The 140,141-nt window shown below is 53.2% G+C and overlaps 1 protein-coding gene and 1 long non-coding RNA gene across 5 annotated transcripts; both read left to right on the top strand.

The window, feature by feature from the left end:
- Positions 1-67,940: 67,940 nt before the first annotated feature.
- LOC115345219 lies at positions 67,941-75,250 on the top strand. Of its 3 annotated transcripts, none has more exons than XM_030023676.1 (4): positions 67,941-68,288; positions 71,060-71,162; positions 71,984-72,399; positions 72,501-75,250. In XM_030023676.1, exons 1-4 carry the CDS (start codon positions 68,158-68,160, stop codon positions 72,658-72,660), a joined length of 810 nt encoding a protein of 269 aa, XP_029879536.1. In that variant the 5' UTR covers positions 67,941-68,157; the 3' UTR covers positions 72,661-75,250. The 3 variants fall into 3 exon arrangements, with proteins under 3 accessions (XP_029879536.1, XP_029879537.1, XP_029879535.1); XM_030023677.1 differs by having other exon boundaries at positions 71,981-72,188; XM_030023675.1 differs by having other exon boundaries at positions 71,981-72,399.
- A 10,609-nt stretch (positions 75,251-85,859) lies between these two features.
- Positions 85,860-115,880, top strand: LOC115345115. 2 transcript variants are annotated; one of them, XR_003924723.1, is made up of 7 exons: positions 85,860-86,040; positions 86,211-86,217; positions 100,292-100,477; positions 110,069-110,330; positions 110,437-110,848; positions 111,500-112,053; positions 113,018-115,880. It is a non-coding gene; the product is annotated as an uncharacterized LOC115345115 (long non-coding RNA). The 2 variants fall into 2 exon arrangements; XR_003924722.1 differs by lacking the exons at positions 85,860-86,040; positions 86,211-86,217 and adding an exon at positions 87,737-87,928 and having other exon boundaries at positions 111,500-115,880.
- Positions 115,881-140,141: the final 24,261 nt, after the last annotated feature.

Below are 140,141 nucleotides of genomic sequence, written 5' to 3'. Positions count from 1 at the left end.
CATTCTCGTGATTCACAGAGCCGGAGGGTGAGGGATGCCATCTTCTGTGGGGTATGGCGCACGCCTGGGGTGCTGGGGCTCTGCTTTCCAGCAGGAAAGTTTAAAAACACCATCTCAGCAGGATGTGTCCACTGCAAGGAATTGCAGCTGTGCAAAGATGGGAGATCATTGCCTCTGTCGTGGTGGGCTGGGCTGGGCTGGGATTTCGAGGGTGCGTCTGCTGGGAGATGCTGGGGAGCGTGGGGGGCCCAATTCCCCCTCATATCCCCAAAAGGGTGCTGACTTGGGGCTGGCCAGACAGAGCCTGAGCCTGGGGGCTGCCCCTGCTCAGGCCGGAGCAGCCCTGGGCTGGGGTCCCCCTCCGCAGAGAGCACCGCAGGGAGGAGAGACCCTCTGCAGGAGCCGTTCCTCTTGCCTCACGTAGGGGCTTACGGAGAGACCAGAATCACGAGGCGCTTTTCACGCACAAAAGCTGAAAAAGCAGCTTCTGCCTTTGAAGGGGCAGACAAGGCTTTATCTGCTGGGAGAGGAGCTGCGGACTGCCAGCTCCTCTGCTTCCTGATCCAGTGCCAGGTTGCAGGGGCTGAAGCAGCCTGTGGAGTTAGCAAAACCCTTTATTTTACATTTGATATCTTGTTCAGATCAATATGGATTCCTTGAGCAATTCGGGGGCTTGTAGTCTCCTGATTAGCTGTCCCTTTATCCAGGTAGATAGGTAGATTTTTCTTATCTAGAGTAATTGTTGTTCCAGAGTACACCTACAGCTGCAACATGACCTTACTGGCAAGGGTATGCTAAGACTGCGCTGGAAGCTGCTCCCCGAGAAACACAGCTCCCCATGCCTGACCCCTCCCTGCCAGCCCCACTGCATTATCTCCCCATAAATTGTTTCTGAAAGCTTTTGTTGCCTTCCCAAGGTGAGACGGGGCAAGCCGGAAGGTAAATATATACATCTAAACCACTCAAAGGCCCCAGCGGTGGCCATGGGGAGGAGGAGGAAGGATGTTTACCATGGCCTGCAGTCTCCCTCTAGGAGCTCTCTTGCCCAATGTACTTTGATGGGAGTTTCTATTAACCGGTGTGGCTCCTCAGTCTGTTCACAGCCCTGGCATCTTTGGCCAGTTTGTGTGAGATGCTCCAGCCTGAGATTAGTCAGAATGGAAATAAATTGGTGGTTTAAAATAAAAATCCCTCTCCAGATATGATGGTGATGAATGAGGGAGGTGAAGGGGACGCGGGGAAGTTACTCCTTTCTTGAGATGCCAGCGAACATCTTGGCTTTCCCCTCGGTGCCGCTGCCTGGGATGCTCGCTGCCCGCCCGGCACTGCCGTTTGCCGGAGCAGGAATGCGGCGTCTCGGGTCGTCGGCGGCTGTGCTCCCATGGGATTTCATTCCCTCCCCGCTCCCGCCCTTCTGACAGGATTGCTCATTTCCCTTAATTAGTTCATGGAAACAAATACGGGGCTGACAATAAAGGAGAGATTTGCTGGGTCAGGCTCAACACCAGTCCCTCAAATGCCGCCTGACACTGGCACAGGCTGTACCGGCAAAACAAACAGCTCTATTAAATTCAATGCATGCGTGAGCGGCTCCGGAGAGGCTGTCTCCATGGAGCACCTGCCTGCTCCTCCTCTTTGTCTTTACCAGAAAAATCAGAGCCACAGGTTTTTTTTCTGTGGGATGCCCAACTCCCGCTTACTGTCCTTCTGCAAAAATCCCATAGAGGTGAAGCTGGGCAGCTTTTCCCAGAATAAATTAAAAGAAACCAGGGACAGGGACGAGGTGTACTCTTGAAAACAGCTGGTGACTAAAGGTGGGAGACTGGGTGTTTTTCCCGACACCTGGCAAATTAGCTTCCCGCTGACATGGGGAAAGGACCAGCACCGCTAAGCAGTTGAGACTGAATTTGGCAGCTAGCTTTGGCCGAGATGATGTGGAGGAACAAATTAGCAAAACCACCAAACACTTCAGCATTTCCAAAATAAACCTGGTTGCCTTTCGGTTCTGACGTCGCTCCAGGGCGGTCCTGCGGGAGGGAGGGACAGACAAAGATGCTTGTGGGGTGGGATGGACTGAGATCACCAAGTGGTCGCAGGGAAACCGCCCGTGAGGGAAGGGCAGGCACCACTTCTGCCCTGGCTTGCCGCGGCAGTGCCGTGCTGCCGAGCCCTTGCCAAACAACCCTGTGGGCACATCTCTGCCCTGCTCCCCCTGGGAGGGAGCTGCTGGGCTCCAGCTCCTGCATCCTCGGAAGCGCCCGGAAAAGTCCCTCTTGTTTATAGTTTCTTACTCGCCTCTTGCTCCCCGTTGTGTGCCCATTGCCCGGAGAAACTGGAGAATATCGATTGTATTTCTGCGCTGCTCGAGGCACTGCTGCTGCGGAGCCGTGTGGGGGAGCTCAGCCCATTGCCTTCTCCTCAGCTCTGCGGAGCCAGCGGCCGGGGTTCGGTTTGCCGGCGAGGGAAGGCAGCGTAGCGGTGACTCTGGGAGGGCCCTCCTTGGTCTGCCTTTCGGAGACATTCCCGTCCACGTTGGGGCCACCAGGTTCGTCTTTGACTGCTAAAGCACCTGCAGCATCGCAGTGCGTGCGCTCGGTATGATGGCAGGAGCTCGGGCAAGCCAGGGCTGTTCCTGCAGCTGTGCCGCCTGCCCAGCACGGGGCCGGTGGGCTGGATGCAGCATCCTCATCCTCGCCTCTGCCAAGTTCTCCCACGCGCATTGCGTCGCCTGTTTCCCAGCGCTTGTGGGTGCTCTGTGGCGGGCACCCGTGTCACTGATGTGTGCGCTTGTGAGGTGGGACCTGAGCGGGGGCACGGCTGGGGGCGAAGGAGCCGCTTGGGGCCTCACCCTGGCGGGAAAGGAAGGTCCCTGTCTTGCAGGGAGTCTGAAACTTCTCCCTTGTCGCTCCTGGCTGGCCTCTGGCTTGTGGCAGAAAGAGAGCAGAAAGGGCAGAAAATATGCGTGCTTTTCTGTAGTACAATTTTCTGGACAAAAGACAAATTCCATCCTATGGCTGCAATTATTTTATTATGCAGCACTAATGAAAAATACAGTAGAACATTGTGGTGGGTTGACCCTGGCTGGACGCCAGGTGTCCACCAAAGCTGCTATATTACTCCCCCCCTCAGCTGGACAGGGGAGAGGAAATATAATGAAAGGCTTGTGGGTCAAGATAAGGACAGGGAGAGATCACTCAACTAATTACCGTCATGGGCAAAACCGACTTGACTTGAGGAAATTAGTTTAATCTATTACCAATCAAATCAGAGTAGGGTAATGAGAAATAAAAACTAAATCTTAAAACACCTTCGCCCCACTCCTCCCTTCTTCCCAGGCTTAACTTTACTTCCAGTTTTCTCTCCCTCTTCCCCCCCCCCCCCCAGCAGCACAGGGGGACTGGGAATGGGGGTTGGGGTCAGTTCATCCCACCTTGTCTCTGCTGCTCCTTCCTCCTCAGTGCGAGGACTCCTCAGTCTTCCCCTGCTCCAGCATGGCGTCCCTCCCACAGGAGACAGTTCTCCATGAACTTCTCCAATGTGGGTCCTTCCCATGGGCTGCAGTCCTTCAGGCACAGACTGCGCCAGTGTGGGTGCCCCATGGGGTCACAGCCTTCTTTGGGCATCCCCCTGCTCCGGCGTGGGGTCCTCCCCGGGTTACAGATGGATATCTGCTCCACCATGGACCTCCATGGGCTGCAGGGGGACAGCCTGCCTCACCATGGTCTTCCCCACAGGCTGCAGGGGAATCTCTGCTCCAGCACCTGGATCACCTCCTCCCCCTCCTTCTGCACTGACCTTGGGGCCTGCAGGGCTGTTCCTCACATATTCTCACTCCTCTCTCTCTCTGGCTGCAGTTGCGTGGTTCCCCTCCCCTTCTTAAATACGTTATCCCAGAGGTGCTACCACCATCGCCGATGGGCTTGGCCTTGTCCAGCAGTGGAGTCTGACTTGGAGCCGGCTGGCACTGGCTTTATTGGACATGGGGGAAGCTTCTAGCAGCTTCTCACAGAAGCCCCCCCTGTAGCCCCCCTGCTACCAAAACCTTGCCACGCAAACCCAGTAGAAAAATCTCAAAAGGACCTATGGTAAAGAGTTACTTAATGGAATAAATCACTTTAAATTAAGCATTTATCCCTTTGATTTTTTTCTGTAAAACACCAATTGGCTAAAGGTGCTTCAGTTGTGTGTTTGATAACTGCTGTGTGGGTATAGCGAGCAGTGCAGCTCCCTGTGCCGGCCACGGTGCAGGCAGGGCAGGGGCTCTGCCGACAGTGGAGATGTTGCTCCAAATCAAGGCTGGGTTTGCCGGGAGCCGTGTGTGAGGCTGAGGATGTGTGGAAAACACCTTCTTTTCTCCTCCTTCGGGTAATTCAAGACTTGTCACTGTTACAAGAGCTTGCATGGCAGAGATGGGGTGCAGGATGCAGGACCCAGTGTCCATCCCAGGCCCCCGCTCCACGGCTGTGGTCCTTGCTGACTGCTTGTGCCGAAGCGTAAGCCAGTGGAGCCGCTTCCCACAGCGGTGCAGGCAGCTGATGCAAGCAAGGAAGGGAGGGAAAGAGAGAGGTGATAAATAAATAAGCTAAATAAATAGCTGGGCTCTTAAAGGGGGAAATCAGGGCTGTAAATTAGGCAATGATTATCTTGTGATCCCGGGAACTGAGCTTCATAAATATTAACAGGCTAACATGCCCCGGGGCGAGGGAGCAGCTCTGCAGAGGATGCTGACTGTCAAAAGTGGGATTTGTCCCAGCCAGGGGTGTTTCCACCTAGGCTGGGTGTAACTCACCTGGGAGGTGGCACCCATGTGAGAACCCGTCCCTCTGCAGGGTCTCAGCCAGCCCGAGGAACAGCAAACGGCGAGCACTTGGTCTCACCCGTACCTCCTCCTCCTCCCACGCGGGTCTGGGTCCCGGCAGCCTCGTGGTGCCAGCCCTGCGGGGAGCGGGTGCCGGTTTTGAGCCTCAGGTTTGTGTTTGCACCAGATACGGTGCGAGGAAGCTGTGATAAAGAGTGGCTAATACATACATATCGGCTTTCTGGTCTGCTGAGTATTCCCCAGCCTTTCACACTCTCTGCTCCCAGCTCTCCTCTAACAGATCTGTTTTCATACAGGAAAACCAAACAATTTTCTGCAACTTTCTAAACAGCTCCTGCATGGTCTTACTTCCCTCTCCCCTCGCTCCCGCTCACCATACCTGTGTGCCTCAGCTGGCCGAGCCGCAGGGCAGGTCCAGAGCCAGTATCTGTTCCCATCGTCCCTGCCTACCCCAGGGTGCAGCGCCAAGACGGCTGTGCCACGCTGGTTTGCAGCACAGCTAATAGGAATACCGGGATATATCCACCTTGTCTCTCTCCAGGACTTTATGCTGTGCCTATCGACACGGTCTCCCTCGTGCAGTTATGCCTGGCCCCAGCCCTGCTGCAGGGATGGGTGTCCCCGTGCCACCGGCATCCCCTCCCTCTGCCACCGGCATCCCCTCCCTGTCCCAGCTCTCCCATCAGTAAGGCAGCACCCAGCCCTGTCCCCCCACCGATTCCACCCTTCTCTGTCTTATTTGTTAAATATCCTGTAATTATATAGAAATAAAAGGCTCCTACAGATTAGGGGGTAATTATACTTAATAGGAACAAAATGAATATTCCTGGTTAACCGTTTGGGTTTGGGAGACAGATGGCATGTAACCCCATGTTTACCTCTGAACATCGCAGCAACGACAGCGCAGTAATTAACCAGTTGCTATCTGGCTCCTAGCCAAAGGCATTAATTGGTTAACCGTCCCTGTGCGTACACAAGCAGCTTTGCGGGTAATTTATACGGCCTCATCCTTGTGGCGGGCTGTCTGGATGGTTTCGGGGCGGTGCTTTGAGTGCCTCGGCCGGCGGGTGCCACATGCGGGCACGTCCGCCCTGCGCGGACCTGCCCTGCTGTTCCCCAGGACTGTGGCCACCTTGTGCTGGCCATGGTAAATATTTCTGGCATTACCCATTCTGGAAATGCACGCACCCAGTCAATTGAACAAGGCGGCTGCTGATGGCAGCATGACAAGCAATATCCATAACTGCTTGTAATCTTCCGCAGACATTCAATTGCTCCCATCCAGCTCCATTGAAGATGAAGAGGCTCCTATTATCTTGAGATCCTTCTGCCGCTGGTATCACAAACCGATGCTGACACACGGCCTGGGCACGCTTAGAGCGACGTGCTTTTGACAATACGTATTTTGTCATCTCTGGCAAGACGGTGGAACCGGGGGAGAGCAATGGTTGTTGCGTGGGTGGGAGGCGATGGGACCGAAGGGTCTCCTGTCTGAGGCAGGGTTTGAAGAAGAGCTGCCCCTCAGCTGATGGGCCAGGGGTGGAAGCCCACGGGGCTTCAGCAGCCTCTTCTCGGAGGCACCTGGACAAGATTTATTGCTGCTGTTGGAAGCCCCTTTGAATGCAGGCACTGTGATGTGTTCAAATAATATTAATGAATACAACGGCAACCACAGGGAGAGCTTGGTATTTACTGTAAATTCAGCATCTAAACAGAGACATCATTTTGTCTTCTCCAGTTTAACACCATTCATAATTTTATGTTTTAACAGATTTCCCCTGGGGCTCTGAGATGCCTTTTTTATTTGAGGCTATTCCCAATTACCCACTGTGCCTCTCAAGGGCTGGTTCCTGGTTAAACACACGTGGGACTGACTTGTCTGAAACAACAAAAGATGCTAAGACATGCTGCATTGGCTCCCTGGCCCCGTCCTCCCGTTTCCTTAACAAGACCCTTGCACCCCCACACCGGCGGGAGTTCACTGGTGCTTGCCTCCTGGGCCCCTGCACCGGGCTCTCCTGTGTATATATGTATATATATGTATAATTCATCACAGTGGCTGTAGAGCCTCTCTTCTCCTTTAAGGGGCTCGGCAAAGCGGCACGCTCGCTGTCCCCTCTTCTCTCAACTTGGGGCTGTCCTGGTCCCCAGGGAAAGCAGCTCGCTGCTGGCGGACCCGTGGCGAGGAGGGATGCACGCGGGCAGGGAGCGCTCGGCACACTGGAGGCTCGGATGGCGTTGCTCTCACGTACGCGGGGTTTTGCCTGTGCGCAAGAAGGGGGCAAATAATTGCACCACTTGCAATTACTTGCTACCCGCCCCCCCCCCCCCCCCCCCCAAATCTTTGTGGAAAATGAATTTAGCCAGGAATAATCAAATTATCGTATCGGGCAGTTGCTGCCGTTTAGTCCCCGCAGGGCGCGTGGCCCTGCGTTGCTCCGTACAGGGTGAATCTAAGCCTGGGAATGAGCCTCGCTCTGTCTAAAGGGCTGATCCTGCAGCCACCCTCCGCACTCCATGAATGGTCTGCCCTGTGCCATGTCTCTAATTTGCTGTCCTCGTGGGTGCCGCTGCTGGAAAATGTGCTTTCTGGAGTCTTGAGGAGATAGGATGCAAAAGCAGATGCAGTTGCAGGCAAGAAAACACGTTAAAAATGGGAGCAAGTGGATTGCGTCACTGCTTGGCTGGGAACATGGCTCCCCTCGCACTGGGATGGGGAGTGGGTGCGAGCAGCTGGCTGGGCATTCCCCCGGACACGTGCACTAAGGGAGGAGGCTTCTGCTTTGACGTTCTTCCCTGTAAGAGTTTTGAAATGAGACGTTTTTGATGAAGGTAGTCTTTTTTTTCAGTTCATGAGGTTTTTTTTCATGTAAAAATACAAGTCTTGTCACACCAAAGAGTGGGAAATATCAGAATGATGAAGTGTTTCCAAAGGATTAAAATGAAAAGCTTGAGCTGATGCAGTCCAGTGGAGAATAAAGCTGAAGCTCTCCTGCGTTAGGACCGACGCGTTGGCGCTAACTCCGGACATGCCTTTGCCTATCACGGGTGGGAATGGGGTTTAGCATCCCACCACGGGGTGGGACCTGCAAGCACCCGGGGGCATGTCTCAGCTGGGGCTGCTGCCTCCTCTGATCGTAGCAGCCTGCTCTTGCACCAGCCTTTCCTCCTGGGAGCCGGTGCCTCTCCCTTCCCGCTTGTTTTTGAACTAAATTTATTGCGGTCTTTGCCATTACCTGATTTCCAAGAAAATTAATTAGCGTCCCTGGAATGGAAAGCGGCTACAGGCAGACAAAAGGCACGTCCCAGGGGAGCTATTGCAGCAGCAAACGGAGCCATCGCTCTTGGGCTGAACACGTCGTTACTCAATTTTGGGTTGCCGGTGCATTTACTCCTTCAGAGGCGCGGGGATGCTCCAGGAGACCCTTGCTCCTTGTCTCGGCCGCTGTGGGGCCGCCGGGAGCCCTCTGTCCTTGCTGGGGCGGAAATCTGCCTTCTCTCTGCGATGAACACGTCATCATAAAGCCGGTCGCCCTTCCCTCAGCTCCCAACCTTGGAGTTCGGCACCCGGCTGACGTGTCCCACGCTTGCTTTGGCCTCTTGGTCTCTTTTTCCCCTTCCTTCCACACATCTGGGGGGACTCGCTGGGGTGGGGACCCCCATCCCTGCAGTTCTTGGGCTCCTGTACGGGCAAAGGGAGGTTTAGCCACTTAATGAATTTAGATTTAATTTGCAAGTGAAAAAGATCGGTTTCTTTTGTAGCTGACGCTGCAGCCCAAATGTCTAAGCTTCTAGGGTTTAAGTCTAATTAACTGCATTTCACAGCTTATTTAAAGAAAAGAATGGAGGCATTAAAATTGTAAAATCTAATTTTTAAGTAAATCTTTCAGCACAAAATTAATGTCGCAGTCTCCCAGCCGCCTTGGCAATATATCTCTTGTCTTCAAATTTCAAAATGAGCTTTTGCAAACATGAAATTATTCATTAGACCGTCTGGTAAAGGGATAAATAAGTGTCTCTTTACATCCAAGATCTCCCGGTTTTCCATTTAACAAAAGATTGGCTTATTCAGCCTGATGCCGAGCGGCTGATGCGGTCCCTGAGGTGGGAGGCGACAGGCGGGAGCGGGTAGTCCTGCAGCTGGGCTGTCGGGCCAGGGTCTGCTGTGCCATTAGAAGGTGTGAGGAGTGAATCCTCCCAGCATTTTGTCCCGTGAATTTTCCCCAGTCTGTTAAATCTCAGCGTCGTTGTCCCACAGCCCGGCCTGCACCGCGGGACCCCCCAGGCGGGTGCCCTGCCCACCCCCGGGGCTGCTCCTAAAGCTGTCCCAGGAGGCCCTCATTAAAAAGGAATAGATTTTGTGGAACCAAAAAATATTATTTTAACAACTCCATTTTTATATCACTTTTTAAGACCCCTGGTGATTTCTCTTTCTCTTGATTAAAGTCACATAATTAATTGTAGGAGTGACACGTTTAGTACTAACTACATAATTACTTTTGTGCACGACGTGTCCAAACCTGGCCGTTTGACCTTGACTGCTCCACCAGGCGGACGGAGAGGTGGGTGCTGTGAAACCATGGGGGGATAGGCAGAGGAGACGTCAACTTGCTGTCGTTCGCTGGGGGTTTTCCCCCAGGGTTTGTGCCCAGAGAGCCGGAGCCTCTCCCTCTCCGTGTCTGCATGCCTGGCACACCTGCAGATTGGGGACTTTTGGGGCAAAATTGCCAGAAGCGCCAGCTCAGAGACCCGGTGCTGGAGCTCCCCGAGGGTCATGAGCATCCCCCCTGGCCAGGAGGGCATTTCTGCCTTGTTTCCCAACAAAGAAAACACAACTCCAAATACATAGAGGCAGCTCAAGGGTAAAACAGAAATAACCCAGGCATGTTTCCACTCGTAGGAAACTGGTTGTTGAACACCAACAAAGCCCTTTGTGGGAGAGCTGGAGGCCTCAGCCTGAGAAATCAAAACACGGGGCTGCTGGGGCGGTGAGTGGAGGCACTGCCCGACCCTCTCCTGCCCCAGCAGACACGTCCTGCCTGTGATTTCCCTGCTCGGAAGCACGGCAGCTCCAGCCTCACCCCCGTGGAGGGGGACCAAAGCCTTCTCCAGTGCTCTCCGCAATCTGGGGCGAACCCAGCATCTTCTCAGCTTTGTGCTGGGCCTCTCCCCAACTTCTGTTCACGACTGGGGGGTTTATTTCCCTTGCAAAAGCCCATAATTATTCTGTAAAGATCTCATTTTGCACTTGCGGTGCCTCTTCCCAAGCTGGGTCAGGCATTAATCCTTGCTGGAGCCCTGAATACTGGGGGATGGCCGGATTCAGTATCAGTGCTGGCTGATCTTCCCTCTCTGACCCAAAAAGCAAGGTGGGATGCGGCTCACGAGTTTGCCGGGAGGGTCAGGTCTGCCAGCTGTAGCCGCTGGGATGTGCTGATGCAAAAAACCCACGTTAATTAATGGCGGGGTGCCGAACGCAGGAGAGGAGTAATTAACAGTTAGGGAACTTACAGAAAAATGATGCTCATTAGCACACCCCACAATTCCGCTCTGAAAACGGGATGCGAAGAAGCGAGGTATGGTTTGGCACCACTGGAGTCAGTCGACAGATAGTGCTGTGCCAGGAGGTGGCTTGGCAGGGTACGGGGGTATGGGGAAGCAGCTCCCCGCTTGCCCCGGCCTTACTGGCATCCTGGAAGCAGGCAGCATTGATTGGGGGATTTTGATAGGGAAACTTGCGTCTAAACCTTTTGAAAAGCCCAGTTAGAGTGACGATGATTGCCTGGCAATTGATGAATTATATCTGTAAGAGCAGTCGTGAAGTGAGTGTCCCCCGGCTCCGTCCTGACAGTCTCATCTCACTGTCCTGTGCTGTGGCCACAGCCTGGAGCTGCCTCCTGGATGCTGGGGGTATTCCAGGGAAATAATGACCCACACAGGGGCCGGCCCGAATCAAAATCCCCAGAAAATGACTGACAAGTGGGACATTGTATTTTTATTTTAATTTTGCACAAATATCGCACAAATGAAAAATAAAGAGCAGTTGAAATCCCGTTTCGAGCCGGGGAACTGAAGTTATGCAAGCGTGGCACTCGGCCTGCAAAGCTGCCTGCAAGCAGCAGCGGTACCGAAGCCAGCGCCTTTCTGCTAATGTTGCCCTTCTGGGCGCTGCATCCTTTCTGGAGGGATGGGTGCTGGCTGGTGCGGGGACCCGCAGGGCCCCAGAGGGACCTCTCTCTCTGATGATGTAGGATCTGCGCTGATCCTAGGAAGCAGAAGCTGATTTTTTCTAAGCTGGGGCAGCCCCGTCTGATGTCTGTCGAGCAGCAGTGCTCTCCTCTGGCTGAGCTCGTGCCTTCGAGCGGGGCAAAATCCTGCCAGGATGGAGAAGGGAGCAGGAGCAGTGCTTTGGATAACTCCTTATAGTACTGCTATTTCTTGTTATTTTTTAAAAGTCATTCTGTATTACAGTGCGGTTCTGCGGGCCCTACTGTATTCCTGAGAATCACGCTCCGTGCTAAATCAGTCCCTGGCAATCAATGCTTTTCTAATGAATTCTGAATTCCTAATGTCAGGACATTACATTGCCTGTTTATTTTCTCTCTGCCCTTGTCTTATTCCTCTGCGTTATTCCTGTAAGCTGCATAAAATACATTAGATGTATATATGTTTTTTTCCCTTTCTCCCCTCTGCAGACCTCATTGGAAAAGTTAATGGTGTGTTTCTGGAGTAATTAGAATGATTTAAACGGCCTCGTAACAAAGTTCTTCTGCAGAAGCAGCCGCTTCTCACCCTCTGTATCTGTCATATCTTGGCTAGAAGCAGCAGCGGAGGAAAAACGTGATAGGAAATGGAGGGGAACAGCCCCCCAGCGAGGAGATCTGGGCGCGGGTATGTGGGAATTAATTATTCATGGCCGACAGTTTGGCAGGATTTGCTTGTACATCTGGAAATCCATTAAAACGAGGGGACGGCTCTTGCAGGGGCGTGCTGCGGTGACCCCTCCGTCCCTTCCTCCGGAGCTCTCGGCGTGGCTCGAGGCAGGACCGGGCACAGGCAGGGGAGCACAGGGCGTGCTCCCTCTCTCCAGAGCTGGCCGGGGGGGGTGTCTGCGGGCAGGAGGAGCCTCGCCAGCGCTGGAATATTCAGGAGTATTTGCAGGCTGGGATTTTTGGCCGCAGGCAGATGCTGGCTCTGCAGACAGCTGCGCCTTTTGAAGGCGTTGCTGCCTCTAGCTGTTTGCTGCTCCCCCTCTCCCGCAGCTGCCGAGTCCCCCAGGAGCGATCCCGAACGTGCCGCGGCCAAAGCGAGCCCAGGCCGCCCAAATCGGCGCGAGGAGGAGCCCGTCCTGGCGGATGCTCCGCAGCCCCCACCTGTTGCACATCTGTATTTTGGCCCCAGGCGATGGGCTCACCATGGCAACCGCTCCCGCGGTCCTGCGGTCCAGCATCCCTGATGGTGACCGAAGGAGAGCAGCCGTGGCCGCGTGTTTCGGGGAGCAACGCGAGCCCTGGCCCCGCTGCCGGCGGGCAGGGAAGGTGGCTGGGAGTGGGGAGGGATGTGCTGCTGAGATGGGCTGGAGTCTGAGCTGTGTCCAGCCCCACGTGCTGGCGATGGCCATGGCGGCAAAATGCCGACCAACTGCCCGGCCTTAATATTGTCATCTGGCCCCAGGCGAAATGACTTCCCGCCATAGCTTTGTTTGGGGAGCTGTAAACTTCCACGGGTACGCCATGGTTGTATCAATCTCTCCCAGCTCTGCACTGCCTGGAGTGTGGCAGAGGCAGTCCGGGGGTCCATCAGCGCTTGGTTTTGGGTGCTAGCTCGGTCCCCGCAGTGGGGGGACTGCGGCTGAGAGGTGCTGCTGTCCCGGGCTGTGGTCCTTCCTCATGCTCCACAGACCTGCGTGGAGATGCCGGGATGGAGTCTCCTCTTGTGCTCCCAACAGTGCCTTAGAAATTAAGAATCAATCCGATTATTCAAGCCCATAAACAACATCATAAAAATAACATCAATTTGCACAGAAAGGCGCTGCATTAATGGGCTGAAATAATGATGCACTTTTACAACATAAATTTACAATCAATCTTGCTTTTAACACCGTGAAACAACAGTTGGAGGAGGATCAATCCTTCGCCTGAATTAGATGGCTTGAGTCAGAGATGCTTCAGGGGGTTATTTCTGGAAGCTTTTAACAACAGCTCTGGCAGGGCTTTTGCTAACAGATTCTCCGGGGCTGCATGCGACAGGCGAGGCCTGGAGCACCCAGCACTCATGTTTTGGACCATCCAGGAGGTTGCGGCAAGGGCTGTCCTGGCTCCGCACGCTTTGCTCTCCCTCGGAGCGTCGGTGGGGGAGCGGTGTGTGCTGCTGGGAGGGAAACAGGTGGACGTATGTAGCCGCAGAAAGGAGGCTGGGCTGCCGCCTGGCACCTGGTCGACAGCAGGTTTGCTCCTGGAGACTGTCATCACCAACCAGGGGCATCGGAGCCGGGCGGCCTTTCCCTGGCACCGGGCGGGAGCGTGTCCAGCTCTCCCGGTCTCTCAGACCTGCCCCAGCCTGGGAGCCGTACATCCCGGGAAAGGGCTATTGCCCAGATAAAGCCAGACAACTGCAACTCCCCGCGCCATCCTTGCCAAGAAACATCCCTCTCGTGCTTCCCACTTCCCCCTGCCCTGGAAAACTCGTCGGGGGTCCCGGTGGCAACCACTGCAGCTTGCTTCCCAGAGCTGCATCGCACCCACTTAATTTTTCGGAGTGCCTTTCCAGCAGAGGCTCAGACCTTGTTGACTCCACCATCCCCAGGCCCTGTCACTACCGCTTTTTAGCTTGCCTGCTTTCTATATTTATTATTTTTTCTTGTAAATGGATACCAAAATGAAATCTATGCTTATGGAGAGATTGATTAGTTAACCAACTCAATTATATCTTTAGCCGAGAGCTATATTAAGTAATGCAGCAAAATTATTGCTCTGTGCAGATCCATTTTGTTAAACAGCTGTTCTCCAGCCCAAGGAGGAGAAGATGGAGGTTAAAAATACCTCTACGGTCCCAGAGCCACAGACACACAAAAGCCACAAGGCACCCAATCCTGTGGGCACCCTGAGCGCAGCCAGCACTGAGGCAGGCAAGGGGGACGGCGTGAACTTCCCCTTCCCAAGGGACCCTCAGGCTCCAGAAGGGGAGAAAAACCAGCCCCGAAGCTAGGCTGACTCCCTGCACCACCACCAGCCGTGAGCCTCTCGCAATGCCCCTTTCCTCTCCGTTTCCCCCCCCCCAGCTCTGCTGCACGCTCCCTGGCAGCCGGCACACAGCAAAGGGCCCACAGGCAGCGCTGCTGCGATCACCTCTGCAGGGGACAGAGCAGCTGAAAGGGTGTCTTTTACGTTTTGTTTCCTCACCACCATCATTAGCATTGGTTTTCCGTGGTGTGGGTTCCCTTCCTTCGCCTCGTCCTTCACTGCTTCCTGGTGCCCACTCTCAGGGAGGCATGGGCAGGGAGCATCCAAGAGGCGTGGGGAAAATGACAGTCACGACACCGAGAGCTGGAGTGAGGGATGATCTCTGCGGCATGCTCCCGGCACGCTGACCCCTCCACGACGTGCCTGGTGTGCTGCCCAGGGTCCGCCCGCCGCTGGGGCTGTGGTAGGCAGCCGCGGTGGGCGGCACAGCCGGCTTCCCCGGCCTGGCGCTCTGCTGTGTTTATAGCAGGCTCCAGTCAGCACTTCATAAGTATTGAGTTGCGAGGTATTTACATAGGCTGTGTCCTGGGTTTATAAATAGCAAAGATGGGCAGCGCTCCCCGGCGTCGCGCTCGTGGATGAGTTGCAGTGGGCAGAGCCCCGCAGCAGGGCTCCGGCAGCCCGTCCGAGGACGTTAGGCAGTCAAGGCCGGCTTTCCGGCCTCCGTCTCTCCGCCTGGCTGCTGCTAAAACATTAACGGCTTCCAGGGAGCTCCAGCAGCTCCAGCAGGTTCTCTGCATAATTAAAAGGAAGCTGAACTCATCTTCTACTCTAAGTGTCTTCTAGGAATACAATTAGCTTCCGCACCGCTTTTGTACTTTCTAAACCTTTTAATTTAGTCATATAAGGACAAGGGTGTTACTGCCGGGAACAGGTATGTACAAATGCGAAAGGATCTGGGTCAGACTTGGCCATAATTAAAATTGTATGCTCTGTGTTTAAGTGCTTTTCTGCATATTACGTCTGCCTTCATGTGCGATTGCAAATGCCATCGCAGGGAGAGGGGAAAGGGCCACTTGTTCAGCCGTGAAGACCTTTCTGCGCCAGGCTGGGGACACCTCTGTGCTTCTGTACCGTGGGCGAGGCAAGAGCGTCCGCCTGCCAGACCCCTGCGTCGGCCAACAGGTCACTAAACAGAAATGGGAAAAGGTAGGTGGCATTTCTAACGCCCTCCAAGAGGCTCCTGGAAAAGCATCAGGTTTTTAGAGAAGTGGACCCTGCAAGGGCAAACTGGTGCCCTGGACCAGCAGAAGCCACGCTGCGCCCTCACGAGCCCCCTGTTACCCAGTGCAGGTGGAGGGAAGCCGGCTGGATGGGAAAGGCCTTAAATGCGGGTGCTCCTCATGTCTAGGGATGACTTGGAGTGTTTCCCAGAGCCTGCACCCTCCTCCGCGTCATTAACGGCCCCCTCGTATGTGGCACCATAGATGCACATTTTCCCCTTTGAGCAGCTAATGCGCCACTAAAGAGCTCCCTGGGCAATGATCCTTGTTCTCTGGAGAGAAAGACAGAGAAGACAAGGAACAACCATGCTGCTTTGCCTCGGAGGGAGGGGGGATGCTGGGGAGCCTGCTGCTGGCCTGGTGATAAGCGCAAGAAAAGGGAACCAGATATCCGCTCTCTAGGACGCCTCCCAAGCGACGACTTAACTTCAAAAGTTCCTCCCCAAAGCTCGCACAGCCATGTCTCGCGCCAGCTTTGCTGCGGCGTGTGGGTCACGAGAGCAAGCCTGCCTTAACAATCCCCTGTGCATCTATCTCGGCTCTGCAGGGCGCTGCGGGATGCTGCTGTGAGAGGGGAGCAGCAGGAAAGCTCGCAGCTCCCACCTCCAAGCTGCACGTGTGGATAATCCCCTCAGGGAAGATGCAGAAGGGGTCAGCCCATCCGAAGCGAGGGTGCTGGCAATTTGCTACGGCACGGGTCCCTGTGCGGCGGTTCTGGGTGATGCGTGCGTTCCTTCGGCCGGTAACTCAATAAAAGGGAGCCGCTCACCGCCGAGGCACGGGGCCACTCATTACAGGCCTGCCCGGCCGGCCGAGCGCCCTCGTAAAAGTGCCCGATGGATCATTATGCTCCAGCAGGCTCAGGTGAAATAATGAGTTTTCATTGCCGCGCAATAAACTTTATGGAAGTTATAAAAAAATGAAGCTCCACGCCGATACAGGCAGGCACCTGGAAAAGCGTGGCAGGGGGGCGTGGGGCTCGGGGGCCGCTCCGGGCACCCAGCGAGTGAATAATTGTGAGAACGGTGGTAACTGGCATTGAGCAGCATTTCCAGCCCAGCTGGGGAGGTGCGGCAGCGAGGTGGGAGGGTGCGGTGCGATCCGGCTTCATGTGCGGGTACTGGGAGCAGAGGAGATGGACACGTGTGGAGAGAGACAGTCTGAGAATGAAATACCAAAACCACCACCCCATTACAGCTTCACATGAGGGTCGCTTGTTTTATTGACTGTGGCACAATTCCATCCATTTCCAGCCTGACATTTCTGGTCCTTCTTCCCTCTCAAAGCTTTTCTTTTACGGCAGCTCAGCTTCCCCAAGGGTGGTTTTTTTTCCTTCTGCTGCCATTCAAAACCTCCAGAGGATTTACATTTTCTCTAGATCTAAGCTCTCCGCTGGCCGGTGTGCACTGCCGGGGGGCTGCTGGCCCCCCAAAGCGGCTGGGAGAGGCCAGTGTGGGGTGGCCGCTGTCCCAGGGGGACTTTTGCCCCATCCACGTCCCACAGTCACGCTCTGCATGTGCCTCTCGCAAAGAGCCTCAGATAATTTCACATTTCGTTTGCATTTTGCAGGTAACAAAGCCGAGTTATAAACGTCACCTGTCCTGCTCTTGATGACGACAGTCATTTCTGGTGCGCGGGGGGAGCGCGGATGATGGGGCAGTGGGGTGATGCTGGAGAGACGGGAGGGCACTGCTGGAGGAGCGGCATCCCCAGGGAACGGGACAGCCAGGGACACACGTCATCGCAGTGATGCTGGGTGCAGCCCAGGAGCGGGGCTGGCATCCCCTGCCTGGTACTGGCTCCCTGCTGCCAGCTGCCCTGCGATGCCTGTCTGCCTTTCCCTGCCTGGTTTCATCATGAGCTCTCCAGGACCTTCTCTGTTTCTTTCTCCATCGCTGCGTGATGCCCAGCACAGATGTCAGTAAGAGCCTTTAGGCTCTAATGCTAATGATAACAACAGTAAGTAACTTTGATATATATCTTTGTTGTCTGGAAATGAAGAAAGGCTGGTGCTTGCAGCTCAACGTGGAAAACCAATCCTTCATGTGAAATTTATCCCGGGCCTGGGAAAATCTGACTTCTCGTTCTTGCGGGACCAGGGACAGTGGGAGGCTGTGGCGTGCTGCAGCGCTGCTACCCGCAGCATCCCCTGGGTGGGACGCGAGGCGAGATGCTGCAGGGCTGGCAGTTTGTACCACGGGCAGGCAGGGACAGCTGATGCTCAGCGACACGTCTCCACGAGAGATTGCCCCTGCGTTGCGAAGTTCGCTACGAAATATTTAATTCAGACTTAACAACTCAATAGGCTTGGTGCTATCTGAGGGTCCGGGGCTCGCTTCCAGCCTGCTCTGATTAACAAAGTACCTGGCCGGCAAAGATCTGCTGATCCAGGCACCCAGGGCTGTTACACACTGCTCAATGCCGCCGGAGAGGCAGCATTAACTGGGAAGCATCGATTTCGACATTAGCCAGCTTTTACATTCGAAAGCAGACGATGCAAGGACCTTCAATTATCTTCAAAGCAACTGAAGGGAAGGAAATTGGTCTTAGATGTGGTAAATAGACTCCACAAACTCTACTGAAGCATGCAAAGTTGTACACAAGGGAATTACAGATTCTTGCGTAACTGGTTGGAGTTTACTCAAAAATGTGATTGGAATTCTCCAGATTTCATGGTAGGCTGTTTCGGCACTCATCTGATTTGGGGTTTGTTAATCTGATGGGGATTATTGCTTTAAGAAGCAATCCTCATCTAGCACTTCCCCAGGGGCCTGCCCCTGCTCAGGAGTGCCTGGAAAGAGAGAGATTCCCACTCAAAATCGCTCTACGAGTTATCGGCACTCAACTCTCCTTGGGGCTGACCGTGTACTTTATCCTGTGTGAGTCCGCACCGCCGCTGGTGTACGCGGCCTTGCTGGGGGACGTCAGCCTGTCAGGTACCCGTCTCGCTGGGAGGCTCCCATAGCACGCTTGTTTCAGCGTTAGGACTGAAAACTCAAATTAACAATGGGACTTCCTTCGGCAGCACTTGTGCTTCCCTGAGCCTAGCGCCACTGGCGTCAGCTGGGGCTGTGTTTTGTCTTTGGGCTTGTTTTGGTTTGGTTTTTTGGGAGGTTGTCTGGTTTTTTTCCGATATCATATTCACTGCCTGCATATGTTGGACCAGATTTTCCCAAGAGCATCCGAGCAGCAAGGGAATGTTTCTCAGGCTCCTGAATAATCTGTCTATCCCTGCAGATGCTGTGCACACAAAAAGTTGGGTCCTAAATTCCCCTGGGACTGGCAGCCCCCAGGGCTCCCTGGTGAGGCTCTCTTCCTGGGGTGCCGTGGGGCAGCGCTCCCTGCTCCCGCAGGAATCATCGCGCCCTCGGTGGGAGCGCCCCGTCCCCTCCCGCGGGATGCTGCATCCCCGAGCTCCCCGGCCTCTTGGCAGCTGTTTTCCCACGTGGGGTGTGGCGGGGATCCCCTGGCACAGCTCTCCATCCGCTTGGCAAAGGTGGAGGAGACGAGGGGGCAAGCATCTCTTGTCTGGGTGAGAAAGGTCTGACCCGGTGCTAGAGGTGGGACAGGAGCCCAGGAGTACCTGATCCTTGCTGGACCAAGCCTCCTTCTCATCTCATCTTGCACCACCGAGCACTGCTCCATCGGTAGAGCGGCCCTGGGGGCAATTCCTGGCAATTCGACTGCGTGCAGCCTCCTGCAGGTATCGGGATCCCAGCTGCGCTCACATCCTCTGCTCACGGTTGTAATGTTGCATAATGAAGGTAAGAGCAGCGTTTTTGCACTCGCTGCCCTTTGCTTTTACATGTGGGGTGACAACGTGCCTGGCTCCCTGCATATCCCTTTTTCCTAGGCATCACACCTTAACAGGTTATTAATGCTGACGAAGAGCGGTACTCTCCCTGCGAGTACTCACACCGCTCTCCCTCTGTGTGAGGGAGGAAACACTGGCAGGAAAATGACTTTGTTATTGTGCCAATGCTTAAATAAGGAAATCCTGTTTAAAATGGTTTTTTTCAAGCCCTGGTGGTTTCCCCAGCCCCAAAGGTTATATCGAGCAAATACACCAGATATTTCCGACAAGGATTATTGACTGGGAGTCACACACCATGTAAACAGGGGTGGCAGTTTTGATCTACAGCGCGTCCGTGTCAATACTCGAATTGATCCAAGCGGAGGGAGTTTAAAGCCCAGAAGGAAATCAGGCTCGGCATGCAGGAGCAGCGCTGCCTGAGAGGGAGCCACGTCCGTGCAGGCTGGCTCGGCAGCGGGTCCCTTTCCCGACGGTGAGGGGGGACACCCTCTGTGAGCTCTGAGGGGCACGGGGAGATCCGGAGACCCCGCAAACTGTGGGCTGAGGCACTGCTTTCCAGTGCAGCGGGATTTAGCTGCGTCTGCAAGGCAGGCTAGGCTGGGCTTGCTCTCCCCATTGCTTAGCAACACCACAGGGCCAGCAGCAGCTGGAGGGGGAAGAGGAAAACCACACATGGCTAAATTCAGCTTTGGCTGTGCTCTACCTGAGCAGCCTTTGGAAACCTCTCCATTGCTGCCCTCCCTGCCTGCTGCGGGGTCCCGGTGTGGGGAGGTGATGGAGCAGAACCGGGGGATGCTGCAGCGCTCCGTGGGAGTCTCAGGCCATGTTTATTCCTGCACTTGTTTTGATCTTTATCAAACAGGTGGTTCATGCGGCAGCTCGGGCTCTGCCGTGGCGTGTGGGTACCTCTAGAAGTGGGGTGGGACATCCTGAGTTGTCTGCTTGGTTAGGTGCAGAGTGCTCACACTTAAAGTGTCTCTCCCAGTTTGGGAGAGTCCCCACTGGTATATATACCGAATGAGGCGTCTAGGATCGTTCCCAAGCCAGTGGGAGTAGCGCCCTGTGGAAACCCAGAGGGATTGGACTCTGTTCCTGCACCAGGCGCATGGTGACTTCCGCCAGACCCACGAGAAAACCTCTGCCTGCCTGCGAGCCACGGAGCAATGCGATTTCAGGAGCTGAGCCTGGCCTATCAAGGAAACTTTCCTCGAAACCCTTCGCCTCATTTGTTATTTTATAGGAGCAGAATGAATCTCTGGGTGTGTGAGTCAGCCGGCGACGTTACGATAGGCACCAACGGGATAAATACAGCCGCTTTGATAAGGGAAATTCAGCACTGTCGCTCTCAAAAGGAGATCGGAGAGAAAGAGCTGTCTGGGCGTGCAGCATGGCCAAAAGCCAGGGTGATTGGTGGTGGGGAGAGGGGAGGCAGACGGGTGCAGGTTCACATTTCAGGCGGTCTGAAATCACTCTTACATTTTGATTAAATACGGAGCTCCTCAGTAATGAAAAAGCCAAAACACAACTTGCAGACACTTGGCTGCGACACGGGACATCTGAAAGCCTTGTTGAATATTTTATCTCCTCTTTGTACTGCTGTTGCTGTGCAATGAAACAAGGGAGAGCTCCATGCCCCCGACAGCACCCCCAGCCCAGCCCACCCGTGGCACCACAAGAGCAGCCCTGGGCAGTGGCTGGGATTGCACAGGGCTCCCGGTAACTCCCTGCAGAATATTTTGTATTTTTACCCCCAAATAATCCTACCTCACTCTGTAATTACCCTTCCCTAGCTGCATTTTTCATTGTCTGGTAATTAAATCAAGCAGCACAAGTGCAGAAACACCTAGCGAGATCTGCTCTGGCGTTACATCAACACCTCAGAGCTGCCAATCACTGTTCTCACGCACAGCCTCAAACACCGCTCATTGGGAACAGACTGTTTAATTTCTGGTTTCCAATCTCTCAGGGCCGCCGGGAGCCTCTGCCCAGGACACAGGGCTCGAGGAGGAGGTGGAGGGGATGCCGATCCCGGGAGTGGGGTGCCGGCTCTGCCCAGGGATTCTAGCGGCATCTCTGGTATTAGTGGGAGCACCCGAGCGGGAAGCCAAAGGGCAGGACTGGGGTCTCGGCGCTGTGCCCCTCGCCTCGACCTGCAGCCCCCGTGCCGGGTGGCCGATGGGTCGCGGCACGCAGGCTGGCAGCTCCGAGCAGCCTGTGCTGCGAGCGGCTGGCCTGGGTTATGCTCTGTTTGCCTGGGACGTCCTCCAAACGGCGTCCAGTCAGAGGGAATTTTCAGCCTGAACGGTGATTTGGCTTCATCCTGGAGGTAGCAGAAGGTTTCCCGCGACGCAGGGGGACTCCAGCAGTTCGGGCAGCAATCGCATGGCATGTCCTTTACGATCGATGGTGTCTGCGAGGCAGCCGGCCGTGCTGGTGAGCGGGCAGGCGCCGGAGACGGCGAGGAGGATGGGGAGATGCCGGGAGAGCTGAGTCCCTGGCACAGAGGCCCTGTGCACGGGACGCGTCCGGCACTGTGGTCCCAGGACGGGGATGCTGCGTGCAGGGAGCACCCGCTCGTGAGGCAGCAGTGCCTTGGAAGATGGGGCACTCCTCCCTCCGCGGGAGCTATTTATCTTGGGAGAAACAGAGGAATATTTTGTATCTTTGACAAAGCAGCACTTTACGGGCGCTTGACACTTTATTAACTAATCTCTGGTACTTGAGTAATTTATTATGTTTAAGCTGGTGCCATCAAGTCTCTCAGCAGTGTCCGTGTGCGCCGGGAAATAAATTAAAGACTGTCCAGAGATACTTGGCTCATCGCTGTGATTGCTGGGCTAGCGTGATGGAGGGCTAAGGTTCTCTCCTCCTGCAAATTGGAAATTAGGAATTAATAAGACGACAGGGCAGAGAGCCCCACTAGCTGCGTCTGGCAGAGAGCTGCTGGCGGGGGACGGGCTGCGCGGGCACGGCGCCGGCACGGCAGTTCCCCTGTGGCCTTGGGAGAGGGCGCGCTGCTCGCTGGGTGCCCTGCCGGGAAGGCTCCGGGGGGCTGTACGAGACCTAGTGGCGTGCCAGCATTTCCAACGAGTCCATGGGATAATGTGGGTAATTACAGGCCTGTCAGGCTGACATCAATCCTGGACAATATAATGGAAGAGCTGATACAGGACCTCATTAATAAAAAATTAAAGGAGGTAATATAATAAATGCCAGTCAACACAGGTGCATAGAAAATAGATCTTGTCAAACTAAGCTGATATCTGTTTGATTAGATTACAAGTTTGCTTGGTAAAGGTAACGACGCTGATGTAGCGCTCTTTGGCTTCAGGAGGCGGTTGAGTTGGTGCTCCAAAGCTTTTGGATCGAGAAGCGAAAACGCAGCGAGAGCAGCACGGCAGGCGCTAATGGGATTAGAAGCGGGCTGAGTGATAGGTCTCGCTCTGCAGCCCGAAATGTGGCATCTTCGCAGGTGGAGTGCCCCTGCCAGCATCCCCCTTTCCAGGTTAGAAAGCGGGTGCCATGAGGGTAGTTAAACAGCGGAGCCGCTCTCCACGGACAGCGGCTGGGTCCTCCTCCTCACAGGGAGTTGTCGGCTCAAGGCTGGACCTTTCCCTGCGAGATCTGCTGCTGTTCACCCCGACTCGGCCCGGGGAGTCCCCAGAGCCCACCCGGTAGCAGGGGGTCGCAGCACAGGGTCCCTGCGATCCCTCGGCCGCCGGCACAGGCGCAAGCCTGCGACGGGAGCGCGCATCTTCCCTGCGGTGGCGGGCTGGTCCCTGGTGTCACCGGGGACGGTGGTTCGGGAGTGCCTGGGCACCCCTGGGGCCCCTCGGAGCTGGGGGGCCGCCCGGCTGGGGCAGTTTACGGCTCTTCCGACACCAGCGGCAGCAACAAGACGATGGGCTGCCCCATCCGCCGGTTTCCACGGCAACGCAGAATTCCTGGCCTTGGGGAGGAGGGAGCAGCCCTGGTGCAGGAGCCTTTCTGCTTCTGTGGGTCGGCGTGGGCTGGGGCTGGGCCTGGGGCTCTCCGCCAGCCGCGGGTGACACGAATGCTTGGCCAGACTCGCAGGGTAATTAAAATCTGTACCGTTTAACGAATGACAACAATCGAAACCTTACTTGCTCAGCCTGCGCCTGGTTTTTTTACCCCTCCCCAAATTGCCCAACTCGCAAAAGGAAGTAGGAGGAGTAGGGAAGAAGACTGAGGGCAAAACCTGATTATGTTTATTAAGCCAATGCAAAAACTCAGCACCGTAATAAGAATTAATTATAAAAGCAATGTGCTTCCGAAAATGTGATTTGACAGCCTGCGAACTATTGCACTGATCCGACAGCCTCGGCTTAAACCAGGCAGGATGCAAACCCCCAGCCCGACCCCCGCGACGGTGCGAGCAACCGCTGTGGGTCTCACAGCTCGGCACGCCGCGCGTTGCCCAGACTCGCTCGGACTCGGCTTCACAGCACCTCGAGCTACCGGTGCAATCTCATTGCCCTGGATTTTCATGCCTCCGCTCCTGCGTGGGGGAACCCTCCCCATCTCCCCACTTGCAGCGCAGGCACGCCATCCAGAAGGAGATAAAAAGAAGAGAAATGTTTGGAAGAGACAACTGGGGAGCCTGCTGGGGACAGACACCCTGAAGGATGTCCCCAGGGATCCCTGCTGCCCTGCCTGACCTCCCCGGGGAGCCAGCACCCCCATGCAGGGCTCACGCCGGGGCACAGCCGGCTGTGGCAGGGACACGGTGTCAGCTGGGTTCATGCGTGAGCCGCTTTCCCACGGCAGCCCGGCCGCAACACGTGCACATCCTCTCCCTTCCCAGACCCGCTCCCTCTTGCTCCTGCGACTCGCTGGGAGTGGGCACAAGGGACACGGTGCTGATGAGCCCAAGCAAAGCTCTCCACACACAAACTCCCACCCCTGGGCCTTTGCTACAGGGCGTTTGCCTAATTTGTCACGCGTGGCATGATGTGTTTTGGGCACAGAAACGGAGCTCCGTCCTGCCTTTCCCATCTTTGCTTTCCCCTTAAAGGCAGCTGAGCTTTTGTTGCATTGGAGGGTTTGGGTTTTTTTGGGTAAGACACGTGGAGGAAAGGAAGTGAAAAGCTGACTTTTCTGCTTTCCATTTAATAGAGGAGAGGCTGCGAGAGGAGCTAAAATGATCTTTCTAATATCCAGCTCGGTTCACGTCTCGGGGAGCATGCTTAGCGATTTGTGGTGGGCCATGGTTCCCCAGCTGGGCACAGGCACCCGCGCTGCTCTGTGCTGGCAGCAGGTCAGTGCCGAGTCCTGCGCTCCCTCGCACCACGACCCTCACCGCTGGACGTGGTTTTAGCTGACCCGAGCTGGGTCGATCCTCTCGTTCTCCCAGTCCAGCCCCGCTGCTCAGCTGGTTGCTGGCCAGGGCACTTTCCCCAGCTCCGAGCCCACGGCAGGGAGCCGGTCTCCTGTGCATGGTGTTGCAGAGCAGAATGCTCTGCGTGAAGACGCAGCCTTGGAAGGAGACATCGTGGGGCTGCGAAGCAAACGCAAAAGGGGTACCTCAAATACCTTATTCACATAAAATAATGTCTGGGATGGCTACGCACTTATATCCTCTCTAATGCCAGGCAGGGGATAGTTTATGACTTTGTCAAAAGTAAAAAATAATCTGCTGAAAGAGGAGAAAAGAGCTGGCTTAAAAGCAACAAGTTTTTGGCCCAAACTGCTGGAAAGCTGTTCAAAGGAAGCAGATTGCTTTCAACCAGAAACAGTTTGATTGAAAACCTTGTTTTCTGTAGGAGAAAAAAAGTTTTGACAAAACATTTTTATAGTAACCTTGCTTCTGTCTTACTACCAGCACCGGCAGTCGCCTCTCCTCCTGTCGTCAGAGTGCTTCCCTTAGCACACCTCAGTGGCCCTCGTGCTGCGTGGCCCTGACAATTTCATTTCGAGGATGCTTTTGCAGCCAGGCAGAGTGGTGGGGATGGGGCAGCACTGCCTGGGTGCTGGAGGCTGAGGAAGAAGCTGCCCCAGTGCAGGTTTCTGCTCTCCCCGTGCCCCCCGCCTGGCTTCCCCTTGCATTGTGGAGGGCCTGTGATCATCACCCGTGGTGCTGTTCCCAAATTGCCTCCGACTGCTGCGCGGAGCGACTGGCTCTGTGTTCTCGCAGCCCGCTGGGTTGTATTTTGCAATTTTGACTTCTTTTGTCAGTGGTGGAGGCTGCTTCTGCCATGCAAAGTAGGTCAGAACCTGAGCGAAGAGCTTTTCAAACGCCCCAGGTTGGGAGGTAGGGAAGTGCCGCGCTCTTCTCCTCTCCCGTCCCACTCCTTTCTCCAAAGGCGTGCTGACATCCAACCACTTTAAACCACTGGGTTTGAGCAGCAAATTATAAGTTAAATTATAAATAATGCCCAGCTCTCCCAGGGCTCTGTCTATTACGCCAGGCTTGGAGCCGTTCCCCCAGCCTGCCTCTGCATTCAGGCCAATGCAGTCATTACGTCCACGGGGTGCCTGGCTGCATTGATCGGCCTGAAAAATGCATGAGTGCGCTCCCTCGCCGAGAGCGTCACAGGCTCGGGCTTCAAGCATCCTGCCACAGCCCTGAGCAATGGCCGCGGAGCTGCGCTCTGCCTGCACAGGTGACGCAGCGAGGCGGGGAGAGCAAACCTGCCTGCTGCTGCCCTGCAGCAGCCATGCTGTGCTCGCACTGCGTTATGCTTGCTGTAGTTGGTAGCAGTTTCTTACTGCTATTTCATCCAGAAAAATCCAATCATCCCCTGATGCCCCGGCACTGCTGGGGACATCCAGCCCACCTAGGGTGTCGAGGAGTGCAGCTTGCCAGCCTAGTGCCGCGCTCCCCGAGCGGTGGGGCAGAGGGACGCTGCTCCGCCTGGCCGCCGGGATGCGACTGCTGTGGCACTGCAATTGCCGTTCAGCCAACGGGCTGCTGCAGGGAGGGGACCGCAAATCGTGGCAGCCGACCCGGGGGTCTCTGCTGCTTGACCACGATGGGTGTCGAGTAGGAGGGCAGGAGGCTGCTGTCCCTCCCCTCTCAGACCGGTGGGTGCGAGAGGGACTGGGGGACAGGGCAGCCGGTGCAATGCGCTTACTGGAAACACAAGTAGAGCTCTAGTACTGGGAAAAGATCAGGGGAACACTGCAGAGGGAGGATTTCATAACACAGCAGTAGCATGGCTGTGCCGTCTCCCATGCAGGTCTCGGGAAAGATGTGAGAGTTTTCTAGCACCGTTTCCTAAGTTCAGGCGGAGAGGAAAGTGCTGGCTAAGCTGCTCCTCTGGCTCACCCCGTGCTTCACCCATCGGGTTTCCGTGTAGGCGTAATGGATGGAGAAGAGTGGGTTTGAAGGTCTCGGGGGCAGAGAAGACAGCATGTGAGCCATCAGTCAGGTACAAAAGCAAAGTAGTAACATTTCAGTGCAGTAATTTTTAATAATTTATGATTTTCACTCGGTTCCCAGAGTGTTATTACCTCACTTAATATCATTTACAAATTACACATGATCCCATCAATTGTAGTAAAGTGAGGAAGCGTCTGGGAGATGCTCAAAAATCAAACGGTATAGAGCAAATGAGAATTTATGAACCTGAACGGGCTGCAGCAACGGTGGGGGCAGCGATGCGGTGCCCAGGATGCCGCTCGCCCCCGTACTGCTGGCTCAGTCCCCTGCCTGCACATCCCTGGGCTGGCACGAAGACGCGGTGGGTGCAGAGAGTGGGAGAAGGGAAAAAGGACAAGGTGTGGGATCTGCCTGCGCTTGTGCAATCCATCAGATGGGGTTCCTTTGGGCTTGGTTTTCACACGCATCAGCAGAGACGGAAATGAGGAGGCAGAAGAGCAGCCGTGCTACTGTGCTTCAGGGCTGCAGTGGCTTGCTGGGGAGAGGACAGGGAAGAGCGGTCTGTGGGGTCACGCAGCCTTTGCTTTGCCGCCGTGCCACCTGCCCCAGGGGTGCCACCAGCTGACTCTCTATTTATCTGTTTCCAGGCTGTCTCGCCGTCACCTTACCCCCACCCTCCCTTGCTATCCGCGTGTATGGCTCGGGCTGCGTTCGGCTCATTAGCCCAAAAGCAAGGCCTCCCCGCTTCCTCTCCCCCTGGTTCAGCCTACTGAATGTGCGATGACGGATGGTAGCACAACAGAGAAGGCGCTTTGTTGGGCAGGTCCGGAGCTGTGCGTTTTCTCACCTCTCTGTAGCTGCCTCCCATGCCCGCCTCTCTCAGCCTGCCCCTCCGGGGAGGAGAAGCACTAGCAACGTGTGAGCCGCTCTCCTCCTCCAGGCAGCCTTCCCTGGGGGAAGTCCTCACATCCTGGAAACCAGCAGCACAGTGTTTGCTCAGCGATGCTGGCAAGCCCTGGCGCGATTGAAGAGGTTGGCTGCGCCCCGGGAACCGGCTGGCTCCCGGCAGAGGCGGCACGGGCACAGTGCCGTCCTCTGCAAGCCCACCTGAACCACGCTGTTGAGGCAGATGCTGATGGCGAGGGGGTGAAGACGTAGTCCCTCTCTCCCTCTGTTTGCACAGAGGGTGCACAAACAGGCTGCAAAAATGGGGTGAGGCTAGGGCAGGGAGGGCTGGGGGCTCTCGGGGGGGAGCTGCTGCGGCTCCTGCAGTTCCCCTGACCTGTTGCTTCGGTGCTGCCTGCGCCGCGTCGCTGACAGTTTTCGACGGGGCCACGTTGCCCAGCAGTGAGCAAGAACCAATGCTGCTCAGCTGCAGATGCTCCCTCCTCTGCCCAGGCGAGGGCTGAGCCCCTCCCAGCCCGTGCCGTATGTTTTTTTCGTTGTTTTCTCCTGTGATTCCTGCAAGAAAGGAAGGCAGGAAGCAAGCCCTCTTCCCGCTCTCCTCCTCCTCATTAGTGCTGCATCCCAGGCGAGCTCGGGAAAGCGCCATTTCCTTTGTGTCACCGGTGGCACAGAAATCTTCGCCATGGCAACGCAGCCGGCTGCGGGCAGGATGCGGCCCGCCAGGATGCTCTGCCAGAGGGGGACCGGCCGCCCGGTGGTGGGCAGCACTGGCGAGGGGGGCTTCGGTGGGAGCCGCTCGGGGGCCGGAGGAAGGGAAGGGGCTGCAGAGCTGCCGCAGCTCGTGGCGCGGCCAGCTCGCAGTGTCCTCCGCCGGGACGCAGGTCGGGGTCGGGCGCCTCGCTTTGGTCTAAAGAAAGCGTTCGGGGAGAGCATCCGAGGTCCTGCTGACGGAGGGGATGCGTGAGGACAGCTGACCCCGGGGCCCACGCTGTCCTCTGCTCCCCCCCAAATGCGGCCATGTTTCAGATGGAGGAAACCTGTTGTGGTTTCCTCCTGGAGACTGCTAGGAAAGGGGTGAAAACGATCCTCCGTGCGGCTTCCTTCAGCATTCCTTAATTATCCTTCTCACGAGGTTCAGAGACAAGCAAGCCTCTGCAGAGAAAACAGTCCTTTGTTATCTAATAACTCACAGAGAGCGGCGATTTGCATACAGCAAAAGGAAGGGAAAAGAAAGCCGAGGAAGATGCCCGCCTCTGAACATCACAGAGGCATTTGATGGCAGTCGCCAGCCCTGGCCGGTCTCCCTGCCTGGAGTTCTCCCCAGTATCTGGGACGAGTGGGACTCACAGTTCTCTCTCCTTCAAGGCACTGCACTTGGCAGAGCCTTTCAACTAAATTGAATGTCTCTGTCCTGCAAAAATATGCTTATGTTCCGCCTTTCATGCCAGCGCACCTGGACACGCTGGTGATTGCGCTACTGAAGAGCAAAGCCAGATGAAAAAGCTTCTGAAATGTCAGTGGAAATGGAAGTGGTCAGGAGCTGGCATGCCTCTTCAATGGAGGTTTTCATCCCAGGCTGAGAGGGGGAGTGAAACTGCCAGAGCTTGTTGCTAAATCCAGGGTTTTGCATTGGGTTGCTAAACCCATGGGATTTGCAAAGCTCTCCATCTCTGCTGGGGGCTCGGCATGGTGCTGCCACCAGCCCCTGCGGGCAGGGCTGCCTGCAGCGGGGGGCTGTGGGCAGCAGCAGTCCCCAAAGCGTCGGGGGTATTACCGGGCTCCACGGACAGGGACCGTCTGATCTGCAAACGGATTATTTTGAAGTGAAAAGAGAGTAGCAGCTGCTTACATGCAGTGACTTGTTGAAAAACATATAGATTTGGGTGCCAATGGCATAGAGTGCTATCACTTAGGTGTCTCAGCCCATCTGCGTAAAGTAACTATTGATTTTGGTTGATATGCATTGATTCCAAGAAAACTGCCCTGCTTTGAAAATGAACTTCCAGTAGTTTCAAGGGAAAATGCAATGCGCGGTCTCTCTTGCAGGGCTCCCTTGTTTTGTTACACGCGGCTCGTGCGTTTGGAAAACAAGAGCAAAGCCAAACAAATAGCTCAGAGGGAATTAAAATGCATCGATTCTCAGGGTGGGAATAACGGCCTCCGTTAAAAGCTTTTGGAGACATTAACATACATTGCTCTGAATAAAGATCTCCCTCCGGTCCGCTCCTCCGGCACCTGCTACCGTGGCAATTACTGCCACAGGGAGGTGGGGAGCTGCACTCGATGGGCTACCGACCTCGTGGACGTGGTGGCTTCATCGTTGTTCCTGCCTGGCCGGGACAGCCCTGCCCCTGGTGCTCCACTCCCGGACGGGGGATGCTCTCCGCCGCTCCTCAGCACAAGGAGCTGCTTCGAGAGGGCTTTCGCTAAGAGCCCCTGCCGGGGCTGGCGTGGGGCACTCGGCCAGGCGCGGCTTTTCCCTGGGGTGGCACAGGGCTGCCCGCAGGGTGGGAGGCAGGCTGCCGCTGCCGGTGCCCATCCTGGTGCCGGTGCCAGGGCTGCCGCGAGCCTGCCGGCGCTCCCACGCGCTGCAGGAGGCCGGGCTGTGCCGGCTGTCCCTCGCTGTCTGTCCGTCTGTCCCGCCCGAGGTATCTCCTTCCTTGCGGTCATTTTAATCGGCAGGGAACGGCAAGTAATTTGGCAGCGGGTCCCGGCCAGCCTGACCTAGCAGAGCCTCGCCGTTTAGACCAACGGGCAGAGAGTCCATCTGGGAGAGCAAGTCCTAGTCCCTCCAGTGAGTCCTTACTGTTAATTAAAGGTATTAATTGGCATGCAGCCTGCTTATTTAAAGAGGCGGTGGCCTCTGCGGTGCCTGGTGGCAATTAGAGCTACAGGGAGCTGTTCTCAAATCCAGGCACAGGTAGGGAGAGGGGAGCAGAGCGTCACGTTCATGCAAGGGACTTCTGTCCCCGTCCCCGGAGAGGACGGATGCTGGTGCCTTGAGCCACGCAAAGAGGTGGTGGCACTGGAGTGGACACGTAGCTGGGGCTGGATCCGGCCCTGCTGTCCCCATGATCTCCTCCTGGCTCCTCTCTGCACCAAGCCAGTGCTGAGAACACCCAGGGTGCGTGTGGGTGGCAAGCGAGTCCTGATGCAAGCAGGAGAATTTTATTGTCAGGCAATACCCTTTCATTGAAAGAGATGATTTCTCATAGGTTCCCTGCCTCGCACTGTTTAATTTGCATGATAAGCCGCTGGAAGGACCTGTTTGGTGCTGTATTTCACAGTCGTTCCCTGGCAGTCTGGGAAGGGGATGCCAGCACTGGCACCGGCAGCCGTGCCCTGACCAGGCAGCCGGCAGCAGGGTGGCACCAGCTGCCGCAGCCCAAAGTTCTTCAGGTGCTCTGCCCTAACGTCGTTAAAGTCTTTGCGGTTCAATTGCTGAACGTAGTCTGGGAGCGACGTGAAAATTAGATCTAATAAGGAACGATTACAACTTTCAAGTTAAGTCTAGTTGGTTGACTAATCAATTTGGTTAAGTGAAAATCCATAGCAAATGAGTCAGCCGCAGTACAATGTTTCTCCATCCAATTAAAATTAAACCACCAACTGTCATAATTTCACAATTACTCTGTGAGGATGCATCAGGGACTCACCCCTTGAGAAAGAAAATGTCAAGGGCTGCAGAGAGGCCCCAGGAGCAGGAGGGAGTGAGGAGCAGCCTCTGGCGTGACCGGCCGCTCTGCCTGGGCAGCAAGGAGCCCGGCGGGATGCTCAAGCAGGCGGGGAGGTGGTGCTGGGTCCTCAGGTCCCCAGCACACCTGGGGTCTTTTTGGAGCCAAAGGCCTCCGAGGAGCCGCACGGACCCCAGCACCAACCATCCCGGGCAGCCTTGCAGCTGTCCGTCCCCTGCCCACAGCCCTGCAGGGTAAGCGCAGCCTGGCAAGGGCTCGGCCGTTATTTATAAAGCAGCCGCAGAGGAGTAGGAGAGGGGAGTCCGGTCTTGTAGATCAATTTGTAATTTTTCTTTTTTGCTGTGGCAGGAATGTGAGGGATGCGAACATTAAACCCCCAGGAAAGTCGCCTCTGCAGCACTCTTTAGTGGTCTGAATTATTTATGTGTGTACAGTTGTGCTGCGTGCCAAACTGTACCAAAAATAAATAAAGAAAGTCACTGCGGTCTGCGCTCTGGGTCTCCTCAGGACAGGTCTCATCCCGCTTGCAGGCGGGTGGGCAGCGAAGCGGGGGACTGGGTGGGGGGCACTGGCAGTTCCTCCTTCTCTTTCCAGCCGTCTCTTCAGCTTCCTCTCTTGTATACTGGAGATAATTAATGATCCGTCCGCACAGCAAGTGGAGGGTGAGAGCACTCCAGCAGATGAATAATTTAACGTTTTTGCAGAACTTTGTACCTGTGCAGAGCAGCCTGCGCGCGCTTCCTCATGAGCTGCCACAGCTCCACGCACCTTTGGGGGGGGCTGTTGGTGCTGCAGAGCTGCAGGCTGGGGCGGGGGCAGCTTTTTGGGGGTTTCCATGTGTAGCTGAGGATCAGTCTGGCTCTGCGAGGTGGCTGCGGTGCCAGGTGCTGGTGGGGACCATGGTTTTGCCAGAGATGCTGGTGCACGCAGGCTCTCCCAGCCGCGGGTGGGAGCTCGCTCTGGAAGCCGGGGGCTGCTGCTCTCCTCCGCCCAGCTTCTCCCCTGCCGCAAACCCGCTCTGCTTGCTTGAAGGGGAAAACCCAAATCTCATGCGAAATCGGCTGGCTGGGGCGAGTGCTGGGATGGCACTGCCGGGGATGCTCGCGGGTAAGGTGGCCCGGTCGCCTCTCTTCCCTGGGGACTCGGCCCAAGCTCTGTAAGGACTGTGCTGATAAATAACAGAGCAGCTGCTTCTCCTCGCAGCTATGAAAGAGCTCCTGCCTGGTGTGGGAGAAGCCTTTGGATGTGTTTTGATATAAAAGGGTCAGGCGCTGGTGAGCGAAAGCCAAGAGACATTTATTTCATGCCGCAAATGCAAAGGTCCCTGCGCGGGTGCTGGCGGAAGAGCAGCAATCGCTCACGAGTTTCGGAGTGGACGTCTCTTCAATTCACCTTTCCCAGGCTGGGGAACAGGGAGCTTCGTGCGGGGGCTGTGCGAGAAATGGCTGCTGCCCGTTGCTAGAGGAGTCGTAGCGTTTCCCCTTGGAAAGCTAAAGGGAGAAGACTTGATCAGATGTGGCTCATGTAGCAGATGGATTTATGGATTATTTGGAGCCTCTTGTACTAATTTTGCAAATGCCGTATGTCTGCAGGCTCTTAATAGTTGCGTTCCTGGCTAAACGGATAAAGAATACGTCCTGCGGGGACTGAAGGCTTTGGGGAATAACTTATGCAAATCCTCCAGTCTGAAAGCAGGCGGTGACGAGTTTTCGGCAGTTTCCCTCTCGGGACAGCGCAGACCTGCTTGGGATGGCCCAAAGAGCCCGAGAAAGACAAAACCGTGCAACCAGCTTGGCCCTGGGTGGGTGCACCAAGCACTTGGGAGGTACCAGAGGCCACGTGGATAAAGAACGATGCACTTCATGAGAGCTGCCGCTCCTCGCCCATCCCCATCCCTAAGAGAGCTGGAGCCAGGGGACCACCACGCCCTGCAGCCCCACAGCTGCCTTGGGCCGAGGGATGCTCATTCAGAGAACGTCCCTGCGGAGGGACCAGCGGGTGGGACCGAAGGATGGAGAGCTCGTGGGCACTCAAGTTGCAGCGTCGGGAGCCCGGGGCCATCCATGCTGCCTGCCGCTTCCCTCCTCCAGACAAGCATCCCGCCCGCTCCCTGGCTCAAGATGTCTTTTGAATGTTAAGGCTCTGTTTTTATTACCCCTTTAGCTCTAACTGAGAGGGAGAGCTCAGGCAGGGCCGCAGCCCAGTTGGAGAGCAGGAGCCGAGGTGTTGAAAGATGCATTCCGAATGCAAGGTGTAGGGAAGAGAAATTATTAAACTCACAGATAGCAACAGAGCTTCCTTTGTGAGTGGTGGAGATGGGAAATTATGCTGAAGCAATGCATTGCAAATCACCCGCTGAAAGGCAGAGAAGGCCCTTTTATCCTCCCGGCCCTGAAGTTTTTCTGGTATCTTTGTATGCAGAGGCATTCCTTCAGGGGAGAAAGAGAAGCCAGCAATTTTGTGCCTGATTGGCAGGTTGTCCAGTGCCAATAAAGATATTTGTTTTTCCAGAGAAGGGCTTACGGACTGAAATCTTGCTCTTGCATTTTCCATTACAGAGGAAAATGAAACTTGGAAGGCGTTCTCCATTAGCGCTGCTTAGCCTCGGAGTAATAGCGGTGCTCCAGCGACTTGAAAGGAGGAACGCTCCGCTCCAGCCAAGCAGCCAGAGCAGACACGCTGCGTGGAGTGGGTTCAAAATCGCCAGCGATCTGGGGTGTGGCAGAGACTTCTCCATCGTCCTTCGTGTTTGTGTTCGTGATGCCGAGGCGGCTTCAGTGACCCACTCAGTCAGCCCCAGGGGTGGGTGGCAGAGCTGGGGCCCTGATGCTCTGCAGCAGCCGGGTGGGCATGGGTGCTGGAGGCTGAGCCTACCTGCTGTAGATGGTGCTTCTGCTTGCCCAGGTATAGCGAGACGGACAAAGCTTGGCTGGCTGGCCGGGAGGCTCAGTGGCAGAGCTGGGGACGGTGGGATGGTCCCACCGGTCCCCAGCACCGCACCCTGGCAGGTCCCGGGGAGCGGGCTGGGGTGGGCGGCGCGGTGCGTGGGCACTGGCTGGGCAGAGGACGTCTGTCCTTCTCCAAGGCTTTGCCAGCGCAACTTCGCTCTCGAAGTGTTTTTAGCTTCTGTAAGACGTGCAGGGCTCTACTGTCGCTCCCCATCCAGGTGAGCTGTCGGTGGGGATGCAAATCCTTGTGCCGGGCTCCGCGGCACATAGGGGACATTCGGGGCAACCCAAGGGGCTCCTCGGCCCCCCTGTGCCCTCTGCAGGCACCGTGTGGGGTTTGGGCAGGGGCCGCGAGCCCCCCAGCTGCCCCCGCACCCCTCTGCCCTGTTGCCAGGCTCTGCGCGACCGGCGCCACTCACCGCCGATCCAAGGCAGAGAGGAGGAACATCTGTTAACACAAATGCCTTTCTAATTTCTTCTTAACTCTCGCTCGGCATCTGCGTTGAACAAGCCCCCGCTCGGCTTGTACAGTGTTTAATTCTGGAACAGATTCAAAAGGCGCTTCGGAGCTGGGAGCGGGAGGGAAGAGCCTCTAAATCTTTAATAAGGCGCCGAGTCAGAACTTCTGCCGGGCTCCGTCCTCATCGTGTGGGGGAGAATAACCAGAGACAGGATTCCTTAATAACAAACACCTTTGCAGCAGCTCATTAAATCACTGCATTTCTGAAGCACAGCAGGACACTTGTGTGAATAAATAGTGCAATCTCCCAGTCTGAAGTATTTGCACATCTGAGTTATTTCCCCAGTATATGATCAGCTCTTTCCTTGGGTTTTTTCGCTCCCCCATCTCTGCCACGAATGATTTTCGCTGATGAGCACAATTAACAAATGAGAGACAAAGTTGAAAAAACACATCTCCCCCCTCGTCCTTCCTTTAATGTTTATAGTTTAACAAATCGCCCAGGAAAATGGAGTGAGGAGAGATTTCTGCTGATGATCTAAAGGTGCAGCTTTTCTCTCCTTCTTGCTGCTTGTCTTTGTAGAGGACAAAATGCCCCCCCAAAAAAGAGAGAAAAGAGGGTGGCAAAAAAAAGAGGGTAGAAAGACAGACCAGACCCTCTTTGAGGTGCTTATCTGACCAGTGTGCTTGCTCTTTTCCTAGCCTAGCTGACGCGTGATGCCAATGAGATGCTCTAAAGGTATGAACAAACCGGCAGACACGGTACAGAACTGCCTGCAGTGAAATAAATGGAGCAAAAGGCTTCCTTGCTCGGTGCTCAGCTCTGCCAGGGTCCAAAGGAGGGGGCGAACACACCAGCCAAAAGGGAAGTCCCCGGACCCAGGTGGATGTGGACGGGTGGCAGTGCCGAGCCAGCCCCCTGCTCAGTCCCTCGGCGCACAGCAAGCACTTGCTTGTGGCAGGGGATGAGCGGGGCTGCAAGCAAATGAGGGCCGCGAGCTGAATTTAATAGTACAATTGATGTACTTGTATAAATACTGCAGCCTAATGTACGTCCCAAGGCGGTGTCTGAGGAATCTCTAGAAACGGAGGAGTTTCGCCGCTCCGGTGGCACAGCGTTAACCTCGGGGGTGTGAGCCAAGCTCCGTGCATGCCTGAGGTGGGATGGGGCTGGCGGCAGGCTGGGCTGGCGCTGGGCTGGGGAACACAGCCCTCTGCGAGGATCCCGGGGGGGTCCCGCTGCGGGGCCCCCCGGGGGGTTCCTTCCCAACCACCTTCAGTTCTGCAGAGCTTTGCTGGCGTCTGCACAGGGACCCCACTGCATGCTGGCGCTCCCTGGTTTATACCCCTCCACGCCACGTTTCATATGAAGCATTTTCTGGTATGGTCTAATTGGAAGGTAAATAAACGGGCCCTCCCTTCCAGCTAATTTGTTAGGTAGCTTTATTACCAACAGGAGAGAGATGACACAGAAGGATATTATGTACGGTGTTGCTGGTAATTATTTTTATTACTTCATGTGAGTTTTATAGTGGTAGCAGGGTGAGTTTTGAGTTGCCGCTTCCCGTTTCGGTGTAATTAATGTTCCCTGTGTGCCACGGGCGGCTGAGCAGAGATGCGCCGGGGTCAGGCGTTTGGTCCATGCTGGGCTGGCGCCAGGAAAAGGCTGTCTGCGGTCTGGTCCAGCCAGCCTGCTGCCTGCGCCGTGCTGCCTGCGCTGTGCTGCCTGCGCCGTGCTGCCTGCGCCGTGCTGCCTGCGCTGTGCTGCCTGCACCGTGCTGCCTGTTGAGCAGGCAGCCGGGGAGGAGGGCACCAGCCCAAAGGCAGTGCCCGCACCCCAGCCCCTGGGTGCAGCTACGATGATACGAAGACCGAGGGGCTCATCCCTCAATGCCGTTGCCTCCAGACTTGCTTCTTTTCCCAGCGGTTGGCCAAACTCTCTATTTGCAAAGCAAACCACTTGTATCAGCAAAGCAGTCGTCGTTACTCCAAAGAAAATGAAGGTATATACGTGTCTTTATGAAAGATGATGAATTCCCGTAGCCTTCTTTAGTGACTTTTGCTTCTGTAAATCTCTCCCTCTCTCTTTGCATGTGCTAATTGGTCTTAGCATTAATTAATCTGATTTCATTATAGTCTCTTTAATTTGTCAAGATATCGCTTCTTTATTGGGCAAAGAAACACTTTAGAGGACTGCCGCAATTGGAATAATTCCCCCCCTCCCCTTCTTTAAAGTTACTGAGAGAAGTCATTATCAATTAAGCTCATTTGCATCCACATTAGGGTAATCGTTTCAGTTTAGCCAAATTTGCGAAAATTTACATAGCAAATTGACCTTCCACATTTTCACTTAAACATATAAAGTGCAAGAGAGACTTGCGCTGGCATTGATAATGAAACAGAGTTTATTTTGCATGGTTCTCTTCCTAAAAGAGGTCTAATTAGACCAAGTAATTTTTTATTTCATCCCTAATTGCAAAACAAATAAGCTCTTTGGCAGTTTCTTTCCTTTCCCTTTGCTGGTGTCACGTGGATGGGGAACGTTAATCGGAAAGTCGTGTTCTCCTAATTAAGCCGCATTTGATGTCTCTGCATCCTTCCATCAGAGGCATCTTAGTTTCTTCCAGGTGTCTTCTGCTCAAGCTGCTGAGGCTTCCCAGATCACCCAGGAAGAGCCAGCTCCTGGTATCCGTCAGCTGAATTAGGAGGGGGAAAAAGGGCAAGGCAGGAGAAGGCACACAGCGCTGTGAGCGGGAAGGGAAGTGCCACGGGGGTGACAGCCTGGGTGCCGCGCGGCTGGGTGGGCAGGGACCACCGAAAACGCCTCCTCTGTGGCAGCGAGGCTGAACCCTGCGCCGATCAGCCGGCGCCGAGTTAGTATTAGCCGAGAGGGCTGGTCTGCCAGCCTGCTCCCGTGAAGCCTGTTCGCGCGTGGGGAGGAACCTTTGTTGGTCGGTGGGAGCGGCGGGCGCGCCAAAGGGGGAGCGAGTCCACAGTGGGGCTGGGCAGGGGAGCCAGGAGCCCTGGGGTGGCTCTTGGCATCCCCCGGGCCGGGTGGGTCCAGGCAGCGCCCACGACCCCCAAGCAAGGACGTTGGCGTTTTTGTCCTCGCTTTGCCCACGTGTGCGGGCCGGCATGAGGTGTAAGGCGGCAGAAAATCAGCCTCTTGGTCTGCTAACCGAGCAGACCTCCTCCCCCCTGCCACCATACATTTTTGGCCTTGAGTGTTTTTAACGGCAGCCTTCATGGTTTGACGGAGGATTTTACACTAATGCAAGGCATTACCTAGTTAATTTGGCCAGAATAGAGTGTAATTTTGCACGGTCAAAGTCATTGCTACTTGAGCTAAAAGTTCCATTACGGTGCACTGCCCACCTAGCGATTTCAGAGCACGGAGAGCTAAGTAGCATTTTATTAATGGGTGTCCTCGGGAGCTTATCGAAAGGATGGCTCCTCGTCTGCATTGGAGACGAATGTGGGAGAGGAGCCGGGGCAGCGAGGGATGCCGGTAGGTGCGTGTCCGACGTCCCGGGGCAGGCAGCTGGCCACGACGCGCTTGTGGCGATGAGCGCACGGCACCTCTCCTGCCCGGGGACTCCTTGGTCCCCGGGGTCCTGATCAGCGATAGCGTCGTGCAAGGACGTTGTTATGCTGAGCGCTGAATAAATGCAGGACAAAAATGTTGGCTCCTCTAATCGGAAGTAATAAATGATCCTCTTTGATTGCTGGTGCTGGCCAGGGCTCTCCAGCTTCTTGCGAAGCCGGGACTCGGAAGGGGCTGTGCTGTGTGGAAGGGTGCCATCTCCCATGGGGGGCCTGAGTCGCCTGGGGTTTGCAGGAGCAGACTCTTGTCCCACCAGGCCGGTGAGATAAATCCCTTTAATGTGCTGTTTGTTTGGTTTTGCAGTTCTCCTGTATTCTCTCCTGCCATCCTGCTGCAAAACAAGGCGCGCAACAAAGCAAACCAACCTTGCGCATATCGTCCCGATTCCCGACTTGTGAGCAGAGACAGCTGTGACTGATTCCAGTGAAATACCTCGTGCCCGGGCTACAAAGCCCAGCTAATCTCCCCGCCGACCCAGAGCGTGTCCTTCCCCGTCACACGCCTGTGCTGCTGGAGCAGGGAAGGGGGATAACACTTTGGAGCCGCTACAAACGCTTCGGAAAAGGCTCTGCCGCGGTAGTGAGCAGCTGGTGCGGCTAATCCATTTTCCAAGCGCATTTGCAAGATACATAATTAAGAGTTCTGTCGAGGGGGGAAGCAAAGCAAACTATTAGACCTGTATATCACATTCTGGCTAGTGTAATAGCTGCTCAGGACCTCCTTTTTCTGGAGAAAGGCATTAAGGTGATCCTTAGGCAACATCCCTGGGATTTCCGGATGATGCCTGCATGGCATTAATTTCGAGTAAATATTTGCGATTCTGTTTGCCATATAATTAAGCACAGTGAAGGGGTCCTGCAGATTTTGTAGGGTTTGTTAACCATGAGATCAATTCGGATGATGACCCCTTTCGAGTTCCCTCCTCTGATTTCCAGCATCTCTCTTGAATAATCTGCTCTGTTCAAATGAAGCAAAGCCAAGGCGTGCCTGTTCAGCCCCACGGAGCTCAGCAGTGCTTTGCCGGCTTACGCTGCCAGAAAATCTGCCCTAACCCTGCCCAATGTCGTAACGGGAGCGGTAGGGCTTGAGGCACAAAGCCAAGGGCTGCTGGTGCCCATTTGAAACAGTTCATCGGGCTGAGCGAGGGAGGATGCTCGTGGGAACCCGGCTCCGAGCAGCCTATCCCTCCCAAGCTTTGCAGATGGCTTTTAGATGGCGAGACTGGCACGGTGAGCTGGCTTCCTTCCCCTGCCTCCTGTCCCAGGGACCGGCCGGTGGCACAAGCCCTGCGAGGCCGAACATCCATCTCGCCTGAGCGTGCAGGGAAACAGCTGGCACCTCTGATGTCCCCTGATGTCCCCAGCATTGGGGCTGAGTCAGCAGAGCCGGAGGCACCCGGCAGCCAAGCCCTCGCAGGAGCGCAGTTGTCAAAGTATTAGCAAAACCACGAAGCAGGGCGGGAGAGGATGAGTAATTGACTCCAGCCCCAGGCAGCCGCCTCATCATCCGAGGTGGCAGTGGCAGTGGCGAGCGTGCTGACAAGTCGCATGCGTTGTACATGCCCCGTTAGCTTGCTTGCTCAATAAAAAATGCATAGTTACCGCAGCGCCCAAGCACGCCGCCACACGTGGCTCCTCTCTCGTCGAACCGCTTCTTCCAAAGCCAACAAAGAAATACTGACCGGGGCTGAAATCAGCCCAGCTTTGGCCCGCGTCCAAAGCGATGCTTTTGTTTAAAGCTAGGGATGCTTTGTGGGTGCTGGGGGGACACAGGGGCTGCCACGCAGCACTGCTGCCTGTGACTGTGTGAGGGAAGAGCAAGCACGCATGAAAACACCTATTTCCGCCTAAAATAATCTTGCTCCAGTCTCTAATTTGTCTTTAAGACACATCTAGCACCAAAAGAAGCCCGTTCGACACCTCCAAATGAGGTCTGCCAGCCTCCTCCCCGCGGGGTCGCACCTCGCCGGGCCACGGCCAAGGCAGGTGGGAAGAATCGATTCGGGGGGCGGAAAATCAGCAGTACCCAAAGCCGCGCAGGGAGGTGTTGTGGAGGCGATGGAGAGGCACGTTCAGGGCTGCGTCCCGAGGCTTGTGCTGAGCCCCTCTTGCAGCAGGAGCGTCTCCATCCCGTTGGGTGTTCGCAGCCTGCCCCACACGCCTACGGGCTTGCCTAATTACCGCGTGAAGGAAGCGAGGTGGGCTCCTGCCTGTGTAACTGTCAGGGAGGATGAGTTCGCCGTGAGTCAGAGGCAGAGAAGTGGAAAGGACGCAGGGGAAAGGGAATAGTCTGCTTGATCAGAGGGCCCAGGTGCTTTCCATTTTTTCCAACACGACTAGGTTTCCTGCGGGCGCCCGAGGCTAACTGCAGCCTGGATGGTGAGGAGGGTGCTCATCAGGCTGCCTTGCCTCCCAGGCACCGTCTCTCACACCGCCGGGCGCTGGCACTGCCATGCCCCGCGCCTTTTCCTCCCTGCATCTTACGGAGGCAAGTCCTTGCTTTGCACGCGCCTTCCTGGGGCAGGCGAGGGGCAAAATGAGTTCATCGCCCAGGCCCAGCCTTGCCTTGCTTTGCAAGCTGCTTGCATCTTTGTCACTATTATTATTAATAATAACTGCAATGTTATTTTTGGCAGCAAGGCAAGTCCTTCACCTGTGCGAAAGATGGAATTTTTTTCTTCTGGAGGGATCCAGGAATCCTCCACCTACCTGTGTAGTATTTCTCGTGCCTGGTTAAAGATCATTAGAGCCTTTGTTAGTGGAGCTGACTGACAAGGGGAGTAGATTAATATTAGAACACCCTGTCAAAAGTGGTGAAAAGGCTGGATTGATTTTATCGGAAGTTTAGTCAGAGTTCTGTGTAAAGCCCTTGGGGGGTTACACTGCAGTGAATCAATCTCCTATATTAGCAAGTCCCTCTGGGAACAGTCAGCTTCACTGTTTATTACAGCCAAGGCTGCATATAATAGATACGGCATTTGCTTTCTCCCTCTCTCCTGTCTCGTAACTTGCTACTTGAAATCGCAGCCGCCCAGATGAGCACCCGAGACAAGCGGAGGTGCTGGGGCTGTCTGGTACCCACAGAGTCCCCTGCCCTGGTCCCCACACTCCCCTCCCGAGGCGCTGCCTTGGCGATGCCGAAGGGTGCTGAAGGGCAGGATGCCCTGCTGCCCTCTTCCCCGGGCAAAACTCTGCCTAGGGTAGCCCAATACCTTTTTGTTGGGGAGCAGCTAATATCTTATTCACTGTGGAGCTTTCATCCTGGTACCCAGGTAACAAAACTAATACACATAGGACGATATCACAGGAAGCTTTTGCAAACATTAATTAATGGGCTCCCACAACGCTTACATTAAGAGAGTTTTTGGCAACCCTTAAACAGAGAAAAAAAGGCCACATTTGAAAGGGCTGCGAGCTTGATACCCGTGCGCTCTGTTAGGTCTAATTGCATGCAATTACTGCTACGTGTAAATCAGCAGAAGGGGAACAAAGACAGTGCAGGTTACATGCCAAGAAGCTGTAAGTCAGGGCAGGGGGCAAGGCCCCTTGCCTCGCAGCTTCTTCCTCCCGGCCGTTGGTGTGCCAGCACCCGAGTGCAGAGATGAACCTGCCTTGGCAAAGGCTGGCAGCCTCTGCACCCTGGTCACCCCTTCCTTGTGCCTAAGCAGCGGGACCTCCTGTCTCCCTGTGCCCCACTCCCTTCCCGTGCTCCACACACCTGCAGAGCTGCTGGGCTGAGCACAGGCACTGCGTGGCCATGTACAGATGTAAGTGTAAATATTTCAGTGGAATATATGCTGGCTGGTGTAAGTTAAACCAGCATGAACTAACTTGAGCCTTCTTCCACTCCGGAGACATACTGCATTCAGCCGAAAGAGGCTAAAAGGCAATTGCGCTGCGTAAAGAGACCACGACACAAAAGCTCCTTCATTACCAGCTCTGGAGCTGCCTGGTTCAGACTGCGAGTGCAAAACGAGTTGTCTTTGCTAATTGCCGGTGCCGTAAGCTTTCCTCACCATGTGCGTCTCAGCGTCATGGGTTATCACCAGGGAGAAGGCGGTTCAGCACGTGAAATGGAGTGTGCGGACGTGGGGGTGCAGAGATCCCAGCCACTCCCGGTGCTGGGAAGCATCGTCAGTGCCTGTGGTGTGCGAGAGCACTTCTGTGAGCATCCCACTGTGGAGCCCTTCCACCCTGGGCAGCGGCTCTCAGAGGTGGGCGAGGGAAGAGGGGAATGGCAGCCAGCTGTGAGCTCTTCCCAGGGCCCTGTTTTACGAGACACAGCACTTCGGAAGAGACACATCCCTCCGGGTTCCCGGGGGTGCTGAGCGCCTCTTCCCCCCAGGACGTGCAGCCTGCTCAATGCTGGGCGTCCCTGACCCCGACGTGCTTCCCGCCCTGGCCGTGGCTCCAGGGAGGGTAACTGGCCAGCTGGGGAAGCTCTTGCTGCAGATGAAAGGCTGTAAATGTATATATTCCGATATTCAATGTCTTTGTTAGCAGATGTCAATACTGCCTTAGCACAGCCGCTGCCTTCTGGCTGTTTTGTTTTCTCCCTGGCTTTGCTGGGCTCCCCTCTCCCCTGCCGCGTCAGGGGCTGCTGGAAGCACCAAGAGCTGGACTTTCCTGGCTGCTGCCCATCACGGCTTTGCTGAGCAACGCACCGGTTTTGCACAGGGATGCAAACAGGAGGCTCCTCCCAGAGCTTTCCATAGGAAATAAAGCGCATTAGCTAATTTTACGGTTAAATGTCTTTTTAAAGACCTGCCTCTATGCCGGGCAACTTCGAGTGGTTGGTACCAGCTGTCGCAGTCCTTGGCTCTGCTGCTCCCTTTGGGAGCTTTTCCTCCCCGTGCCGGTGCAGAAGGGCCTGCTGCACGCTTGGAAGGCTCCCGGGAAGCATCCCAGTGGAGACACAGCCCGAGATGTGTGCCTGCCATCTAAAAATAAGCCGGTGGTTCCCCGTTGGCGTGGACGCGCTTGCGTGTACACAGCCTTTCTGTGTGGTGCTTAATAAGCCAGATAATTTTCGTTCTTCCTCTTCCACTGTCACTTACTTCACTTTTATCTGCACAACAGAAATTCCTTCCTGCGCCCCCCATGCTCTTCTTTCACTAATGCTCTTCACTTTCAAATGCTAATAATCTGCAGCACTAAAAGGCTTAGAAGGGGTTCTAGATTGTTTGATCTTTGCCCTGCGATCTACTTTCATCTTTCAGCTTTCAAATGTTACTTTAGGTTTACTTTAACCTATTAACACGCTTGGTATTCACAGGCATGCACTTTTGCTATGTTTTGCATCAAATCTACCCAAATTCTAATGCAGATGGGGAAGGTTAGACTTCTGGACGTCAACTTTTCAGAGCGGTTGGTCATCCATTGTGGAAGATAGAGCAGGGATTCTTCCTCTCCTCACGCATCAATGTTTCAAGAGGTGCTGCCCGGCCACCCCAAGGACAGGGGCCGTGGTCCTACCCACGGGGCAGGGACATGCTGGGGGAACAGGAACGGCCATGGACACAGCCCGGACCTCTCCCTGAGGATGCGGCAGGTGGGGAGCCGTGCTCCTCCTTCCCCCTTTGTAATTACGCCTGTGGAGAGAAGGGCTTTGAAATCATCACTTTGTTCCAGAGCTCCTCCAGACTGCCTCATCCTTGCTGGAGCAGCAGTAGAGACATCACAGCACTCCCGAAGCTGTTATAACTTCATCTGGCCGGCCAGCCAGCGCCTCCACCCTCGCCAAGAGAGGAAGCCAGAGTGCTAGGCGATTTTCAGACGTTAGGGAACGCAATAAATCAGAAAGCAGAAGTTATCGAGCGCTTCACTAATGGACGGTTCCTTCCCAAGCATCCCCTCTCGGGCTCCCCAGGGGCACGGAGGCTGCTTTTGCAGGGGGAAGCCAAGGGGAGCCTTGCCAAGTCCTGATCTCCGCTGGAAAACGTGCTGAGGAAGGAGAATCCAAGGTGAGAGGGAGGCACTGTCCCTGGCCGGTCAGCGGCAGGAGCTGCAAAGCGCCGGAACGGGGGTTCCAGCTCGTCCTCCCAGTGGCAACGACCCCCCGGCAGAAGGCAGCCCTGCTACGTGCCGTAGGCTGTGCTGCGGCCGTGGTGCCGGCACCCTCCCTCCTTCCCCGGGGTCCCCGCGTGGTCTGCCACCATGTCTTCTGCTCCTGCATCCAGACACGACCCGCACCCGTCCCCCTCTGCCTTGCCTCTTCCACGGGAGCCCAAACTGCAGCACTTCTCAAGGAGAAGCAAACTGTTTAATATTTAAACCCAAGCAAGCCAGGCAAAGCTGCTTTTCTTTTTTTATTTATTCTTTTAATTAAATGCCAATTAGAAAGGAAGAGAGAGAAAAAAAGGCATTAAACACTTAAATACACGCGACACCCAGGTTGCTCGAAGTTGCTACGAGCTAATTAGCTACTTAAGTGATCATTTGAAATTCCGTATCAAACAATTCATAATCTGCCCCCAAACTGGCAGCTAGCAAGGAGAAGCCCCCAGCCTCCCTTGCAACAAGTGGGCAGGGGCCATGGCCACCGCAGTGCCGGGGCACCCGGCGCAGTGCGGAGCTTTGGCTGAAGACACCTCTGCCAGCTTTCCCACTGCTGCGTGCCCCCGTACCCAGGGATGGGGCAGTTCAGGCACCGGTGCTGGCACGCAAGGTTACAGATCAGGACCTGAGCACCCAGCGCTGATCCGTGAGTCTTTTCCATCACCCCGCAGGAGAGCGGCACGTAAAGAACAACACGTTCATTAGAGGCGGCGATTCAGCCTCCACCCCCATCAATTTCGGCAGCGCCTGTGATGCCTGCACGTCCGACAGCCTCTTCCACTCCCTTCTGCAAGATTTATTAATTATCGATGCCGGGTCTCAGCAGGCGTGCTGCGGGAGAGGCCAGCCGGCCTCTCGGTGAGATGGTGGGGAGCTTTTCTCCTCCCTTTCTCCCACTCTTCTTTTCCTTAGCAAAATCAGCCTCTCTGTGTGGAGAGTGAAGAGGAGCGGGCCAGCCGGTGCACATGGCAGCACGTAGGGCCGGAGGGAGGATGCTTGCGGTGCCGGGGCAGTGCCAGTGCCGGCCCTTTCGCACACGCTGAAATCTGGTCCTTCTCTCAAGCCACAGCTGGGGGAACCAGGCAGCTTGCGCCAATCTCGGCTCCCTTCAGAGCCCGGCAAACGGCGACGCCAGCTCGGAAGCTGCAGTCCTTAAGGACCCACCCACCAGTAAGCCCAAATATATCCATTTCCGGATGAGGCGCGGTGGTTTTCAAGTATGGCAGCTGCTGGCTGAGGACGACCTTCTGATTTTCTGCATTTTTTTGTTTGCTGCTGGTGCTGGGGAAGCCGCTTTTCCAAGGGCTGCCAGCAGCCCCTCACCTTGGGAGAGGTGGGATGGGGCAGGGATGGAGCTGAAGCTGCTGAAGCTCACAGCCCGGGTCCTGCCTCTTGAAAAGCAAAGCTGGGGTTTTTGCTATTACTTAAAAAAATGCGGCAACGTGTTTTTTTGATGTCCGTTTGCCCTTCCCCTGCTCACCTGCCCACCTGCCTGCAGGAGGGGTGCTGGGGCAGAACACAAAGCGCTGGGAGCCAGTACAGCATGCAGAGCTCTTTATTAGTATTTGCATGCGTGCTAACATCATTTCAAACTTCAGCCCTTATTTGCCTGCTACCAAACGGCAAAACAAAGCCAGTGAGAGGCTGTGAAGGGAAAGCATGTTCTAAATGCGCCGGGGAGAATTCAAAGGCACTTTAAAGTGGGGATGTGGTCTGGGGAAGAGTCTGTTTTCAATGCAGATTTGTTTTTGTTTGAATTAGTTGATGCTTATTTTAAGCTCCTGTGGCACATTGTCATCTCTGGATTGCTTGTTTTCCTGTGCCAAAGTCAACCTTAATTTCTCCCCTCCTTTCAAGAGGGAGCCGTGATTTTCCCTCTGCTGCACAGAGCATCAGATGGGCAGGACAGACCCAGGTTCTCTAAGTAATGCTGACAAGATTACCTACTGATTGCCGGAGTAAAACGTTGCATTTCAACTAAAGCCAGGGCAGATGGCGGAGGAAAGCACTGGAAACTTGTCTCTAATTCCTAGTGAAGGACAAACCTCATGGGGACCAGAGATTCGCTTTGGATAAGCCGGAAAACTTTGGCTGCTTTTCTAAAGCTCATCCGGCGATCCCGTGCGGCCGGAGCCGTATGGGCTGCAGCCCGGCCCCGGCAGCTCCCCGATCCCCCGGCTCTGGCAGTGTGGGGTCTGCTGCTCCGGACGGGATCCAGGCAGCAGCCGGTGTCGGGAAGCGCCTGCATTCACTCCCAGCCCCATGCGGCACAGGCGGGCAACCAAGGGGGGCCTCCAGTGTGTTTTTCTTCAAGGAAAAGTAAATGTTTGTCTTGCTTCTGCAGCAAAGGGGCCAGTGAGCTTAAACGTAGCCTGTGCCAACCTCCTGGGATGTGCCTCCTGGGAGCGTTTTACCTTCCATGTGGTACTGGGGGCCTTGGCATTTGAACCCTCACGGAAGGCAGTAGGTGTTTGCAAGCCCCGGGAGGCTCCTTGCCTTCCCAGAGAAGAACAAAGCCGGGACATCCCCCGGCTCCCCTGGGCGGGCAGGGGGGCTTAGAGCCCCGCAGCCCACCGCTTCACGGGAAGGAGAAGATGAGTCCAAGGAGGTGATGGCAAGAGTTTTCTCGTCAAATGGCGTCAGCTGTCATGTTGGCAGCCATCGCGTGGCCAGGGTGGTGGGTGCTGCGCCGAGACCTCCCACCCCTGAGGTCTGTGTCCTGGGTACAGGGGCCACGCGGCGCCGAGGAGTTTGCCCGCGGGACGGAGCAAAGGCAGTCTCCCTTGCTGAAAGTCGGTGGCGGTTGCGGCACTGCCTTCAGCTGGACCCAGGCGGGCTGAAATCAGCCCGGATCCGCAGAAACCCACAGAATGCAGTCCAAAGGATCAAGTACTGCCGGATTAGCTAATTAGTTTCTTATTAGCAGCTAATGGCCAGAAACTTCACCAGCATCTGTCACCTTCACTGGCAGATTGGGTGGATGCTGAGGAAGCTGGATGCACAGGAGGGCTTCAAACGAAGGCTCTCGCAGCATCCGCGCCAGTCTGCCCACCACCCTCTCGCTCCCTCTGCCCTGTTTGTGATACCTCTCTGGTTTTTTTTTTTTTTTTTTTACTCGGCACCAGCCTCTTTGAAGATGGGCCCTTAATAAATTATTTAAGGCAATAAATAAAGCTCTTGACCTTTCCTTGAGCTTGCTCCGAGACACTCTTCTCCTCCTGCGTTTTGGTTGCTCGCCTGCGTCATTCCTTAGCCTGCTCTGTTTCCCATCGTGCTTTCATCCTGCCAGATTTGCTCTTCGTTAATCGCCGCCGAAGAGGTGCGAGGTGCAGGAGCGGCTCCCTGCTGCTGCCGGGGGAAGAGGATGGGCTCCTAGCCCACGTGTGTCCCTCGGCATGGCTCAGCCCTCCCAGGACTCCTCCTGGCCTTCAGCATGATCGTTCCTGCTCCCTGGGGGCTGTCAGTCCCTGGGATTGCAGCTCAATCATTTCTGAAACGGGGAGCTGTAGCTAAACCGCCTTTGCGGTTTAACAGGATTTTTCACAGCCTACACAGCAGAGGCTAGAGCTGCTCATCACCCGCTGTTGTAATCTGCACCGTTAAGCCTCCAGCTCTATACAGAAAGCTTAACTTTGCTTTGCTTATTTGCCTTCTCTATTCCCTCACATCCGGCAGCCATATTTCAGGGAGGAAAAGTTAATCTTTTTTTCCCCTGACTCCGGACAAAGGCATTTCGAATGAGATACAAATTGCTGATGAAATTACTGGCTTTGAGCCTCAGCTGGGAAAGGCCCACTTGAAAGAGTCCCCACCAAAGGGAAGAAAGTCATTTGCACTAGACGTCCGGGCCTCGCGCACCACGTTTCTTTGTCTTCTCCGGGGTGCTGGCGTGGATTAAACAGAAAATAGCCCAAGAGCAAAGCGTCGAACGTGACTCGTGCAGCCGGGCGAAGCTGATGGAGGTGCCCTGCCTGGGTAAGGAGCAGCGACCGCTGCTTGGAGCCTGGGCTGGGGAGACTCCTGAGCCCCGGTGTGCTTTCCTGCCTCCGTCTCACACCTCAGTAACGAAGACAATGTTAGAAATAGCTCCCCTCACCTTCCCCGCTGCAAAGCTCGGTGGGCATGGCTGTGGCTGAGCATCCCCGGGGCGCAGGTTGGCCTGCTGCATCCCGCATTGGGCTGTGGAGGGCTCTCACTTCATTAGCTCTCATTATAAGCGCCGTCGCGGAAGATAAATGTGCAACTTAACGCGGAGGTATGCTCTCTGGTGAAACTGAAAAGTTATAGATGTTAGCTTTGTAGCTTTATGAAAAAGCTTTCTTATGGAACCTGAAATGACCGAGATTAGATTGAATTAATATGTACGGGTTTTTTATAAAGATTTCCAGCACAAGCATTTCATAAAAATGCAAATCTCAGCTGAGACTTATAATTACTAGAGATATGTGTGGAGCTAACAAATTATCAGCACAGCCGAGCTCTCCACCGATAATTGCACGGGGCTGTGCACAGCGTCCCACTGCAGCCTCTGAACCTCGGGGGGGGGACGCGGGGCACTCCTGGCACCGTGGCGCCGCGTGGGAGATCAGCCGGAGCTTGCAGTAAAGCCGGACGCGCGGGGATGTGGCGAAGCACCCGGAGCATCCTCTGCCACCCTCCCTCAGAGGAGGAGGCAGGACGAAGACCTGGGCCTCAGCAGGGCAGCGATCCCAGTGCCTCCGTACACTCCTTCTCCGAGCTGCGGATGTTTCCATGGGTGCGGGATCAGGACCCTGTCATGCTGGGAGCTCCAGGCTGGCACGAGAAGCGGAGAGCTGTGCCGGTCCGAGGTGGGGTGCTCCCGTTCCCTCTGGGACAATCCCTTCAGAAGAGATGAGTTGGCACATGTTGATTTTTACAGCATTTCAGAGTTTCCTGCACGTCCCTAAATCCCAGGCCCTGGACGCTGCGTCAAAGAACTACCGAAAAAATTGTTGCTGTTGCTCTAAATTTTTTGGGGAGGAGGTGAAAAGGGAAAAGCCAGGAAGCCTTTGGAGGAGGGCTACTCTTCTCCAGGCAGTCCTCCACATGTCCCACTGCAAGGCTTCCTCTCTCTTCCCTTCTCTCCCTGCCATTTCTTCTGGAGGCCAGGAGGAGACCCTGGTGGAATATTAACTCTGCAGTCGCCAAGCGATTATTTATTACAATCGGCGCTTTTGGGTCCTTTGACTCCTCTCTGTTAATTAGACTGCAGGGTGTAATAAATGTGATGGAAAGCGCCCAGGCGCGGGAGGCAGGGAGCTGGGGCTGCTCTGGGGAAAGCACGGAGGAGCAGCCACGCCGCGAATCACGACCACCACCGCTGCATCCAGCCTCAGCTCTGACCAAGAGGGCAGAGAGGGACCCTCTGAACCAAAATGCTCATCCTGGGTCAGCCGGAGCAGAAGCCGCTGCCAGGCCTTACACCGGCCCGGCACCCCGGGGACCCTGGGGTCAGTCCCCGCAGGGATGAACGATGCCGCGCACATCCCGGGGGCATCGCAGGGATGAGTGGAAGCCAGCCCAAGGCAGAGCTGTCCTGCCCCTGCCCTGCACTGGAGCAACATTAAGAAAGGAAGGAGAAATGAGCTCATTTAAATGGCATTTGAATCCCCCCTGGGGACTCTTGCAGAAGCAGAATGTGAATAGTGCGGCTGAGTGCTGGGTCGAGAGCTGAGAGCAGCTCTGCTCCAACAGTTATTTAAAATTTAAATCCACAAATTAAATAGATTCTTTTTTATGATGACAGAGTCCATGTCCCGGGTCCCCGAACACCTCTCACTCCGTGCAGCGGCACCTCGGGGACTGACGCCAGCTGAAATATCGCTGTTCGCCAGCGGCTTACGGGTTTCGGCAGCAGCTCTCTCATTTCCAGCCAGCCCCGTCGGCCTCTTTGGGTGCCCTGGCCGGGTGCTGAGCCGGGCACTTTCTGCTTCCGCCGGGTTTTTCCCAGAGGCACAGGAGAGGCAAAGCGGCCAGCCTCCCCTCGCCTTCCCACCATGCCACTGCAGGGCGGGGGCGAGCTGGAGTCGCAGCCGACTAGTGCTTTGAGTTTTGACTTCATTTTTTAAATTATCGCTCAAAGTGCAACTGTAGCAAGAGGAGAAGGAGTCCTGACGTTTGTGTCACAAAAAGAAACCTTTTCTTTTCTTTAGTCTTTAAAGGCTGCCTTTTCTCCTGCTGCTACCTGTTGCTCTGAAGGGATCCGGTGAAAGGAAGCTTTGGGATGACAACACTGAAATCGGAAGCCCTGCAAGAACAGCAGACGTCATGGGTGAGAACCGTAAGTGTCTTACAAGACAGGAAAAAAATTAGGCATCATTAAGAGAGGCGAGCTTTCCTCTCTGCCATGTAGCGCTGCAAAGCAGCCCGGGCAGATTAGTGTTCCCTCCAGGCAGCTGGGGGAGGCCGAGCCTCGCTGCTGCTCTGAAGCCACGGTGGAACTGGAGGAATTTTTCCATTGACCTTTTTCCCTATGGAAGACAGGGGCTTTAATTAAATAAATAGGTGGATGAAACGTGTATTTTTCCCTCAAAAGTTCACAGTTTTGCCGCAGAAAGGCAAACACCGCCGAACACTTTCTTCATCTACATCATTCCAGTTCCAGCAGCCAGGGGACAATATTTTTTGGGTTATCAGGGTCATCTTTGGTGAAAACATGCAAGTCCTTTGTTCTGTCCCTGCTGTTTTAATGGCTACTTGGGATGATTGAAAGGAACCTGACTAGTTTCAAGACCTGAACCTGTCCCGTGAGCGGGAAGGAGGCTGTCTGTGCAGCACGCTTTCTGCCAAGGCCAGCAGCCTCAGCATCCTCCTCCTCCTCGTCCTCCCCCGGGGCAGGCTGGCCCTCCCTCGCCGCTCACCAGTCCCCGGCTCGGTGGCACTTGCCAGAGACGGCCACACCAATTGATCATCGAGCAGCAAAGCCAGGATCGGAGTGAGACTGCAGGCTCCCTGCTGCAGTGCCTTTCCCTGCGGGGGGACAGCGAGCTGAGTGGGGAGTGTGGGATCAGAGACTTAAAGGCTCGGGTCTTGGTCCAGGGCTCCGATGCAATGCAACGCAGGGCAAAAGGGAGAGAGGCAGAAAGAATGCGAAGAAAACCTATTTTATTTCAGTGCAAAACTATCCACTTTAAATACCCTTTTTATTACATTATCTGCATAGTAATACTAATAATAGATCTTGTTGGCAGTTCTAATGAGGCTGGAGAATATAAAGTTTCCAATAAAGTTAATTGTTGCCTTTAATACTCTCATACATTTATACATGGTAAATCTTTAAAGAAAAAGCACTCATTTCTTTGCCATTAAACATGTCCACCCTTTGATGGGCTGAAAGCACATGCTCCGCCGGGTCGGTGACTCAACCAAAAAAGGCGAGTTATCACGGAGAAAACCTCCGTCAGACCGTGAAGTGGGGAACTGGGGGCAGGAGGAGAGGGCATTTTTCCTTTTTTGGGGACTGGATTGACTCCTGCCTTGGATCTCTGCTGAAGTGAGTTTCTTTGCCCTGTGAAATTCTCCAGGGACTGATGCAAGCAGGCAATCCTTTCTATTTAGAAATATCTATTAGGCAGTAGCTTAAAAAAACCCCAACCACCCACCTTAAAAAACTAAATGGGACCTTTCTCAGGGTGAAAATACACATCTCGAGTTGAGCTGGAAGGGAGCATTACCTGGACCGCTGGAAAAACCTCTGCCTGCTCACGCTGCTGCCCCTTCTTTTCTGCACAGGCTGCTTGGGATCGGGGCTTACTGGGGCACGAGCCCCCGCTCCTCCCAGCCCTGGCGCTTGCTGCGGGGTCCTCAGCTCTTCCCACAGGATGCCGCTCCCCGGCTCCGCCACCGGCAGCAGGGTAATTCATGGGGGATGCTGCCATCGGCTGCGCCGGCGCTCCTAACAGGTGGTTGGATAATTAAGTGTGCTTTATGCACACAACGCTGTTTTGCTCAGTGTAATTGCAGATTCCATATAAATAATTCACATGGAATTATTATACCGAGGACATCACCCGCCTCCTCATAATTTGCTTAACTGAAATAGGCTCTTTCATCACTAGCGGTGATTTGCTTTAAGACCGTGTATACACCATCCCTTACAGGCTGACTTCGGTGGAGATTACTGTAAATTTAATTAAGTTATGCAAATTGTTTGTCCACTCTGCGGTGGAAAGGTGTAAGGGCACTGGACCGCGCAGTCTAAGGGCAGGAAATGGGGGCAGTAAGCCTGACGCCTCTGGAGGAAGTGGATTACTATTAATAATAAAATAATCATAGTGACCGACTTATGAACCTGTACGTCGCACCTTCTCCTGAGGCTGGTTCTCGTGCTTTTCACTGAACGCATACCAGGCACTCGGCATTCCCGGTGAGGCTGGCATCGCCTCGCGTCATTACGGAAGGTGCCCATTTTCCAAGGTGGTACCTTGGCTGCGCCAAGGCAGCCAGAGGCAGCGCCTGCTGTTACTGTATGGAACTTTACGTGTACAACAGGGGCAGAGGAGCAGGGGGAGGTAACGGCTTCCCTACCGTGCCATGTGCTCGAAACAGAGGGTAGAGGATCCATTCCCCCCGCGGGCCAGCGTAGTGAGCAATAGTGGGGAGGGTGCCCAGAGGGCAGCCTGGGTGCGACTCCTGCAGGCACGGGATGCCAGGAGGGGCTTGGGGCGAGCCCCGGGCAGCCCCTGGTACCCCTTGCAGATTGCGAGCAGTACCATCGGGCTGGTTCGGAGCCCCGCACCCTTCACCTGCGCGGCCGCAAGCATTCCCCCCCGCCGAGCATCCTGCTCCACCGCTGCCTTTGCGGGTGGCTCTCCTCCTCCCCAGTGAGATGCCACTGAGGCTGGCGATTGGGATGGGAGCCTGAGCAAAAGGTGACCTTATCTCGTGGTGACAGGCAAGTCAGGTGGGTGCAGCCCGTGGCTCCTTCCCGAGGTCGGTGAGCTGCCCCAGCACGCCCTGCTCCCGAGGCTGCAGTTACCATGGCATGGTGGCTGCTCACCCCGATAAGGCAGACAAAGCGACGCTAGCTGCTCTTCGCTATTCACGAGTGCTTGCCGAGATGAGGCTGGCAGCAGGGTGGAAAAGACTGCTCCAGCCCTTTCTCCTGCATTGTCTCCTCCCTTTGCCGCCTCTCCGTGCTGACCGCCGATCAGCTGCAGCCGGATAAATGGCGTGGGAGACCAATGCTCAGCACCCTCCGCACCTCCGAAACCCAGCTTGGGGGTCTTCCCAGTCTGGGGGCGGCACTGGGGCCTCACCACGGGGCATCACCATCCACCGGTGCTGTGGACATCCCAGGGCTGGGCTCTCCTTGCCGCCTGCAGGCAGGTGCCCGGCGCCTCTGAAGCACTGGGCAGCCTCGGAGGTGCTTCGTGGGGGTTTGGCCGCTGCAAGCTCTTGCCAGTGCCCGAGGACGGGGCTGTATATTGATACTGGCAATAATTCCTGTCTCAGCGTGGAGAAGATGTACAGCTGCCTAATGCTCGAGGGAGGTAAATTGCTATGTAAGCACCAAAGGTTATTTGGACACACAGTGGGTCTCTGGTGAGCGCTGCTGGCACACGGTTGCCGGCTGGCTCTGTTTTCTCCCTGGGTGAGGATGCGCGATGGCAACAGTGACGTTAGCCTCTGCATCCCCGTCCTTGGGACGACGGCCCCGCAGGGATGATGGATGTCACGGCCGCCGCTTCCTGGGTGCTGGCTGGTGATCAGAGGCTGTTGTTTATCGCCGCAGCCCTGATCCTTCCTTCCAGCCTCCGTTCCCATCACCAGCCACTGCCTCACCATAAACCACTCCGCTGAGATGCTGTCCAGGGGAATTTCTGGCTGGCGTAAGAGGTGATTTAGCGATGATGCTCTCATGAACGGGCACGTATGAGAAGAGCGAGCGAAGGCTGGGCGAGAACACGGGGCTGCGCAGCGCAGCCACGTCCCATCCTGGGCCCCATCGCTACCTCGTCCCTTCTCCCAGTGCGACCCAGGGGATGGCAACCCATCCCGTACTGCTCGGCTGTGGCTCTGCAACGTGCGGCCGGGGCGGCTGCGGCACTGTGGCGGAGGGGTCCAGCCGCTCTCAAATGAAACACCAACAAGAGCTCACCCCTTCCGTCTAGGGCGATGAAATCACTCTATAAACATGACTTAAGAAGGACGCTTCACAACACCCCCAGGCAGCAGATCATATGATTATCCCCATCTTAGGAGCCAGAAACTCCGGCAGGGAGAGAAAAAGCGACCTCTCCAAGGTCACTCAGCGTGTCAGTGACAGAGATGGATTCAGAGCCCAGGAGGGGGCTTAAAAAAAATCTCCTTATCTTTATTTTTTATTGCATTTAAAAATAAAACACAGTTATTAAATATCATAATACCCATAATAGATTTTAAACTTGAACTGCATCCAGAGATGCTAAATGATAAATATAGCTATTATCAGAATAAGCACTCAGTGAAATTGATAGCTAGCATTTGTTTAATGAGTGTGTGTACATAGACATGCAGAGGCACGCATGTGCGGAGAGGGGGAGAGCTTTCGAATGCGAATTTGGGAAGGGAAGTTCCGACGTAACTGTCAGCTTGCAGGGCTGAACATCCCAGGAAATCATGGTGAAAAAAATTCATTTTTAAGGAGCACCTGGCACCCGTGCCGGTGCATCCCACACCGCTACAGCTCCAGGACTGGGCACGCTGGTACGAGAGCTGCCCTGAAGCAGGGCTGGGAGGGAATCCCACCTGCGTTAGGGCTGCATTCAAAAAGCGGCTCCAGGCGTTTAAAGGGGCAACTCAAAGTACATCGAAGCACTCAGAGCGCGGCACTGAACCCTGGGGGCCGGGGGGGCCGGTTCCCCTCCGGGGGCAACACTGCCTTTGCTTCTGCCCTGGGAGGATGGCCCTGAGCCCCTGTGCACCCCTGCACGGTTTGAGCGAGCTCAGAGCCTCAGCAGAGACAGTGTTAAATCCTGTCATGCTAAAGGTCACGGTGAGACCCAATAAATGCCCCGTTTAACAATGGGGAGAAATATTTTTATCGGTAACCTTTTGAGAAGGTAGTTTAATTGCGTACTAACAGTCATTCGCAGAGGGCTGCTGGGAGCTGTGTGGAAGCAAACGACGAGAGCTTGAAGCGTCTTCAAAGTTGGACTCTCTGCTTTGCTGGGTTAGACACGGCGCGTTGCCCCACATGGCCAGTGCCGACGCGTCCCCAGAGCTGCTGCTGCGACCAAGGCAGAAACCAAAGCTGATGCAGATGTGTGCCGCCGGTCAGGCAGCGCTGTGAGGGCAGCTGTAGGAAGGGCAGTGGCGTGGAAAGGTTTTCAGGGGCAGCTGCTGATTTGGGGGATTAGGGAGCTCTTCTTGTCAGTGCGGCAGCCTTTTTGCATGCAAGAGCTGCGGTGCGCAGGGTAGAGCCAGTACTTCATGGGCATCACCCCAGGGGTGCTGGTGGGTAGCACGTGAAGAACGGGTGCTCTGGTTATTCAGGGAGGAAAGCAGAGAACCTGCGAGGGAGGAGCAGCTGCCATGCATTAGAGGGGAGCCTTTAAGATGGTGCTGCCTAGGGCAGCCTGCTTTTGGTGGGAGATGTGCAAGTTGAGGGGAGTAGGAGTGCCTTCTTGCAGGGCTCCCCTGGGTCCTGCAGGCAGAGAGCATGGGGTGGGGGGCACCCTCCCCTGCTGCCCCCTCAGCCCTCGCCAGCAGTGATGAGTCTGGGGGCGCTCTCCAGGCCTGTTTGGAAACTAGGAGGCTACTGTAAGGTATGTGCAGTGTTTTCTCTCTTTTTTGCCTGGTGGCGTGTGCAAGAGTCACTGCAACTTACTCTTCTGGTGCTGTTGCTGGTGTTTGCGGAAATGCTGAAGGCCCCTGCGAGGGAGGACGTGTAGCCACTGGTCCCCATCCCCGAGCATCCATGTGTCTGCCTGGTTTCTCCCTCTGAGGGCTGGCTGAGGAGAGCGGCTGCAGTTAGCAATGCTCCGGGGAGTGAGTCTGTCTGTCTGTGAGGCTTTCTTCCAGGCTTGCTCAGTAGCACGACCTGCCAGAGGTGCCCTAGGCCAGGGAGGGGGATGGGGCTTGGGATCTCTTTTGGATGCAGGAAGAAAAAGAAAGGTTATTTCTTTCAGTTCAGCTTGTTTCCTCTCAGCTCTGTTGGTTTTGCTGAACTGAGCAAATCACGCAGGTCTGAATGCGCTTCGCAAGTGTTTCTGCTCAGGGGGTGCCCCCCTCTCCAACCTGTAATGATCCCACTGATGTAGTACTTAAACAGGTTGTTTCCTCTCTCTGTACGCTCTTAATCTCATCTTTTCCAAAACTGCTTTGCCTTTATCTTTCCAGACTCTAAATATCTATTTGCATCCCCTCCATAATGTCCTGTTTCAGTTGTTGAGCACTTACAATGCAGAAATTAATGTCTCGCTTAGTTTGAATAGCTGCAGGGAAAGCGAGGTGTGAGGTCTGCTGCAGCAGTTATCTCAGGGCTACCTGGGTGTGAGTTTTGGCTGGAGGGCCCTGGGTGCTGCAGGGTGCTGGGAGCTCTGCACCCACTGCAAAATGAGTCCTTCTTTTCCTGAGAGCTTTGTGCTCTGCTCAGTAGATGGTCAGTAGGGATGGGCAAGTTTTTTCAAAATGGGCATTGCTGGTAAGAAGCACAGGCAGGAGAGTTCTTGTATTATGGCAATCAAAACCCAGGTGGTGGAAGGAGAGCAGGATCTGGTTTCTGCCTGTTTGCAGGACCTCCATTTGGGGTGGTGAAGCCGAACAAGAGCAGAGCCTTTAGTCTATTTTTAAGGGTGCTGAGCGCCCTTAGACCCTGTGAGCTTGGGGGAGCTTAGGCTTTGGATGAAGTTTTGGAACTGAATGTTTCAGAGAAGCCTGTTGTCTGTAGTTGAGGCCGGGCACGGACAGACGGAGAGCTCATGAAAACCTGCACTGCCACTGCTCTGTGCTGCGGTAGCCAGCAGCTGCTAGCTGTTCATGGCACCGCTTCCTACAGGCATTAGGAGGCCTCATTAATAATCGTCGGGGTCTTCTGCTAAAGGGGATACAGTTGCATCCAGCACCGTTATAGTGGTGCCAAATGGAAGAGGAAATTCACCCGAGGGTGATGCTGGTTGCTGGAGGGAGCAGTGTCTCCCGTGAAGCCTGGGGCACCTCGGGAAACAGCTGCTATGGGGAGAGGCTTGAGCACTTCGGGGACTTCAGGTGAAGCATATGGGGCTGGAAGGGGTAACCTGGGAGCTTTGCTGTCCTAAGACACAGCGGGCTTTAAAGAGGGCTTCCACCTTGCTCCATGCAGGGATGCAATGCTGGTGGCAGGGGGAGCAGCTCGGTGCCTGGCCCCCCCAGCCGTGCCCGTGCTATGGCTTGGCCAGCAGGCTCTGTGGCCACCCCGGGGTAGGCAGCGGATCTCCTGTCTGTCCTCGACCCCGCCCCGGCTTTATTTATTTATGTTTTAGCAGGAGCATAATATAAATAAAACACTGCCATAAAAATGTCAGGAAAAGTTCAAACCTATTCATTATCCATTTCGCTCAGATTAAAATTTCCATCAAGGCTGCTTGGTTTTGACTTGAGTTGCTTTCCTTTTAATGAGCTTGATATAGAAGGTAAAAGATGCTAATTCATCCTTACATCTCTATCATCTCCCAGCTTTTGCTATATAAAGCATCAAGGTCGCATTCTGGGGAAATGTCTTTTTACCAAAGGTGCCATAATAATAATGAAGAAGCAATTTGTTTCAGCAAACTGCCTACAGTAATGAAGCTTAATTATAACCGTGTTATTAATACTGCTGCTTAAGGTAATTCACTTCTGAGCGGGGCGCAGAACAGTAAACTATAATTTAAACAAGAATCGAGACCTAATTTAAATCATCAGCTCTGCTGTGGAAAAAGGCAAACAGAACGACTGTGCTCGCCTGCGGTTGGGAGCTTTCCCTCTGCTCAGCTTCCCATGAGGCTCCGGAGCTGGCAGCCCTGCCGCGAAACCTCTCGCTGGCCTCATCGCCGCTCTGCTCCCTTCGAAGGGCTGCAGAGGCACAGAAAGCAAGCTGGTCCCTCTGCCTGGGGGGCATGCTAATGCGCAGGTGCCCGCCGGCAGCTCGTAGCTGTTGCTGACCTCCAACGTGCCTGTAAAATACCGAAAAAATCCATATGCCCTGAAAGGAAGGTGATACCTGTGCTCATGCGCATGCAAAAAGCATTCAGGGAAGTCCCACGTGCTCCCCAGAAACTCTCCCCCACCATGCAGGGCCGTCAGCCTCAAATGCCCAGCCTCGCCTCCTGGCATTTTGGGAAAAGTATGAAATGCCACTGTTAGAATGATTTTTTTTTTTTTTTTAATTTTTATTTTTTGATTCCACTCTGTGATATTAGGGCATGTGCCTGGAGGCTTGGGATGCCTGCAAATTCCCAGTGCTTCCCATTGCACTGCTTCCCCCACTCCTGCCTGTCCCCAGCTGGGCTCCTCAAGTCTGGATCTCCCTTTTCCAGGCTGAGCATCCCCATCCAGGTCCCTTCCGTCTTCTCTGTCAGTCCACTCCCGCCCCACCAGAGGCCTGCAGGCTGTTGCATGAAGTTCTTTGCTCTTGGATGATCTTTCCCTGCTTTTCCAGGCCTCCACCTCACCCTTCCTCCGTAACAAGCTGCCTTCCCTTTGCACAGCTGTAAGCCCTGACGTCCTCCTGCCCCGAATCCCTCATTATTTCTGTTTCTTCCCTGTGCTCTCTCGCCTCAAAGCCTCCTTTCCACTCCCACTCCCTCCAGCAGCCTCTCTGCTTCAGCACTTGTGTGGTTACACTGGCTCTGTGAAGCCAAATGATGTGAGGTGATATTTCTGCTTTGCCAGTAATGTTTCTTTGCAAACCCCGCTTCAGTAGGAAATGGAGGAAGGAACCGCAGCATCCTCTCTCTCCCTTCCCATTCCTCTTCAGGGCTCGCTGTCAAAGCTGTATTTCTGAAGCCTAGCACACAAAATTCGTTCATCCACGCAGGGTTTGGGCAGCTCGGTTTGCTTGGCGATTATACCCCGGCTCACCCTTGTCACTGCCAGGTGTGGCTCTGCTCAACACGGTGACAGGAGGAGGAGGAGGTGTGGAGGAGAAGTAAATAGGTGGAGCGTTTCTTCTCGGGAAGGGGAAAAAAAGCCTCCATCACTGTTCCACTTGACTGCAACCTCCCGCAGGCTGTTTCATCTCATATTATCTAAGCTCCAAGGGGGTGTCCAATTTGAGGAACAATAACTATAAAGTCATTTACAGTCCCCTGCTGCGACACAGCACATGATAGCCTGTGTAAAGCAGCAAACAGCCTTGATGGGCCCGTCTGCCGAGCCGGGCTCGTGCAGCGGCTCGGTGCTGGTGGGGTAAGCCGGCTCCTCGGCGGTGAGGGGGACAGAGCCTCCGGCGAGGGGGCCTGCCGGGGAGCCAGCAGCTCATTTCATGCTGAGAGCAGTGCAAGGGCGAGGCTTGAACCTCCCGCATCCCCGCCGCGCTAGCGGAAAGGTCATCGGGGCGGCCGCACCGGCTCCCACGGAGCTGATGCGCAGTTACCACCTGCGAGCTGCAGACCTTCTCTGCACCAATGTTTCCCTTCCAATTTCCCACTGTCGTGCTGCCGTTGGTGCAGCTCCACGGAGGTTACAACAGCTGCGATGAGCCCGTTCAAGCTGATCCTGCCTGTGGAGCTGGATCAAGAGCAGGAAATTGGGACAAATGGGATAGCTTAATGTCCTGCCTTCAGAAATATGCTGGAGGGCTTCCCGCTCCATGCTTGGGAGTGGTGTTGGAGGGACCCCGGGATGGGGCCGGAGGGTGGGCGGGTGCCTCAATGGCTGTGGGACAGCGGCAGTGTGAGCCGGGAGCTGGCTGGGTGCAGGGATGCAGCTCTGCTCCAGCTGCTGAACCAGACCATCCTCCCAAGGAACGCTCTTCCTCACTAACTGACTCATCTTGATGTGTTCAGGCTTTTTCTCCTTCCATGTGAGGTTTTTTAAGTAACTGCTTGGGACCGTGCTGAAGCTGAACTGACAGGGCTTCTAAGGAGGGGTGGTGGTACAACAGCTGCCGTTGCGCTAAGTGCTGACGGGCCTTTGCCTTGGAAACCTCAGCGGGAGTCTGAGCAAACCCCAGCATGAGTGTACCTTCCCTGGGAACGATCTCTCCGTACCCTGATGCTGCCGGTGGCAGCCCTGATCGCCTCTCCCTCTGTGCCTGTGGGCAGCCTGGGGCGGAGGCCCCCATGTCCCTGTGTTTATCAGTGGGCAGGTTTCCCTTGGAAATAACGTTGGCCTCGCACTTGAGCTCAGCCCTGCTCCTCCTGGTTCTTTCCCCAGCTCCGCATGCAGACGCGCCTCGAAATCAGGGGCAGTTGCTGGGAGGCTTTCCCTGATGTTAAACACGGAGCAAATGTCTTCCAGCCAGAAAGTAGGCCTCCCACCTGCATCGCCAGAATATTTCCTCTGGGTCAGAGTACACCTGACAAATCTTTTCTCCTGAGATTTTCAGAGTGGTTTCCAGAACAAAATGGCTATCGAACTGTATTTTGTAACAAGGCTTTGCGTGAGTGTTGAGGGCAGGCTGCTGGCTGAAGCCGCCTTGCTGCCGGGACAGGCAGGGCAGGCAGCGGCGTGCCTCCTCTTGGCACTGCGGGAGACGTGGCAGCTCGGTGCGGAGGGGAGAGAAATCCATTTTCTGCTCTTGCCTTCTGCTGCGGCCCCCTTCCAGGCGCAGAGCTGCAGTGGGAATCCTCTCTCGCAGGAGCGGGGAGATCAGAAAAGGCTCTGCTTTTCTTCCCCAGACTTGTTCAGCTTGCTTCCTCTCCACTTGCTCATTTTCAGAGGGAGCTACGTTAGGGCCCCACCGTTGTGCACTCGTGTCGTGCGGAGCTCAGCCGTGACCATGATATTCCTGGCGCAGCTCCGCTTCTGCTGGGCTGCTGTCGGTCCCGTGGGCGCCGGTGACTTCTGCTGGGCTTGCTCATCCCGGCTGCCTGCTCCAACAGCACACTTCATAGCTGCGCTCCTGAACTACAGGCTTAATCCCTGATAAGAGACTTGATCTCAGCAGGAGAGAGTCAACTGGCAAACACCGTGAGTGATATAAAGCAGCCCAGCGGGACTGAATGCATTACCTAGAGATTATTTTAAGAGAAGTGGGGGGGGAAGAACGAGGGGAAAATGGAAGTAAAACCCAGGTACTGACTTTCCCTGTGCATTCATGTCACCTTGTGAAAAGCCTGGGACTTGCCAAGCCCTCCTCGCACTAACATTTAAGGTGAAAAATGAGTCCAGCACCTGTCTGGGAGGTTGTGGAGGATGAGGTGGCAAAGGCTGTAGGCTTCCCTCCATCTTGCTCGCTGTACCCACTCAATGCAGCACTGAGTCCCTTGCCAGGCGTGAGCTGCTGCAAGCCCTTTGAGAAGACGGCTGCAGAGCCCAGGCTGAAGCCCTTGGAGAACACAGCCCGAATCCTGCTCCAGGTGACATTTTCTGTATTGTCCTTACAGCGCACCAGGAGCAAGGTGGGTTGTGGAGCCTTGCGCTCCCTGGGGTTGCTCCTCCAGCTGAGGGGCTGCAAGATCGGGGCATCGGTGAGCCCCCTTCCTTAGGAAGGTGGACCGAGATGAATATAGTGAGAACAAATAATAACGGATACACCTGTTAAATGGGATTTAGGAAAAAGCCTTCTGAGGAAATACTCTTGCTAGGGCTGCTTAAAGAATAAATTGAGTCAAAATGAGCAACTCCATGACAATTTATATGGATGTTCTACATGATTCAATACTGGGGGAGAAGGATGAACCTATTACAGTAATTAACTTATTGCACATCAAAGCAAATGTGCTAAAGAAGCTTTTCTGTGCAGCAGTGCTATTCAGCAGAGGAAGAAAATGAAAAAAATAGGGGGAATAAAGTGTGCTCTCCCTGCTGTTAGTACCCTCTAGTTTAAAGTGTCTCTCCAGAGGGCTTTTACACCTGTGGACTGGCTGTGAAACCCTGTTCAGGTCCACCGGGACCTCCCCAGAGCCTCTTCCCGGCACCCCTTGCCTCAAATGCCACGAGAAGCCCCTGGGGCTGCACAGAGGGTGGTGGGCAGTGTGTCCTCTCTGTCCAGACCAGGTCCAGCTAGCCCAGATCTAATTTAAACCAGAGTTTGGAAAGGGGGGAAAAAGTAGGCAGCAGGGATGTTGGGAAGTGCAGAAGTTTTAATTGGGTTTTATCTATTAGTTAATCAGGAAGTATTTTGGTGACAATTAGGTCAAAGCCTCTGGCATATCTGTGAAGCAGCCATCCATCATTAGCCCTACCTGGGCTTGCAAAGTGGTATTTATGAGTTTCCAACTGGTGAAAAAACCCTTCTAAGAAATTAAGGTGAAAAGCACACTCTTGACCATGGGGGCGAGGCTGTCAACTGTGATTGATGGCTGGGAGTGGGGAAGAACAGCTGTTTATTGGGTCCAGCAAGGTCTGAAAAGCTTTGTCTGTCAGCAGCAGCTGGTCTTGCAATGAGCTGATGTGAGGGTTTGTCTTGAAGGGCTGAATTAGCAGCCCTGGGGCTGCCCGGGTGCTCCCGGCCCAGGGCCCGAGGTGGACACGATGCTCCGTGGCCAAATGGCAGCAGGAGCATCTTCGGGCCATGTGGCCTGCGCTGCAGGCAGAGGGACCGATGCAGATGCTGTACCCTCCACCCTGCGCGGCTTTGCCCACTGCCTTCGGAGGGGAGCAGAAAGGAGGGCTGGATGTCTGGATGCGGTCGCATGGGGCTGGAATCCAGACAGCGGCACGGCAGTATCCCTCCCACGTGCCGAGGAGCTGGTTTCTTGGTGGTGCAAAGCCCGTCTCTCTGCAGGCTGCTCTAACCTCATTGCCGCAGTGAGAAAATAGTATTTTCCCTGAGCTGCCGTGCACGCCTGCCACTCTAAATGAGTATTTTTTTCACACGGCTCTGCCCAAACATGTTTAAGTCCTTGAAACTCAGTTAGGCACCCAACACCGTTCTCCTCAAGAAGTGGGGGATAGAAAAGGGAGCTGTGGGGGGGATCGCTCCTGTGCCTTTGGAGCTGGGGCTTGGGCAAAGCTTGGCACAGACGGGACAAATGACCCCCGGTAGATCTGTGCGGGACAGAGTGATAGCCTTCGAAGAAGAGCTATTTAAGTGTCCTGCGGTTACGTTTTCCTTTTGAGCTGATGCTAGTCCATCCCAACTGAAATGCTTTGTTAGAAGGGGATCGAGCTAAGTGATGTGTCTGAAAATCTGAGGGGTTATAGTATGGGCTAAAAACTGTGGTCCCAATAATATATGTTCTGGAAAGGAAGGTAATTTATTGCAAGGAAGCAAAAGACTTGGAAAGCAGCTATGCACCATCTTTTAAATTGCGGAGACAAAATAATTCAGTTGGTATTATCTGGATTTTGGGGATGTTTGCTGGCTCCCTTGTTTGGCTTCCTCATTCACTGCCATTTTTCTGACTTTTTGGTTCAGTTTCAGATGGACTTTATTACTTTTAATCTTTCAAGTTCTTGGCGGGTAAGAGAATTATTTCCCTCCCAGTCTGAGTTTTCAGGCGAATCCCCCCACTGTGGAATTCACTCGGATCAAAAAAATCCAGGGCTGCTGACCTGCAGGGCATCTTTCAAGGAATGTTTGCTCATTCAGGCTATGTCAGAGGCTGTGGATTGACCGGGAGGTCAGGATTTTCCCCGGGGAGTTGGGCAGAAAGCCTGTTAAGCTGGTTTTGTTATTGCAGACCCTCAGAAAGACCAAAGCAGAGGAGGCACTGCGGTGGTTTACTCCTGCAGTCAGTCTGGTGCCAAGCATCCCGCTGTCTGTCCCCAGCAAAGCAGGGCTCTGCGCAGCTCGCTCTGTTTGCGCATGTAAAAGTTAATTGCTGCGTGTGGTGGGAATGATGGGCAATGTCCCTCTCCCAAAAGGACACTGTTGGGGTAAAGCTGTTTGTTCAACAGCTGCAGGGAAGGGTCTGGCTGGTCTGTGCGGGGTGTGCTCTGTCCCGTCCAGAGTCCAGAGCCTGGGGAAGTGTGAAGCCCTCTGGGGAAAGCCAAGGGCTGGAAAGGTGGGGTTGGGAAAACCGACTCAGTTGCGTCTTGAGGCTTTTTGCATGGGATGAGCAGCTTGGAGCAGGAATAGCAAAGCTGGGCCTGACCTACCAGAGGATTTCTTTACTCTGAAGGATTTCTGAGCAGGAAAGCAATAACTGTGTAAATGAGCCTGTTTGGTTTGGGTTTTTTTTTCTTTCTTAAATAATTCTGACTGAAGAAATGTTAATTGGGCATCTTATTAACAATTTGTTTTCATCCTTTCAGCTCTCTGGGGAGCAGCAGAGGGAAGGGGCAGCTGTAGCAGCGCACCTGAACGTGCAGCCGGTGTCCAGGAGAGAGCGAGGAGTGGCAATGAGCTGGCTCCCAGCGGGACGGAGCCAGGCAGGAAAGCCTCCTCGGAGGCAGACAATCAGTGAGGGAAGGACATCTTGAGCTGCAGCTGAATTGCAGAGGCAAGGGAATAATCACACTGAAATTACAGGTGAGGCGAGGCCGGCTTTGCTTTCGGGCGCCTTTGAGTGGAGCCTGCAGACCTTGGATGCGAGTGTCGGCAGCTTGGTTACATGAGGTTGTCCTGCTAAAACAAACATGCTCGGCCATTTCCCTGCAAGTCTGCAAGAGGCCAGGCAGCCAGGGGCCCTTCTCTTTTAATCAGCTGCAGCAGAGGCTATTCAGCAGTAGATGTATGGAGCTGCTGGGCATGCTGGGTAGATCCCTCCTCTAGGTTAAGTAGTAATTACTCCTAATTAGGAGCAAATAATATTTGATATGCTTTGGACTACTGCAAGTGACCAGTGGAAACCCAAAAGTGCTGGAGAACGTCTCCTCGCCGACTGCAAGTCCTCGCTGCAGCTGCCCCGCAGGGTCCCCTCAAGAGATGCTGCAGCCACTTTGGCTTTCGCTGCTGCCACTGCCTTGTCCCTGCATGGGACATGGAAAACGGCATGGGGGGCCTGGGGTGGGCAGCAGCATCGTGCTGAAGCAGGCGATGGTCTTGCCTGAAGGTCACTCGTTGGGTGGGACTGCTCCATTGAGGAAGTGCTGGTACCTCCGGCGTCCTGGCGCACTAGAGGTGGAAGGATGTGCGTAAGTCTATGAGAAACCGGGAGGGATTTTGCATGCCTGTAAAGATGATGGAGACTGAATTTCTGTGCCGGGATTTCATGCAAGTCAATGGCGCTCCATCAAAAAGGAGTTTAGCCCTAGCTGAAGCTGGCAGGCTTGGTCCGCCACATTTTCCCACAACTCCCTTTTGCTCCGTGTATCTCTAATTCCTGAATTGCAGCACCCTCGGTCTCCCCCAGTTTTCAGCCCCCACCCCCCAGCTAAAGAGGTCATCCGTCTGCAGGAGCCCGGGGTGCTTGAACTCCCCATCGTGCCATATAGCGTGGCCCTGGGCAGGTAGTTTTCCCCCGGGCCCTTTGGTACCTTCTCTGTGTTGGCAAAATGAGGGCAGGAAGAACTGCCCAGCTCGCGGGGACACTGGAGGCCTCGTTGCTAATGCCTGTAAATGTTCTGCATGCGCCTGGAATTCCCGCTGCCGCAGGTCTGTGTCCCCGGGATTCCCGCTCCTCCGCTGCCGGCCCTCTGCAAGGCATCCTGGTAGGGAGGAGGCAACGCAGCCGCAGCTTTGCCTTTTACTACATTTCTGTTCTGTAATAAACAGCAGTGGGGATTCATTATTATTTAAACACCCCGTGCTTCCGAAGCCTTATTTAGGCGGCGTTTTTCCACAGCATATGTTGGAATTTACTGTAAGTGCAGCCGCTCTACAGTCAACATTTGGTTTCTCTCACCCCCAGACTGCAGTGCTAATTAGGGGAGGTTTTCCCTTGTTATCCTGGGGAGGTCAGGCACAGCAATTAGCATTTTACAGAGATCCAAGAATAGTGATGGGAGAGCTCAGCCTGCAGGAAGGTGGGGGGAGAGCTCCCAGCGTGGGGCACAGGGGGCTTGGGAGCTCACCAAAGCCGCGGGCCCCAGCCGCCGGCCGGGCCCTCTGAAAGGATGATGTGTGAGGAGGATGAAGGGGAGGGAGCGGGAGTCTCTGTCTTGGTCGGAGAGACAGCAGAGATCTTGCTGCCGGGCTGTTGCGTGCTGGGTGCAGGGCAGCCGTGCCTGCTGCTGCCTTCGCTTTCTCAGCCCTCAGCAGCAACCACGAGTCACGCATGTGCTCCTCCAAAGTGAAATGTTGAACTTCACGGCAAAGCTGTGTAACTACATTAATTAACGAAGGGCTGGGGTGGGCGCCCTTGATCGTACGCCCTTGGGCATTAAGGCTGCAACGAGCTTCCAAAGCGTGAACAGGCCTGGTCAGGGAGCAGTGTAAATAAGGGCACCGGAGCCTGGCCTGGTGTCTTTGCACAGTGCACAATGCAAAGCTTTCCAGGCACGGGCTTTGAGATTGGAGAATCAAATTAAACTACTTCCTCCTCTGAGCCGCCTCCTAGGCGGTGATGCCAGCTCGGCGGGATAAAGAGCACCGCAACCCCGGTCACTGTGCCTGCTCCAGCAATTTCGCCTTTATACACGTGCACACGCGGCCTAACAAAAGCAGAATGGGTCCCTGCGGGCAGGGAACAGCGAGCAAAGCGGCTTTTGTGATTCTGCCTGCCGAGCAGAGCCAGCCCTGCTTCCTCGCTTGAGATATTATCTGCAAGCTGCTCTCTGTAACTTTATTTAGATCTTTCTGTGTTAATTGCAAGGAGAAGGGCTCCAAAGTTCAGAGTGGGAGAGAGGGATCTTTGATGTAGGAGGCTGTTGTCTCTGAATAAAGCTTTATATTATTATGTAAAACATAAAGGGCATTAGTTAGAAAACTGTGCTGATTAATTTAAGAACTCTGTCTTCTCCGGCTCTTCGCCCTCCTTTGTTTAACGAGCGAGGGGGAGGTAGAATTGCTTGAGAACTGATGCTTTTTACTCCCAGGCTCGTGGTGGAGGACTTTCTCATGGAGAGAAGAGGTGACACCACCACCTGGCCTGGCCTGAAGTAGCCGGGGCACATCGCTGAGCCGCAGCGAAGGCAGCCGGCCAGGCAGCTCCGTGTGGTTGCAGCGGGGACTGGTACCCGCCCGGTACCCGGCCAGACCAGGTAAGAAAGCAGCGCCGGCCCCGGGAGGGGGTGATGCCCAGAGAGGTGCTGGCAGCCCCCCCCGGCCCTGCCAGGCTGCAGGTGACCCCCCGAGCCCAGCACGGCCTGGCTGCACCCCTGGAGGCTGCTCGTCTGCCAGGGCCTCTCGCCCCAGCCCAGCCGGCGCTGCTGCTGAAGGCGTAATGAGAAAAGTACTCCCCCCCCCCCCAAATCAATAGGGACACCTAGGGGGTCACCTAATTGGATACTGCTCGCCGAGAGGCCGTTACAATAAGAAACCCAACCACACCACTTCAGACTGTCTGTGAGATCATAAATCATATTCCGAGCCCGGCTCAGCCTTCTCTCCGTCTCGATGCTTCATCGATCTGATGCTGCGGTTCTCCCCTGCATGAGAGAGCAGGCGGCCAAGGAGGACGTGGCTGCTGGGCTGTGCCGAGCCGGGCTGCCCTACCTCCGCTGGGGCAGGCGTTGCTCCAGGCTCCCAGGGATGTCCTTTGGTTGTTTTACTTAGCAAAGAAATCGTTTATTTTTTCAGCAAGGAAATTCACTTGGGTTTGCTGCTTTATTTATTTGTTTTGGTGTTGGCTTTGGAAACACTCCAAGGATGTTGGCTAAATAAGATCTAATTAATTGGTGGTGTTTGGCTTTGCTCAGCCACTGCCCCATCTGCACAGGCTGGGGTAGGAACCTTTCCTCCCCATCCTGCTCCGTGCCACAGCTGGGGCCGCAGCCACCCGCAGCCGCTTGCACCCCACAACTCACTTTGGCCCTTCATCTCCAGAACCTGAGCCCTCCTGTTTGTGCTCAGCCTGGTTTCCAGACTGGACTCAAAAGCCCAATTCCCCAGGAAAAAGCTCTTCCCAATAAAATTCCATATGTATATGTGTGGCCATGGTGCGCATCCCTTGCAGGAATTTCTCTAAAGCAGCCTCTTCTCATCCTCCCCTAGACGAGCAGAGCTGGGATCTGTTCCTCTCACACTGGGCTGGACCTGCCCACCGGAGACTGTGCCAGCGGAGCAGGTAAGGAGTGCCGCTGGGACAAGTGCCCGTAATACTGGGGAGCGCCGCTGGGAGAAGTGCCCATCGTACTGGGGAGCACCGCTGGGACAACTGTCCTTAATAGTGGGGAGCGCTGCTGGGAGAAGTGCCTCTAATACTGGTCAGCCCTGTGCCCACCTCCCCGCTTCTCCCTGTGCCGGAGGAGCATCTCTTGGTTCGGAGATGCTGCTGCTGCTGCCTCGTGGGGCTCTGCTCTCCTGCCATTCCCAGATGGGTCCTGCTTTCATAAATCTGAGCCCGAGTGATTTAGACACTGCTACACTGCTTTGCCTTCCCTGCTTGCCTAACAGCCTGCAAACTCCCATCCACTATATCACCTGCCTGAAGGGAAGGAACGCTTCCAGCTGCAGCACGAGGAGAGCAGGGTTGGGAAAGGGCCTGGTGTGCAAAATGGTTGAAAAAGCAAAACCATTGGGAAAAAAATCCGGGCAAAGATAAGCTGGGAGTGAGCCTCGCCGGCTGTGCTCCTCTGAAAAACACAAAGCAGAGCTGAGGTGGCTGCGGTCTGTGGGATGCTTCTCTGGGACACCCTGTGCTGGCTGGAGCTCAGCTTGTGACCAGCAGCAAACCCTGCACTAAATAGATTCCAGTGCTTCTGGTTCACCTGCAATTTTAAAAAAAAAAAAAATAAAAAAAAAATCTTCTGTGGTTCATTCCTTTCCCATTTCTATAGGGCTGTGAGAAGTGGTGTGAGACAGAGGGGCTTCCAAGTCTGGGGTGTGACCCCAGGAGGAGGCTGCGTCCCTGCCGAGCCACAGATAAAAGACAATCGATCTTGGAGGCTTGCGGGGCTCCAGCTGCCCACACCGCTGCTAGTGCAGATTTCTGCTGTATCCTTGGAAAAATGCTTGGAACTTGCTCGAGAGCCTGCATGCTCCCCCAGATACATCCAGAAGGATGGCTTGGAGAGGAGCGGGAATAATCACTGCAGACCCAAGATAAAAAAAAAAATACTCAAAGAGTAATCCTAAAAACTCTCCTTTAATCTTTGTGCTTCCAGACCTAGTCTCCCTTTCATCTAGGACTTTGCTGTTCTTTAGTTATTCTACGGTTATAGAAACCACAAGACTAGAAGAGGGGAAGAAAGAAAAGATTAATTTAATGAGCAGGTAAGCAGGTTTATTATGTAATCTGATCCTTCCTGCTAATTTCCCTGAGCCAATTTGGGAGGTAGAGCCCAACGTTAACTTTGCAACAGATTGTTGTATCCATTTTCTTCCTCACGCCATTTATCTGAACAATATTAAGGTCCAATTTGCATAGCTGCTTTAAGGAGCAGCGCAGAGATGGCGTCTCAGCCAAGCCAGGGTGTCTGATGAGAAAAGCATTTGCTTGCATAAAAGTAATGAAAGGGATACTTTGGGCCTCTTGTAATTATATATGTGCTATGCCATAATTATGCAATATAGCAATAGCATCAGCAGCCGCAGCACCCAGCATGGGTGCGGCGACCCACCTCGGCTACAGCTGGAGTGGGCGACCAGGAAAAGCGACTCGCCTTCACGGGCTTCGGGAGCAGATGCTGCAGAGCGAATCGTTGCCTTCCGAAAGGAGTTGAAAAGCGGTGGGGATCTGCTGCTGGGGAAGCACTACGGCCTTTCTCCATACCCTGGGAAAAGCCTGCACTGCCTCTGAAAGGAGTTGGTAGAGCTACAATTAAGGGAGAAATATGAAGGGAGCCAGAGCAGAGTCCCGAGAGCGCATTGAGGAGCAGGAGGCAAAATGCCTGCATGGAAACGGATGAGCATCCTCCAGCCTGTAGCAGAAGGCTGTCCTGACACCCATGTAAAGACTAAGGTCAAGTTTGGCTATCTCTATGCACTGGGCATGTGAGCAATGTCTCCACAGGATTTTGAGATGTCTTGGACGACGTCTTGCAGCCGAGCAATTGCACAAAATAGTTTAAACTGGAAATGCGGAAAGGGGTGGGAGAGGAGCATCAAAGTGTCTGGGTGCTGAGCCTGCTCTGGCTCTTCCTATCTTCTTCAAAATATTGGGCTTTCTGAAAATGTTCTGAGTGGTTCTAGCCATTCACAGCTCTCCAACATGGTGCGTAGGAAGCAGGGCAGGCTGCCTTGTGTGCTGATGCTCTGGTTGTGCAGGGCTGTAGCCTTGGGTCTCGGTTGCCCATGGGGAGAGAGGCCACGTCGATGCCATTAGGAAGAGCGTGTTGCCATGTCCTGGATCCCACATGTCATTAATCCAGCTGGGGAGTAGCCAAATGCGAGAGGCGATCGATCAAGCCTCAGTAGAAGCATTTTCTGCCTGAGGCTGGGCCGCTGCCAGGCGGTGAACACCGCAGGAAGAAAGGCCGCTCTGCACGGGCACGTGTGCGGTGGGGGAAACGAGTTATAATAACTTACAGAGGTTATGTGTCCGTGGCAATTCTCAATGAGCCAGTCGGAAAAGCACTCGGAGCGATAGATGCTCGAGCAGCGGGGTCTGTCTTGCCGGCCGATAAGGCTTTAGCTTAACAGTTATGAACTGGAGATGGGAAACAGTCAGGTGCAATGCATGTCATGCTGATGGCTCGTGGGTTTTAGCCTTCCTGCTCTAGAGCAATGGTTTAAATTAATTCTCCTGGGGCCCCTTGTCATCCTTGTGGGTCAAGACCCAGCCCCAGCCCCTGGAACTGAGAGCAAGCATTGGACCAGGCTTAGTGTCCCCACTAATGTCCCTGCTGTCATCCCTAGTCTTCTTACCTCTTCCTTCCTCCCTCCCCTGCTTCGCAGTCCTGGCAGGGCACTGCCCATCCTCGTGCAGCTGCTGCAAGGGAGGAAGATGAACGAATGCTTAGCAAACCATTTACCAAGAGGGCACTTCACCACCCGACAGGTGGGTTCATAAATCCTCCAGCCCCTTCCAGATGAGAGAAGGTTACTCCCGGCCCTCGATAAGTTCTGCTCGGAATGGAATTATGGCCTTTGCCTAAGATCCAGAAGGGAGAGGTCCTGCTCACGGAGCCACGAGCATCCTCCCACGCCACACACTGGCTTCTCCTCTGCTCTGGTGGGTAGATCACCCCACTGAGCCACCACACCCCCCTGCAGAGGCAGGAGGAGAAACCCCAACCTGATGGCTCCTTGCCATGGGCACAGGCGGTACCGGGGGCATCTCTGACAGTCATGCTCTGCTCATCTCCTGGGCTCAGGATGTGCTCCACTTGCTTGCCTAAACTTCTCTTTCTAATGATGTTTGTTCCAAAGCTGTTTTCCTGTTTTGTTTCTTTCCATCTGCCACCTCCTTTCAATCCAATTAGTGCCTTATTGATAGTTCCTTGAAATTTCAGCAATGGCGTTCGTGTGCCCCCTGACTTTGAGGTCTGCCTCACGCACCCCTGGAAGGCACTGTCTGACACATTCCTTCATTTCATCTTCACTTGCCGGAGCTGCCTGGACTTCTCTGAAGTGTTGGTGCTGTCTCCAAAGTAGAAAGCTTTTCAATTAAGGAAGTTATTTTTTTAGGGCTCGTTAAAAGAGAAAGGGGGTGGTGGTGTTTGTTGTCTTTGTGGGTAATTACTATTAATGGCCTTTCTTTTTAGCAGAGGTTTGTTACCCTTGCAAAGAAGGGGAACACTGGCAGGCTCCTGTGCGGGGAGGTGGGGGGGTAACTGGAAGTGACGGAGAATGATGTCTCTTACATTATTTCATTAGCAGCAGAACACATCTGAGGGAATACGCAATGGGGACGTGGATGGGCGTGCTTCCCACCTCCCAGCAACTCCTGCCATTGCGTACACCGGTGCAGAGCACTGCAGGGCTGGCGCCTGTGTGCAGGGGAAAGGAAGAAGCTCAGCACTGGGCATGGAGAAGCCAGTTCATGCCTTGATCTCCCGCATCTCCCCCTTATCTCTGGAAACAGGCAATCTTCCATTTCCAATGAAAGCCTTTTGTCCCTGTGCAGCTCTGCAAGTGCACCAAGGAAAACTCCCCGTAACTGAATTTCAGGCACAGCCAGTGCAGGCAGATACAGGCTCGCCGGAGTCTGCGCCATGCAAACCATGCACCAGTCAGTTCCTCCATCCCAGCCTCCCCCCTTTCCCTACGCGTCAAAGCGTCTCCAGCACACCACCGTACGTGACCCACTTTTGTATCCAGAGCATCCGCTTCTGTTTGAAAGCTCATAATGCTGCAGTAATCCCGGATGATCAAAGACTCCCATATCCACCCACAGGTATAACAAAAACAACCAGGAGCCTGGAGCGAGGCTGATGGAAGAGGTGCTCTGGGCAGAGAACGGTACAGCGCATCCCCCTCTGAAGCACCAAAGGCTTGCTAGTTCTGCTAGAGCAGAAAGCAGAAAATGGGACATGTCCCTGCGAGGCCGAGGCTGAGACCTGGGCTTCCCTGGGAAATTCAAGCTGAGCAGGATGACTGCATATGCTAAACATGGGAAACTCCTCTGTCCCTTGAAAGAAAGAACTGAATGAAGTGAAAAAGCTCAGTGGCGGAGCTTTGCAGAACGTGATAAGTTGGTCCAAGGCTACCTGGGAAGGAAGGGCATGCTATTTGCTCTTATGGTGCTTTCTTGTGGTGAGCCCGTGGTTTTGTTCAGCTTTGAAGAAATCCACTTCCTGAGCCAAATCTGTAAACTGAGTCTACACTTAAAGAAATTAAACTCCTCCCATGGCCCTGTACTGCTAGAGGATTAAAAGCATTAACAGTCCAATGGCTCTTCAATAGGCACATCTGCATAATCTTGCTTTCCCCCACTCCTGAACGGTGATGCGCCGAACCCGCCTGCAAATGCTGAATGTGGGGCATCCTGCTGCCCACCCTGGTCTGCTGCTCATCTCACCTGGGAAATCCTGGTTCAGGCTCTCTGCAAATGCAGGTGAGAAGGTGGCACCAGCTACCTCTGCTTCTGCTGTTGAGGAGTGCTTTGCTGCAGCGACAGCTGGAGAACTACTTCATTATTTTATTTTTATGGTCTTTTTAATGAAAGCTGAGGCTCTGGAGAAGGATGGGGAGGCCTTTCAGTGACCCCACCAAACTCTCTCATTACCCGTCAGGGATGGGCAAACACCCACGCTGATAAACACTCGACTGACTAACGGATGAGGCTCTACATCATAAACATTGCCTCCCGGTTTGCACTAATTGTCCTCCTTGTCACCGCTCCTTGCAGAGTGACAAATGATTTGGTTTTAATGGAGATCGGATTCCCCTGTCACTCTTAAGTAATCCCTCTAAGCCAAGGATGAGTCACGTAGACAGGACAGGGCATGTGGGGGAGCAGCCGTGGAAAGCAATGTTGTTCCCTCTGTACCAGTGTCATCCATAACAGCCGGTCCAGGCCAATTTTCCCCCCAGGCATATTTTCTTAGCCAAAGCCACTTTGTTTCCTGTAGTAGAAGCAATATTTTTCCTTCCCTGTGCAGCAAGACCAAGTGAATGCTTGACAGAATTAAAAGGCAACTCATTTAACACTGATGCAAGAGCAGCAGTTAGATTATCTGGGAAACTCATGGCTGTAGGGTTGTTTTCCAGTAATGCTTTGGTAAGGACTGCAAATGTGACTGGTGTTACTTTTGCAAGTGGTCTGCTAGACCAGAAGCTGGCCAGACTTACAGCGTTCAAGAGGTGGATGCGTGCCCAAACGGTCCCGAAATCTGGGGTCTCGCTTGCAGGATGGATTTCTGTGTGCTTGGCTCTTGAAACTAAATATTACAGAAAAAAAGCATCAAATCCCAAGTCCTCAGCTGAAGGTAAAAAAAAAAACAATCTGTTATACGTGCGGCAAAGACCGCATCTTCCTGTGTCTAGGAGGGAGTGTGGCGGCAGGATAAAGTCCTCCATTATCTCAGACATTCACACAACAGCTCAGAAGAGTTTACAGAAAACCTTCATTTACCAGAGGCCATGAAACATCTCACGGCGCCTGCTACAAACTTCAGAACTATAGAAAAAGCGAAGCATAACAGATGTGTGGCAGCGAGAGCAGGAGAAAGGAAAGCGTTGACCTTAGGCCCTGGCAATAGCAAGGAATTTCTTCAGATATAAAGAAAAAAGAAAGACTACCATGATTGCTTGTTAATGTGGTCTGAAAGAAAAATTTCTTCTCAACCCCAAATCTGTCAATTTAAGCATAAGCTAAGGAGCGGGACACGGCAACTGGGTGGCTCTGAGCCACTGGTGCCGCGCCAGCATCAGTGCTCCTCGGCTTGCATTGCATCCTGCCGAGACCAAGCCCCGGTGTTTCGAGGACAGCGATGAGCAGAGCAGCCAGAAACCAGCAAGCAGGAACCCTTTCTGCTGCTCATCTGCAGAGGCCGGGAAAGGAGCCGTGAAACTTGGCATCGATGTTCCCCTAACCTGGGAAAAGTGTGCTGGGCCATGTGCTGGTCTGGCAGGACAAAATGATTGTCACATCAGAGACTTCATTCTCCCTTGGGAAACACAGAAGAACAGAGATTTACCTGAAAGGTTTGTCAGGAAGAAAATCAAAGAAACCCCAAACAACCCCCTCTTCAAAAACTATCTCAGTGAGTTAATGATGTAAGAAGACTGCAAGATCCAGCTGGGTGAAAAAAATCTTCCAGCTGAGATTTGCTAACAGCCTCCCATAGCTAGGAAGTTATTAAAAATCTTGCCCCAGGGAAGGGCCCCCTCTCCGCATTACCAGCTCCCATCGCCCAGATGATGATTCTGAGATTTTCTGAGGCGTTTTCATTTCAGTAAAGAAAACAGATTTTTTTTTTTTTTTTTTTTTTTTAAAACCAAAACATCCCCAACTTAGTTTCTCTGCATGATTTTCTTAGTCTCTATTTTTTTAGCTGCAACTGCAATAAAATAGAATAGTAATTTCCTGTGCTGAAGCGGTGCGTTTCATTTTGGGGTGCCTTGCAGATGTGTACCTCCACGTACCGCCAACCTGCAGCCAGCCTTTGGCGCAGCCTGCGGCTCCTGCGAGGCATAAAGTGGTGTTTTTGGCAGAGTGAGGCATGAGGGCAAGAGTCTTGGGTGAGACTGTTCAGTCAGTGGGGAGGATGCAGCTGCCTGCACATCTCTTAGCAGCTGTGTCAGGCGGGGTTTGAGCCCGAAATCCGGCTGCTGGGAATGCATTTGTAGGAACTGTATCTACTCTGCGCTCTTCTACTGACATTGCTGCACTGGCAGAGGTGGGAAGCAGAGCGGTGAAACCGGGCCAGCAAAATGTTTCATGTAGCAGCACTTAACCCAGCAAAGCTGCGATTAGCAGGAGTGTCCTGCTCACGTGAGGTAATTTTATTACACTATTTTAGCAGGCGGTGTTGAGAATATGACCTTGTACATGCTAAGAGGACGCAGCTGTGTCCCTGGTAGAGCACGCTGGAAAAGGTGACCAGCAAGGGAAGGGAGCAGGCTTGTTCTTAAGACACCTGCCTTCTACCACATACAGTGTTTAAGAAGGAAAAAAAAAGACATGAAATGATGGCATTTGGCCACTCTGAGGACACTGGGGGAGGAGGAGAAGAAATCAGTTGAACTTAGTGGAAATAAGGTCTGCTGATCAGCTGCTAGATTGCTATAGGAGCGATGCTGGAACTGGCCCCCGAGGGAAGGCAAAGAGTCTCCAAGGCTGAGGGTCTCTAGGAGCAGTTGAAGACCCTTTTCCCAGGGGCTGTCTGGGTGCTGGGGCACGGGCTTGTGCTCTCCGAGATCCCGCCCAGCCCCGCTGGTCCTGCAGGTGGGTGGGCATGGGAATTGTCCTTTCCTGCTGCGCACCGGCCCATAGTTTGGCTCCAATCCCCTCTTAAAAGCCATCACGTTATTATATGATCACATCATGCAAACCAAACATTGCCAAAAGCCAGATCACCGGTGGGACCCGCCCCCCCATCAGCTGGCCTCCTTAGCTGCTCTGATCAGGGTAGCTCGGTTCCCGGACGTGGAGCGGCATCTCAATTACCTATCTATTTCTTTATCACACTGCTGGAGTAATCAGGGTCCCAACCTCTAACCGCTAAATATCACTTGAAGTCAAAGAGACAAACATGCACTAATTACAGAGCAAAGGCAGAGCCTGGCTCAGGAGCATCGCTCCTCCACAGGCATGCAGGGCCAGCTCTGCGGTTTCCCAGGGACCCTCTCCCATGGGAGACCCAGGGACCTCCGCTAAGCCCACCGAGGAGGCACACCAGGCTTTGGGAAGTGAACTGGCAGAACAAGCGCAGGGGGCTTGGCGCTGGCTGTCCTATGAAATGGTGGGAGCTTGGGAATAGGAGGCTGCAGCGCAGCTCCCTGCCCTCCCAGCAGGATCTGGCCACGAAGAGGAGCTGCTGCAAGAGTTATGCACTAGCCTGCTCTGTCCTCTGCATCCGGGCCGCACACAGAAGGTAGCAGAGTCCGTAGCCGTGGTTTTTCCCGAAAGAACTGTCCTCCTCAGGAGCTGGCAAACACACCTCTGGAGAGGGTCGGGAGTGGAGCCCTGTGTCCCTCCCTCCCTTGATGGTAGCTGCAGCTAATCCTCCTTAGATCAGCCCACCTAACCTGTTGGGCTCTAAATCGCTTCCTGCTGAGCACCCATAACACACAGATTGGGGGTAACTTTACTCCAGAGAGCTAATTAGCACAAATCTAGGCCTGGTAATTACAGCATGATAAGATTCTGGCTGCTGATATCTCTGGGCAGATAAGGCACCAGGAAGCAATCTCTTAATGCAATGGCAGTGATTGTTACAGCTTCACCTCCGTCCTGCAAAGCCTTTGGGAAGTTTGCTGTCGGGCACTGTACTGGTGCCACGGTGGATCCAGGAGCAGGGAAGGAGCTGCAGCTGCCCGTGCAGAGCGTGGGTGTTGCCCCACGACAGCTTCTCTGTGCTTCAGCCTCTGCACGGGCACAGACATCTCCTTGGCTTGCAAAGCCCACTCTCGGCCATCCTGGTGGTGGGCAAACTTCAGCAGGCAAGTATTTATCTGCCGGGGTGTTTGCACTGTGCCTGGTGGGAACCAAAGTTGCTGGGGAGGGGCATGGGGGATTTCTGCAAGGCCCAGGAGGAGGGACGTACCCTGGTGATAAGAAGGCTGGAAACCCCTCGGCATTGCCTTTATTTTAGCTGTGGGGTAGGGTGTGAGTGCTCCAGCTGACGTCTTTGGTTTATGCTTCCGTCTACCAGGGGATAAGGAGCGGAGGGTCCAGAGCAGATTTGATTGTGGGGGGGGAAAAGAGGATTTCTGTAGAGGGAAGAGTGCCCAGGCAGGACTATCGGCCATTTCAAGCCTCCCTGCTGCGCTGGATTAGTTTACCTGAATGCAAGTGAAAATTGGGTTAGGCATGCGCTTTAGAGGTGTTCATGTCTTTGGAGCTGATGCACTTTTGAGAATGATAACACATCGCCCCATCTGTGAATCTCGGAGTAATTTACGAACTGTCCCAAATTCCTCCTCTTATTCCAGCCCCAGCAATAAAATGAGATAATTATTCCCATGTTATTAAACCTGAAACTGAGGCTTGTGCATCTCGCTTACAGATGTGTGAGGGGGCTACAGCTCTTTTAGTTTCTGTTGGTGTAAATCGGGATTAATTTGGAAGAAGCCCACATGGGGATTTTTGTATTAAGAAAAGAAAATACTCTCAAGGAATGTATATTCTGAATTAGATGGGTAGAGGACATCGAGCAAAGCAAAAAATCATCAATGCCATCCTGCAGAACGTCATCGGGATACATCACGCGTGTGGGGGTGTTGCAGCGAGGCCAAAGTGAAGGGCAACGCAATGTTGCACCCAGGGCTGCTCTGGAGCTGGGCTCTGGGTAGTCAGCACACGTGAAGTGTGTGGTTTGAACCAACTGGTTAGAGTAATTGTTATGAAATTAGAAGCTGTATAACACCGGGAAGAGAGTAGTAAAGGATCCTAAACCTCCCTGACGGTTCTGGTTGTTAATGTCTGCCTGTAGCTTAATTACACCATCAATTCCATTAAATAGTGCAGTAACTAACTGGAATTTAATGGATACATAGAAAAGAATAAATCGGATTTACAGTGTAACTGATATCCCTTTATGGAATCAGAAGAAACTGGAACAGAGATTCAATTTCTGCTATGTAAAATTAGAGAAAGAAAGAAATAAAAATTAAAAGCCTGACCCGTAGGGGCAGTGGTTCCAAAGCCGAGGTGCCCTGGGGTGGCACTGCCTGCAGGCTGTGACACCCCACGCAGGGCCCGGGCCTGAGCGGAGGGCCCCCAAAATGGGGCACGAACGTGGCGAGTGCGGCATAGCTCTCCGGGGGCCTGCCTGCTGCCCAGCACCCCGGCTCCCTGGAGGGAGGAGCAGACTGTCCCAGCACTGCCAGGGTGGTCCTGATGCTCTGCATCTTCCTGCAGGATACAGGCACGTCCCTTTCTTTTCTTGGTTTTTTGAACTCCACATTTCAGTGGAAGATGTGTTTGCTTTTTTTGCTTAACTAACCACACGCTGTTTGCTGTAGAGGTGTTGGAGCACCCGGCCAAATTTCCTCTGTGTTGACGAGGAGCAAACAGTCCAGCGGAACACGAGTTCCAGGCAACAAGCAGTGTTTGCAGAGAAAATCCAGAGGCGTTTCGGCGTGTTCAGAGCTGTTGCTTCATCGAGAGGGAACACTGACACTGCTTGTTCTGCCTCGTGATAAACCCCCGCAAGAGAGCTGCAGCATCCTGGGATAACTAGAGGAGGGCTGTACGCTGCTAGGCAAGCTGATGCTGAGCAGCACACGACGCCAGTTTTGGCATGAGACGAGCCGTCTCTGGCGAGAACCACAACAGGTTGAGCGGGAGGGTCTGTTGGGAGGGAACAAGCTATTCCCGTAGCGAGCACGCTGCACGGGCTGAACTATTTTGCTTTACGAGGCGATGCAGGTGAGACCGAAGTTACTGGAGAGCATCCCCTCCTTTGGCAAGCGCGTTCCTCGCACTGCTGAGTCATCAAGTGGCCGAGTTAAGTAGAAAAGAGAGGCTTTCAGCCACTCGCCCCTGCGCCTGTGGATTTCCCTGGCTGGAACAAGCCCGGGATTGCCGTGCCCTCCTCCCTCTCGGCTATGAACCCGCCGAGCCAGGGGTTGCTCCCATTATCCGGGCAGCGATCTGCCTATTGTCAGCGCTCGGCAAACACGCGAACAGCAGCAGCAACCCACGCGGGAGGGCAGCGCGCTGGAGGCATCGCTCTGGGGCTGTCAATTCAGCCTGTCTCGCCGGCGCTAACCGCGCTTTCAAATTATAATAAAGCACAAAGGGAGCTCAGGCAGAAAGGTAACAAGCTGTGCTGCCGGGGAGCAGCCTCAGCTGAAAGCTTCAGTCTGCGGAGCGCCAAAAACACGGCAGGCTGCAAATTCTCCCTTCTCTGCTGCTCTTCCGTCGCGGCCATCTCCCCAGCCCCGCTTCTGTTGGCCTCTCCAAAAACTGCTCCCGGGCTCCTCCTCAGCAGATGACACGGGATTTTTTTTTTCCCTGTAAACCCAGTTGAAATCATTGTTTGCTGACAGCTCGGCCTCCCAGAGACGGCCGAGTGCGCCACGTAGGCAGGTGCAAAAATAGATGTGCTACTCCGCACGCCTCCTCCCAGGGCAAGCAGAGCCCAGCATACCCCGAGGGCCGCGGGCATCGATCGGGGGACACGCCTCGGCAGCTCTTGCCTTTGCTGCTTGCTCTTCCCTGCCCGCCTTTGGCATGTGAGCTGTGGGCAGGAGGGGTGGCGTGGGCAGCAGCCTTCCCCTACCTCCCCGCTTCCCGATGATATAATATCCTTCTTTCCGCATATGCCTGTAATAAGGCCGGGATGCGGCGAGTGAACGGCAGTGACCGATGCGAGGGGCTGATTGTCTGTATGGTGATGCTGAAAGGGGTCGTGACTCTCTAAGTGCTCGTCAGGATGAAGGATGACAGCCCCAGACAACGAGACACTTCCCTCCTCTCCCACTGCTAATGAGTGCTCGGGCGGCCAGGGCTGCCGGTGGTTTTAGTTTCTTTTCCCTCTGTTATTTCACTCCCTATTTATTTGTTTAATTAATTTATTTATTTTAGGTTTCTCCCCCCTTTCCCCCACCCTCCATCCTTTCCCTGCCTCCCCTCTGGCTTCTGCAGCTATTTGTGTTGGATCCCGAGCAGTTAGCACTCTGAAAATTTAATTAGGCACTTGGATGAAACCCGAAAGCTGAGCCTCTTCTGGAATTGAGTCTGCAAGGGCCCCCTCAGCCGCTCTCTCCTAAGGGCACTTTGCAGTGGGCAGGGGGACATGGGACCCCTCCCGGGGCCCTGGTGGCATGGCCCGGGTCCTGGGGGGCATGCAGCCACCTCCACCACCACCGGAAAATAGCTTTTGTAGCCGGAGGAGGAACTGGGATGAAAATGGAAGCGCATGTATCAGAAAAAGCCTCTCCCCAGCTGCTTTTCCCCCAGAACAATCCGCAGAATTAGCTAGAGGGTAGGGGCTAGCGATTTCCTTGCTGAATTGCTGGCAATCGGCTAACCAGCAAAAAGCAATGGATATCTCTTCGATTTCCAATGGCAGAAAGGAGAGGGGGGAAATGCCCTAAGCCAGGGAAGCAGGCCCAGGGGGAGAGGAGGAGGAGATCTCTCCAAACCTGGGTTGTTGCTCTTCCCTAAAGTTTTGCTTTCCTGCCTTTTTTTTCAATGCCTTTCAGAAATGAGCTTTATCTGGCTTTGAAGGTCTTCTTGTGGGGACGCTGCCTTTAAAAAAAAAAAAAACCCGCAACCCCGGCAGCATCTTTCCCCAGTCTGCTGTGACACAAATGAGTGATTCTCATGCGCCGTTGTGAGTGCCTTTCAGAGGCACAATGGAAGGTTCCCTGACAAAGTCACCCGGCTGTTCAAAACAACCTGCACGCCACTCGCGGGCCCACGCATTTGCACAGCACTTGTTCTCCGCTGCGATAAGGCATGTTGGGGTTTTTTTCTTCCCTACTCTATTTGAGAAATAATTTTGGTCTTTTAAGTCCCTGCCTTTTTTGATCGTTTTTTTTTCCCTCCTCCTTATTACCGAACAATAGGACTTGCCCTGCCTTTATTCATTACGTGATCTTGCATTACAAGAGCTCGACGTCAGCAGGGAGCGGATGAGATGGCTATGGGAGGGATGCAGCAGCACCCGTCAGTCAGCTGAGACGGGGCTCCGGCCCCCTGGGCATCCCTGTCGATCGCCCCTGATTAAAAGGTGGCTCCAGGACAGTCAATAGCGAGGAGACCACATCAGCCCCCTCTTCACTATCTATTAAACGAGTACATGCTCGAGAAAGCACAAGTACTGCCTTCCCCTGGCATTAGCACATAAAGGCTTGGAAGTGTGAGCAGACACTAATAAATTACTTATGAATTGACAGTTTGGGGTTTTTTTTCCCCCTGTAAAACAAGTAAAAAATACGCCAGGCTCTTTCTTGCCTCTCTCTCTTTTTTTAAATAGGATCAGTTAGACAAAGGGACTCCAGCGTGAATAAACGCAGATTTATGTCCCCATCAGTCGGATCCTTAAACTTCCTAAGTACTTAAGACGTACACATTTTAACTTGAAAAATTACCAGGTTTGTCTAAAGGAAAATTTCTAACATAAAACAGGAAACTCATTTGAAGGGAGAAATTCTCCAATGAAGCGAACCCAGGCAGTCATAAAAAAGTTAAACCAGGCATAAAGGGAAATGTCAGATGTGTGGGAGAGCCAGATGTCTCTCTGTTTTTTCTCTTTTTTTATATTTTTATAACCTAGATCAGATTATAGAAGAATATATGAATGTATCAAACAGGGAGGGGTATGCGGCGAGAGGAGGAGAATTTCGCTTCCAGCCTTTAACTTGATGTAATGCGGAGCGCTCTACAAAGAACAACATTTTTTTATTTCTAAATAAAGCACTTTAGAGTGACACATTTATTGCTGGCAAAGAATTACTCAAATAAGAGACATTGTCAGCTATTTATTTTAAAAGCTTTTTTTTTGGAGTTTGGGAAAAAAGAAAGATCAAAACCCCTTCCCATTCTTCTCAATATTCCCTTAAAAGCTTTCAAATAAAGTGGATTTTTCTGCTCCTAAGTTGCCTTCCTGGTGTTTCCAGGGGTCTGCAGGCACAAGGGACTCTCGTGGGGAGCCCGGGGGCTGCAGGGATCTGTGGGGGCTGGCGGAGGGGCCGCAGCCCGGAGAAAACCCCACGGGTCTCGCGAGGGATTTGCCAAAGGTTGCCCGCCTGGGTTGTGCTCTTGCCGCTCTGCTGAAGTTTAATTATTAAGATATTTTTCAGGCTTCCCGCATGACGTGGATGGCCAAGCCAGGATGACACGCGTGGGCGCTGAGCTTCTGAACCCTGAGACAGCTCGAAAGCAGCCTTCGCGCCTATTTCCACCGAAGCTGACATTCCCAGCTGCCTGTTCCTCGATGCCACCGAGGCCGGCAGTGCCTCCACGAGCAGCTTCCAGGAGAGAAAGAGAAATTGAGACCCCGAGGCTTTCCCAGCTGGGAACGCAGCAACCGGTAAATAACACGGCGTGCAAGTTGAGCAAAGCACTGCACGCTGTGCCGTTCCCCAGGACTTTACAATATTAAATGCACAGTCGCTCGTATATCTATTTGTCCAAAGCAGTGTGAGTCCCCGGAGCCTGTTGCTAAAATGTGCCACGCTAATTTGTTTCTGGAGGAATGGGACTAAAGGCGGCAGAGAGCAGAAGGGGTGATGGTGCCTTTCCCGGGGCGTGCGGGCAGGGATGCGATGGGGTGGGATGGGGCCGTTTGGGTCCACGCTGACGTTCTGGAGCTCAAGTCTGGCATGAGAGGTTTCAGGGTGTTGAGACACTTTGCGAGATGAGCGACCCCATCGCTGCCACGTAGCTCGCGTGGGCACAGCCGCGCTGCCTGCGCTGCCCGTGCAGGGGAAAGGCGCTCCGGGCGCCAGGGCTGGCAGCACGTCCAGACGTCAGAGCAAATGGCCAACGCAACATGAAACATTTGGAAAGCCATGATCTTTCCTACAAGGTCGGGCGGTGTGAAACACCTCATTACACTGCTCAGATGCTGAGCCCTGTCTTTAACCAAGGCCTTTTAATGTCAGTTCCTACAGCCGAAACGGCAGAACATTAGCATACCCGTCAAGGCTTCCCAGTTCACCTCTCCTACGAGCTCAGCTTAAGCACCTTTCTCAAAGCACCTTTCTCAGCCTATGGCACATTTCTCCTCTCTCTCTTGCGAAACAAAAGAGAAGGAAATTAGATCTTTCCACATCAGGCTGCAGAGAGTCTCTCCGGTTGCACGTGGGGTGGTTTTACAACACAGCAAATCTGCTTAACCCCACGGAACTGCATCCCTGTACCACGGAGCCAGCGTGGCCGGTGCCGTTTCGCAGAGGGAGCTCAGAGTGGCCCACCTTCGTGACGCCTGTAATCCCGTGTGGGCTCGGGCCTCGGCCTGAGGGAAGGAGCGTGGAGCGGGTGGAGGTGCGGGAGGCCGAGACCTGAATCCTTGGCTTCACCCTTGACTTGCCCTCCCCTCTCTGTCTACCTCCAAATACCCTTTAATTCGTCTGTACCGTTTTGTATCTGTCGTTTCATTAGCTTTTCATCTCAGCTACTTTCTTTCCCCCCTAGATTATTCCATTTCTCTTGCTTTCCCCCTTTCCTGTTCCTTTTTCTCTATAATTGGATCATTTGCAGTTTATAGGAAGGATGAGAAACAAAAGGTATTGACGACCCAAGCATCCAAAATTATGTGTCAAGCTTAAAAAAAAAGGAGATGAAAAGAAAATCTGGATCCTCTTTCTTTGCATTCTGATTTTTGAATCCGCAGAGCTCATTAGTTCCCCATGTTCAGGGCTTTTTCTGTGTCTGTAGAAACTAGAAGCTTACTTTTAAGAAGAGCTGTAGTCGGTTGACTCCAGCGGCTGGGGAATGATGAGAAACAGTGATGTAAAAGCCCGGGGTAACTGTTCAGCATTAAACCCCTCTTCTCTTCATTGGGCGAAGGTTTACATCAGGCCTAACGCTTTTCACATGGGCCCTTTAAAAGGATGATCCAGTATTCTCTGGAAGAAAATGAACGGCATTTTTACTTCTACTTGGAGAGAGTGGCTCATCCCTAATTGGGCAACGACTTCTGCCAGGGCGGCACCGCACAAAACACTTATTGCCAGCAAAACAGGCGCTCCCAGCAACTCTGCGGCCGCAATTCCCGACTTTCAGCTTCATTTGCTGAGAAACCGAGTCGCTGGCGTTCCTGCCGAACTGGGGGTTCGGCAGCTCTGTCTCCAGAGCGTGCCTTTTATCGGCTGAAGCCCAATGGCCCTTTCCTGGCACACCGGTGTGGAGCCGGCCAGGGTGCCCGGAGGCAGGGACCGAAGGTAGATGCCGGCATGGAGCGGCTGTGTTTGGGACAAGCTGCCAGCATCTGACCAAGGCTCAGACCAATTACTGCTGGCATGAGCCCAAGCCATCCATCTCGGCAAATTTCCCTCCAGGGCCTGCCCCATTAGTAGCAAATAACTAATTATTGCTGTCAGCTTTAATAAAAAAACATTAGTTGAAAGATATTTCTCCCCCCCCCCCATAACTTTCCAATGCTGTATAAATTACTGGAGTCAAAACTAACTTCTAAATTGAGTAATTCCAGACATTTGTCAGACTCCAAGAAATGCTTTAATTAGCGTTGGTTAATAAAGTGTTTAGGTAATTAGGAGAACATTTGTCCTGCCTGTGCGGGTTTTTTTTCCTCTTGCTTATGACAACTCAAAAAAATTAATTGGAGTCCAGGCTTCAAGAGTTATTGGACTTTATTTTTTTTTTTTTTTTTACTCTTCCTTTGTAATAAAGTAGTGGTGAGACTATTAATGATTACTAGTGGAAGTCGTCTCTACTGATCGAGTTCGGAAAGCTTTTCCTCTTCTTGCTGGCTGTTTTTTCCAGCGTGGGGAGCACGGGGAGCGGGAGCGCGCTGGCTCTCGGGGGACGGATCAAAAGCAGCCGCAGCAGCTGGTTCCCTGCGGGGTGCCAGGAAGGATGCGCTCGGGGAGCATCTCTTGTCTGCGGCAAACACAGCGGTGCCAGCGACGCGTCTTTCTGGCGCTCCTCCTGGGCCAAGGAGGCAGAAGCCTCGCTTCGCTTCCAGCCCAGAAGCCTGTCACTCTGCCAGAAATCGGCATTTAAAGCCTCAATGTCCCCCCGCACCCTCACGCTGCCGCTGACAGCTGCCGCGAGTGGCGATGGTCCATGGCGTACACCACAGCAGCCATTTCATGCTCGCATCTTGTGTTAGCTTCAAACGGCTGCCCGTGCCCATCGCCTGGCTCCGGAGCAACCAACTCTGGCGTGGTGCTTTTCCACTGGGTAGAATTTTTCCTTTTCCTCTGTCGGGACAATTGCGACGCTCAGCAGCCAGATATCCCCCTTCTCTAATGTAACCGCTCTTTCATTTTGCTCGCCAGCTCCGGGTGGGACTGTGGGAGCAGGGGTGGTTGGGAAGGAGTTAAGGGCAGCCTTGGCTGGTGAAGGACCACAGCTGTTTGCTGTGAGCAGGGATTTGCAGAAGGGCTGTCAGGAATTAGGGCCTGCCATGGCTATAAAAGGGCTGGTGCTGGGGGCAGGAGGGCCCTGACTGCTGCGGGGGAAGTTTGTGTGCTGGGGGGAGCACAGGAACAGAGAGGAAGGCTTATTTTTAGCAGCATTTGATAAGAGGGCTGCAGCAAGGTAGCTGCTAGAAGACCTGCTCCGCTTTCTTGGGACAAGGTGACGGAGACTGCAGGGCAGCGAGAGAGCCTGGGAGGTGAGCACGGAGGTGAGGCTCTTTGGTGCTTGCTGGGTCCAGGCTTGTCTCAAGGTTTCCACCTTGCACTTGTGCTGTGGGAAGCTCTTCTCTACTCTTGAAACAGTTTCTTCTGGCTCTCCCGCAGCTATTTTAGCAGCCAGCTTAAACCAGCTCAACTCACTGGGCTTTGCTTGGTGGAGAACGGAGGTGTTTGACAGAGGCTTATGCTTCAGATTTTAAAAATTTCAGGGCCAGTTAGTCTTGAAGATATCCTTGTGGAAAGGTCTTCCCTTTCTGAGTTTAAAAAACCCACATAGATGTACTTTGCATCTTGCAAACTGTTTTTAGTGAGATCTGAAACCCAATGCTGTGGCTCTCAGCGGGTCCCAGGGCCATGTCCTAGCAGAATGCTTTGCATTAGTTACTGCATCTCAGCCTTTCCAATCAATACATTAAGTGACTCTGCAATTAATTTGCTTGTCTGGGTTACAGAAGCATAGGAACAATGAGAAACACAGTTTTTTCTGGTCTGGTTTGGGCTAATTGTGGAGAGGGGTCCATTTGCACAGCCCAGGCAGCCCTAAACCCCTCTGACTTCACAGTCCAGGAGGCTTTAAGCTCTCTCTGCGCCAAATCCCAGGCTGTCAGGTTGTGGCTTCCTCCTTGGAGGAACACTGGTCCTGGTGGCTCATCCCCTCTGGGGAGAGAAGGGCTCCAAGAGGCTGCGTGGCTCTGCAGTGCCAGGTGGATGTCCCATCTCCAAGCCTTGGTTTTAGCAGCTATGGGCAACTCGGCGGGATGCGAAACTCCGCAAAGAGTCCTGGCAGGGAAGGGCAGGGCTCAACTTGCAGCCCCCGTATCAGCCAAGCAACATGTAAAGACCCCCTGGGGAGTTAAACCTAGCACTTTCCTGTCCTTTAACCCATGGTGATATGTCACTGATCAGCACAATTGGTTCTAATAGCTCCCCAGGTAGATTCAGGAGAGCAACGAGTTGAACGTAAAAATCCCTTTATTATTGCCGTTTTGCTTTTATATACCCATCAAGCTTTCATATTTAATCTCCTACATCACAATAGCTGATCATTTTTAACATTTGACGTTGATAAAGTGCCCGCTGCTATTATTCTGACATACTATAAAACATTACACCCATTTGCAATAGAAAAGGCAAAGAATCAATACTCGGCCCCATTTTCCAGCGCGGCAGTAAATCACGGGGAGCCTAACAAATTGTTTTAAATATAAGCACCTTCAGAACCAATAAAGAACCCAACTGATCCCTGTCCATTGTCATATCTGTCAAACATCTTTTCTGTTAAATGGGTGCGTGGGTGTTCACCCAAAAAAGGCCAGCCCGCCACCTTGGTCCCCCAGGAGAAGGTCTTCAGGGGTGTATTTAGGGGTACTTGTTGCCGGATGTGCCGTAAATTCCTTTGGGCAGCTGGCTTGGATGGCAGGGGATGCCTTCCAACTTGCCTCTGGTAAGGGTGAAGGTTAGTAAGCCCATAAGCTAAACGAGATTCAGCAGGTGAAGTGCTTCACCCAGCGGTACAAAGAAAATTGATGCTCCTGACTTGCCCCAGCTCCACAGCTGGGCTGCAAGGTCAGTCCTTTCCGTAGGTGTCACAGAAAATGGTCCCAGATTGCTTATTTTTTTATGCATTTGTTGGCGGAGAGCAGTGAACTCTCTGTAAGCGAGGGCGTCTGCGTTTTCCCCAGGCATTGCTCCTGGGGATGGTATTACCGCAGTGCGTTTGCAGCTGCCGCCATGCCATCTCTCCCAGCAGTGCCAGTCGCTCACTGGGGGCTGGGGAGCGCCGCACATCGGGGTGCTCTTGGGATGCGCCTGGGTGCCGGGGCCCAGCCGCCCAAGCGCCTCCATCGGGCGAGGGCTGTGTTCCCTCGGCAGAATAAGGTATCGCCTGATATTTCTTATGTGGTTGTCCCTTCTTGTCAGATCTGTGAGCTTATTAGTCCCTGGGTTTATCTGTGCATTTGCTTGACCATGAGTCGTGTGCGTCCCTGTGTAACCTCCGCCTATTCATCTTCTTCCCTCTATACCTCTGCGTGGTGAGTGCTTAGTCACAGAAAGGTGAAACAACAAAAAAAAGCATATAATTTTTACATCTGAGATGATGTAAACCTTGTGTGCATGGTTTGAAAGTGGTTTTGGCACGTCTGCTGTCAAATAGCTCCTAAATAATATGGTTTACCTGGGTTGACTGATTTATAGAAACCTGGCTCCCAGACCCCAAGGATGACATTTTAAACACATCTTCCTTTCGTTTGTAAGGGATTAAATGAACATGTTTTGACAAGATTGATCATATGGAGGTTCAGATGATTTCTCTTTGCGGCTTCAATCTATAGCTTGTAGAACTGATAGAATATTATTGTGTCTCATTAAAATAATGCATGGCTGGCAGGCGCCACTGCATGCAGGAAAACAAATGTTCGGGGAGTTCCCTCTGCCGAGGCCGCCCCGGAGAGGCGACAGCAGCAGGGGCAATGCGGCTCCTTGCTGCTGCTCCCGTGTCACCTCCTGTCGCCTCCTGCGGTGATCCGCTTGGTCCTTTATTAGGTATTTATTCAACGCATGCTCCTCGATGCTGCCCTCCGAAAGGATTGCTCCGAGCTCAATGGTGCCATTAACATCAGCTGGGAGTAGGAGGCAGGTTCCAATTCCTCTCTTTCTCCACAGGAAAGGTATTCCCTCTTCAGCTACAATGTGCCCGTTGTTCTCGCCAGTAACTAAATTTCAAGAGGGGGCCACGTCTGCTGCTATGCACTGGTGCTGGTGGGGATGCGCCAGGAGTCTGGTTTTGACTCTCAAGCCCTCATCCTGCAAAAGGTTCTGCAGCTTTGGGCACTGAGGCTTGGTGGCAGGATCAGGTTTGCCCCTGCGGGATGAGGGGTTTTTGGAGTTTATACTCTTCGTTCCAATTTCATTAACCTTGTGACCACTGTTGTAGGCTGTCTGCCCTCCATAGCCTTAGGAAAAAATAAAGGCAAAACCCCGTCTTTAAAATCACACAATCAGCTTTAAGCCCGGAAGCCTTGGAAGACCTGAACTGGCTTGTTCTTTCTCCAAAAATACTCGAGCCTTGCAGTTCCTTTGGCAGAGGGAGCGGTAAATCACTGGGGACAGGGAATCGCTGGTCTGGCAAATGCAAAGCGCTGCCTCGGAGCTGCAGCGGGAGGAGCACGGCAGTGGGCCGGGGGTCTCCGGACCTCCGCGGGGTTAGTGGCATTTGTAACGCCTTGTTAAGGTGCTGCACGGAGAGGCCATTTAAACACCAGCGCTCGGCAGCCTTGGATGCCATGCCGGACATCTGCCCTCCAGTACGGCTTTCAGCCCGAGTGTGACTACAATCAGCTTTTAAATTGTGCTCTCTGAAATTGCTGCTGGTGCCAGCAGGACTGTTGGGAACAGAGTAGGAGCGTGGAAAGAAAAACTGTGTTTCTTCTACAGGCTGAATGCAGAGTCACCAGAAGGCTTTGCAGGGCTGGTCTGCTCCTGGTTCATCCCACCTGACTTGTGTGTGTTTCTCTCTCTTGCTAAGTTACTGCCGTTGGTGACGTTGTCCTTAGGCACACGGCCAAATGGAAAGGGGAGAGGACTTCTTCGCTATCCTGTTCTTGGCTTGTAGACATGACTTATCTCCTTCCTGGCTCCGTCCAGGCTTAGGAAGCCATTACCCTTGGATGGCAGGTGAAGGCAGCAATCTTGTAGGTACTCGCTGGCAATTTGCATCACTGCATTATGCATGGGCAGAAAACACAGAAATAAAGTACAAGGAACAGGAAATCATTGTGGTGTTTTTAATCTGAAAGGTGAGATCGAACTGCTGTTTGTAGGCTCCCTTTAATGGCCCCTCAATTGGTAATTAGTGTTATATTATCACATATCTTTAATAGAATATTGATGCTGTTGGCAGAGATATAATCCCAGTGTCAAGAGTAATTCCCCTCTTTCCAGCGTGTTGCACTTATTACATATGGGCCCAGCAGAGCTGGTCGTGAGGCTCGGCTGATGCATCTCAAATCAATTAGACGCAGCACTTCACCACAAGTGACTTATGGTACGTCAGAGAAATGCATATTAATGATTCGCTTTGGGAGGGTGAACTGCCATGGAAGAGGTGCTGGCTTGGTCTGACTACCGCCTGCTGCTTGGTTGGGTTCGAGGAGAGCCTCGGGGATCCAAACCACGTCCTGGATGTGCAGGAGCGTGCCTTCCTCGGAGGTACGGCGGAGCCAGGCAGAGCTCTTGGTTCATTTATCAAAGCGCCTTCGCTTTCTATTTGAAAGCAGGTGAAACAATAATAAATACCAAGCAACGAAAGTTAATCTCTATCCACAGCACTGTAATAAATGGGAAGTTAAACAAAAATCAATGCGGACCTGTTAATTCCAGCCAGCTCCTGAGTCCTCTCTGGAGCTGAATTCAGCCCTGGCAGGATGTGGCGGCCAGCCCCTTCCCCTGGGGCACAGGCATCCTCTCCATGGCACGGGGCATTACTCCCCCAGCGCTGGGAAGCTACGCCTTCGTGAGAGCCTTTTTCTCTGCCACAGCCTGAGAGGTCTCATTTGGCAATGAGCATCAGGCCCTCGACTTATTTAGCTGAGGTCATTTTACTACTTGTACCTGGGGACTATTAGAAGAATTGCTTAATGAATCACATTCCATCTCTTCCTGCTGCGCATGCACACAGGCACGGGTCAGAAAGATAATACACTCCTCCAGCAATTGCCTCTGGAACGACAGCAAAGGGAAGTCGGGATCAATGCTTCCCCCGATATCTCCACCCGCCGAAGACTGCGGTGTTTCTGGGTCTCGGCGTATGCTGCTCTCCCTCCTTCCCCTTGGCAATGAAAGCCAAGCACGCCGGAGCCCTCCTTTCCCCTCGCTCTTGTCAAGGATTTCTCAGCCATCTTTCAAGGGCACTCGCAGCCCAGGGGCGGTGGAGCACAGACAGCATCCTTCAGCCTGTCTGATGGCAGCGATGCCACGGGTCTGGTGTGCTGGGAAAGTCTTTCTGCAGGGGCTCCACCGTAACGGCGGGAACCTTTAACTCCCTGCTTCTCCCTGTGCTCCCCAAGCCCACAGATGCACAGCGAGATCCCTGCTGGGACTGTAGTCTTTATTTCTCCCCCGGGATGGCTCCTGCGTTGCCCTCTTGCCGGGGTGGCACTCGTAGCTCTGATGGATGTGTTTGCGGGAAGAGCGTTGCATCCCAGCGGAGCGATGTTGTGCGTGTTCCCGGTACAGCATAATGTCAAATATCAATCATGCGTGATAAACACAGTTTGAAAGCAAAGGACACTTCAGAAGAACGGGAAAGAGGAATGTAAGGGCTAATTCAGACCTCGTGAGAGACCTGGTCCCCCCGGAGCAGGACATGCTGAAGAGGTGACCCCCAAGAGTGGTTCCTGGAGGAACTGGGTTTCTGTGCAAGCTCAGCACCTTTGTTCTCCCCTGGGACGAAAGAATTTGATTACTGCAGAAACCGTTGTACCGAGACAGCCGTAAACGGCCCACACTCAAGACTGCTACAAGCACCCCAAAACCCTGTAAACTTCTGGGTTGGTAAAATCGCTTCTGGGGAGCCTTTCAGGACAGCAAAGGCTTGGCTTTCCACAGGACCTTAAAAGTCCTTCTCCGACTCTTGGACTGACTCTCCCCTGTCCCCCCACTTCCCTCCACCAAGGGGAGCTGCAAACCCATCTCAGAAGGGAAGATGGTTCAAGCATTGGGCTCGGGCTTGGGCTCCTGTTCTGGCGACAGCGCCTTTCCTCCCGAGGACGTCCCTGCAGCCACGGCTGCGTTGTCTCCGGAGTGGCCCATGCACCAGCCTGACCCTCCCTTCGGATCCGGCATTGCTTACTCCTTTACCCACGGGCACCGATTTAAAGACGACCCGTGGATGCTGCCTCTGACATCACCCTGCGCCGGGCCACCTCAAAAAACCTTGGGCCAGAGCAGGCACGGTAAATCTGCTGGGGCTTTGCCGTTTCCATTTGCGCATCTCCCTGATTTATTTCTTTTTTCCCTTTCAGTGCCTTCAGCCTCAATTAAGTAAAATAGCTTAGTATGTGTCTGCATTACAGTCCTAGTCCTATTGACATTTACACTTGAGCAAGGTTTTTTGAACCACCCTACTGTACGGGAACCTTTAAATAGCCTTGTTTCCATTTTGTTGCATGTCAGTGCTGATGACAAGGTACAAAACTCTCCGGGAGATGGAGCGAGGAGGCCACGTGTGCACCAGCTGCAGAACCCGCTCCTCTTTCTGCAGAAACCCGCTTTCAATCACTCGTTTGTCGCTTGTGCTTTCTGGAAGACTCGGAGGTATATCGCCCAAGCTCCGCGGATATGAAGGAGAAAGCCTATGAAAATAGATTGTAACTACCAACTCTGAAATTCAGCAGGCTGGAAGCGTTCGTGCCGTTGCCCAGCACACGTGGGGCACGAGTCACGGCGGTGTGTGGCACACCGGCTCTCCGCTGCCGGAGGGATGCAGTGCGGCACGGCGTCCCGTTCCCATCAACCCCCAGCGGGAGTTAGAGCTCTTGGAAAACTCGATCCGTAGTCTCGAAACAAATGCTGGAGCTGGGATATGGTGGATGGGAGGCACTAGTGGGCAATTCTGCTTCAAAACGCTTCCAGTGAGTTTCAGAGCCTGGACGTATTTAACTTTTAGCAAAACAGCAGCAATCAGGAATCTTTTCTTCGTAGACACAAAAGTGTCTGCGGCGAGGTCTCCCGGATAATGACGGCGATGCACATTAGCATATATTTCCTTGAGAACTGAACTGTCATAAGGCTAGCCTTGAAAGCTACTTGGAGTATTTACAGCTTTTATGAGGCCCCCCGGGAGAGAATAATCTTAAAGTACTGCAGACACTGCTTGGAAGAACTGTGAAAAACATTCAATTTAGGAACAATTTTGCCTCCATCTAGCTATTTTTTGTAAGCGCTTGCTCCCACCGCCGATTGTTTCCCTGCCCGGATCTCCTCTGCCACAGCAGTGGGTTGCAGCAGAAGTGACTTTGACAGCCCAAGCAGAGAATTAAGGGTTTGGACAGGGAAAGGGCAGCACAGGGCAGAAAGCTTCGGGACAGAAAGCTGCATCTTCATGCAAATACCTCTTTGGAAATAAGAAAGAGAGGGAGAGACATGCAAGAAGACAAAGCAGCTGAGTTGTCTCTAAACAGCATGCTTTTCATACTTTTCCAGGAGGCATCAGTGGATTTCCGAGGCTACCCCAACGCATGTGTCGTGTCCTATTACCCCATCCTCAGGATTCTGTAACCATGTCAACCAAAAGGGAAGACAAGGAAAGCAAGCAAAAAAAGGAAAAAGAAAAGGAAAACTCAGCCCGAAACCCACTATCTTTTTGGATTATGCAAAACACATGAGTACCTGATCCAGCTTTCTAAATTGCAGGGTTTTACAGCGTTCTGTTTATAGTGGGATGTCACAACTTGTAATGATCTGCTATATCATTATGGGAGCAGATGCCAAACTTAGATCTCTGCATGTTTATAAAAAGGCTCTCGCTTGCTGTAGTGCTGCAGAGAGGTTTCAGAGCTCCTTGGCAAGTTCGGAGGACGGGGATAATGTTTGCCCAGGGGCGTCTGCATGCGCAAACACAGCTGCGAACGCAGCGGCATATGGAGCTGCTCCCCCTTGCACACGCAGGCGGGCATGGGCACAGGCTGCTGCGAGTGGTAGCGCTCTGCCAGGCTGAAATACCTATCCCATCCAGGGGTTGCCTTGTCTGGTCGTTTAATTACAACTGCACTGCCACCGTCATTACTTGATTGTCATTTTTCTATTGCTTAAATACTTCAGCACAAAGCAGAAACAATCCATTCTGGCCATATTCCCTGTAAGTAAATGAAAATGGCAAGTCAGGAGACTCCGAGCAGACAGCTTGGACCAAATATAACAGGCAGAAAATTCCTCTAGCTATCTGGTAGATAATTTTTAAATGGTAACAACAGCCATGGAAATGAAGAGCGGTTTAAACGGTCTGAAGCCATACAAACGTCCCCACCGAGTAGTTTGCCGCACCTCAGCTCAAGCATACAGGGAGCTACACCCAGCAGGCAGAAAACAAGCCTTGAGTCTGGCCTTGGCTTTGCTGTTGGCTCACCCCAAGCCTTGGAAATCATTCTGAGTGGGACAACCTGGGAACAGCAGCAATCCCGTCCCTGTGCTGCTCCACGGGTGCTGTTGGATTTGCATCCCTTGGAAATCCCCCCCCGGCTGCCTCAGGTGAGCAGAGGAAGGAGGAACCGCTGGTGGCTCAGGGGGCTCACGGCGTTATTCACGGTGCGGGTGCCAGCATCCAGCACCCTGTATCTCCTGGGCAAGCAATGGGAGGCTTATGAAAACAGCAACATCATTCCCTGCACGAAATAACCCGGGAGGAGCAACAAGCGGTGCCCCTCTTTGCAGGCGTTTGCCAAAAAAATAAGCGCGTGCCTGAATAGAAAAAGAAATAAAAGAATTCTTGGAGCTTGTCTTCGGGGCGCAGCAGCGTGAACGGCATGTTTTATTCAGCGAGGAGCAGCTGCACTACCTGGAGCAGAAATTCAGCTTGTTGAGGCCTAATCTAGGTAGATCACTGAAGCTTCGGAGAGTCTAAACAGCCAGAGAGCAGATCTCTTCTTTGTTGCAAGCAAGATGCTTCTGCAGCGGAGGCCGACCTTCCGCGTTCATCTCGCCCGGCATGACCCCGGTGTGTCGGCAGCGCAGGCAGAGCCTGCCCTCTGACAGGGATTTTCATGATGCCGAGACCCTCGGGGGGGCAGCTTGCGGCTATGCCCTCCACAGTCTGATACCCCCAATGCCTCGCTTTTACCGAGGCGCTTGTGCAGTTCCCTTGCCTCATCTGCAAGTCCCCTCCGACACCCCAACCTGTGGGATCAGGGCAGGACCCCGAGGACGTGCTGCTCTTCCCAGCCTCTGGCTCAGCTGGAAACCTAGGTCCAGCACTCTGCTGGCGCCTCGGCTGCTGCTCCACGTCCTGGGCAAAAATTCTGGGTGCGTTCGAGTCTGCAGCCTGCCTCTGCGGCTTGAGGTCAGACAGATGAGGTCGTGACATGTTTTTCTTCTCCTTTCTTCTGTGTGCTGGGATTCGGAAGATAAAGTTAGTAAAATTCCTCCCGTTCAGGGCAAAGAGCAAAACTTGCAAAGGCAAAAGCCTGACAAATAAAATCCCTCACGTGCCCGGAATACGAGGCACCGGGCGACGTGCCGGGGCTGGGCTGGAGGGAGGCAGGCGAGACCCCCCCCGGTGCGGAGGCTGCCTGCGCGTCTTGCTTCCCCGACAGTTATTCAAGGCCCACAGTGCCTTTTGCTTCCCTGAGTTGAAGGATTCCCCTTCCAGCCCTCGAGAGCATGTTAGCAGAGGGATTCCCCTTCTTCCCCATGACCCCGGCAGCCTCTCCCCGTATTATCTCCCTCTGCACAGCCGAACAAATAGAGAAGCAGAGCTGAGCCGTCCTCCCCGCTCTTTCTCCAACTCCCAAAGCACCGACAGCTCTGTTCTGAACCACATCTTCAATATTTCATATTAAGCGCACGCCAAGCCTGGAGTTTCTCTTAGCAATTTTGACCCGGCTTTTTCTATTTTTAAGCTACATCTCTGTCGGCCACGGAGCAGCGCATGCCGCTCCCAAGCTGCACGTCCCAGCGCAGCTCGCGGTCCTTGTATGCGCCGTGGAGCCCGATTCTGGCTGGACCTCCGGGTCCGTGGTGGAGCAGTTGCGATGGCGGGGATGGACCGGAGAGGATGGGGCACGAAGCCCGCTCGTCCTGGCTGGGATGCTGCATCTAGCAGAGAGAGGGGCTGGCCAGCGCTCACGGCAAATGGCTCCCAGCGTGAAAAATGATTTAGGGGAGATGGTTTAAAAGTCAGGATGATTAACGTATGTGACTTCGCTGGCATGCTGGAAAGGATAAATCAAGACGGAATGGGGAAGCAGGGCATAAATTCAGAGGGTGTCTGCATGGGGCTGGTGTGGAGGAAGGCAAGGCTTAGCCTGGGCAGCCCCTGACACCTTCCTACCAGCTGGCCGAGGCTGCTGCTGGCGAGGATGAAGAGGGTATGTGGTTACCTATGTGCTGCTCCGCTGCTGGGACCCCACGCACGTGCGGAGGTTCCCCTCGTCAAGGACACACGGCATTGCTCAGCCAGGTCCTCTCCCATGGTATCCCAACATGGGCACACCAGGTTAAATTATCTGCATGGGAAGGATCCAGGAGGTGTCCTGGACCCCCTTCCAGGAACCCAGGAATAATCAGTGAAGATGAAGGAAGCAAAAGGTCTGCGTGTCTGGAAAAGGAGACAAGGGGGAGAAAGGGAGATTTTATTACTGAAATTTGCCAGAGAGAGTCTTTAATAACGTAATTCATCTTTCTGTCAAATACGTCACATTAGTGTAGTGAAAAGGAACTTTGAGAAGATGAATTAAGACTTAAATACATTAAAATGACTTAAGGAATATTTAAATACAATACAATTTATTTTTTGTGTAGGCTCGTTTCAAGCCGAAGTGTCTCTGCCATTTCAGAGGCCAGTACAAAGCCTGGGAAGTATGTATGCAGCTGTGCATAAGCAATGCCACTTCCACTAGAAATGAGTCTTAAATCAGTCTTTTCTTTGGACCAGAGATAAGCTGGATGTAATTAGCTGGTGCGGGACCTTTGCCAGCAGTGAATGCAAAAGCTGCAGAAGTCCCCTGCAAAGCTCCTGCGTCCCCCCTGCCCCTAGCAAGCAAGGGGGATCTCGGCAAGGGAAATGTCGTGCTTCGGTGTTGGCTGCTTTTAAATTCCAGTCCGCTGGCAACCTTCACCCAAACGCTTCCACCTGCTGCTTTGTCCGAAGGGATAAGCATTAACAAGGGCATATTTACCTTACTGCGTGAGAAACACCGCCCTCCTTTGCTGTATTCTGGAAAGAGAAACATATCTCAATTTATTGCCTCTGAGGCCGTGATTCCATATAGCACCAGGTACAGCTCGTGGACGGTGCCAACAGCCAGGGGCATGCAGCTGTGCCCGTGCAAACTGGCTCTGCCCCTACTCAGCACAGCTAACCGGGGTGCAGGGGAGCACTGAGGAAAGGGAGAGCCCCCTCCTCCTGAAACACTGCTTCTGTTCTGGCTCCGGACAAATGCATTTGAGAAAAGAGAGCAGGGGGGAGAAGAAAATTACCTGGAGCTGCTTCTTGTTCTGCAATGTTAGGACTAAAAATAGCTTGGCAGAGACTTTCTGCCTGTGGGTGCTGTGCATGGAGCAGGTGCCCGCTCCTCCCTGTCACAGGAGGCAGAGCGGTGCCTGCTTGCAGTTATTTATTTGTTTGTCTGTCTGATGGCAGGGGCTTTGGTTGACTTTTAGGCCGCTTTTGCTTCTCAACCCCAAGTGCTTCATCAGAGAGAAGCCACAGGAAAATGCTGAGAGTAGTTCAGCTTCGAGGAAATAAAAAGTGGAGGGGATGCTGAAGCACAAAACTCAGTGAATGCAGGATGCGCTGCGCTGCAAAAATTGAACTTTCCCTGCCGTAGAGGGCTCTTTGAAAGCATTCAATTATCTCCCCGCGCCTGTAGAAAACGTTGGAATTGCTTCCCAAAGTCTTTAAAGGCTCTCTGTATAAAAGGCACACGGCCGCTCCGTGGCAGAGGAAATGAAAAACCCTCAACAGCAACCTGTTTGTGTACCTTGGGAGAGACAAGTTCATCTGGAAATGTCCATGCCTGTGCCTGCCTCTTCGTCCCGCTCTCCCTGAAGCCCGGTCTGCTCTCCATCCAGCTCTCCCTGCGGATGCACAGTTTGCACAGGGAAAAGCTGGCGTACCTCTGCTCGGGCAAGGAGGGAGGCAGAGGACACCTGCCCCCAACACTTGAGAAGGGGATGAATAAAAGGAGAGGCAGACGTTCCCTGTTGCGCCAGTGCGGGAGAGCGTGGGACCGCTCGGGGATGGAGAGTGCGGGCAGGTACATCTGTCCTCTCCCGGCACTTCGGCAGGTGCAGGATTGGCATCCGTCTGAGGTCATGAAGCTAAACGTTGCTGGATGTAAAGAGGAGCCGCCTAATTTTATGATCAATAATAACATTTGTAAGCGTGCCTAGGAGACAGAGGGCTAATCAGCTCTCGTGCTGAGGGTGGCGAGCTAATGGCTGAAGAGGTCGGGAAGGTTTTCCCCCACGGCATGTGGCTGCCCAGGTGCCTCTGTGAGCGATCACGGTTTCACCTCCCTCTGAAGCAGGGGACACCGGCTGCTGCCGGGGGCGAGGTGTCAGCCTGGACAAACCAGCGTGCCACTCAAACCATGTCTACGTAATTACATTCAGTGCGTGGCATCCGTGCTTTGAAGCCACACTGGGAGAGCTGGAGGGTGACGACTGTGACTGGAGGGAAAGGAGATGCGCAGAGCCCTCCCAGGACTCTTCCAGCCTGGGCTTCCCTGCTCGAGCAGCCTGGTGGGGGGATGCACCCGCCGCTGCTCCTGCGGCGTCCCGCGATGGGTGAAGGCGAGGGGAGGGGGGGGATGTTGTCTCTGTGCTCAGACTCAATCTCCTCCGAAAAGCGTTTTCTCGGCCAGCCTCCCCATCCCCGGTGCTCGGCCGATATCACGAAGCCTAATGGAGGGCAGGGAGGTTTCAACGCTGCAGAAGCACGCAGCAGCGCTCTTGGTCTGGGTGACCTTCGTGCTGTCAGAAAACGTATCCTTTCTGAGAGTCCGCAGGCTGCAAACATCCCCCACCGCCGGCTTAAAGGAGACAAGAGGCTTTCGCTGTACGGATAATGTCGTTAGGGCAAACTGGTTTTCTAAGATCACAATTCTCCAACTATTAAACCGCAGGTGCGGTAACTCTGGCTTTGTCTTCTTTCCTAGAGCTGGCTATTACCGGGCACGCTCATTATTATACTGTGCAGAAATCCCTCGGAGTTATTCCAACATATAATCCATGTCAAAACGCAGAGAGACCCCATTGCCACACTGCATGCATATTTATGGGGCGTGATCCCGGGGCGGGGGAGAGCTGGTGCTGGGCAAGGACTCGCAGACAGCACCCTTCCACACCGTCAATCTGGCCCGCTTTCCCGCTGCCGTCATATCTTTAGACATAGCCTCCTGCCTGAAATGCAAACTGATGAGTTAACAGATGTGACAAATAACTGGTATATAATTGGTGTAACTTGTCAGAGGCATTCTGGCACGCTCCCGGTTGTGTGTGCTGCAGTCATGCTGCATTTTAGACTCCCCTGATCTCCGACTCCTGTCTCCACAGAACATACAAGAAGGATCTGAGCTCACGTACACACGCGCGCAGCAAGAGAGCGAGAGCTCGCACTTGTCTTTCGCTTCCTAATCAGGAGGCATTATCCTCCCCTCAGCCCGAGCTGCGTGGAAGTTGGGGACAACATGACATAGCCTACCAATGCAACGTCGCTGAAAGGCATCCCGCTGGGGTTGTACCTGATGCCCGCTGTTTCCTGGTACGCCATCCAACGTCTGGGGGAAAGCTAGCAGATTAGAGACTACCTGAAAGCAAATGATTTCACAGGGCGGGAGCGGTGCTTTCCAGGGGCACGTCAGGTCCAGAGGGAGCCCTGGGGCTCCTCTCTCCCCGCCGCCCTGCTACGGCCGCTGGCCCTGAGCAATCCCTGGCCATGCAATCATGCTTTCGCAGGCTGCCGGGCGCATGTCTAACATCTCGGCATGGGCTGCTGCTGCGGTGCTTCCACGGATGCCTCCGTCACTGCTGGTGGGCCTTACTCACCACAAGGGTGTCTTCCTCTCTCTCTAGTCTAAGCTTTTCTCCTCTCCTCTCTGTCTCTTTTTCCTCAGCAGAAACCCATTAGTGCCTGTGATATATTTTCGGTCAACCTCGAATAAGTTTTCCCTCTTGCCTTTATTTTATGTTCTCTGCAGGATTTCATGAGCTTTAGAATATTTTGCTTCCTTTTCCTATGACGTATTTTATGAGGTTTTAATTATTATTGTTTATTATTATGGTGCTTTAATTGTCTGCTTGGGTCCCTCTGAGCCCTTGAGTGAGCAATTTATAAATAACACTATTTTTATTATTACTATTATTCGTCTAGCTTTCTCACGTTCTCCGCATCTCCCCTCTGCCCCTTTCCTCTTTTACAGGCTTATATGTTAAGTTCCTTCATCTCTTCTCGTAAGTCAGACCTGCTGAACCCTCTCAGCTTTGTTTCTGCATGCCTTTAATGCTCTTTTTTCCTGCTTTTAGTGAGATGCTTCGAAGTGTAACCGTGCTGGAGGAGTTATTACCGGGTGTAGCCCTGCAGCGACGAAGCGACCAGCCTCAGGCACCACCTTGGACTGAGACCACGCTGCGTTTCCTATGCTGCCCTTGAGGAGCTGGGATGGATAAGGATCATCGCTCTGCCACAGCAGCAACTGCCTGTCGTTACAGGTGAGAGCTGGGGGACGGCACACAGTCGCTCTCCCCGGGTACCACCCATCACTGGGGCTGTGTCCGAGGCTGAGGAATGAGGGGCAAGCGGAGGAGTGGGCTGGGTGATAAGGAAACACTCCCTGCCCTTTGGCTGGGGTTCTCCAGCAGTGGGAAATGTAGTTGCGGGGACCGGTGAGTTGCAGGTGTCCCTCGGGTGCTCATGTGGGGATAACGTGAAGGGATGCGGGGCTGGGGAAGCAAGAGGGGTGGATGCGCCTCCTTGCAGGGGGTCAGCTTCTGCCAGGGCTGCTGAGCTACCTGGCAGAGACATCTGTCTCCTTCAAAAAGGTCACAGCTTTGCTAGTACAGAAACACCACCTGGGTTTTGCTCTGCTTCTCTGCGAGCGACCTGCTCTAAGCCTCTCCTGAAGCCGGGTACCATGTCGCAGAGCACTGTGGGCTCCCTTGCTTTGCTTTGCTTTGCTTTGCTTTGCTTTGCTTTGCTTTGGTGTCTCAGACTCAAAAGGTGGCCATCGCCTGGTGCGGTGGGCAGGCAGGAGCGTGTGTGTGCATGCGAAGCTGTTTCTTTACACCAGGAGCTGCAGTCAGTAGTGCTTGGGTGGCTGGGTTTGTTTCTCCTGTACGCTCTCAACAAATATCTCTGCTAATGAGTTTGCTGGCAGGAACAACTGCATGGACAGCAGTTTTGAAGTCAGTGCCTGCTAGAAATGAATTTTGAGCTCATAAAGACAAGGGCTGTCGACTGAAGCCTGGTGCTATATGTGCCAGTCACGGGAGGTGCAGCCAGGACCGAAATCCCTGCGTGGGGTCGGCCATACAATGACTAGGACAGGCATGGGATAAAACAATAAAGTTTTGCTCCCCAACAACCCGGGAAGGGAAGCAGAGGGAAAATGCACATTATTGTTTGCTAGATACCATTTGCCGGGCTCCACTTTTGTTCTTTTATTGGAGGACTAACCTGCGATAGGCACTGCACTCCCTTGGCTCTCTCAAGCCGCCGGGCAGCGTCTTCGTTCCCCCGCAAGCCCAGGTCTCACGTCTGGCAGCTCCAATGAGGGGGAAGCAAATCCAGGCTGGCAAACCAGCATACGTTGCATCTCTCTCTGCGAAGAGATTTTTAGAGCTGGATTAAATGGGGTTTGGGGAAACATCTTCGGGATTGGAGCTACAAATGACTTTCTGATCAAAAAGAAAATGTTCATTTTGAAAACCAAAACTGTTTCATTAAACATGTTTGGGCTTTGTTTGTTTATGTCAGAAGCGATAGGTTTACTGGGGCCTGGAAATTGAAAACTTTTAAGTGTTCTTCTATCTTGGACTTTCAATGAAAAAGCAAATGTGTTTCAAAGGTGATGTGGAAGAATAAAAACAATTAAAAATTTATTTCCCAGGAGAAAAAGGAAAGATTAGAACTATCGGAGAAAAGCTCACGTCTCTATTTTCAGGCAAACTTCTCTCGGCTTTAAAGGTAGGAGATCGCATCTGGTATGAATAGAATCGCACAGGGCCCTTTTGTGTCATTTGAAGCTGGAGAGGGGAGTCCGCCTAGGGATGCAGAAAGGCTTTGCTGACACCTGACATTTGAGGCAATCTGCCCTTTTCCAAAGGCAAATGCCTTAGAAGTATTTTCATGAGCGGTAGCGATAATCAGGCTGAAATCCCAGCTCCCCTTAAATCAATGGGCTCCTTTGCAGCCACTGTAATGGGGCTAGCATCTCTCTCCTAAATCTCTGCCCAGGATGAATCTGTAGTGCCAGCGTGGGGCAGGGCTGTCGGAGGGAGGGACCGCGGCGATGCCCAGAGCTGCTTGTCCTCAGCCCTTCGGTAAGGAGCCTCCTGAATCTGCAGGCAGAAAACGTAAAGGAAGGAGCGGGGAGAGGGACCAGGGAGAAAAAGGAACATACTGAAGGGAAATGGGTAAAATGATTAAAACAAAATAATTCCATGTGCTACAGAGGACTAGCAAGAAAGCATGGGCACGTGGAGTAGGACAAAGCAAGCAAGGCCAAGTCCAGGCTTGAAAGACCAAAAGGAAAGGCAGACCTTATCAAAAATCAAGGAAAGGTGGAGCAAAAGGCAGCCTTGATGCTGAGATGCTGTTGAGGAGGTAGGGGCAGAGCCTCCCCAGTGAGGACGGATGCTGCACATGGGGCAAGAGCCCCATGAAAGGGCACAACATCACCTTTCGAACAACCTACCACCTGGGTAGCCATCCCAAGTTTCATGCCGCTTATTTTACACCCATTAAAAATAAATGTAGCTTCTGGCTGTTTTCAGTACCTAGGAAACAGTTAAAGCTGCATGCCTGGCATGTAATTCAGCAAAAGACTTAAGGACAGGCCATAACCTCCTTCCAGGGCTAAGACGAGTTAGAGCAAACCTCGGGCACCGATGGATGCCTGCACTGGATGAGGGGATCTCTTCCATCTGCGTTGCCTGGGAGTGTTCAGCCTTCTCCTGCCCTCTGTGCCGAGAGCTGGGAGCCTGGGGCAGGACTCAACGTGGCTCCGGCTCCTCGCTGACCTGCTGAGGACTGACTCTGCCCGCCTGGGCTCAGCCCGGAGCAGCAGCTGCTTTCAGATGTGCCTGGGTCTGTGCGTGCGTGCGTGCAGAGCTGATGGGAAGGCCTCTCCCAGCACCCTTTTGCTCATGCTGGGCTGGTCGACCCGTCCCCGTGCTGGCACGACACCTCCTCTCCAGGCTCTGCCATTTGGGCCTCTCCGCTAACAAAAGTATAACCAGTGCCAACCATCCCTTGCAGCTCTACAAAAGGGACCTCTTGGTCCCACTCTGGTTTTCTCAGAGGGTTTTGCACAGGCCAACAAAGTGGAAAAATGATAGTCAGCGTGCAGCCTGCTGCCGGTGGTCTGGTCTCGGGTGAGGATCCTAGCGTAACCAGCACCGCTGACCCACAGGTTCCTCTCCCGGGACGGGCTCTGGCTGTCCCTGTGTGTGGGGATGCACAGGGGACATGTGCGTCCTACGGGGATGCAGCTGCCCCTTGTCACTGGAGAGCTCTCCTGTGGCCCTTCCCTAGGGGGGATTTTGAGCACCGTTGGTAAAAATTCAGCATCTTTCATCCAGACAGGCTGTGATTGCACTTCAGCCGGTGAGAGTCGTCTTGCCAGGGAAGCGGGATCTGTGCCCCGCCACAACTGAATAGAATTCTCTTTCTCCTGCTCGGTGAGTTCTCTGGTTTTCATCCCTTTTCCAAGGGATGATAATCTGCAGGGCATAAGGTCGCTCTCAGCTCCAATTCAGTCGAGAGGGATGAAGAGGAGATGTATGGCAGCTCTGTGCTTTGCTGTTATCCCAGCCCTGGCTGGAGCCTGGGGCGGCTTGGCTGGCACCACCCGTGCAAAGCCCGCAGCTCCCAGCATGTCCCTTAACCCGGCGTCAGGAGCACAATGCAACGGACGAACAGTGGTGGGATCTTGAGGACTGGGCTCTGTGGCTCGGCCGGAGCCTGGACTCATCCTGCTAACAAAAGAAACCTGCGTTTGCAACGAGACAAAACTGAACGGCCCTTTGCAAAGCGGAAGCAGCTGGCTCAACTAATTAAATGTTAAAAATTCCAGCAAGACGAGCATACCAGAAAACAAACAGGCATGACAGCCAGGATAGAAAGAGTTGGAAGGGATCCGTGCGGTTCCCTGTCTCTCCCATATGTGTCTGTACAGACGCTGGCACCTGTGCAGCCATGTGTTCCTGCGCCCGTGTTTATGTGCTTTAGTGAGTGTGTTTCCACATTGATCCGTACAGATCAGAGACCGTAGGGTTGTGCACCCCCACATCACCCCACGCCTTCTGTGTCCGCATTCACGTATGCGTCTGGCCATAGAGACCCGCGGTGCTCACCTTCCCGAGCCTGCCGCGGCGCCCGTGCGGGATGGCTGCTGCAGGCAGCTCTGCCTTGCCCGCCTGTGCCGGGAGGCATCTCTATCGGTCTTTATTTAATGGCTTGGGGGAGGGGGGTAAATATTTGTTAGCAGCGGTTTTGCAAATCACCACTTTGCGGAGAGGAAATAAGAGCCATCCATTTCTGCTAGCGCTATTAAAGATTTTCTATAAAGTGCCTGCATTTCCAGTACAGCTGAATGGATTTCACTGCAGAAAACTGCTAGGACAGAGCAGCACAGCAGAGGAAAATATCATATACAATGATTCACAAACACATAAAAATACCCTTCCCAGCTTGTCTATTCTTCCACTGCACAACAAACACCTTGTGACTCATTCTTGAATGTATGGATGCGTTTGAAAATGAAAGTTGGATTTGAACATTGTTCATTAAGACCTGGGATTAGTTCATTTCTCCATTTAGCTCCTAAAAGCTAGCATGCCAAGTCAGGCTAAAACAGATTTTAAGGTTGTCTTGGTCACAAGTCAGCTCTAGCAGGCACGGTATTTTTCTACATCAATGTTTCTGTATTCAGCTTAAAAAAAAACCAAACCAAAACAAGCTTAATTCCTTGCTCCTTGCATTGAATTAATCAGATATGTGAAGGTAGGTGGAGGAAAAAAATCACCGTTTTTCTTGGCAGGCACATTTAATTTGAAGGGCCGTAGCTCTTCCTACAGATGACAAGATCAGAACGTTTAGAAGATAAAGAAAGGGGATGGAGGGCATCCATGGAGTGACAGCCATTTGAACGCCCTACCGCTGGCAATGGCAAAAATCAAGATATTAGTGCAGAGCCAGTAGGATGATTTACAATCACACATTGATGCAGCATTCTTTTTACAAACATGTCACCTCCCACCTTGGAAGAACTGTTAATGAAAAGTTGCATCAGCTATTCCGACGCCTGTCACCCAGAAAGGCGCTGCTGAACGCTGCTAGATGTTGTAGTCGGAGCTAAGGTTGGGAACCGCACCAGGGCTGCACTGCCATCTCTGACCACGATAGATGTTTACCCATCACTGCCGTGCACCAGGGAGCCCCGTGTTCGACAGCAGAGGCATAAGCACCTTCTCACGGGAGCACGAGCGCACTGGAGAGGAGCATGGTACAGAGGATGGCTGAAAGGACATGAGTCACGCAGCAAAAATGGCCCAAAGCAGAGGCAATGTAGTTCACAGCTTCAACATCTGAATTCCAGGCAAGCTTGGAACTGGCGCTGTGGTTACGTGTGAGGCTGCAGCATCCTCTCCCTCCTCTGCCAATGGGGAAAAAGAGCAGAGCCGTGCTTTCTGCTGCTCCTAGGTATATTTAGGCTCATTTAATGACAGTATAGGGCAGTTTGATACAAACATATGGATGATGTGACAGGATTTTGATGATTAATCAGCTAACCGGTTGTTGCACCTACCCTTCACGATGCCTAATTCCGCAGCGGGGATTGGGAACGGCTGTCCTAAGCACGTGGGTAAGGTTTCTATTAACAATGCTCTGCCCATAGGAGATGCCCTCTAAGGTTAGATTTCTCCCAGGCTATCAGCAGAAGAAATACCACGTGAGCGAGGCACCTAATCGAAAGCAAGCAAGCGGCCAGCATTGCAATGCTCAGGGTGTCGAACGCTCACTGCCAGCCAGCTGAACGAGCTCTAGGCCAAGGCAGCAGTTCCCCTGCATAATTTCATAGGACCAATACCTTTGTGAGAAGCACAAGCTGCTTGTGGGCAAAGAATCAAAATTCATAGAATAAATTATACGCGCTAAATTATTTGCCCAGCTTTGTTGATTATCTGCAGTTAAAAAGTTGGAGAGAGCTGAGCTCCTCCACACATAAACACCAGACGGATGCTTGTAGTCAGGAGGTACTTGGGCTTGGCAGAGAGAAGAGGAGAAATTCCAGCCCCAGAGAGGAGCTGGCTGCCTACAGCCCTCTCTCCCCTCTGGCAGCCCCTGAGGTCAGGTCGGGTGGCAGCCACGTCACACAGGCAAATACGGAGCTGTAGCAAACAGCTTGGTAGGGTTTACTACAGCATTACTCAGCTAGCTGCCGTTTGATGGTGGTGCTCCTATGTGTGAGGGGGATTTACTGTTTGCTAACTGAATGAAACGAGGTTTACGATATTACCTGTATGATATAGAGCGTTTAATGGCATAAATACAGTTCAGCGTAAGCATCAGAGCAAGAACTCAGGTTGCTCTGTACCGCTTTTCCAGCCCTAATCCCTAGAAATAGTCCCAGTCCTGCAATGGAGGTTGCAGGAGAGGTGCGGGGAACCACAGGAGCAAGGCAGGGATTTCAGAGACACTAAAATTTGATTTATTTGATTCCAGTTTGGCAATGAGGGCAAGGACGATCACGCAAATACTTGGGGAAAACAGTGTTCTGTAGTTCAAATCTGCTGATACATAAACACTGTGAAGATGACCCTGAATATCCAGGCAATTCTCCAATCTCTGCGTAAGACACCTGATGTAGTTTTAGTCCCATCAAGAGCGTGCCCTGGGTTTGCAGACCAAGCCTTGGATGCCCCGTGTGCAGAGATGAAGGCTCCTGGTCCTCGTGCATCTGGCCAACCTCTGACTCTCTCTGCGAAGAGGAGGAAGCATGCGGTGGGTCAGTGTATTGAAGGTCTTTGATTGAACCCGATGATGAATCGCAACTTGATGACTTCCTCTACATCAATGGAGCTGAACTGGCTTGGGGAAACTGTTTGATTTAAGAAGAATAGGCCTAATTTTGGAAGTGCTTCACACCCATCAATCTAAGTGAAATTCATTTATCTGAGGCACAGCTGATATGTCTCCCATTTACATAGTATTAAGTGCCTCACAATCCTTGATATATTGAAGCTCACAGCAGGGGAAAAGGATAGCATTGCTATCCCCATTTCGCAGGCGGAGAACAGAATTTGCAGCGTAATCAAATGAGTCACTGGAGTCAAACCAGCGCTCTGCCCCAAGCCCAGAAATGGCATCCACCTCCCGGGCACGCTGTAGCTCTGAGGCTCCGAGTGAGCGTGGACAACGCAGCTGCCTATACATTTGGGCGTGACGTACACGGGGGAGCGGACAGAAGGAGGCTTCAAAGCATCTTCCATCTCCAATCTAACACGGTTTTATGAAGTGTTTGCAATAGCGTCTCAAAGGCAGGGTTGGAAGGCAGACTGGGAATCACAGCAGTATCTGACGGAAGAGATACTTAGAGAGAAGAGACATATGGCATCTTAAATAAAACGAACCTACTCAGTGGTTAATCTCCACTTGAAAAACGTCCAGGACAGACTCGTCCGTCTACCGTTGCGCTCCCCACCACGCAGCCTGCTGTCTAAAGATGCAGACGCCGCAGTTAACGCCGTGGTTCTTCCCTGCCGCTGCCTGAATGGGCCAGCCCCTTCCAAACCGTGTGCCAGTTCAAGACCTCCCCGTGCTGCAGCCCAGCAGCGCTCTCCTTAGGGGAGGACAGAGGATGCTGGCAAGTACCCTCAGTCCCCTAATCCCCACTGCCTGGCTCCCTGGGGCGGCTCTGCAGCCCGCTGCCGAGATGCTGGCCTCCAGCATCCCTGGAGTGGCTCTCCAGCTGCAAGCGGAGGATGCTGGCCTCTCCATCCCCAGCCCAGTGATTCCGGCCACGCAATGGACAGCGTTACGCTTGGGATGGAGCGGGACAAGTGACAACCTGGCGCTTGCCGCAAAGTGCTGCTGTTTCACCAGCTGATGTTCCCCTGATGCTGGCCGCTCGCTGTATGCACCAACGTATGGTCTGGCTTCAGACTAACAATGCTGCTGCGCATCAGTGGCAAGGGGTTTTCAGGGGAACCGAAGCTCGTTCCCCAGCCCTTGCCAGGTCCTGCCTGGGCACCTTTGAAAACTCCAGCCCAAGCCAGCAAATCGAGGCACAGAGGCTGGGGAGCCGGTGGAGGCAAGGGAGGGGACTGGGACCCTCAGCAGCAGCCTCAGTTTGTCAGCCTCCTTTACAGCTCTGTCCTTGGTGGCCTGAAAACAGTAGTAGGCAGGAAAAACAAGCGCCTCTTTCCCACAACTCTCTGTGGGCACTTAGGACAATGATGAAATACTCAGGCAATCATGCAATGTTTATTTAATGCCAAAACTATCCCAGCCGCTTTATAAACAAGCATGAGTAATGGGAGAGCGGGGGGGGGGCAGAAGTTTCTCTCTCTTCCTCTTGGATCTTCTGAGTATGCACTTCTGCTGTGATTTATCCTTGTTGCAACCTTATCGACTTGCTGGAGATGTAAATCAAGCAACCCAACATTTTACCCGGAATTCCAGTTATTTATACATAGATTGAAAGGGTATAATTATGGCTGCTAAATACAGCCCGGCAGAGAGGAGAGACACAGGTGTCCATCTTCTCAGAGGTTAGGGATGGAAAAGTCCATGCTGGCTTCATGCCCGTCTCTGCGGATTAGAGGCTCACTTGCGCTTTTGCTGCTCTGCTGACGTGGAGGACAGGGGAGCAGAAGCCCTGGGCTGACATGCGGAGCAGAGATATATTTAGAGTTTGGCAATTAGTCCGTCGGTCTTTTGGAAAGGACCTGACAGCGACTCTTTCCGTTTTTTCCATCTCGTATGTCCAGCCTGTTCTGGGAGAGGAGAAATCGATGAATCCTACGTGTGATTCTCTTCATCTCTCCTCTGGGAGCCAGTGTTTCTCGGAAGGGGATGTCGTGCTACGCGCTTGCTGTCAATGGGTGTTCATTAGCAGGCATGTTTTTTGTGGACAGCATCCATATGTGCTGCATCCCTGCTCCCCACCATTTCCAGTGCCTGGGACTGCGCAGCTGTCTGGCGGCAGTGGGGGCCAGGGGCAGGACAGCCCTGCCTGCTGGCTGCCTGCACCAGGCACTGCCGAACTGCGAGGCACTAATTTTTTCTTTTGTGGTTGGAAGAAGGGAGCGGACATGGGCGCGAGAGGTGTTTTACTTCCCAGAGGAGGACCCAAGGTGTCGGGGAAGCAGCAGCAGCAGCCGTGGCCGGTCCATTGGAGCGCTCCCGAATATCCACATGACATCGCTTTCACTAGCTGATTTGCTCCTGCTGTTGGGGAAAAGCTCCTGACAAGTGATTTAGCATCCCAGTGAAAGCGTGATGCAGTGGGAGACGTCCCTGGCCGCTGGCGCCTGGCTGCCAAGCAAACTTTCCTTGCTCCTCTTCTGGGTGCTAAATTAGTCTCTCTCCGCAGAACAGCAATCTGCTGTTAATTAAAGGATACCCAAGGAGGTGACAACACCAGCCTGGGTGAAAAGTAAAACATGCGAACACTTCTCCCTCGTTGTTTGTTTCATCCTGTCGGCTCATCCCCACCTTGCCCCTCACCCCCCAAATTAGAGCTTTCCTGGCCAGGGCTTACGATGGGGAGGTGTCGTGAAACAACAGAAAGCTGGCGTGCGGGCGGCCCAAGCTGCTCCTGTCCACATGCTGGCGGGACGGCACATTAAAATAAAACTGTTACATGCTCGAAGGGATTTCAGCTATGGCTGGGATGGTGGGAAAGAGATTAATGGCGCTGCTTCCCCCCTGGCACCAGCTTGACTGGCAGCTTGGGTAAAGAAGAGCCCACTCTAAACGCTCCCAGGGGTCCTGGGAGGAACTCATTACGTCTAGACTGGCGGTAGCCAGCAGTTCTGCTTTGTGAGCTGTGAAACTAATGTTTATCCACCACTCAGATTTAGCGCCATCGAAGGAGTCCGGGGTATTAAGCGGGAAGAATGAGAAGTACATTACCCGGCATGCTACTGAAGTGGACCTTGGTAAGGAGGGTGGGAGCGGGACCCTGTCCTGATGAGCTGGCACAAGGAGTGATGGAGGAGTCTGCAGGGTCTCCCATCCCGCCCACACTTCAGCAAGGCTTATTCTCTGACAGCGCTCCTGCACAGGCCCGCTGCCAACATGGGCTTCAGCTCAAGGCAGCCACTGCCCGTTTCATCTGTAAGTTGCCATGCGCTTTAACAGCATCTCCCCGATCCCTTGTAATCTTGGTTTTTTCCACCACTCCCAGTCATCTCTCCCTCTCCTTCTCTCCCTCTCTCGGCAGCCACAGACCCAGCAGCAGCCCCAGACGCCTGTTAAAGGCTGGAGAGCACCACAGCAGCACCCACGGTACCCAAGCATCCCGTGGCTGGGCAAGCACCGACGGTCTGGCAGACAGGCTGAAGACCCGTCCCTGTGGCGTGTCCCTTGCACAACTTCACCGGGACGAAGTGCAGCGCAGGGGTCACCGCGTGTTTCTCCAAGATGCCCTTCAGAGGCCCAGAGTGAGAGACATCTAAAATTCATAAATGTCAAGGAGGAAAGGAAGCGAGGACAACTAAATATAGATATCCAAGCACCTCCTGTAAGGCTACAAAAGCAGCATGATATACGCAGCCTAAAAGACTTCTTGGACTTGAGCTTGGCAAAGCATTTAAGGCCAGCCTGGTGACTGGGGACCCTGGCGTTTTGCGTGGGTAGGCGGCCGCTGTGCACCCCCAAACCCATCCTTGCCCCTCTCCAGCGTGTGCTGCGATGCGCCTTGTCCCAAGCAGCACGCAGGCGTGGGGAAGGGCTTCTCTGGCTGACGCGAATAGCGCTGTCCCAAGGGTCTCGCAGGGCTGCTCTTCCAAAGAGGACTGCACAGTTAGACCCCACCGACCGCCAGCAAAATCAATGAATGTTGCTGACGGGTTTTCCTCACAGACTCGGGCTGAAAGCAGGTTTCAGGAATTGCTCGCAGCAGCCTGTCTGGGCAGCTGGGGGAGGGAGCCTGAGAGCTGTGATGGGAAGCGGCGGTGGGAGAGCCAAGCTGTGTGCCCAAAGAGATGATTTGAACTTCTTTCCAAATGTTTTAAAGGAGGGAAAAAACCATCGCCCCCCCTACCGGCTTTTTCTCCAATCGTCCTCCGCTGGTAAACATACGTTGCTGGCTCAGGAACCGTAGGGAGAGGTCTGCCGCATCCCATACGTCATGCCTAAGTACAGGGGCTGCCTGGAGCTTCCCCACCAAAACATGTTGCCACTAGAACCCAGGGTTTCATCAGCACTGCAGGTTTGCATGGGAAGATAGAAGTGAAAAACCCCTGACGTTTCTGAGTTGAAATTGTCTTCTTTCTGTTCCGCAGGAAACTTCGCTGTTTACTTCGCCATTCCGCTTCAAGGGGAGCAAAAACGGGTCCTGAAATATCTGGGTGTCCTGTGGAAAGGAGATGCTGGTTTTTCAAAAGGGAATTGCGTAGCAGAAGTACCTGAAACCCAAAAAGAAATCCAGGGTTGTCAGAGTCTTCGGTATCTCTTTTAATTGTTACTCTGGTGGGATTTTCTCAGAGATTATATTTCCACAGTGATAACTGTTATCACTTTATTTTATAGTCCCGGCTATTTGCAAGCTGGGAATGAGCAGCGTTGGTGTCGAGCAGAGTTTCCAGGACATGTTGAAAAGCAGAAAGCGCTGGCTTTCATCTGCCCCGCTTACAAGGAGCACAACGTTTTCCCCAGTGCTTGCATCCCAGTCCTGGCTTCCCGCGACCTTACGGCCATCCCCTGCAAAGGCTGAACTCTGAGGAGGCACTGAAGTTGGCCAGGCAACTGGTGTGCTTCATGCCCAAATGCCGTGCTAGGGCAGCGCCTGGGAGCTGCAGAGCTGGCTGCCTCGCAGCGCTTGCAGGATCCGGCCCTTGTAAGTTATATGGCAATAGAGCGAGGGAAATGGGATGCCAGGGACAGCTCGCTGCAAAGCACAGCCCGTGTCTCTCTAGTCCCATAATTTTTGTTGGGAAGTTTTATCTTTTTAATTTGTTACATATCATGCATCGTCTGATTAATTATTGCTTCTCTGCAGGGAGGACGAGAGTTTATAGAGCAATATAGCATTAGTGTTAGCTTTATACACCCTCAAAGCCCAGAGGAAGCTCAGCAGAGTACTTATGCGATGTTCTGTCGATAATAATGACTCAGCATTTGGCCGGTTCGTGGGTATATCAGAAGCGCTTTATTAAAACGTACACAGTATATGCATCGAACATAAATACAGCCGAGAGATGCGGAGCGTGCCGTGCCGCATACATATCAGTCGGTGCCTACGCTGGGGCAGCCTCGCCGGGAGAGCTCGGGGCTGGAGCCGCTCGCTGGCACAGCCCTGCCTGCCTCTGCCTCTGCCTCTCCCTGCCTGCTCCGTGAATCCCCAGCAATGCAGGAGTTTAATTGCCACGGTGGTCTGGGATGCATTGAGCTGCTCGGCATGTCCTTCAGCTCCGTGAATGCAGAAATAGCCACAATAAAACTCCATTTACAGCCACATCTCTCCATCGGCTGAGCAAGAGCCCTCTCCCTGAAGAAGGCTGCCCATCCAGCAAACGATATTAAGGAGGGTGTATAACTGATTGGGGAAGGTACTGCAGCAGGACTAACAGCAACGAAATGCAGTTGAACATTTCCAGTGCTGAGTAAACCATGTGTCTTCATAATTTGATTGTGCCCGGGTCCCCCAGGTACCTCCCAGCTCTATTGAACACCGATGGAGTTATTTAGAATCATAAATAATATTACCAAAGAGGGTCTGCTGGGTAAACAGAGTCGGTGTATAAATTGTCGGCGCGCGATATTGATTGTTCTGAGCTGACTAATGAATTATTCTGTTTAAGGGGCCGGGGAAATAACGCTCGGTGTTTTCAAGGCAAGGGCCCTTTGAAGAATTTCCCCCCGGCCCTGGGCTTTGTTGTCCCGGCCACCGCAGGCACCGAGCGTGGGCTGCCGGCAATCGCCCCACCGCCAGCCTGCGCGGCACAGCCGGCAGACCCCTCAGCGGTGTGCAGCTGGGACGAGCGGGCAGGGATGCATTAACGGCGGGAGCTTGTCACAGGCAATTCGCAAAACATTCCCCTAACCTTTGATCCTACTAGCTTCATCCTTTCCTCCTTGTTTCTCATCTTCCCTTCTTCCTTCCGTCTTTACACAGCGTCTTGCGCAGAAGGGACCTGATGCGAGATTTGTGGCTGCTCTTAGAGGTGCACCAGGAGCCTTGCTGTTGCCCTGGCCCTGTGCCAGCCAGCCAAGGCTTCCCACCACCTTCCCACCTCCTTCCTGGACCGAATGCTTTTCCCCACATGCAGTGAACCTGGGCGCTTCTCCCACCTGTTGGCATTTTGCTTTTTTTTGGGCTGGTGTCTGCTTAAATGGGGTTTTTCCCCGGAGATGTATTAGCTGCCTTAAGCCCTGCCCCAGGACGAGGAGAAATGAGCCATCCTTTTTAACAGAACGTGCTTTTTTTCTCCTCACCTGCATAATACGTTCTGTTAAATTTATAGTTTTCCAATCCCTTTGATGTAGGGGACTCAAAACACTTCCTCACTAATCTCACACAGCAGTGCCTGAAACGCTGAAGGCGCTGGCGGGGGATATGGCAGGGAACCAGACAACAATTATTGGCGTTTTGGGGGCTGGGGCAGCATTAAGAGACAGCTAATTTTAAAATAAATTATACCATTAAACCGCTTTTGGTTTTTTTTTCCCCCTGCTTTTTGTGCTACAGGCTCACCAGAGAAGAGGCAAAGCTGGAGCACCCCGGCAGAATGGCCACGCTGGCTACAGAGGAGCTCACTGGGGGTTTGCGGGCAGGAGGAAGAGGAGGGCAGCTTTGTCTGGGAACAAGCCCCTGCACTGGGCGAATGCACTTGCCCACCAACCATACCAAATACTTGTACAGGGATTGACCCATTCAAGCCGGTCACGCAAACCTCCCTCGCAAGGCATTTCCTGTTTAGTAATCAGTAACCTGCACACTCCACACCTTGCTTCCATCTTACGTTTGGCATGCATTTGTCTTAAGTTATTCGAAGTTGAAAGCAAAGAAAAATGGTACTGTAATTCTGCCTGCCACCAATTCAAAGATTTGGGGCTTTTGCCAGAGGAAGAGGAGTGACAAAATGTATGTGACGTAGGGCCCCGCATCTGGAAGGTACCTTAAAGCTTTACAAAGAAGCTTTGCATAGAGAGTAATTTGCTGTTAGGAAAAAGCTGAATTGCTAGAATAGCATTTTCCTGCCGCCGGCCCTGCCCGAGCTGGTGCCCATATGAGTGCTGTGCCGCGTGCTGGGCTTTGGGGAAGAGCGGTGGCAGCTGCCTTCCCTTCCAAAGGGGGACGCGAACTGAGACGCCGGCCTGTCGCCGGAGCCTCTTCCCCAGGAATGTGGCTGCAGCTGCTGTTCTGAGGGCAGAACTTTGGCTCCCCGTAATTAATACTGATTTTGCCGTAACACCTTGTATTTTAGCGCATTATCTTTCCTCTTTTCCACCCTTTGAGCTGTGATTGCTACTCCACTTTATAAAGGAAGCCCCGTTATTTTCCCTCACAAATAGAGCGGGGTCAATTTTCATAGCCCCTTTGCCACTCCATTAAGCATTACTGAATTCACCACTTCTCACCGATACGGCAGTATTTCTGTCTCTGCTCGCTTTTCCTTTCTTCCTAAAGCTTAGGAAGACACTTGCTCATAACCGTGGGTTTAGTATCCAAGAGACCCAACCATTTGCTGAAACTTCAGCAAAAGTTTAAACATTGCCACGTCTTTACCAATGGGCAGGATTAGCCACAGCCCTGGCTTAGCATCTTCCCAGAAGTCAAGTGAGCTTGTTCTCTGGATGGGCTTCATTTAGTTACTGAAGGTCTTAGGGACTCCTTAAGGATGTTTGCCCATCAGCTGGGATCAGAGAATGCGGTTCTCTCCCACAAAGGGCTTTGCGCTGTGGAAGCGCGTGCAAGCCAGGCTCCGGAGCGGGATGCCTGGGACCACGCTGGACTGCAGGAGCATGTTCTCACGGGAGCCTGGCTGGATGAGCGTGCGTGTTTGCTCTGGGTGCGCAAGGATGGGAAGGAGTTAAACCCAGCCACCCCAGGACCTTCATGTCCAGCATGATTCAGGCCATTTAATTAGTGTCCCATGCTTGGCATATTCGATAGTGTTTTCCCCCCAGGGAGAAGCGCACCAGCTCACATATATTGCCTGTTATCTTTCAAGTACTCAGAGCAGAATGCTTTTTCAGTAACCTCATCAAAGGATAAGCCAGGATTCAGATAAGCTTTTCAAGGAGGAAGTCAGGGTTATAATTTTCAGAGACTTCTGAATGTCACCTCCAATTTTCGGCTCCGCCGTTGGAGCGGCCGTTTTTGGAAGCCACCCAGCCTCAGATATTGAAATGGGTGACCTGTGGACTCAGGCCTCCTCAGTTCCTGGTCATCGTCAGTCTGGCAGATCCTGGAGTTGAAAGTGCTTGAGATTTCTGACTTTATAATAACGCGGTTTCTCAGAAGTGCAAATTACAGAGGAATTGGTGCTAAACTCCCCATTAACTATGGAGCCCGAGAAATCCTCAGTGTCCCAAATTACCTGTCACTTTCTCTGTAACACGGCATAATTCTGTCGCTTAAAAAAAAAAAAAAAGTGGCCATCATTTGACATTTCAGTGAAATTCCTAATTGACTGCGCAGCTTGCTTTGCAAGCGGGCCATTCCCCACCTCTCGGCTGTAGGCCAGCGTGTGTTTGGCATGCCAACACCGACGGTTTCTCCCCTGTGCATTGCAATGCTCCCCCAAGCCCCCAAGCGGGACCCCGCTGGTGATGCTCCCCCTTCTTCAGTCTCTTTTGGGTGCTGGGAACCCTTCTGCAGCACTCAGCTTCCAGACAGCGTGGGGATAAGGGTGTTTTTGAGGATGCCCAAGAGTGTGGGTACAAGCTTGAGGCTAAACACGCTGGAGGGAGAGGATGGCAGGAAAACTCCAGCTGAGGCTAATTTCAGGGTTAAACCGGCTGCTGTACCTATAATATAACCAGGTCTCATGGGAGAAATTAGCTTATTAGAAAGGATTTGAATATGGGAAGGTGGGTGATTTTCTGGAGTAGGAGATGGAGGACAGACACAGTCGATGGCATCGACAAGCACGTAAGGAATTAGACTTCGAACTGGTTTTCTGAGGGGGGATGTTTTGGTGTGAATTAGAAATGGCTTTTGGCCATGTTTCCCAGACCACGTTTTCAGCTTTCGTCCATAACCCCAAGATTTTCACAAAAAATTACCTAGACCAATTAAAAAGGACTTTTACGAAAATACAGAGGGGAGAAACCCAGGAAAAAACAATGGCCAAAAATGTTTTCTTAACAAATGCCTGCTGGGAGGGACAGCAAGCACTTCGCCAGAGCTGGCATTAGACCTCCAATTTCTGCCTAAACTTTGGGGTTTTGCCGCACGCCTTTGGGCAGGCTGGCCAAATGCCTGGCCGCCCCTGCACTGGGGGGGCTGGTTGGCCCGTGGCCCAGTGTGACCGCCCCAGGGGGACCGTCCTCGCCCCGGCGGCTTTGTGCTCGTCCACAGCCGCAGTCGTCTCTCCCCCTTTGTTTTTCCAATGCAATTCCCATAACTTCAAAACGGCTGGTTGGGACTTGTCCCAGCAGGGGAAGAAAATTGGGTCTCCGGAGTCCATTTTCAAAAGCACTCAGGCTTCAGTTTTGCTCCCCGTAAATGGCAGCACCGTTACACTGCCTTCTCTGGGAGATCTCTGGCCCTGTGTAAGTGTATAAATCCAGTTCATCTACACTTAAAAATTCACTCCTGCCGCAGTTAGCGACAGTGCTCCCAGGCCTAATTGCTCTCTCTGGCCTTAACTTGCCATTGATCTCCTATTTCCCATCCCCTTCCCCTGCTTTCCAAAGTGGTTTCCCTGCTAGGGCTGGGACCGCAGGTGTGCCCAGTGAGCCCCGTCACCAGGGCTGCTAGCTCCCAGCCCCAGCTGCTCCTGCTCTGGCATAAATGCCTGGTGCGGAGCAGCAGTTCCTTTCGACTCGGCTGGCGATGGGGTTGCTTTGGTGCTGCTGGTCTTGGGGACAGCAATGGAGACGGCCAGGGTGAGTCGCTCCCAGTCCTGCGTCTCTCACCGCGTCGGCTGCTGCGTGCTGGTGGGCTGGCCAGAGGTGTCTAAGGTGGGACCCCCTGGTGAGGGGTTGTAACCCAGATGGCAAACCTTTGGCATAAAAAGATTAATTGCTGGTGTCTGGCCATGGTGGTGGGCTGTTATCCTCTGTGCTGTCTCATCGGAGGACTGGGCACTGGCGTTTCAGTGCGTGTGCCCTGCGTGTGGCTGGCTCTGTGGCCCCAGCAGGGATGGGGAGCCTTGGTGGCCCCTTAGAGAGGGCTAGCCGAAAGCCAGGGGGTTGAGTCGGCTGGGTTGTACCCTCAGAGGCGGCTGGTGACAGACCTCTGCAAGGACGGGCGCTGGCAGGCGCCAAGGCTCTTAACCCCAATGTGCTGTTCAGCTGTTAGCCCCCGAGGAAGCGTTTCTCGTTGCAAAAAGACACGAGCTAAAATCTCAGCAAAAACCTAAAACGGGCTCCGGCAATGCCCAGCTAGGCAGGGCAGAGGAGAGAGGCCGAACAAGCATCCTGCCAGCTCAGCGCGGCGATGCTGCGCGAGGTTGGTGAAACACCTTGCGTGAGCCCGAGCCGTGCCCGGCTCTGCCGGCAGCCGGCTTGGCACGTGGCTCGAGTCTGGCTGCAGCTGCGGGCATTGCCCCTTTGCATCCTCCCTCCTCTCCCTCCCTCGCCCCCATGCCCGAGGAAGAGCTCGGGCCCCAGGCAGCGCCCTTCCCCTGGGAGAGGGGCTGGGCAGCTGTGTGGGTTTAAAACAGCAGCTCTGGGACGGAGCACTCGGGACCGGCTCAGTGCCTTTTCTTCCCCTCTGTTTTTTTTTTTCTTTTTCCCTCCTGGCTGAATCAATAATTAAGCATATTCTAAGTAGTGCAGTTTTGCTTGAAATTTTCCATTTGGCTTGTGCATTAGTTGGAAATGAAATATTTAGAGGACAGAATATAGTAATAAAGCCAAGACACGGTTTTCTGCTAGTATATTTTATTTATTTTGTTTAATAATGAGGTTCTGTGTCTGTTTCTACCCCCCTCTGTATCAGTGGCTTCTCCTCTTCCCCTTTCCTTTGGAGGCAGGAGATAATATCCCCCTTTTAAAAAAATAATAAAGTCTAGCTTGTCTAACAAATCAGGTCCTATGCTCTGATGTTGTAAGTGTTCAAAGGAGCTTCCCAGAAGGCTTAGGGAGAGGAGTAACCCAGCATCTCCACACTGATGCTCCTGCTACCCAATGATTTGTCTGGAAGGGAAAAGCAAAAGGGATTCCTTCACTTACAATTATTTGTTCCCCAGTGCGAAACCTTTAATAATTCCCTGGGAAGAGAATGGATCCTTTCCACACAGGAGCACGACCCGCCCCATGCCGTCTCCTCCTCTGTGTCTCTGCGTTTCCACTTGTGAAATATATTCTGACTCGTCTGGGGCCTTTTTCTTACCTCTGTCTGCGGTGTCGAGATGTTTGCAAGAATTTATTCCCTGGGGAACTTCATGAATACATTACCGATGCTCACAGTGAAGCAGGGAGAAAAGGCTGAATGCCGAGTAATTGGCCTGGGGAAGGCTGCAGGACCCGATGCAGCTCCCAACCCTTTACATGCCGCCACGTCTTCCGGGCTGGTCCTGGTTCCCTCAACTGATGTAGGTGGGAAATGGCTGCGCTGTCCTAAGAAAATTTGTGGCTTCAACCTTTTTTTTTTTTTTTTTTTTTTTCCTCATTCTGCTTTTGGGATGTAAAAGCCAATGTAAATCCCTGCAATAGAAATTACTCCAAGGAAATTCATATCATGTACAGTGAAGCGCTTCATCCCAACAGCTTCAAAATATTTCACTGAGATTTTGATCTTTTCTTCAAAACCTGTTTACAGTTTAAAAAAAAAATTTTTTTAAGTGTGTATGTATTTGCAATTGTGTATGTATTTGAAATGGAGTGTTTCTCCCAAGCAGCCTAAGTGTGTAGAAACTCTTCTTGTCTGAAAAACAAATGAAGTTTTCCAGCAAAGGAAAGAAACCCGGAGCTTCCCTGCCTCCAGGCAGGACTGGGGGGAGGCAAGCAGCCCTGCTGGCAGCCTGGGGGTGTTTTCTTGTGCAGGAATTTTGCCCGGTCTGGGCCACAGTCCTTTCCTCGTTTAACAGAGGCTTCGTCAGGGCCCTGTGGGGTTTGCAGTGGTGGCTGAGCCTGGGCGCAGCTCTGGGGCTGCTCCTGCCCTCAGGACCCTTGGTGTTTCCCAGGCCGGGACTGCGTGTGCCTCCTCTGCGAGAAGGGTCCTTGGTCCCACACAGGTTTACGTGGGCGTCAAAAGGCATTTTCTGATGGTAATACTGATCCCTGAAGTTTCTCGGTCGTTGCTTCCGCTCTCCAAAGGTGTGATTAAATAAATTAAAAAAATAAACAGCAAAGCAAGAAAACCTTCAGCCTTCTGTTTCAGGTGTGAAGGCGCTTAAGATAACTAATTATTTGCACAGCTTGCTTCTCTAAGCTCTTCTGCGCTTCAGATAAACATTTTGTATACATTTGAACTTGGAAATTAGGAAGAAAGCCGCGCTGTGTTGATCTGTTCGGGATCTCGCTGTGTTTGAGAAGTCAATCCGTTCATCTTCAGCAAATTAGGGGTGCCGAAAACTGATATTTTTCTAATATTTGCTCAGGCTAGCGTCTCGTGCTGTGTACTCCCGGGAGGAAAGGCTTTTGCAGGAATTTAATCACCAGTTCTTATGACTTCCTCGACGTGGCCACTGTGGAGCATGTGAAATACAGTGGGCATTAAAAGAAATTCATGGGGCCCAATTCTGGCGTTACCCCCACAGGGATGCTGCTCTGAGTGAGAGGCCATGCCATGGACCCCTCTCTGTCTGTCTTTCCGCAGCCACCGTGTGTCTTTCTGTGGCCCCTGGCAGCCTTACCTGGCGATTTCCTCTGCCGGTCCCAATCTCGACCCTATTTTGGGCAGCCCAGGGCGAGTTTGTATTTCCCTCCCCGTACCGGTACTGCCAAAGCTGACCTGCAGACAGAACCGCTCTTTTTAACTCTGCAAGCAAGTTTTGAGCCAGGGCTGAGTTAAGCAAGAGGGAGGATGAGGCAGCAGGGCTCTCCGTTAATGGGTCGCGCTGGCAGGCAGGAGGAACCCTTCCTGGTCTGCTCGTTGTAGTTAATTCTCGATAATAGTTCTCCCATTGTTAATATTGTTGTTAAACTCCTGCATTCTCGCCGAGCGAGAGCTAATTATAATAATTAACAGAGAACTCATGAACTTGTCAAACTGGTAATTATAAACCACAGGGACTTTTATCATTAAGAGATGCCATTCAGGAGGGGGGAGAGGGAGTGCGAAGCCTCTCTTGATTAGATCTGTGCCCGTGACGAGTCTCACCTCTTCCCCGGGCTCCTTCTTTTCCGGGACCTGGATCACAGTGCTCCAGCTACTGCAAAGCCCATCTTTGCCGTGCCCCGGCTGAGCAGGGAGTTGGTACTGCAGTCTCCAAAATAAACAAGCGACAAAGGCAAACACTTGCCTGCAAATCCACAGGCAGCCCCAGGACAGCCAGGCAGGGCTGCTGCCAGCACGCACGCTGCAGGCGCTGCCTGGGCTTTGGCTCCGGAGGGTGTGCGAGGATGCTCAGCTTCAGCTTTCCTCCCTTTGGCTTTCCCTCCCTCCTCTGGCCATCTTCCATGGAGGAGGACCCTGTGGTCCATGATGCTCCTGTGTGCTTCCCACTCCCATCCTCCCCGGCAAGGAAGTGAGCAGTAACCTGTGCATGGAAAAGCTGCTTTTCATGTAAATTATCCCTTCCCTGTCCTTGGAAGATAGGCTAAGCCAGCACAGCTTGCTGTTGAATCAGCAGCAGCATCTTTTGCAGTAGAGGCTACAGCTCTGGTCCCCAGGCAAAGAGCTGAGCTTGCCCACAAGGAAAATTTGTGGCGCCAGAGCCTGGTCCTGCAGCTCCCCAGTGTGCTGGTCCCCTTGGGCTCGAGCCACGGGGGAATGGCCGAGTGGTCTCCACAGTGCTGGGACCCAGATGGGTGCTGCAGAGGAAGGGAGGGAGGGGGCATCTTTGTGTTCTCCTGCTGCAAGGGCCTGGGCAACTTGGCTATGAGCAAAGGGCAAAGTCAAAAGTGTTGGGCGCGTCTGCCCGCTTGTAGCTACAAAACCATCTTGTCTTTTACCTTCCATGTGCTTCAGGCCCCTCACCCCCACCTCCCCCCTGTGCCCCGAGGTTTTCCCCGAGGATCCTGGATGTGTTATTTGGAAGCAGGAGCCATTTCCTTGGAGGAGCTGTTTCTGTAGTTGCTAGAATAAGCTGTATGTTTCACTCCATGTGCGATGTATTTTAGCTCCCTGTGCACATTTATATGTGCACAATTCTCAATGAAACAAGGAATTAACAGTGCGCTCTTGTTTTGACTTTATTAAAAGCACAAAGCTGGAAATATTTAGGCTAAATGGAGTTCTGGAGGTCTGATTCACTCTAGGAGGCGACTCCAGCAGAGCCCACAGTTTGGGATGTGGCAGGCATGAATGCAGGAGCTGATTTCAGATTAACCCATGGATCTCTGCTGCACAGCCTTCTGGCAAGTGGCCCTTTCCCCCACAGCAGTTGGGGCAGCAGGAGAGAAAGCAGGTGCAGGAGCCACCCCTCATCCTGCAATGTACAATGTTGCCTGTTTTCAGACCAAGCAAGGTCAGTGAGAATGTAAGCATTTGTCGGGATCATTTAGTTTGTGGCCAGGCAGGTTTTGGGTGGTGTGCCGACCCCCAGTGCGGTGGTGTGCCTCTCCAAGGAAGCCCTGTGCCGGTCAGCGGCATCACTCCCTTCTCGCTCCGCTCTGCACGTTGCCCAGCAAGTTTTGCTCAGATATTCTCCAAGTTTCCTCTCGTGCCTATTGTGAGCTTTCTCTCCTGGACAGCAAACAACAAATGGTCCTTTTCACCCAGGAGATAAGATTGTTCATCTTCCAAAGTCACCGGCACTTGTGACGCCGGGTCTGGAGCAGTTTGAATAATGAGCCTTCGGGAGAACTCGTGTTTCTGTTCGTGTCCTTTTCTTAACAAAGACCTGAGGCTCCCAAGGCAGCGGCAGCTCCGCCAGGCACTGAACGCGACGGGCTGCTTCTGAAGGGCACAAGTTACAGAGAAGATTTTCTTTTCTTCCCTTTTTTTTCTCCTCTGCTTTTCCAATTGTATTTTTGTCAGGCGCCAGCGCTGAACAATCGGTCCTTTATAGAAAAAATTCCCACCAGGAGCGACACAAACGCTGCTGCGCGGATCCCCCTCCTCCCTTACAACCACTATCCTTCAGTGCCTCGCATGCACATTTCAATCTAAAGAGTGAACCAGAAGTTCCCTGTGTCCTTAAAGCCTTCCTTTTGTGGCTCTTATGTGTCATGTTTCCCACCCTCCCTCGGCCTCTCCCCTCTTTTGCATCCCCCAGCTGCATGGCCCCTGCATCCTGCTTCCCTCTCCCTGCTCTGTCGGTATCCCTGCCTGCTCCCCCTGTCCTCCCTGGTCTGCTGGGTGCTTTTCCTCCTGCATCCCCTTGTAGCATCCCGCTCCATCCCATGCCCCGATGCCCAGGCACCGGTAAAGGCAGAAGGGGGAAAGGTTTCCAGCACAGATGCACCTTAGTAAGGAGAAAAAACCATCTATAGCCACAGCAGACCGGGCAGCAGCCGGGAGGGTGGCTGTTATCAGCCACTCCAGGACACACGGCAAACTCGGGAGCTACTGAGCGTGGTGGCGGGAGCGGTGTCGTGTAGGAAAGTGCTTCAGTGCTTGCTCGAGACCATCTGTTTCAGGGCTCTGTTTGAGCACCTGCTTGGTGTTCAGCTTGTGCAAGGTCCTGTCTTAGCCGGATGCCCTGCACATCCTCTCCCACCTTTTCCTCCATCCCCACCAGCTCAGTCTCGTCCCTCTGGTCCTTTCCCTGCGCGGCACCATCTCTCACCCCTTTCCCATCCTGCTGCTGTCTCTGCCTTCTCCTCTCCTCCAACTAGAAGGAGCGTAAAAAGAACAATAAAGCCATTCTTGCAGCGTCTGCATTAAGCTTTGGAGGCAAAAAAAGCATCACAGACAAACCAGGGACGTTCGCTCACTGTGACTGTGGGGCTTTCATCCAGGACCCTGTGCCGGGCAAGGTGCGGGGCAAACCCGAGTGGACGTGTCCATCGCCCAGCTGCTCTGCTACCGCTCCTCCTGGAGAACCGGGGCCGGAGGAGGACCACCACGCTGGGCTTTGTCCTCCCTCCCACTCCGCTGCTGGGGCTGCGGCTTTGCCCCAGGAGGAGCACCACTGCAAACTGCTTTTCAGACAACCGGCTAAACGTGGCTGGCTCAAAAGCCGGCTGGAAAAACTCTTATCGGAGCTACACGGCCTTTTGCATTGGCTGCTTTGGAACTGGAACCTGCCGTTGCCCTGAAAATGAAGACACACGGAAATATGCAAAGTAAAAATAAAGGAAGGCTTTCTCTCAGCAGTGAGGCAGTGAAAATGAAATTCATTCTCCCCGCTTCCTGCTGTGGCCACAGAAAAGGCAGAAATGCTTCATTTCCCAGCCGCCAAACTTGCAAAGGTGGATCTGAAAACTCAAGCCGGGTTTTTCTTCCTCGTGTGCCTTCCAGAACCTGTCAACCACCAAACTTTCCGATTGCCTGTGCAACACAGCCCAGCCTGACGCGGGCTCGCCTCGAGTGACCGACAGGACTGTGGGAGGGATGCGGGCGATGGGCAGCACCCGGTGCCATCACGCCCAGCACTGGAGTCAGGGGGCAAGTGGGAGGGAAAAACCAACCTGGCTGCTGAAATCATCAGGTCATCCTGGATGCCATGAAATCTGCTGCCGGAGGAGGTGCCTTTCCCTGGCTGAACCACGTGCACGGCCTACCGGGCTGCCCTCAGTGGGACGCGTGCCCAGTGGTGCTGTGTGTGCCGCTCCGGGGGCAGCAGGTCCCCTTCGGAGGCTGTGGTGAGGAAAGGAGCAAGGGGCCCATGCTGCCCTTGCCAGTTCGGCACACAGAGGCATTGGAACGGCACATCTGAGCATTTAAAATACATTAAAGGAGCCCTCCTTTTGAAGTGGGAAACTATCTCTATTTAATCAGAGAGAAACAACTTTTCAAAAGATTTTTTTTTTTTTCCTCCTCTTTACCTTCAGCTGTCTGGCTTCTCCTGTGGATAGTACCATGAATAAAACATGCATATCCCAATTAAATCTTGATTTAATTTCTCTTCTTTGCAAAGCTGATGAACTCGAGTGCTTTCATAAAGACATGAACATTAGCATTCTTTTGTGATGCACAAGCCAGTTGGAGGAACAAGGGACTAAAATAATCACCCGCCTCTCTCTTGGCCGTGCCAAGCTCTGCACCGGCTTGGAGAATAAACCCTCGGCTGGGATCATCCTCCAGAGCAGCGCTGAACCAGGCTGGGATGCAGACATCCTGGCTGCTTTTTTTAATGAAAACAACAACAACTCACCCAAACCACCTGTAAAAGCCATGAGTGCACAGCGAGCACAGGTTCCCCTAAAGCCCATCCCATCCCTGGAGAAGCTCCTGGGCTGTCCCCGAGCACTTGGCACTGTCCGACAGTGATGGCACGTGGGTGTCCCTCAGAGCTGATTCTTCAGGCAAGAGCTTTAATATGCCTGTAAAGGAGAAATGATCGGCAATATCAAAACAGAAGCAACCCAATTGCAAGTGTATGCGCCGCTGCTCTGTTACAGCTGGCCAATATCTTCCAATTTATATTTTTATGAAAAAAAAGAGTTAGTTGGAGCAAAGAAGGTTTATCATAAATTTTCTCGCATATGCAACCTCCAAAATAAATAATGCCATTTACACTAATGTACTCCTGCCCATCATTTCAGGCTCTTGGCACTAATCAATGCTCTCTAATGTTAGCAGATTGAATACAATACTTCAAATTACCTGTCTTTGTGCTGCAGTGCATTCATGTTTTCCCTGCTGTCTTGGGGCCCCGTTGTATGAAAATACCACCCTTGTTTTTTCTTCCACGCTGGAAGTATTTCCATTGTATCCAATGACCTTATATTGCAGCCAAACATGAAATGCTTCTCGCAGAAAAAATGGATAAATGGTGTTTCAACAAAATTTAATTTCTGCCAAAAAATACACAAAAACCCCACAACCCAACTCTCAAAGTCCTTCCTTTCATTTGGAAATGAAACCCTGAAAACGAGGACACTTCAAACTTTCTTTGCTGGAGACGTTTTTCTTTAAAAAAAGTCTATAAACCCTCTCGGAACAAATTTCCACCAGAAAATTGTTTTTGCCCTTCCTTTTTTAATAGGGATTTTTAAAATTCATTTCCTGTGTAACTCTAGATGGAGCTGCTGAAATGTCACCATGGTGATTGTCCTCGTGACATTTCCATTCAGGACTTACAGCAGGAAAACAAGTATATCCCCTTGGCTGGGGCGAGGGCCGGCCGGGAGCAGGATGGGAGCTGGGAGGGAGGTGGGGAAGGGTGGCAGGAGGGGGCTGGACCCACCACGGCTGCAGATCTGGGAGGGCTGGGCTCGGCGGCTGCCCGTGCCTCAGTTTCCCCACCTGCGTGACACCGGCTGGTACGGTGCAGAGAGCCCTGTCAGGGTCATGCTCCTAATGAAAAGAAATAGCTGGGCAGAAGCCAAGATAAAGAAACGCTCGACGGGAAAGCGTGTAATATGGCTGCTTTCATGGGTCATTGCAGGAGATTACAAATCCCACTCGGTGGCGGAGAGGACCGAAATAGCCTTTGTCAGGGCGAGGCGTGCTCTCTGGCCCATGAGGTGGCTTTGCGCCGGGGGGACGCGGCTGTGAACGGCACGGGGTATAGACGTGTTTTCCCTGTGCCTCCCCTCCTCTCGCGGCTGCTCGTGCCGAGCTGATTCACCCACTCTGCTGATTGATGAGTATTCCAGGCACCCGATTTATTTTGTAAAAACAGTGATTTATTTACACCCAAAAAAAGTTTTGCTCCGAGTCGCTTCTGATTTAGGGATGTGCTGTTATGCATGTGCAGCCTTGTAAATATTCGATTTATTGGCTGCGCCAGGCCCCGCGTGCACTGGCCTTGGCGGCACAAGCACGTGCTTTCCCACGGCCAGAGGTCCTCCGCCTCACCGTCGCTTGTTGTGGGAGGGGGAAGTTTCCTTTGTATCCCGACTTCTCGCCTGTGCTATGGAAAACGGCAGTCTGTCCCTCCTCTTCCCCTGCAATGAGCCGCAGCGGCGCAGGCTGCGCCTGTCCCCCTGCTCGGTGGCAGCCAGGAAGGGCGGATGGCTGTGAGCATCACGCTTCCTCCGCTGGAAAGCAAAGAGGTGCAGAAGGAGCCCCCCCAGTTAATTGCCAAGCAAAGGTGGTGTGAGCAGCAGGAGAAAGCAGGGAATAAAGTGCTTTTACCTGCTCAGCTGGATAATTAAAAGCTGCCTGAAGCACCGCTAACCTTTTTTTCATCCCGGCTTCGTTCATTATAAAGCCAGAAAGAATTAGCTATGCTGCATTATCAGATAGAGAAAAACATTAATAGCAGAAATGGGAAAGAGAAAGGAGGAATTTTGGGTTAGTTAATTAAACTACACATCTTCAATGACTTATGAAGTAGCCGGACAGGCTTCCTCGGGCTTAGCTGGGCCCCGAGAGCATGAGATACTGTCTTTGAGGAGGAAACTTGTCAGCTCAAGCAACTTTTCCACCCGAGGACCAGCACGTGTGTGGTCTTCCCAGCTCTCGAGGCAGGGTGAGAGCTTCCAAGAGCAGCACTGATTTTTAGCCTGACGTGTTACCTTTAGTGTGAGGGGAGCAGAGGCGGTTGGAGCCGGAGCGCACCTCTGCCGGGTGAGGCTCCATCTGTCAAGGGCTCTGCTCATAACACACCTCGCCGGTAACAACGCTTGACAATTCCGTCCCACAACCACCCACTGACAGACTCTGCAGCTCCTCCTCATGCTCTGCAACTGCATGATTTCATATCCAGCACTGCTGAACACAAACGGGGATGTTTCTCCCAGTGACAGCTGAGCTCTCAAACCCTGATAAATCACATCGTGTAGGTATCGGCTCTCAGACTAACCTTTGGATATGTGTGTAAGCGGTGGTAAAACACTCTGCAGCCTGCATGGGGTTAATTAAGAGAGGCACCCTTGTGCTAAGTTACAGGGCAAAGCTCAATTAAGTTGGGAACTGAAATGGATAATTCCATTAAAATGGATTTATTCACTGTGCTGCTGCTGATACGCGTCATGCTGAGGAATATTTTCAATGAAAGTTTGTATTTTACCAACTTTGCTTCCCTGTCCTTATCGTCCCCGAACGCCAGCGGAAAGCGGAGAAGCCATCAGCACGCACGGCAGAGCCAGATCTGCCGTCCTCCCCTCACCTGAGCCGGGAGCCTCAGCGCTTCCTGGCGCGGCCGGGGCTTGGGGGTGAGAGCCAGCGCTTGGCTGTTCCCGATACAGCAGGCACGAGTCCAGGAGCTGGCATCGGGGCTGGTTTGTCTAGATGCACGCGATTGCTCGAGGCCCCCAGTAACGAGGGGAGCTGTAAAAAGCTGGCCCTTGAGCCGCAAAGAGACAAATCTCGGTCTCGCACACGGTACCCGTAAATGGGATGCAATGCAGCTCTCGCTCCATCTTTGCACCACGTTGTTGGATTGCGGTGAGGTTTCTACCCTACAGCCCAGAGCTCAGGCTATAAAGTGTTGGAGGGATGTTCCTTCTCTCGCCGTGGTGCCACGGTTATATCCTTGCAAGTGCCAGAGCCCCTTCCCAATCCCCCGCACGCCTGCCATGATGACGCACCGGCTCGGCGTGGAAGAGGGACCCGGCGCTGACCACACCGCTCGCCCAGCAGACGAGCACATCCAAATGGCGGTAATTAATAGGTGATCACAGAGTTAAGCAAATGCGGACTGACAGCAGCCCCGGCTCGCTTCTAACCTGTGCCTTCGCTAACGTTAGTGCTACAGCTAGACCCGCTGTCTGTTGACGTGTTGTTTCTTCTCATTAATAAATAAGTGCCTGAAACAATTACCCTGCAAGAAACCAACCCTATTATTTTTACCTATTCATTTATGTGGTTGTTTGGCCTGTGAAAGGTACAGAGGAATCTAACGGCTCGGGATGCCTTTGTGCGCAAGAACGCGGCTGTCCCTGTGCCAGCCCCTTCCGACCAGCCACAACTTCAGAAAATCTCTGGAAATCCTGTTTTAAACCCTAATGTGGAAGGCATTGCCCCTGCCCGCCTGGCACAGCACCGGCCCTCTCCTCCCAGCCCCGCTGCTGAAGTCAGCCTGGAGCAGACGCCCCGGACCTGTGCTGGGTACAGGCTTTGCACGTGCGTGTGAGCTCTCGGGAAGAAACGGGTGAGGGATTCAGGCCCTGGGACGTGGTGGGCACCTTCCTCCGGCCAGTCTGGGTCCTGCGGAGGAGCTGTAACGGCATCTCACTGTCGCCTTGCTGGCTCGGCAGCTGAAGCGACGTGTTGGCTCAGCTGCCCTAGGACCTGGGGAGCAGGAAAAGGGTCACCTTGTCCTTCTTGCGTCTGTCTGCATCCAGCACCTGAAGCCAGCTCCTGAGGCGCTCCTGGTCTGGCCGGCACATCCATTCATCCGAGAAGCATCAGGCTGCAAAGGAGGAAATAAAAAACAAGCCCTGAACATTTAAGAAAGGGAATTGTTTCATTCTTTCCAAAGGTCACTTGCTTTAAACTCAGTTCAAGCCACTGGGGCACCTTTCAGTTTCATTTCTTCTGTTTAATTCTCACCAGTTCATTAAAGTCTGACCTTCCATACTCTTGGCAACTGCTTACGATGGCCAGCGAGAGACAAGCCCTTCTGCTTTTGAGGCTGTTAAACTGCCAAGGATATTTGAGGTGCTTTTCTTAATATTTCTGACAGCAACTCGTCAGTCGCTATCAGAAACCTTAGCATGCGGCAGAGAGTAGAAAAAGCAGAACATAATACGAAAGAACAGAAGAACGAAGCCACTGAATGCCACTTCTTGTGAGCTGAGGAAAGGTCAGGTGAGATTCTGGACAGTTATCTCATTGCCGTCGCGGATAAAGCGCAGGAGAGCTCATAGCCACCAGCGGCTGCCTTCAAACAAAGAGATATTTAATTAAAGCCCATGAAAAGAAAAGGAAGGATAAGTGCTTTAGAGATAAACTCCTACAACCTAGCCAGGCTTGAAGATATGTGCAAGTTGAGATTTAATCTTCCTGTAAGCACTCGGTGGGGTGCCTGGGCATCAGCTGGTATGACCCAGAGACACCCCAAGACAGGGCTGCGAGGTTCGGGGGGGCTGAGGAGAAAACCCCGCGTTTCCTGGGAAGCGCGTGTGTGTGCTATTTATACCACGGGCAAAAGTGGAGCTGTCCTGAGCCAGAGCTGCGGGCTCGATTCAGAGACGATGCGGGCAGCTCCTGCCTGTGTGAGCACAGGGGACCTCTGGTCTTGCAGGGACGTTACCGTAATATCAGCATCAGAGGCAATACTAGTAACTGGAGAAAGGGCCACGAGGACAGTATACGGCCAGAAGATGCCGTGGGAGGAGGCAGCCCCGTCCCTGCCCGTGGCTGCCCTGGTGCCAAGTGGTGCGGCGAGGGTACCCCAGCTGTCCAGAGTAGCGTGGGTCTCCAAAGCAAAAGTGAAAGCTGCAAGGGGCAGAAAAGGTTCTTTTCTGTGTGGTTTTGGAGCTACTTTAGCCTGTGCTTTGGAGCTGGTGGGGGCTCACTCGGGAGCAGGCCGGGCTGGCCAAGAACGGGAAGCCTCGAGCTCGCGATGCTGCACCGTGCCGAACGCAGCCCTGCCAGCGTCAGGGGCGAAGGTGAGACGATGCTCCACGGCATCCATCCCCGCGCCTGCGGCAGCGCCGATGCCTGTCCGAGCATCCCGTGGTGCGAAGCGGTCCTTTGCAAAGGTGGGGGGATTTAACCGCTGGCAGAGCAGAGGCCAGCCGCATCCGAGCAGGCTGGCTGTGGCTGCCGAGGGTATTTAGACATCACGTTTTATTTGTTTGTCTAATTAAAACAGAGATAGATCTGGCTCTTCTCTGCCCAACTGTCCACTGCCGTTTTGTGGAAGGTGTTGATTGTACCACCGCAGCTCACAGCGGAGATTTGCAGAGAACCAGGTCCCGTAAGAGTTGCAGTTTAATAAAAACACTAGCATGATTTATTATCTCCAATGCTAAGGGAGCAGCTTCTCTCTCCAGGTAAAAAACACCCTCCGAAACTGCTCTCTCAATTTGCATAAGTAACGGTTATATCATTAACAGCTCATTAGGAACAGAGCGGTGTGACAAACCAAAAATTCAGAAACGCTGAGCTAGAGAGGAACCCGGTCCCCTGCCTGGCAAGGAAACACAAGCGTACTCCAAACGGTGGGTTAAAAAAGCGAGAGCCATGTCTGGGAGACAGGAAAATATAAAGGGAAGAACCACGGGTCATTTAGATCTTATGAAATGTAACGTACGAGGAGCGATTTGCAGAATGAAGGTTAAAATTGTCCTGTTGTGGCCATCACAGCCCTAAACTGCTTGTGATGGGGAGCTTGTGCACTGCCTTTAAGGTGAAACGGATGGGGAGGAGATAATTGAATTGTAGCGGAGAGCGGAGGGAATGGGATGAAGCCGGTGCAGAGATGCTGCCAGGCAATGCCCGGCTCTTGCCTTCCACGGGCTGTGCCGAGGATGCCGTGCCAGGGACACCCTGCCAGCCCCCAAGCCCTGGCAGGGACCAACAGCGGGCTGCCTGCCAGCCACGGAGCGGTGCTGCCTGCAGGGCTGGGGACAGCCGGTGACCAGCTGAATTGTGACCTCGCCGGGGCACCACCGGTCCTCCGCTTTGTTAAGTGCCCTATGGATTGCCCAGACAATTTAAAACATGGGAGAAAATAATAAGTTGAATATGAGCCAGCCCTGGTGAGCAGGGGCTTTCATCAGGAGAGAAAAGCCCTGGAGTCCTCAGATGAAGGGGAAAAAAAAAAAACAGGTAGGAAAAAAAATTGGATAAAATATAAATTAAAAAAGAATAGAGCTGGTTTCAGTCAACAACCCTTGAATTACCTGCTGTTCTTCCCATTAGAGTCTCATCCCCCAGCAATCTTGTGGGGAGGTCCGTGCGGAGCTCAGCCGGGGAAGGATGGTGGCCATTGTCGGGAGCCGTGACTCCTTCCAGCCCCAAGCAACAGGCACTGCATGTGGGGTTGTGTTTTGTTTTTTTCCTGAAGTGATCCAGTGTCATTGCAAATAACAGGACATCACTATATCGAAGCCATATTAAATATTATCAAAAGAGGTATCTCGCATGCCGGGTGAGCTGCGACTGCAGGCAGGAGGACTTGTTTGAGCAGGGACGTTTGCTTTCCCTTTTGTCAACGTGGGTTTGACAGCTCTGTCTTGCCCAACTTGCTACAGCGGCAGAGTTTTCCTGATTGAAAAGGGTGTTGAGGGGAAGGGAACTGCATGCAGTTGGGTAAAAAAAAAAGGAAAAAAAAAAACCCAACTCTCTTTCAAATGACTGAGCTGTGTGAAATGACAACTTTTGCACGAGGGTGTTTCACATGTAAAGTGTGGGCTGAATTCCCCGGCACCCAGGGCCAGGGAGCGCAGGGCTCCTGGGTGCTGCCTGCCAGGGGGGATTTGATGCTCCCCTATGTGAGGAGCCCTTTAGCCACTGACGGAGCTCACGGTATCAGTCAGGAAATATGTCCTTCTGCCCCCAGAAATTCCGAGGCAAAGAAAAATTTCTGTCTGGAAAGAAAACTGCTTAAAAAAGCTTAGGGTATTTTTTTCCAAAACCCAATAACCACGTAGTTTGGTTTAAAAAAAAATACACACACACACACACTGCTGATAATGCGTGAGTAGCTGTTTTTGTGGAGAACTGCCCTCTATTTCATGGAGGCTGGGAAACAGGCATCTTGTGTTTAATGTGTTGGGTCATGACTGCCTTAGGAGAGATGCAAACTCACGAGATGGCAGCGAAAGCTTCCAGCCTGTCATTTGAAAAGCAAATAGCAAGTTTGGGAACCTCTGGTTTTGGACATCTGAGCGGGAATGCTTCAGAGGTGGGAATTCACAGGAAGGATTGACCAGCTCCTCCTCCTCCTGCAAGGCCGGGTGAGGCTCCAGTAGCACGCAGCTTTCTCTAGGGCATCGTGTCCAAGTAGAAAAGCAAAGGTCTGCTGATTTTTAGTATTAAGATTTACAGCTAGGAGTTCTTTCCCTTGGCAGTGCTGTCCACTGCCTTTATGAACAGCAATTACAAAGCATTGGGTATCCTGGAAAGCAACAGGCCGGAGATGAAATTCTCAGCACAACGCTCAGAGGAACGCAGGCGGGCAGTAATAAATAGTGGCGTTCATTGGGGGAAACATGGGGTGCCGTCCTTCTTCGGGAATCCTTTGTCTCCTGCATGCCCCCCTTGCTGCAACGCGAAGGGTACTTGTTCCCTCCAAAAGGGAAGGAATGCCATACGGTAAGGGCAGACCGCAGCGGCTCTTGCAAATGGCGAAGCTGTTGCTCCAATGCAGCATTAATGACCGAGGCTGCGACCGTTGTTCTAGTGGTCACACCAAAAGCAGCTGCTAGGATTTCCACGCTGGCCTCCCAAAGTGCATTATTAAGGTAATACTTCACCGTGAACTCATGTAGCTGAGGGGCCGCTTGCTTAATGCATTGCATGAAGATTTCTCCCATTTATAAGCAATAATTCCTTCCCTTTGCCTAACCACAGGCAGAGACGGGGAAATAATCAGTGAACTTGGAGGCAACATTTTTGTTATGTCTCTTACAAATGAAAAAACGAATTAGACTTTGAGAAATAAAAGAACTTGGGAGCCCTGTAATTCTTAAAGCTTGTATTTAAAAATAACCCTGTCAGGGTGCCGCCGCTGTCATCGCGCCTTTGCCGCAGCCTCCACACAACTCAATATTTATACACGAGAAAGTAAATGTTCGGAAGATAAAAAAGAAATCAGGTTAAAGTCCCGCTGCGGGAGCTGAGATTTAGTAGAGGAGGAGGAGAGCTTGGGAGCCTTGCTGCTGGGGGAAGCATCCGTGCTGTACCCCTGCACTGAGCAAGGTCTTTTTGTTGCTTGTTTTCACTAGAGCTGAAACAAAGGGGCCATATTCCCTCTTGCTGGTCGCTTGTGCTAGAGAAAAATGATTGGCAGGTCTCGCCTACCCCCTTCTCCCTGCGCGGTCTGAGCCCCGCTGCTCAAAGAGCCCCGGGAGCCTGGTGCTGGCTGCGCCTCTCTGGGGATAACCAGGGAGCTGGAGCCTGGCTTGCAAAGCGCTCGGGGATCCTCTGGGAAGGCAGCTGTCTGGTTATCTCCCCGGGCTGTGGGTCCCCGTCCCCTCCGCCTCCGAGCAGCCCTGCCTGTTCTGCGGCAGCGGGCGCGCTTGCCTGTAACCGGCAGCGATTTGCAGAAGCCACCGGTTCGGTTCACCCTATTCCGTGCTCATAAATTAATCTCCCAGGATTAGACTCCACGCGCCGGTAACACTCCTGGGGAGCTTTATTTACACATTAATAATAATAGGAAGAAGAAGAGGAGAAAAGCAGGACAAGTTCTGACAACTTTCAGTAGCAGTTGGAAATAAAGGCAGGAACCGGCTCCTCGCTGCCCTGAGATGATAATTCCATCCACTCTGCGCAGGGGGTCGGTCTCTCTCCTTTCCGGGTACCGTTTTAAGCCACCATTTTCTTTCTGGAAAACTCTGCCACCCAAGAGGATGTCTGGCTGAGCAACCCATATCGACGCTTTGATTTATTTCTGTTCATTGTCCCTGCTGCTCTTCTCTTCTTTAATTGTTGTGTTATTTTAGGACCGAAGTGCAGTTGGGGGATTTATTATTTATTGCTGTGTTGCCTATCAGGCAATTCTCTCAAGCTGTTAAGAGTAAACCCAATTCTTTGTTGAGGAGATATGTTGCAAACGTAATATAAAGCTAATACGCTGTCAAAATTGAATTGCTCCCCAGCCCTCGCCCCATCAAATTGGAGACATTCCCTCACTCTGCTCGCTCTTAGGGATGGGTGAAGAGCATCCATCGCTTCTGCAGTGTGCCCTGGAAAGCCCCTGGGGATCGATGCTCCTGCATCGTCTCCCGGGTCTCGCACGTGGCGGCTCCGGGACTTTGCCAGTATCCCCTCTCCTCTCCTTCTGGCATCGTTTTGCTCACTCCTGAGGACCGAGGAGCATCACCTCCTTGGCGTTTGGAAATCCACTTCACCAGCCAGCAAAGCACCGACAGCTGCCACCACCGCTTGGAAATGTTTGGGAGAGCTGGCAGCGGCGAAGAGGAGCCCGGCCAATGCTTTTGTTTCTGCTTTCTGCTTTCCTGCGTGCATGTTGCTTCCCAGGGCGGGAACGTTTGAACACCTCCGAAGGCGGAGGAATAATACCAGGCAGGAAAGTCGTACTCCATTGACTGGCTTGCGAAAAACCAGGACTATTAATGCTAAGCTCCAGTCCGTGGAACACAGAAAATGGTATTAAAGGATTTGCTTTTCATGACCATAATTCAGAGTTAATGTACATTTGATGTTTAATGTATGAACCACAGGTGATTTCAAACTGGCACGGCCTTTTCTAAATAGTGTTTTAATCTTAGGGGGTTTTTTCAGTTTTTTAAGGTTCAGCTACTCAGCCTGTCAGACAAGAGGAGAAAAAAAACATGGCAAAGCTAGGTATGAGAATCCAATGTGGGCAGAGGCTTTTGTTCCGTCTTTTATTGAGGTTTTACCTCTAATCTCTGCCTTTTTGATGCAATTTAAGATTAAGGAAATGAAAGGCAAGGCTGCCTGCGAACGCTTATACAAACAGGACAGCCGAGGGGCGCTTAAAGGCAGTTTTGTAAGAGGCTTTGGGCGGCTTTCCCCCGAAGGGAGAAGCCAGAGGCTCGGCAGCGGCTGGCCAGAGGTCTGGGGGAAGCGGGCACTGGGCACCTCCCGCTCGCCATCAAACCTCCCACCCACAGCGGTCCCGTCCTCACCCGTCGGGAAGCGATTCCCGGGCAGAGCGGGCATTGGGATGCTGGGCTAAAGGGACCTGTGTTCTGACCCGGAGAGATGCTGCTTGTCAGCCGGAGCCGAGTCCCCTGTCGGCTTTTGTGGTTATTGTGCACGCTCTTCATCATGATAAAAATTGACGTTTCGAGCTCTGCAGGGAACCAAGAGGCTCTCGGAACACAGGTACAGCTGGCTCATGCTCCAGTGGGATCCCAGCAGCTCAGCTAATGCGTGCTGAAATAACCCCACCTCTCTCTTACCTGTGCCGCCTCCGGTGGAACTTTGTGCTTGATGCCCTTTCTGCGATGCCCCTGTCCCCGGGTGAAAATCCATCGCCATGTGCAGTGGGGCAGTAATCGTATTTGTGTTCACAGAGGGTGGATCCCTTGAAAGGCCCAGAAAACAGGGGGTAAAACAAGTTCCTGCCAAGAAAAACATCTCAAATAATCAAGCCCCTTCACATGGCACTGGTGATAAATTGGCACTACTTATCCTGATGAGCTGAAAGGTCATGAGCAGACCTTCCGAAATAATTATTAAATAACTTTGCCATTTGTTCAGGATCAGTTGCAACCTCATTACTGGCACCGGGAGATGATATCTCTGCGTCCTGGGCACAGATCCAAAGAGGTCATTAGTAACAATCGTCCCAAATTTTGCAAGGGGAGGGAAGATTTATCTTCAGTTAACACACGTAACTTTCCAGGCTTTTGTCTTTCTGGTAAACAATCTGTGAGGACTTGGGAGATCTATCTTCTCTCTTTCTGTCATATATATTTCAGTAGCCTTGAAGAGGGCAAAGGGCAGGGTTGGAAAGAAATGTTCTGTCGTTGCAAAGCTTTAAGCTCAGCAAAGAATCAAGAGCCATAAATTAAAACCTCTTTAGTCCACAGGACTTTTTGCCTTGCCTACCGCGTGCTGCATTGAGTGTGGCTGCTCGTTTTTATCCAGATGGAGCCTTTGGGCTCCACAGGCAGCGTGCTGGGGGGAGTGCCGCGGCCCTTGTCCTCTGTTCCCAGCTGCCCACCAAGCTGGCGTTTCTTCCTCCCCTCCTGCCCATCACTGCCCATGGGGTGCTGCCTGCAGCACCAGCATCGCCTGCACCCTGGCTCTGCTGCCAGAGCGCACAAGGCCGGGCACCAGCGGCGTGATCAGCTGGACACGGGATGGGTCTTTAAACCTGAAATGGGTTTCTCAATCAAAAATGGGAACGAGTCCAACAAGGGTTGCTTCTTTCGAGTTAAACAAAGATTCCTACAGCCCAGCGTGAGCTCATTCGTATTTCCAGTCAAATCAAACACTATTTGGGGCTTTGGCAAAAAAAAAAAAAAAAAAAAAAAAAAAGCAACATCTCCGTAAAGCCACCCCCTCCCCAAGGTTGACAACCACCTCTCATTAGTCAGGCAACTATGAGTAAAACCCAGCTAGTCCATCCTTGCTCCTCGTCTGCAGCTGGTCAAAATTAGGCGGAGGCTGAGATATCTTAGAACCGAATTGGCTTTTTTCAGCCATTCGCCCATGGCAGATTTTCCCCTGCTTTACCAGGCTCACAAGCCACAATGGAAGAGCAAGTGCCAGCCCTTTGCAAACGGCACCAAAGTGACCATTTTAAAGCAGCCTGTCCATGATAAAGACCCAAAGATGGGGTAAGTTCAGGCTCCGGTTGAAGGAGGCTTTAGGTCTGAAGGGATGTGCAACAATAACCCAGCGTGCGTGCTCTCCGTCTGACTTTCAGCCCGATTCCCCGGACATTGCTGGGCCTTTCTGCGGCCCCTCAGCCATCTGGATGTCTCCGGTGTCCCCCCCTTGGACCCCTGGCAGCGAGGCTGCCCCAGCGCCGTAAGCCCAGCGCGGTATCGCTGGTAATGGGATCAGCTGGCTAGAGCCGTTAGGCGAACAGTTTGCCCTTCGCTTTTATTGTGCTGAAAATTTAATTGGCTGCTGATTCAAAGAAGAAAAATCCTTTCTCTTTACTTTAATCTGGCAGCTGCTTTCGTCCTCCCGGGATTCCAGCATCGGCCACTGATTCCTCGAGGACAATCAGAACGGTCTTAGAAGAATTTCCAATACCTTACATGCCTGACTCACTTTATTAGAAAGTGTATGTCACACTGCAGCTAACAGACAGCAGTGCTCCCATCCCGGGATTCGACTCCCGGCGGAGTGGAGAGCAGTTCAACAGCTCGCCCTTATTGTTGTCCAAGCGGATTGGAAGCAGATTGAAAATGCGCATCCCTGCCACCCGCTCAGGGTTTGAGCTCGGCTCTTGCTGTCATGGGTCTGCACGCCCTGCTGCCTGCTGCTATCTGTGTACACACAAACCCACTGTGTGCGTTTGGGCTGGGAAATGCAAAGGCGAGCCGGGGTCTGGCAGTGCTGGGGTGCTTGGTGCCCCCACCGCAGTTCCAGCGCTCGAGGGAGCAGAGGAAGGAGGAACCATCGAGCCTTGCGCTTTCCTGCATTTCAGGGGTCAGATCTGACCTGGCTGAACTAACTGAGAGCATCTATTGTTTAACGCCCATATGATGCCCTGTGCAAAATATAGCGATGCCCTGAGTCTATTTCTGATATGTAGTTGTTGTCAAGTCGCTACGTCTCTTCTCGGCAATAATAGTAAAACCAAGGCAGGCTCCAGAACCGCCAGTTTTGCACCAAGTTTTTAATCCGTTCCCAGCTTGTTCCCAGTGTCCCAAGCTGCTGCGTCTCCCACAGCTGCACGCTGGCTGCGTTCAAACCGATCTTGCAAAAGACAGGGTTGGGCAATCATTCTGCGAGGTCACCGGATCTGTCCCAGGCTCCAGGGCTCCATCATCCCACCTAAACTGCTCCCGACAGCTGCTCGTCCAGCCTGTCCCCAGAAAAGAGAGTTTCCGCGCTCTCCCCAGGCCACCCGTCCCAGGACTTGGCCAGCCATGCCATTAGCAGCGTTCACCGGGCGCTCGCTCTTCTCAAAGCCTTGCCTCGACTTGGCATGAGAAGTGCATTTCTGATGTCGAACATGAATGCTCCTTGCTGCAGTTTATGTTTATCTTGTCATCCTCATAGTGAACATGAAAACCTGTTTATTCTCTTCCTTTTCAGAGATTTCCCTTAAATGTTTGAAGACTGCTTGTGCATCTCCCCTCATCTTTCTTCTCTAGAATAAGCAACCTGAAATTTTCTCCACTTTTATCATGTATCTGTGTTTTAAACTCTCTGCCTGTTCGGGTTGCTCTCCCCTAAACCGTCCCCAGTAGGTTCCCATCCTCGGGAGCAGCATCCTCTCTGGACAGCAGGCTGGGCAGGGGCCCCAGCGGCACTGGGAAGCTTTGGCATCTTCCTGAGAAGAAAACAGCCTTTGTTCCTGCTGACTCTGCCTTTTTTTTGCCTAATTGACAAAAAAGCAGAAGTGTCCTCTCCCTCCTGGTTGTGTCACCAGCACACGGCAGTGGTTGATGGTGCTTTCCCCGTGGTGCCGCTCCCCTCGCCAGCTTCAGGGGAGGAGAGCAAATGAAACCTCTCCAGCTCATTGCCTGTACTGAGAAAAGCTGATGTTTGACTTTCTGGAGCTTTTCCCCCAGAGCAGCTCAGCATGTGGGGAAAGAGATGGTGGGGAGAGCGGAGGAAGAGAGGGAGGCTCGGGAAGCGGCAGGAGAAACACACCACCAGAGCTTTCACTTAAATAAAGAGCAAAGGAACATTGTGCTCCATTGATTACACATTTTTTCTGACTGTTGTGACATTTGCAGGAAGGCTAATTTATTCAAGCATGGAAATCTTTAAAAACTTAATTAAGTTATTTCTGCTATTTCCACGCCTTATTGTTTCGACTTCACATTTAACTTTTATTTCTGGTTAATGTCTTTTTAAAAAAAGAACACTAGAAGGTGGAAAAAAAAAAAGAATGAAAAAGGAAGATCCGGTGGAAGCCCTGGTTTATACCTTTTGTGAGTGCTGTTTTGGGGGGGCTTGTCCCACACAAGCTGGTCTCCAGTTTTGGCTGGCATGCGGGAATGTGTGTGGGTGTGCAGTCACAGCGCAGAGCTGGGTTTCAGTGGGTGACCTTGGCCTCGCCCCTGTGCCCACTCATCGCAGGCGGTTTCTGGCTCCCACCGAGGCAGCAGCAAGTTTGGAAGTGAATGGAGAGGGTGAGAGAGGTTGTGGTGTCCGGGAACCCAGGAGCGCTGGCGGGTTGAGCGGTAGCTCCCATCGCCAGGCTCTCCAGAGCATCCCAGGCAGCAATGGTTTGCCCTCCCCTTGGCCAGCTGGGGATAGAGGGGGTCCCAACGGGTTGCCTGGCTCTGTTTTGCCGCTTGCCCCCCCCCACCGGTGTATTCCCTGGGCAGCTGTGCATCCCCGCCTCCTCCCTGCCTTCGCCTGGAAACAGGCAGCAAGAAGAGAGGAGCAGCGCCCGCTCCTCAGCTCCGCAGCACCCGCCTCCCCCATTTCGCGATGGCAAAGCCTCCTCTCTCCTCACCACGGACCTGCCGTGGATATGGCTCGCAATGGCCGCGGCGTTTCAGTTCCCCGCAGAGCAGGAGCAGCCGGGGGAAGGAGGGGAGCAGGACTTGCCATCTGCTGCTCCTGGCTCGCCCCGGGCGGGACGCGGTCCCCATCCCGGGTCTGCGCTGTCCTCACCTGACCGTCTGCCACCCCCCACCTCCCACCCCAAAACAGGGCAGGGGTGGGTGCTCCTGGGCCTTGAGCAGGAAAATACCCCAAGGCCAGCTGCACCGAGCACCGCCGCTGCCTTCGCAGGAGCTCGGCTGCCCCGGGAGCCAGCGTTTTGCTGAACAGGATGCTCTGAAGGGCGCAAGACGCTGCCAGCAGAGCTAAATGCTGCGTTAATAAAGTTTCTGTCAGTA

Source organism: Aquila chrysaetos, chromosome 8 (assembly GCF_900496995.4).
Source record: "Aquila chrysaetos chrysaetos chromosome 8, bAquChr1.4, whole genome shotgun sequence".
NCBI classification, from domain to species: domain Eukaryota; kingdom Metazoa; phylum Chordata; class Aves; order Accipitriformes; family Accipitridae; genus Aquila; species Aquila chrysaetos.
The sequence above is the reverse complement of the archived record's forward strand: the minus strand, read 5'-3'. Positions and strand labels throughout refer to the sequence as shown.

Bases quoted from the DNA above. Each gene is read 5' to 3' on its own strand.
- LOC115345219 (XM_030023675.1), top strand. From the start codon at position 68,158: ATGGTGCGCATCCCTTGCAGGAATTTCTCTAAAGCAGCCTCTTCTCAT. The intron at 68,289-71,059 runs GTAAGGAGTGCC...CCTGCTTCGCAG, and splicing joins AGACTGTGCCAGCGGAGCAG to TCCTGGCAGGGCACTGCCCA. The intron at 71,163-71,980 runs GTGGGTTCATAA...TTATTTCATTAG, and splicing joins GGCACTTCACCACCCGACAG to CAGCAGAACACATCTGAGGG.